Below are 104,571 nucleotides of genomic sequence, written 5' to 3'. Positions count from 1 at the left end.
AGTCTCACAAATGACTAGCTCAGTTCACTCAGAATGTTTGCAATAATCTCTTGTTTGATTGCTCACACTACAGAACAGCCCAAAATGCTGCTGCCAACCGTCCTGTTCCCTCCTGTTTCTTCAGTGGCACTCACCCAGTAGGACTGCCCAAGTTCTCACATGCCTTGTGAGGGGTTAAAGAATCCCACTGCTGCTTTCCTTGGGTTCCTGTGGTCTGAATCATCTCACTGAGCTGCCCAGTTCTTCATGCACCTTTGTGATAATCGGAAGGGCTGGGGCACAGCTGCAATTGCATGCTAATCCCTTCACTTACTATAGATAATGAATAGGTAAGAAGGAAAAGACAGACACGGAAAAGATTCAAAACATACTAATTACAACTAAGGAGGTCAGCATGTTACTGTTTGTAGCTCCCATTACCACATGTGCTAAGAGCTCTATCTATTAAAACATTTAGGAAAAATCAAGTTAACTCCTGCTGGTACTAACACCATAGTACAGATTTTTGCAGTGCTTCTCTCTGTTCTAGTTAGTTTTCTCCCTCAAAGAAGGATTCCATGAAGGATTCCTCTTTTCTGTAAAGAGGGACACTCCCAACCTGCAAAACCAAAAAGCACTTTTAAGTGCCCACATCTGCAGCTGCTACCTAGATTCTTGTAATGCTTGAGTACAGCCCAGAGTCAGAGCATAAAAAACATACCCCATTAAAAGCTGAACCAGAATGAAGCAATGCCAGCAGAAAAAGCCACACAAAACCTCCCAGATGGCCTGTCAGGACAGATGACAAGGATCTTTTGCAGGTGTTCTGCTGGGAGGTGGAACAAACACCCTGGCAGGTAGAGCAGAGAATGCCTCAGTGACAAACTGAGAGTAAACGAGGTGTCCCACTGTTAAACCAGCAAACAAGAGAACATCAAGAGAAGCAAAGGGGTATAGTTAAAGGCAGGGATGGGAAGAGAAAGGCAGACTTCTTGAAATTTGGTGTCATCAAAGATTGGATGGCAGGAGTAGGAACTTAATTTGCAGCTCTTGAAGGTGCCTGAAACCTCAGCTGCAAGATGGGCAGTTGGGAGAAGTACCAAACACATGTGTCACACCAAATGGGGTTGTCATAATGATAACCAGGGAAGCCTGGGAGGGAAGCAGAGCTGGGACAGAGGAGAGGCAATGCCGAGAGGGACCAGATGACTCAGCAACAGAGATCACAAAGAGGGGAGCCGTTGATGAGCACCAACAAGTAAACAGCCATTTCAGCACACCAGAGGTTTGAACCCAGGCTGCAAATTGTATGGAGATGTGAGGACCTGGAAAAGCAGCCAGGTAAGGACACAGCACCCCAAAGGGGGCTGAGGTCATCGGAGGTGAGCATGGGAGACTAGAGATAGCAAAAGATAGAGGAAGACAAGGCATAAAGGAATGACTGAAGGAAGAAAGACAGATCATGATGGCAAGAAGTAAGAGAATTTTAGAAGTTCATATTTGATTTTGAATTAAAAATTAATTTCATATTTTTGTTATGATACATTTTTCATAGCTCAAAACAAATGTGTTTGCCAATACATGTTACTTCAGCACAGACAAGCTGCTGCATTTGATTTAAATTTTAAGTAATTAATGGCAATTGATACTGACTGAAGCATTATATCTTTTTATTTTAGATTAGTATTTTGCTGTAGTGAAACAGGTTTACATAATATTTGTCTCATTAAAATTCTTCCTAAAGCAAATAATTATTTTGGTCTTTGTCTCAAGATAAGCCATTTCAACAAATTACCTTGTCCTATTTCTAGTATTTCCATATATGCTATGTTGCTTTTATACAGGCAGGGACTGACAAAGTCATGCAATTATCCATGAATTACCCATGGATATCAGTGTGAAGCACTTAGCTTGCCTTCTGACCATAAAATCTGTCTCTCAGTTTTTGATGTCTTAATTCTCACAGCATCCCATCTTATATAATAACAAGAAATACTAAGAAAACTGCTAAAATTAATAGGATGTTGATACTGAGCTGGATCATCTAAATACCATGAATGGTCAGTGGAAAGTGCAGCCATGGATCAGACAGTTATACCTCCACTGGAAGAGCTGATCCTGACTCACAATATGGCTTGAAACAGTAATTTCCAAAAGATTTTTCAAAAACTAAATATTGCTAGTGTAATAAAACTTCTAAATTCTGAAGTATAGAGAATGTGTAATTTTCACATCAAATCTCAGATTATCTTTTATGTTTAACTTGGCATGTTATTTCTAGCAAAATTCTTTGCTGAAATTATAGGAAAATACAGTTTTCATGTTCTTTGAGATTGTCCGCATTTATCATGTATTTTTCTGTTGTACTAGATTTGGAATAAATTAAATATCTGTAGCTCATTTGTCTTTACTTCACATACAATTTCCAGTACTATAGCAAATTTTGAAAGAATCTCTACTGCTGTCCCAGATCCATGCATTTAGAAAACTTGTCAATAAACCCAGTGTTCTCTGACCTTCAATTTACTGCCTATACATACATATGCATGAAAAAAAAAAAGTTCACCAGCAGAGAAATCCAACATAAATAGTTGTCTATTTATGTCTAAGTCTAATTATTATTTTGTTTGCTTGGTTGATGTAGGATCACCATGTGGTAGAGAGGAGCCACAGCCTGAGACAAGTCTTTACTTTCCAAAGTCTACTATGCTCATTTGAAGACAGCTCTTGATTCTTCTCCAGAGAAGAAAACAAAACAAAACACAAAACAAAACAACAACAACAAAAAAAAATGCAGGTAACTTCTGAAACTCAGGAAAGCATTCATTTTTTGTGCTGTCGTTTCTGCTCAATGGCTGAATTCAAAGCCTGAAGGATCAGATGTTGGTTGTTCTGAATGTTGTAGCTGGTCAGTTCTATCAGCTTGTCAAACTCCTCCCCTGTGTAGGTAAAGCTGTTTAAGCAGTAGGGGGAAAAAATGGTGGAAACATCCACATTGCCCTGTGCCATCTCAGCAGGGCTGCGCTCCACACCTGGCAAATAAAGAAAATCATCAGTGCGGTATAAATATGGTTCCACCTCTTTCCAGGTGGGGGCATGTTACTCCTCCTCCCTTGGCATTTGTGTTTCTCCCCAATGGGAGGCACAGCAGGGGAGGGAGGAGACCATGTCTCGCATCCCACAGCCAAAGGGCTGCCAGGTGGTGGGAGAACCATCCCATGGCTTACCAGGCTCTTTGTATTTTCTGAAGGAGTCATTCACCAGTGGGAAAAACACCACAATCGGTGCCTCTGGAGTCTCTGTGTCTTCAAAGATGTAGCACTCCTTTAGATTTTTCTTCTCTTCTTCACTCATGTGGATTTTGGGAAATGGGATCCCCTGCTTCTGAAAGTATTTGGAGGCTTCTTCCAAAGGCTGAATTCAGACAGAAAAGAAGAAAGGGTCAGAAATTCTGCCACACTCCACCACTTTTCCTAAAGCATCCATCAAAAGACCTCCACAAAGGTTTGGGAGCAGAGTTTGGTGTCAATATTTTTTCTGTCCTTGCCTCTTACATGAGGTATTATGTGCTATTAACAGAACAATTCAAGACTCAGCCTCCACCTTGTACTCCTGATTGGTGTTCTACCTTCTCCTTCTCCTCATTAGCCTTTATCTCTACAAGATAGGTAAAATGTCCATGACTAGGGGAAGGGTGACCTAGCAGCTTAGGATACAGAAGGATGGCTCTTTTGGAGAAAATCCTGAAACAAGTAGAATGGACAAGATCCTGAAATAGTACTGTTTTAAATGCAAAATTACAAAATTTTTGTGACTCTGCATAAAGAATTTAAAAACCTTTGTCTTCTTAGATGCCTTAGGATGGTTCTTAAAAGTGATGTAAGCAAACAGTGATCTGGAAGCAAATACCATCTTAACTAAAACGTTAACTTTGCAGGTGTGTTAGCAATTTTTGAAAGTAGGATTTTGCTTCCTGAGTCTGGTAGGCATATATGAAAATTTTAGTCCTCAAGAATTTCTGTTTTATCCATATCTAGTAACAGGAATTATAGACCAGATTATTAGATGGTATTTGAAAGAGCAAATATTGTCAAAGGACAATTCTTTTCCACAATTTCAAACAACAACAAAAAAATCCAGTTACTGTTCTAAAGACAACTGGACAAAATATTTCTAATTATACTACATGTGGTTAAACTTATATGAATATCACAACACAACCATAACGAGTTCATCAGTGGTGGTAGCTAGTACCAGATAAACACTCCATGTGAGTATAGTCTAGATAGCCAAATGGAGATCACAGGACCACACAGGTCTAGGAGACAGCATTTAGCTATTAGAGAGTTATTCAAATAAAATATTTATAAATCTGATATGCTTCTGTTCTCAGGGGATTTACCAGCATCACTTGTAAGATCTAAGCATCTTCACAGGGAGCTATAAACCAAGGATCCTTTTCTCCCAGAATCAGTTTATTCTACATAAATTATTCTACATTTTTAGGGATTAAGGAGGGCTAAAATGCAACAGTTGTTTATCAAAGAAAATAGAGCATTTTTCACACCGAGGTCTGTGATCCAGAAGAATAGTTTAAGTGCAGGACAACATCCACTTTCCTCTCTGGCCTCATGAGTGGTGGATAGCTAATGTCGATGTATCCCGCCGTGTCTGCCAGGCACATGAACTCTGCTGTTTCTGACAGCTGGTTGGGGAAATGCTCTAGTATGGTATCTAAAAGGAAATATTTATTATGATGAGTGATTCACTGAAGAAACAGAACATCTGTTGTTTGACTAATAAGGAAAAATTGGGTAACGCCTCTTGGCTCTCCATTACATTTACTTTTTCCAAAAAACCCTGACACACTACAGATGTTCAGCCTTCACACATAAAAGACAGACCTGATGAAGGTAAAAAGAGTTCTTTCACTTCTCATGATGTTATTCTCCCACACCAGATGATCAGTAATTTTCTTTCTCTAGAGTCAAGGAAATTTCTGGACCTGATTTGACTATATGAAATTTAAATAGTTATCTTGAAATCTTCATTTCCAAATGTTCATCATTTGCCTTCACTTATGAAAACACCAACCATCTGAGGTAAAAAATTGTATTCAAGGATGCTTACCTTGCCATCTACAGAAGTTTTTGCTCTGAAGGTATTCATTGTGCAGCTGGAACCCCTTCAGGAAGTTATAGAACTTTGAAACCATCACCCGCTCTGTCAGGATCTGCCGAATTATGCCCATGATGCCACATTCAGGGGTGACCAAGTAAGTCTCCAACTCATGTCTCCTGTCAGAGGGAAAGGGCTCTTCTGAAAGATAGAGGAGATGAACAAATTGTTGCTTTGATACAGTCCTTTTCAATACTTAACAGAAGGGATTTCATATTAGCTAAGGAAAAGAAGATCCTAATAAGACATTGCAACATACAAATAAATCAATGTCAAAATAAGAATGAGAAGAAAATCAGTTTCCGGTAAAGCCTATTCCATGAGAAACAGAGTGGCAACAAACTTGCCAAAACTGGAAAAATGATCCATTTTTTGATAGAACTCAAAGATCAATTCCCTGTGTAAAGGTTAGGGTAGGTTCAGAATCTGGACCTGTTCCTTTCAAAATTAATAAAAATCGGCTTTACCAAAAAAACCCTAAACAACCACAAAAAAACCAAACAACAACAAGAAGAAAGTGCTGTCAGGAGACATCCATAAAAGAACAGAGTAAAAGGGTTGTGCTAAACAGTACCTCATGAGGCTAGGAAGAGAGCCAATGATTTTCTATCACTTTCTATCATGCATTTATTGATTTATTGAGCTTTGCGACATTTCCATTGAGAAAGTGATAGAAACCCATAAATCAAACTCCCTAACTGCCCTTGAACAAAGGAAGGACAACCAAGGCCTCTTAGAAAAACACAGGCTTACAACAAGAACAAAGAAAATTGAAATGGAGTTGCATGTAATTGAAGTCTTCAACAACAATGTACAGAAAGCACCAGCTGCTGAGGCAGACAGAGAACACAGCAGTGAGGTGTTTGTTATAACATGGAGGTTCACCAAAGTGCCCCTGGCAAAGACAATCTGTTTAAAACCTTCGGTAGTTTTCATATTTGCATAAATTCAGTCTAAGAGAGATTGATGGAAATGATATTGCTATGAATAAATTCAGAGAGGAAGCCTAGTTAGATGCAGCTGACAACATGAAGCCTCTGGATTTATGAGGCAACAGGTAAAGCAAACATAACTAACCAATATCAACAGCGCTGTGTTGGGTACACCTCAGTGAGCGCCTTTGTGTCGGATCTGATGAATGCCAGGCATCCAAGAGGTTGTATGAAAAGACATTGCTCCATAGGCCTGTGCAGTGGTAGAGAACAGAGAAACTTCTTCAGAAACATTCTAATGGAAAATATCCCTTTAAAAAAATAAAAAAATAAAAAAATGAATTAAAAAAAAAATAAAATAAAAACAATCTCTAGCTTTGCAAGGGGTATTGGAAAGCCCCAAGGTTTCCAAATTATCACCAAAAACTATATGAAGATTTTTCAGCAAGTATCATTCTTGTCCTCAAGGAAGAGCCTAAATAGTTTAGAACATTGTGTGAGGTCTTCAGCCGCTGTAATTCATTGCCACATACAAACTACTGTTTTCCATCCTATAAGCAACTGTCGTAAGTGAGTAAAACCATGCCATTCCCTATAAAATAAGGGTCTGGTCTACAAAATATGTCATATGCAAGTAGATACTCAGTTAAAGGTTTGGAAGCTGCTCCTGGACAGTCAAGAGTCAAATGGTTAGAGCACAGTATGGAATAGTCTGCAGAAAAGTCCTCTAAATAAAAGACATCTTTGCTGTCCCTCTAAAATTTCTCTCTGTGCAGGGTTTCTTGAGGGAGACTTTCTCCTTCTGTTATTCTCATTCCCATAATGCTTCTCCCATTTTTGCCATCCCACGTAAAAGAACATCTAAAAATTACTCCACAGTGCAGAAATATCCAAAATTCTCTTGGATTTTGAAAAGTATCTCTTCCTCCACAGCTCTGTCACAGGCCCCAAGAAGAACTCTACCAGAGAAGGTAGTGCTGTTCTTTGCCTTGAAAATTTCTACCAGTGAAAGCTTTGCAAAAGCCATACACTGTACAGGAGGCAATAACTTGAGTTGCACAATATAATAATTATTCATCCCATAAATTACTAACAGAAATACAATTCCCTTTAAAACATGGCTTGTTTCTGGAGTGGGACAGAAATCCAAGAGCCTTTTGTTTTACAGGAAGTCCTTCTAAGAATAGACTCATTTAAGAAATATTAGAAATGCATAATCAAGAAATCAGATTGGGGCTCTCTGGATCTGCACTCAGCTGTCAAGCAGAGTTCATTTGCACATTACTGGCCAGTTTCTGTCAAGACAATCTCATCTCCCAGCAGCTTGAGAAGCTTCTCTGCTCTGAGAAGACAACTCCTCTGGTTTCACCTGTCTCGGTGTCTTCTCACTCTGTAACCCTTCCAGTTCCCTCAGCCCTAGGAGTTACACACTGTCCCTGCATTTTAATGACTTTCAAACATTGTTTTCTCCTCAAAACTTGTTTATAATTACATAGCAAAATTGCCCTAACCTCTTGTGCTGAATTTTCTTTGTACCTATATTGGCTGAAGTAAGGGGTGGTGTCTGTGAAGAGGGATGGTATCTTTTACTTAGCCAACAGAGTTGAAGAGAATAAACAAGCTCTGACGCACCCCAGCCTTTTTTCGGGAAACATGAGGGTCTTTTATCCCCATAAGCTCATCCAGTCTTTCCAGCTCTAGCCACTGCTCTTACAAAAAGCCTTTCCTCTCCCTGCAAATGATGCCTTGCTTTTATCTTTAAACTAATTATCCAGCTGTAACTAATCGCACATTTTAATAGTAACCCAAGAGGCCACCGCATGTGCTATCACTAGATGGCAACATTGCTTTAACTCTTCACCTTATCCTTTATAAGGATACATCCGTGGCTGTGGGATCACCAGGTTCAGGTGCTAAGGCTGAGAATAGAATTCAGCCCAGCTGAATGTGTTGGGTGTGCTTGCTATCTGTCCACCTCAGGTATGAACACACTACCCCGCTCCTATTGAGGAATGCAACGGAGGCACAACATGCTCAGAAGAAGGCTCTGTAGGTCCACCTAGCTCTGTGACCTACCTCCTACCTCTAACAGTCAGCACAGAGGGCTTAATGGAAGAGCAAAAGAAAAAGGGAGGAATGAAGGGATCTCTTCTCCAGCATACTCTCCAGCATCTCAAGCTCCTGGATTTAGGATTTCTATCTAGTATGGGTGGCTGCATCTGATCTACTGGGTTTCAGAGCCACCAGTGGGATTTACTTGGAATTGATTTTTCCTGCCCTTTTCAGATCTATTCATACTCTTGGATCCTGTGTTTTCTTTTGAGTCTTTTTCCCTCAGACAACTTTTTTCTTAACTCATAACATCACTAAAAATGCTTAGCATAGCTAATAAAGCTATTTAAGTGAGATTTAGTGCTTTTGCGACTGAGCACAATATTTTCTTTCTTATGCCCAACTATTGTCTCATGTTTTGAACAATACAATTCTGGACTCCTCTTGCATAATACAGATATTCACAACTTCTCTGAATACCAACTAAGGAATACCAGATGGTGTTGCTGGTTGTATGGATTTTTCACTTTATAAGTTAACAATTTTTTACCTCTATCCTTTTGTCTTGTGCCCATTTACATGTAAAATATCTGTTTAAGAGCAGACAGACTTGTCTGCAGACATCTTTACTCCAGAGAACCAGTGTACAAAGGGGTGTAGTAGAGACTTCCAGTATTAAGCAAAATTAAAACAAGAATTGCATAGAACCTGCAAAGCTGTTTCTCATATATTACTGGGTGCTACCCAATTTACTGAATTATGAATGATAAATTTCAATTATTTCTCATTGTAGCAAAATTACAAAGTATTTAGAATACTATTAAACTTGCAAAAGTAGCAGTTCACAAAACTGCTCTAAATTGCTGTATTTTATAATAAACTCAGTAACAACATTGCTTTAGCATCTACAATCATGCCATTCATAGACAAATTTGATTTTAAGATTTTGGTTTTAAATACAGGTTTTTTGTGTGGAACTCTGCTACTGATTGGTTCAAAATGAATCTAACCTGTTCAAGCAGCTCTGAAACTTCAGACATAAGAATCACTATTTAAGACAAAAGCAACAGTGAATAGTGTGGTTTGAAATTTCCTCTCAGTACTTTTAGCCCATCTCCATTGCCTAAGGAATTCAGTCAGAGGTGAGAACAACATAGTGTACAATTAGTTTCAGTCCTGCACGATGCAGGGCACTGGTTCTAATATGCAAGGTTTGCATTATATTAAAAATAAAGAACATATTTATTCAATTCAAATTTTTGGAATAAAGCACATCACCTTTCATGAAGCAGATTCGGGACTCGGGAAGCTTCTTCATCAGCCGACCCATGAAGAACTCACTGCCAAAATCCTCTGCACGAATGAAGGCACCGTATTTTAAGAACCCAACCTCATAAGGGGTGAACTCCACCCATTCTGCAGAGACATAAAACAAACTTTTAGATCTTAATCTTATCCCTACTTCCCTGCTGGAAGGGCTATGAAAAGGCAAAAAGGCAGCTGCAGGATAAACCGTATCTGCAGGGTGACTGCAGACTGACCTTCCTCAGGATAACTGGTGTCAGCCACTCACTCAGTAATGTTTTACAGTGTTGTTCATTCAGAACTTTCCAATGACCCTCTCCAGAGAGAATGTAAGTGAAATTTATACCAAGAGGGGTCAGCCTGAGTTACCTCACATGTAGAGCTAAGGCTTGTGAGTACCTTGGCTGTCCTTAAACACCTCCCCAAGATTTCTCCTGCCTCATAGACAATAAGTTCCTCCCATAGCCTAGGCATAAAGTCTGGAAATGGAAAAGGAAGTTAAGGAGGAAAATAAACTGTTTATTAATGCAATGAAGAAGAGGTGGAAGAGGTTGAAATATTGCTAAATCAGATAATTTAAACACCAAATGAGCACATTTTTGCCATCACCTTTGAACTCTGAAAGGCTGTAATCTTCTTTCATGTTGAGGATCATATAGATAGGTAGGGGATTTTGACCCTGACTCAATGCCTCTTGCTCGTCTGAGAGCTTGTGGTTATTTTTCTGTGAATTGAAAGACAAAGAGGAAAATCAAGGGACCTTCTTGGCATAGTATGTGGCCTTCCAAGAGTAGAGCAAAATACATAGCTGTTTCCCTCTTAATTTTGCTATTCTCTCAACTCATTGTGTGTTCAAACTTTTTTTTAAGCAAGGAGTGATCTAAACATTCACACATCCACATAGGCTTATTTAATTACAGATAGAGTTGTAGGATGCTTTTTAAAAAATAGTCTTCTGTTCTTTCTTGTAAATACATCCACTTTACTTGGAAATTTGTTCTTACAGGGATGAGCAGAGGAAAATAAACCAAGGGCGCAACTCTTTAGTTAGGTACTCAGATACTCGCATTTGTAAAAGGAGACATTGGTTTTCTGCTCTACAGAAGCCTCTTGGGCTGCTAGTTACGTATTAAGAGATACGTGGGGATGAAACTCTCAACAAGTTTGCAGAAAACACTAAGCTGGGTGGGAGTTGTTAATCTGCTGGAGGGCAGGAAGGCTCTGCAGGAGGATCTGGACAGGCTGGATCAGTGGGCCAAAGCCAGTTGAAGGAGCTGGCATTGTGTAGCCTGGAGAGAAGGAGACTTGGGGGAGAGCTTATCACTCTCTGCAACTTCCTGAAAGGAAGTAATAGACAACTGGGGATTGGTCTCTTCTTCCAAGTAATAGGACAAAAGGAAATGTAATTAAGTTGTGCCCAAAGAGGTTTAAATTGAATATTGGGAAAAATTTCTTCACTGATAGGCCAGTCAGCATTGAAACAGGTTCCCTAGGGAAGCAATGGAATCATCGTCTGTGAAAGTGCTTGAAACTTGTGTAGGTGTGGCACCTGGGTACATGGGTTTGTGGTGAACATGATAGTGATAGGTTAATGGTTGGACATCATTAACCTTTCAATCTTAACAATTCTAGTTGTTAAGCCTTTCCAATCTTAACAATTCTAAAACCCCTTTGTTAATCAGCAGAAATCATATGCTGGATAATACTGGCATACTCTTAGGCATCTGTCCCTGCAGCTTCATTTCCCATACAATAGTGTTCAGTAGCTGTTAGAGAAAACATAGGGAAAATGCTACCCCATCGTCTAATGCTTTTTCCAGCAGAAGCCCCCAAAAATCAACACTAGAGATCTGGTATCCCTCTTGCTTCCGCAGTTTTAGCTCCTTTGCATAGTATTTCAAGTTCTCCAGGGAAAAGCAGCTTAGTTTGCACTTGGTCATATGTCTGCGGACTTCACCAATCGGTTCTGACAGATCCTTGTGTGACCAGTCAGCACTCTGGTACAAATGGGACAAAGTCCTGGGGAAAAGAAAGGAAGTACATTGTCATATGCAGAGAAACTTTCACTTTTTAGACTTAGATTTAAGGTCCACATCAAATGAGCTAGCTGAGTTTCTTTAAAAGCATCTTTTGTGCTTAGTTTATTAATGAAAAGATTTTTTGATTTAGAGGAGTTTCCCAAATCACTAATGAAACTTAAGGGCTTGAAAAAAGCCACTCGTTGCTACTACAGTTTATGCACAAGGCTGTGATTTGTACCCTGGTGACTCAGCAGGAAAGATCCTAGAGCTGAAACAAAGAGTCAAGGAAAATTGTAAGCAGCACCTAGACCATTCACTGGCTTGGGAAATGTGCTTCTAATGCAGAATAGAAAAAGCTCAAGACTGAAGCAGTACCCCTTTCTTTACAAAAATGAAGAGAATAAATTGTAGAGGTGATGAGTGATGTCTTTATTCAGGCTCTCCTTACCATGTTGAACCAGATGACCCAGTGATGTATGAAATGGCATCCAAGAGACCCAGCTTTTGAAGACCCAACAGATTGCCTAACAGAGATGTCAGTGCCCGGGTGCCACCTCCTGTTGTCATCACTGCTACAACTGGTACCTGTTTAATCATCAACACAGCAGTGGTAAGCAGTGTTTGCCAGGGCAAGTGATCAGAGCAGAGTGAAATGTAGCATGTCAGTCCCACAAGAAAATCCAACATTTCACCATTTCCCCAAGCAGGAAAGAAAACAAATTAAAACTGCATATTATGCACAGATTTAAAAAAAAAAAAAAAAAATAAAATTAAAAAATAATAATAAAAAAAAAAAAAAAAAAAAAAATAACACCACCAAAAACTAACTGGTTTTGATCAAAATCATTTTTGATTTTAAATTTTTACATGCTGACTTATCAAACTTATTGTTTCAAGGCATTTCAAGATTAGACTGCATTTTTCTTAGCAAAACATCTTCTTTTGAGAGGTCTATTTTGATAATGAGCAGAACTCGTCCTCTCTGTCAGCCAAGCATAATAGCTAGATTACATTTCCCACAAAGTACCTAGAGTATGTAATTTAAGTGATGAAGCCTAATTGTATGGAAATCTAAATTGTGTTACAGGAAGACAAATTTCTCTAAGAAACCCACTGAGAGAAGATGAGCCCAATTGACATTTTCCACACACATTTCCAGGCAACTGCATCAAAGAAATACTCAACAGTTTCCTGATTCAAATGAAACATTTCAAGTCAAAGCAAGGAATTCTGATTTGGATTCACCTGGCTATAAGGAAATATTTTCTTGCTGTAAAATCTGAAAATAATAGTTAGAAGTACTTCTCCCAAAAATTCTTATACTTAAGAAACTGCTGGGGTTTTTTTGCCAATGAGAAACAATGTAGTAATTTAATCAGTCTGTGAGCAGGGGCATAATTTATAATGTCTAAACCCGTGCTGTCATATATTAACTGATATGCCTTAGGTCCACCTGTCCTGGACAAAGGAGAAAACAGGTGAAAAAAAATTAACCATCTGTCAAGTTGGTTCTTCGTTTCTCAAGTTGCTGATCACAGACCATGCTCCTGCCCTAAAGCACCAATCATCCCCATGCTAGCATGGACATCAACAAATATGAACCCTAGCTCAGACAAGCAGATTAGAGAAAAAAATGTGGAACGTCTCTTCTATTTGAGAAACAACAGCTGAGATGATGAGCACCAAGAAGAGGGTCTATAATGAGGCATCTTCTCATCAGCCAGTATTAGGCATCACTTTACCTGTTAGATTTTCTCCCTCCAAAAATCTGATATAATACCTTATAAGGTATTATATCTTCAGTGACTGAATGATTAGCTATAACGATCAGACTATCCAGGTCTATAATGCACAGATAAAAAAGAAATAGAAAAATATTTTCTGATTTATGGCATTATGTTTTCTGGAGAAATGTGTATCAAGAGGGTTTGATACTATCCTGGCTCTCATATTGCTTCATCTAAAGTAGAAAATGTTGAAAAGCATTCCCCAATGCTTTACGTGGTGCAGTGAATGTATCAGGGCTAGTAAAGGAACAATATGCAAAAGGCTATGAGCATAACACATTCTTGTTACACAGAATGTTACAGTCCCTGTGGTCCTCCGCATACCTCATGATCTTGTAGGTCTTGTTCTAAATGTAGTGCCTTTTTCAGAGCAGAAGCCACAAACTTCTTCCTTTTCTGTAGGAAATTTTTCTCCTTCGTACATAGATCAAACTCCAAGCGAGCATCTAAGTTTCTGGACCTCAAACAAAGTCCAGGGTTAAACAGAGTGTGCACAATCACTTAAAATTAATATCTGGATACTTGCTTAGAAGTTGTAACTCTATTATGAGGCTTAGAAAAGCTGCTGCTTTGGCCCCACAAAAGCACATCACAATGATATAGGTAAGGTAGAGAAAAGGCTGATGAACTGCAAAACGTAGCAAAATCTTACAGAAAGACATATTATTTATTACTACACTGATTTTCAGGAAGTGTCTTACATTAATACTGCAATCCATATATGGATACTATAAACAGTGGAATATTTAGGATTTCTTGCCTCAGGACTGACAGATTTTATAAATACAAATACTCTGTATTTTTTACAAATAAGGAAAGGAAAGGAAACACATCTTTTTCTAAATATATAGCTCTACCAAATTCAGATGTTGCAACCAGAATGTTCAGATGTTGCAACCAGAAAACATTATTCTGCCCATCTAAACTGAATTTCTGTATAGCAGCATAACAGGAAAATTCACCTAGCACAGTTAACCACCCTCTGGACATGGGTAATGAACATAGGTGAATAGGTAAATATAATATTTGACTAAACACTTTCTCCCTTATTTACAGAAATAGGTAAGAAGGCAAAAAAGCATATTATTTTCACAATCAAAAAACCCAAAGACAGAATTTCTTACCAGTCATTTGACTTCACGTGTAAATTGATTGTCTCATCCTAGAAAAAAAAAAAAAAAAACAAACACAATATAAACACTTTTTTACACTCGTTTTTTATCATTTGACATTCTTTCTTTACCATCAGCTCTGAAGCCGTTCTCTTTTTCTAAAAGCCACATTGAGCCACAAAGCTGTAAAAATCTTAAAACTTCTCCAAGTCCATGTTATTTTCCTTACATTGTTTTATACTAAAGATAAAGAGAGCAGTATAGAGCAAAAACCAACACCAGCTCTGCCAGTGTATTCCATCCTGCCTCATCATTTGTGTTTGCTCTGATCCAGGTTGGTCCCTGAGGTGGTCACAGAAATCCCTTTGTCATGTGTTTGGCTGTGATTTTTTTGTTCTGTTTGGTTCATATGAAAATGTACAGGTCCATAATGTTAGGAATTTTTAGGAAGTTAAGGGCACTAACAATTACATATCTAAACCCCTACTTCACAGTGATCTGATTAACTCATGCCCATTGATCTTTGATCTATAGCTTCTTTTATTCTAAGAAATTGCCATCAATTACCTTTGCTACTGCCACTTTCTCACTGAATGGAAGTGAATCCAGAGGAATAGTGAGGGATGCATGGCAGTCTTTTTTGTCTTCATCTGAAGTACACTGAAAAATAAATTATAACGTAGACAAATATTTCATGCTTACACCATACAAAAGCACTGTCTCCAACTTAATGTTTTCAAATGGATCCCTATCCAGCAGTTTTCAAGTTGGCATCTAATATTTGCATGTCTTACGGGTTACAAAGCTGTTTCAGAGCTCAAGTTCATTAAAGATAGCTCTTTATTAAAAATACAAACTCTTTCCATTTACCTCAGTCAAGTGTAGAAAACCATGAGTTACTGCACTTACTCAAGCTAATGATCACATACCGAGCAGAAATGAGGCTTCTCTGCTAGTGCCATGCACAACTCTGACAGGTTGTACTTGATGTAATGAAAGTTCAGGGGCTTCAGAGGTTGCCAGAAAGGGCCCAGTGACAGGGTCTGGCTCTTCTCATATGATCCCTTCACCGAAAACAAGAAGTCCTTTTCTAAAAAAAAAAAATCCAAACACGAAAAATATACAGAGAAGTTAATGACTATGACCCCAGAAATGGAACATTAAATGGTCTTTCAGAAGTTTATATATAAACCCTTCAACAATGCTAAAAAGCTTCCAAACATATTTATCCAGCAAGGGAACATTACAAGAAATAAGAGAAGAACAGCAAACAAGCAAATCAAAAACAAACCACAAAACACTAAAAAGCTTGTAAGGCTGAAAAAGGTGTTTGAAAAACTCAGACATACAGGCAAATACAGCACTTATAAGATTCATTCCTTTAATTTCAAAGTCCAGTTTTTATAGTTAGTTAGCACAGACACACTATAACTGTAGGATCTGTGAACCTGCATATACATTCCAAACCATCCAGTTCCTGTGCTCTAATTGTAAGAACAAATTAGCAGATAAGAAAATACCAGATGAGAAAATTACCAGATAAGAAAATAACAAAGCAAAACAACAAAAACCCCAACACACACAGACAAAAATCCAAAGAAACAAACCCAAAACAAACTGAAATAAAAACAATTTAAAAACCAAACAAACAAAACCCCAAGGCAAGCAACTAACCAAGAAAAGTCAGTTAACCATAAAATAAGGTAGTTTTGTTTCTAGTTTGAAGTCTAACCTGAAGGTTCTTTCTTTGTCCGTCTGTTGTCCACTAGGACTTCCAAGCAGGAAATTTCACGAGACTGTAGCAGAGATGAACAATGAGAGATTAAAGTATATAAAACATGCCATATCTGAGTCACTTCGCTGCTATGTGTCTTTGGTCACCTAAGTCCCTGGGGTCTGAAAAACAGTCCACCCTATGTTTGTTAGGCTCATAAGAGAAAGACTTTGGCACTCTAAAAATGTGACAGATTTCAACTGAAAGAAAAAATAGTTGTGGTGGTTTTGGACAAGACTGGAAAGAAAAGGGAAATAACTGGGGGGGACAATGAGAGTGTGCTGAGACCTCATGAGTGTAAACTGTTGGGTTGGCCAAATCACAGGGATGGCCTTGCTGCTATGCTTTGGTGAAGCTGGACAGTCAAGTGCTACCTCCTTTAAGTAATGGCAGCTGAGAAAGCAACTTTCATTTCATCCTATGGAAGTGGGGAAAACAGGATGGCCATTTGGCATTCCCAAAGGAATGACACAGTGGCAGTAAGTCAGCGGCAGTAAGTCAGTGAAAGACCACTTCAGGCTTTGTGAATAGGCTTGATATCAACCTGTTGTGGTGAACAGTCCTCTGGATACACCAAACAACTGTGCACATTCTTTCCCAACATATGCTCCCATAGGGAGCAGCACAACAGGGTGGCTACTTGTGTCTGACCCCCATCTCCCTCGCCTTCCACCTTGCCTGCATTGAGGTGTTGGGGCACCTGCCAGATTCACAGTTTCCATCACTATCATGAAAGCAAAGATATAGGAGCAATAGTTTAAAATTACCACTAATACACCATTGGTCACAAGCTTCTCAGGAGGGACTGGACTGAAAGAAGAAAAAAAAAATGCAATCAGAAGTAGCATCACCTAAAAACATTCTTAAATGAACACCAAAAAATAATACTTTCCTTGAAGTTTGTCTTGTCCAGCATAGACATGTCACTGATTTTTAAATTTAGAAGATATATGAAATATGTTTGGATTTTTTTTAAATGATAATGGTAAACAAAAGTTGTAATAAGTATGATGACTGTAGTTATTATTCTGCCTCTTCCAGCAAGTAACAGGATAAATTAATAATCAGGGTGATTCTTGGTAGATAAGGAAGACAGAGTTTTAGCCAATATTCAACTAACTTCATTGACACCAACCATTGCTGTCATGCTGGGCATTTCAAAATATATTATACTAAATTCTAGCATGTGTTTGACTGCTTGCAAAGGGGCATGTCTATGGTTCCGTGTGGGTGTTACTCACATGCTCTCCGATGTAAACTCAACCTCTAGCATCTCCTGCGTCTGTAAAAAATTAATTTATTATAAGCATCTGAATTAATTTTACTCTCTTATTAGCTATGATTATCAGTTATTATTCTGGCTCCTGAAAGAGTCCTTCAATCAAATCAGATTTCCTTCTTGCTCCAAGGTATACTGTGAGGAGGGAAAGCATTTGAGTTAGAGTGATTCTGAAATCCCTCCTTTGTTAACCATCAGTTCTCAGGCCAAACTGCCCTGTTCTGTTTGATGGTGAGGCAGAGTAGAATGGCAAGCAGACCTGTAGCAGTAACTGTTGGCTTAAAATAGTCTAAAGGCTTGGGTTTTTACTGTGTAATGTTATCTGAAGAGGAATACTGCTGTGTAGAAGAAAGCATTCTCAATTCTTCTGATCAAAAGGACTCCTACAGCGTGGACAACACATTGACCAGTAGCCAGACAAGTTAAGGCAGACTGCCTGCCAACAACACTGTGAAGCTGAATATCCATATGTACCCTATTTAAAAAGTCAGTGAAATAGCAAGTCTACAGAGTATCTAAATTGAATACCCACATTCCATGTTGAAGTCATCATGTAAGTGTTCAGGCACACTAAAACAATGAAATAGTTTGAGCAATTTGCCATCAACTGGTTTTAGCACCTCAGTATGAATCTTTGGATTGTTTTCCGGTGTATCCAAAAGAATTACAGGGCAAGGAAACAGTTTTTAAGTGAATACTGCAACATCTGTCCCAGAGTATGCCCAAACTCACAAGTGCTTGTGCCAGGAAAAGAAATTCTAAGAACCTTTGTGCAAGGTGATGAAATTTTGTATTTCCCACAAAATCTATTTGAGCAACGGAGTCAAGAAAGAGGGGAAAAAAGGCAACTCTGGTGTCGGAAAAACACCTAAGAGGTTTGATGAGCTAGCAAAAGCCTTCAGGATTGTGTCCTTTTCTACTTTGCTGATTAAGATTTGGAAGATTCTTCACAAGGTATATGAAGTGCATACCAAGAGGAAAAGATTGCTTGAAAAGAACTTATTTAGGAGGTAATATCAAAAAATATATTTTATTCCTGTGACCAAGGCAGTTTTATCACTTACCTTTCGATTTAGGTGAAATGTCAAGTGAACAGTTTCTCCAAGCTGGACTTTAGCAACATCAAAGAGAACAGTGAATAGGAGGTCATCTTTAGTGACAGCGTTTTCATCATAGACTTTCATCTCAAGAATATTCTGTGAACAGAGGTACAGAATTAGGATCCTGTTTTGAGACCTTACAGAGACACAAGATGATGTGCTCAGCATGTTAAGGAAAACAGAGAAAGAATGGGGAGAAATGAGAGAGCATGCACAACCTTTGCATGCACACAGAGATGAAGAAAGATATTTTGAACCTAACACAGTTGGGTTTGTTGCTGAGTAATTTGTTTTGTAATTTGTTGCAGTTTGTCCTGCAGAGTAATTTAAATGACAAAAGCTAGTAGAATCACTGAATATTGAAAAACATATTTGGCTTTGAATTTGATTTGAGGTCATCGCTTTTTCCTGAATTGTAGGAAACCAACTAGTGGTCAGGATTTTTTTGCCATTGGTAGCATAAAAATCCTTGGATATAAGCAGCAATTAAAATACATTAAGGATGTACCATATAATTACTTCATGGTTGCATAATTTTATCCTGTAAATTATTAAACAGATCACATGCAGATAATTACCATGCAGTCTACAGAAAGCAATACGCTTTTGTTAAATTGCACAAATCCCACTGTATAAATCTCCTCCTCTCCCTCTTCTTTAACCCGTCTGTTTGAATGGACAGGAGAGGGTAACAACCCTTCCGGTGCCTGATTGGTAGCTGGACATGGGCTGGATCAGAGATGCCTTGCTGAGCAAGTGAACCTTCACTGCTGTTTTCTCAGTGAGGCAATAATTCGGGCCTCCCTCAATATATTCAGCAGCTCATTTTCATGCAAATTACAGGGAATGCTTATCTCAGATTCTTAGTTATGCATCAGATTTAACTGAAACTTGCTAAGAGGCTTGATGTTTATTAAAGACATGCAGGTAGGCTCATGGTCTCACACACAAACACAGGGATAAAACACAGTGAGCACATGAACGTTGCTGTCTTAGAAGTTCACAATGTATCTCAGAAAGGTCCATACCTAAATGTGACAAGTGATTGACTAGACAAATACACTGAAAGGAAGCCACTCCAGAATCCAAGCATTCAATTTTGACATCTATCATTCTGTAAGAAACCAGCAAGGGAGAGATGGCAAATGACCTTGAGTTTGCAATTTATTGTCAGAAGACAGAAATGCTGCTGACCTTTAAGGCCACCTATGTAAAAGTATCACAATGTGGTCAGCCCTGTCCATGACATTTGCTAATCAAAACACTGTCAAGAGGCAGAGACAAGCAGCCACAGCACCTTGGTTTACAGGCCAGCCATAAATAGCCTGTAAAGTATTCTAGAAGGTGATGGAGGTCATATGCTTAAAAGCTATAGTTTGCAGTTAGTAGAAGGCAGGCTTGCACTGAAGAGCAGACCTGTTTCCCTAGCTGTGATACTACAATAGAATATCCTTATCTGGCTTAAATGACTGATTTATTTTCTGAGTGACCAACTGATTTGCAGTCCTAGATACTCCCAGCTAGCCAGGAGACGCATGCACAGGGTGCTGGCTGGCCAAGGGAGATCTCTGGCTGCACCCCTGGGATGCTGTGTGGGAAGCAGCCAGGGTTGTCCAGGCAGCATCACTGGGAGCCAGGTAATGAGCAGACAGCCCTTGGCAGGTCTGTGTGACACCAGCTCTGGGAAGAGTCACCCTCCTGGAGCTGTAGGAGTTGTGCCCACGGGACAAGCCTGGGAAGCCCCTTCTAACCGTTTGTCAGACATTCATCCAAACAGATGCCTATCAGTAAACACTGCTGTTCCTGGTAAGAACCAGCACAAACATGCCCAAACAGGTCTTTTCTTCCACAATGACAGTGTATTATATGGTTTTACAGAGCTCTGGCTACCATAATTTGGGAAGATGCATACCTCAGCAAACAGCAAACACAAGGCAGAAAAGGAGAAAATAACCAGACCAGCAAACTCTGGTTCTGCTCAGAGGGTAATGAGCATAGGAATTGCAGTATGTACAGAGAAACCTAAAAGAGACTTAACTGCTAAGCTTTGGTTGTCCCAAATCTGCAGGATACATTTTTGCAGCCTACACTCAAGCCACATCCACCACCACCACAGTGCTGTTGCCACACACTGAAAATTACCCCAGCTAATGCCATGTCTTGTCTCCTGCTGCAAATGTACTGAAAGTAAACATAATGTCTTCCCAAACACTACTCCCGAAGAACTAGTTCAAGCAGCTTCTGTGGCCAAGATATTTTTTTAGCTGTTCTGTGTGGTATTGCAGTTTTGAAAAACCTTTCAGGAAGAGCAGGTGCTTGTGTGCAGGAGTTGCAGATCAGTGGGTGTTTGTTCCCATGCTGCAATGTTTGTCCGTTGCCTTTCACCTCTGTGATAAGCCTGCAGGGCTTCATGAAACTGTGCCTCACCGGCATTTTGAAAGAAGACAGAATTTTTTTTAGGTTTGCAGGGAAAGCACTGGCTGTAGGCCACAGATGGGTAGACATGTGAAAGCTGAAAGCTATACCAAGCAGGACCAGTACCACTTAACTGAAGAAAGCCTGAGAAGAAAGCTTGAGAACATGTGTCATGGGCAACTTCTGCAGTGAAAGGCAAGAGGGATTGTTCACTGGAGACCCTGTGGTGCAGGAACACATTGAGCTATTCCAAATGCTCTTCTGGAGGAGTTTATCAGTTCTTGAGAGAGCCAGGGAACTGCCCTGCTGATTTGCCACTTTAGAGAGTCTTGATCTGGCACTAGCACTAGGAAATGAACAGTACAAGCTGTAAAGCAGAGATTGATGGCCCCTGTAAGTAAGCTTGGTTATGAAATATCTTGGTTACTTTTTATATATCAGAAAATTAACTATAATTTTGCTGCTACATTCTACTCCGAATCTCCTTACCCCTACCGTTGCAGTGTTTCACATATATTTTTTCTATTTTTATTTTGTCCTACATATTGATCACACAATGACATCTCTGCCCCAAAAGAATAACAAATGCACTCTGCATCTTACCTTTACTTGGCTCTGGATCCTGAAGCAAAATGTTTCATTCCACACTGGATCTTTGCAGTTCTTAATGGTCTTGGTCCGGACAGTCTCCGGAGAGGCAGTGGGCAAGTACAGGCTTATGTAGCAATCGGTTTGGCTAACTGCATTTGAAAAGACATGTTGTAACCAACAGATTACTACAAATATCTTAAAGTTTAGCCTTATAGCACTAAATGTATACAGCAAATTGCAAATATGAGGTGTTTTGATAAATTTTCCAACAGCTCTTTATTCAAAACCATTCACTACTATTTGTTACCTCCCACAAGTGGGGGCTCAGGTCATGAATGGATTTTCAAAGAAACTACTGCAATAAAGACAATTGGTAAGAATAGAGTACAAAGAGCTAGTTTTTGGTAGCTCTTTGTTGGTAGAGCCATTATTAGTACATCTACTGTTGGTTGCAAATCAAGAGATTTCTGTGATGGAGAAGAAAAAAGTTTATGCATTTAAAGATAACCTTTTTTAAGAGTAAAATACTATTTTAACCACCTTCCCCATCTGGTCTGCTGCCCCCACATATCTGTAATCCATCCATATAATGAGCTGACTGTGTCACCCAACATGTAATCACATCCCCTCACCATGAAAAATGTTATGCAAAAGTAGCAGTACACTTTTATCTCACTATGATTTAAACTCTGAGCCCTGATAGAGAAGAAAACTCTAATTCCTGAGAAAGCTGATAATGTCACAGAAGATTGCATAGTGAGCTACAATTAAGTAATCTTAATACACAGCAGTTGTTTTGGGTTTGTTTTGTCTCCAGATCTGTCTGGGTTGGCACAGCTATCAGAGAATCATCAAATAGCCTGTGTTGGAAGGGATTTTAAAGATCATCTAGTTCTAACACCCCTGCTGTGGGCAGGGGCACCTCCCACTAGACCAGGTTGCTCTGTGTGCTGGGCACTGCCACATGATGTGGATGAATTGTCTCCTGTGGGTTGCCAGAGCTTTCAGGTGAGAGGTGAACTGGGTACTTGTATATCTGTGCAACTATAACTTTCCCTTTGTGTGACAGTCTGATATATATGGAGTATTTGGTGGTGGTTAGGAATCTCTCTGATACTGCTATGGAGATCTTTCATTTTTAGCAGGGAGCAAGGCAGGGCGCTTGCTCCTAAGAGTGTAAGAGTTGATGGCTTGTGAACCTATGGTAACAAACAGAGACCCTGACAATATAGTGAAGAATGGTGGGGCTCAGTCTCTCTCCACTGTCATCTACCCTTTCCAGCCCTCCCATTTTGAGCAAATCTGCTGTCTTTGCTAAGGAACTGACATTTCTTTTTTCTGCTGGGCATCTACAGCTGTCTCCAATGTCTCCAGCTCTAAAAACTTGTTGTGTATTCATAATATAGCCCAGATCTGGGTATAACAACAGGCAGTTTGGTACTGTGGGATACATGCTGAGGGGCAGCATGACCAACTGGGCAACCTGCTGGAAAAGGTCTCATGATAGGTTAGTTCCAGTCCCAGCTCTGTCACAGACTGCTAAGTCACTGTGAGCAATTGGTTTCATTTAAATTTATCTTGCTTTTCCATCTGCATTTCCCTACCAATAACACAGTGATAACTACCCTTTACACTTTTGTAACCAGCTTGGATTACAAAAGGAAGAGAGTTTGATTGGTAATTATATAATTCTTTCTCTGCGAGTCTCTTGGTTCTCCTTCCACTTTTTTTTTAACTTAAGGGGTAAACCATGCTGCAATGAATAGGTGTTGCTTAAAGCAGTTTGTGCAATCAGGGATATGATTTATCTTTCAAGTCTTCTGATACTGTCTGAACATGAAACATCTTCCAGTTTTTCAGCATGCACTTGATTGTTTCCCACTTACTGCTCATATTACATAAAAAATTATTTTAACATTGCAATAATGTTTAAAAATATACTAATATTACATAGAAGAATTAGAGACATCTGCATTTGCAATTTTAAAATGCAGAATATATGCAACATACCTGTTGATAACAATTTTTTGGTAATGAAACTATTTCTTTAGCTGGCTCTCACGCACTATTTTCAAAACAACTTGCATTGATTTTTAACATTTGAAAAAGATCATACTAACTTTGCATAGTTACTTCCTCAGATAGTGCCAGAGGAGCAGGCTGTTTCTTCAGGCTGTATCTGCAGGTTATGCTCTAATGAAGTATGTGTGTTTTAGAGAATTTGTTAATTTATGGTCTGGGATATCTCTTTGTTGTACATACAAGCTATGACTCCTGGTTTAGAAGAAAAGCATTCATTATTTTCAGAGTATCAAAGAAGTGCTAAACTTGTGGCTTGCATTCTTGTATCTAGATAGAGCTGTTCAGTTCTTCATTCTCACTGAACACAACAGACGGATACCAACCTGAGAGGTTAGTCTAATCTTTACCAAGGTGTCTCTGCTTTTGCTCTTATTAAAGGTGAGTCCCACAATCTGATGATCCACATTTAACACTAACTAGGTTAGCACCCAGTGAGGTCTCAGTCTCAACATAGCCTAAGACCAGAATGTAGATAGAGACAAAGATATTTGACTCTGGAAACAAGCAATTAAAGGCAGGACACTGCATGAAGAATAACAAATCATATCCCAGAACTGAAATATTGCAGGATGCGTCTGACAACTAACATACACAACACAAATTTAATTACATTTTGGACCAGATCCCAAATACACAGTATTAAACCTAAGTGCAGGTGATGAGATATAGCACTGAGATCCTTTTGCATATACTTTTAGCCCTGGAGAGGAGCATGTGGATGCTCACTCAGTGTCTTCCATGTTGCATTCTCTTCCACTCTTTTCCTCTCTCCACCATAAAATGCTTTAACTCTTACCAGCTATTAAACATACCCAATTTGAAGAGGATTGACTTAGGCAGCCTGGCATATGAGAGAGAGCTGAAAGACTTGAGTTTGCTAATTAAACAACAACAAAAAGATTGTCAAATAATCAGTTCTGTTATGTCCAAATTATTGATACAAAGAGGATAATGTTGTGTCTCTGTGTGAACAGAGGCAAAAATTAGAAGACTGCTCCAGGTCTTTTATAAGTTTTTTAGGTAACTCATTTCAGACTGTACTAGTACCCAGACATATATGACACAGTGACAGACATGCTAAATTTCATACTGCTTCAAGAGATGACAACAAGCCCAGGTGAACCTATAATGTGTCATATGGAAATGCTGCCACAAATAACGTCCGTGTTTATGCTGGAAGGCGCAAAACAAGACATTCATATCACAGCAATTATAATCCATGGAAAACAACTTAGCCATTTCCCTGCCAGGGTTGAGTCTCAGGGAAAGGAGTGATAGGACAGCTTAACATGGTATACCAGCCCAAGAGATCAATTGCCAGATAGCTGGGTGCTGTCTCCAAAACAACTCCAAACCCCCTCTTTTAACACATATGAAATAAGACTGTAAGTTCCTTGGAAGAGTTGCCATCTTTTCATTCTAAACAAGTACAATGTCTGAGGAACAAGGCCTAAATCCATACATAGAATATCCAGGTACCATCACAATACAACCATCAAAATGAAACAACACAAAAAGCAACACAATGTAATGAAGAGAAACCTATGCACAGCTCAACTACCAATCAGGCATTTCCATAAGTATACCCTTTTAGATTTTTAAAAAGTATTGCTCCTATTTCAGTGTTCCCACCCTCAGATAATCAGGCTGTAAGACCCAAAATGCTGTATATTTTTGGAAAAGATGTATTATCAAGTAGTCAGATTTTCTTTGTTTCACCTTAGACCATCTTGGGGTGATAATGTGGTGCAACTGCAGCTCTATCATTTCCTAAGATTTTTAAGAAGGTTCTTTCATTTCCTTATAAAAATAAACTAGCTAAAACTAATTCTTGGTCAGACATCAACACTGTTGATGTAGACACAGAGGGTAGTTAGAGCACCTAAAGAAACCATTATTGGAAGAAAGCATCATAGAAACAGATTTGGAAACAGGCTGCAAGCATTACACACAAATGCCTTGGATTTCAAAGAAAACACAAGTGGGAACAATATCAGTACCAGAAAGAGCTGAACCACCAAATCAACACTCAAAAATTTTCTTTCTTCAGGAAGTGTCCACAAAAATGTTGTGCACCCAGTAAGGGAATAGAAACAAAATTGCTTTAAAAGTTTAGCTAAAACTTTTTGTTTCCTTAAGCGTCATTATTTTGACTCAGAAACGCCTCTGACAGGACATTCTTGGTCAAGATTGGTCTTAAATAAGTAAGAAAAGACAAGCACCTTTGTCAGGAAAATATTCAGAACTGTTGTCAATTTAACAGCATAATACAATGCAAACAATAGCACCAAAATTTGGGAGTGAATCTTACTTTTAACCTTTGCTGGCTACTACTGCAGCACTACTTTATTGTCTCCTGCTGAGGGTACAGTCATAGAAAGTGCCCAAGAGAAGAGCCACAGTCCCATGGGGACATTCTCATGTATCTTCTCAGCAGTGCAAACTATCACAGCCATGTCAAATCTGACCTCTCTAGTTTGCATTGGCCTCCTATAACAGGAAATCACATCTGGGTTCTCAGTCCTCATCTACAAGGTAATGAGTGTCCTCCATTCCACAAAAAAAGGTTGCCCAAAGCTCTAGAGACCATTGCTGATAAAGGACTCAAGCTCTGAGAATCTTGCCTGTGGGCAAGGCTTTCCCTGGCACTACTCCAGCTGTTCAAAACATCCCCAGTGACCAAGACATACTGCAGACCTCATCCCATTGTGCTTTTGTTGTACCAATCACCTCAGCAGTGCTCATCTATATCCACTGGCAAGGACACTAAGAGAGACAGATGCATAAAACAAAACATGTCTCTGCCCAGAGGGCAGAGAAAGAATGAATCACTAATGACAGATATGAGTCACACTATGTAATTTATAACTGGATGAACTGCAGATACTGCTGTGGTGGATAAAATCTATTGGGATTTGATGAACAAAAATGTATTTAAATATATTTTTCATAACAAAATATCAAACCGGAGAAGTTGTACCTCTCCCTGTGTCCTGGTTCCAGCCAGAACAGGGTTAATTTTTGCAGTAACCAAGAGGGAGCATGGCCAGGACCCAGAGGTTATTGCCAGGAGAGGGGGAAGGGAGTCTCTTCATTAATATTTTTACTGTAACTGCTTCCTTTCTTATCTCATCACTATTTTCCACTAAATTGTTCTTATCTCAACCCATGATCTTTACATTTTTTTACTCCAATTCTCCTCTCCAGCCCACCCAGTGGGAGAAGCAAGTTGCACTTTGTTGGGACTGTCTTAGTGGGAGCAATAAATTGGGAAGTACTATTCCTAAACCATGACAGCCCATGAAACAAATACTTTAAAAAATCTTGAAGCAATTCCTGTAATGAGTAAACTTTTTTATCAATCTTCCATTCTTTATGAATTATCAATAATTGAACAACTGAATTACCAATATCTGTTATTTAATAATTCTTTGAATGTTCAAATAGTGACTAATAGTACCGTCAACACAGTTCTATTGATATTCAATTTGTGGTTAATGTTTAATATCAAGCTAGGTATATTTCAGTCCTAAACTCAACACATAATTGTGCAACAGTAAGCAGGGTATAGAGTAAAATATGGTCCTTATCAAGGATGATCAAAAATTCCAAGGTACAATAGTTTCAAAGAAGATGTGGGAGACTATAAGCGTGGGAAAAGCCAATGCTCAGCTCATTTTCTTAAATGGTGAGAAGGCATTACTCAGCTCAGCCCAAGGAACTGTGTAAACAGAAATCCTATTCAGAAATCAAAGAACACGTTTCTTCATAATTATCTCTTTCCTGAGTGCAAAGTAGAAAGGTACTCCCTGAGCAGCGTCTGCCACTGTCTTTTAACTGTGCAAGCCAAATGGCAGAGGAAGAATGAAGGATCTTGAATCAGCACATGGACCTATGTCCTCTGTGGACACCATGTGGTTCTACATTGCTGCCATCATCACCTACTCACTCCATCCTCTCCTCTCCACCCAAACTTCTCCCTTTGCATTTCCATTGCCTCCACCCTTTTCAAACCTGTTTTAAAACAGGTTTTGACATTTTAAATATTATAAAATATTTTGAAAGCTGTTTCAATCACTTGTTGACTAGAAGCCCCCACTAAACAAGAGGGTAATGAAGTCTACTAGGAACACATAGTACCATCACAACAGTCCTTAAAATTCATACCTGTTCAAGGAAGGACAAGAGCTGCAATGCCACCTGCACTGGTACAGTATTAGAGCACTGTAGCTGATCTCATCTTTCCCTAGACCTGCCATTTAGCCAAGATCCTATACTTTCACCAATCTCTCAGCCAGTAATCAGTTCAACTTCCTAATGCATTTGTGAGGCTCCTGGTGTCTTTGCTGAAGCCCCAGTTTTGGAAAGGAGGAACTATGGTTTTGAGAAGCTCTTCTTTAAGGTTACACCAAGAATCTAAAAAAAGCCATGGAGGAGCACCATACATGATACCTTTGACCACCAGAACATCTTTCTGTTCTTGCACACAAAAGCACACAGAAGCCAACATGGCTGCAAGAAGATGCATGTACACCTACATACAACACACTGATACCTAGCAGAAGTGATGCAATTATTTACACATCTGTAAGAAGATGTGCAGAGCAAGTAAGGATCTCCCTGATTATAAAAGCATTGTTCTTTTTAGTGGCAGCTTATGCTGCTATCAAGGCACAGAGGAGGCTTTTTGTCTTCACACTCTTTACCATTAATTCAATACAGTAAAATTGTATATAATAAAATATACACTACACTCCATGGCCATCAAAGACTTGAAAAGGGGGGGGAGGAAAGGAATTAATCTTCTAGATTAGAGAATACAAAACAGGTAACCTGAGGGAAATTAGGTGTATGTGTGTGTTTGGTAACAATGAACTGAGGAAGAGCATGAGCAGACTTGGTTCACATGAGCAGATGAAGCCAAAAAGAAGACTGAATAGAAAGGAACACAGGTTGTTAAGAAATGTAGCTATGAAACTGATTCACATAATATTCACTGAGATTATCCAATCATTTGTTACTCCTATTATTAACTGTGGTTGTGACTTTATAATAAACATCAGTTAAGACCAGGCCTCCATTTCAACAGGTACCTCAGAAGTTATGCAATTAGTTCTTGATCTAATCAATTTAGAATTACAGTAAAAAAGCCCTGCTCCAGGATATGACATCACAGGGAGGATCTTCTCATGATTACTGGCTGCTCTTATACCTGTTTCAGTTTCTTAACCAGTTAGGAAATCCCTGTTTACAGGATTTGTTGCAACTTGGCGGCTATTCACGTAACTTATCTGTCCTTGTACAGATTCTTCTTACCAAGCATTTGTCTTGGGCTCTTTTAGGCTTTCGCTCCATTAATGCAAAAGCAGCCTGTCTGAGGAGGCAATGACACCAGGAACCCAAATGATGTGCCTGAAAAGACACTAACGCTTTTTAGAAGGACCACGTCCCAGGATGACTCTTAAACCATTGCAAACATCAATGACCATGGGAAGCAATTTCACCCTACAGTGAATGTGCCATTAGCACTGGCCAGTCCAGGCAGCTGCCTGTTGGCGCTGCCCATGTTGCCTGATTGCCCTCTTTGCACAAAGACTGCTGCTGCCCTCTCACACCACTGCTACAGTCAGAGGTAAAGTAAAAGGAAACATACACAGCATGTTGTGAGCATATCTTCAATCAGTACTTTCCATACACACTAGTTTCCTTTGGAAAACATGCCATTGAAAGGGGTTTTGTTATTTTTCTGGTGTTACACAGGGTTTAGGTAATATAAGGAAAAACATTAGTACTCCTACTTTCCAGCTTTTAAAATCAATAGGCAGTGTAGGATTGTGAGCTTGCTATGAAATTACATAGTAACATGCTCAGATTTAATGACGCCCAGATTTAGTACTATAGCTAAAGAGAAGCCTAAAGAGAACCCTAAAGCTTTAACTAATGAGAATTCTGATTGAGATTATTTTTTCTTATTAAAAGAAAACAGACAGAAAAAAGTAGCTGTAGACTATCCCAGGAAAAACTTTTTGTAGCTTTGGACTTTTCTAAATACCAATTAGGATGTGTCACCAATTCTAAAGACATTTTTTGCCTTCTGAATGGAGTATTTTGTTAAATACATGTATGTAGAAAATGTTGATTTTATATTTTGCTTGTAGCCCATGAAGCAAGCAAGTTTCTCTTCCATAGATGTCAATTTGCAGTGTAGAAGATATTTTATCTTCTGAAAGATCAGAAAACCCAGCCACTGAGAAAAGTGCCATGCAAAACCAGATTTGCCAGCTGTGCCAGCCCATGGCCTGCTGTGACTGCAGTGGCAGCCTCTGGGATCAGTGGGTGCAGGGTGTGCTCCAATGGGACTGTGCACAACAAGGCAGGTATGGGCAGCCATGCTGAAAACAAGATCTGCCCTGGGGAATCTACACAACACCCATCCAGCTCTTGTTATAAGCAGCACATGGGGTGAAACACAGTGGTACTTGGCTGGCAGACAAGTCTCTTGAGAAAGTAACTGTCATGGTTAAATGTTAGAAACACAGAGCCTGGCATAAAGTTGGCTTCTATGAAATAATTGAGACGTGAACATAAAAACTATGTCCTCTTCCAGTGATTATGTCTGGTGGACAAACTTGGAAACAAGAACACGGAGAGTCCAGGCACCTCAGCTGGTGACTTTTGCTCCTGATGCTGTCAGTGACTCCCCATTTGGCTGGTGCCACAAGTAAATCCTGCTGGACCATTGGAAAGAAATCACATCCTCCAGGCAGATTTTAGAGAAACTGAATGTACATTACTGAATGTATTTATGAAGGCTTGTGACACAAAGCTGTCTCAGTTTTAAAGCCAGAGATAGAGGCAGTCATATAATGACTAGCATTCTGCAATTTTTGAGATAAATACAAGGGGGTGGTTGTCTTGGTGTGAGAGCTGACATATCTAATATACAAAAAAGGTCTTTTCACACCAGCCTGAAAAGGACCAGCTTTTCTCATGCAGGCATTTCTGCTGCCCATGTAAAGCAAATACAAAAAAGAAATGCCTGTAACTATTTAGTTAGCAATATAACCATAAAGACCTCCCCAAAGAATAACATCCCAAAACTGGGAATGGTTTTCCTATGACAATGAAAAAGAGTGTCTGGGCTCCTGTTCAGGGCAAAGTGAGATGACAAGTATCAAAATAAGATCCATTAATGGCCTCCAGAAGCCAATCATTTGGGGCATGATAATCAAATGCAAACACTACTGTTGACACAGAAGCCAGATCTCTCAGCCACAGACCTCAAGAACCACAGAGCTCTTGGGAGAGTGGGGCAAGGAAAAGCATGGTTGAGTGTTTGTCGTACCCCAAAGTATTTATTATAAGCCAGTTTTGAGGACATTCTCTCAATCCAAATGAGACTTTGGACTGGTTTGGTATCACTATTCTTTTAAATTTTCACTAGGGAAATTTAGCCAAACTCAAACATGTCTAGAAGTTGCAACAGCTATGTCTTCATGATATGTACTACTTAGATTATTGTTACCTGATAACCTTCATAATTAGGGAGCAATTCTTTCTGGTTCATGAGTAAGCCGTATTCCTAACAGACTTAAACATATATTAGTAGCCTAATTCTTGTTGTTACACTTACACCATGTTCAAACCCAACCTTTTGTCTGATACAAAGGGAAAAGATAATAGCATGATTATAAGTGATTGCCACAGCTAACCCATAATAAAAAAATAAATCCTATGTTATACGACACGTGCAGGTCCTATATTATATGTCCATGTGCAAGACATGGACACTGTGGATAGCAGTCACTGCACAACAAGGGGCCATTAGGTGTGCAATGCCACAGCTGAAGGAAAGCAAAGTGTACTCGTGCTTGACAGGTCATCTTCCAAAGCCAGATTCTGACTCTAACAGAGCACCCATGGCTCTTTGCAGCTGGAATTATTTCTGTGCCATCTTTCAACTCTCTGTCCTCATGTCTGTCTCTCTTAACTTTACAGAAATAGTTATTAAAACAAACAAATGTGAGCCACATAAAGAATTGTAATACATTCTGACACCAGTTTTCTCATTCAATATAATGGTTTTTAACACAGCCTCATTTCCTGTGCTGTATTATCACATCAGGTGGCATGGCTCCAACTAAAAAAATTATTTGTTCTGAGAGAGCATATATGCATGGGGGAGATTAAACCTCACTGACTCTCTTCTGTGACACTGGTAACTTGGTCCTGATTCCTAGAGGGAAATAAAATGTGGTGCTCTCTTGCACACAATAAAGAAAGGCAATGGGGAATGGATGAAGCAGCTCCTCTAAGACTATCACCTAGCACTGCTTCTTCTGCCTCTTTCTAGCAAAGACCTTCTTCCACATCTGGCTTTGGAAGCAAATCTCTGGTATTACCTGACTCCAAACCTGAAGTCAGGTAATCAATCAGCTGTTCAAAATAAAGATACAGGATAGAGACTAATAAAAGATAAACAGCTAAGATAAATAGCTACAGATTTCTGGAAGTTCTATTGTCCTTGAGAATGTAGAGATCATAATTTCTAACCATTATAAAATGCTGAGAAAGAGAGAAACATTTTAAGGCCAGAGGCACACACTTGGTTATCAGCTCTGCAGGTGATTGTCTTGATGCTATTGCCTGTCAGGGCAATTTAGAAATTCCCTTGGGCTGGTAACATGCCAGAAAACAGTTCAGCTGAGATAGAAATGACAGAGAGGGAATTGAAACATCCTTTCACCCTTCTCTGAAGATATGCTGTTTTCAAGAGAAAGCAATATCCCTGTGTTAGACACAATGGCAGAAAAGCAAGAATTTAATAGGAATCTCTATGGAGGCAAATATACTTGCTACGGTCACTTGGTCTTATTTGATATACAAAGGTTCATATTCTCTTCCTTTCCATTTTGTTCCTGACTTTTTCTTTCTTTCTGAGTCAGTTATTTGAGCTATTGAGCTTTCTTTCTCCTATTTGAGTAACTGCTGAGATTTTTCTCTCTTCACTTCCACTTTCACCCATTCCAAGTCCTCAGAAACATTTCAATGGCAGTTGTTTATCCTGAAAAGTCTATTTCAAATACATTTCAGTAAAATTTTAACAGAAAAAGAAGTTGTTTGACAGTAAGATGTATAATGGTCCTGTTTTTTTTTTTTTTCTTTAAAGCAGAAATTCAAAAAGTGCAACTGAGAATTAACACCTGAATTTGTTCATCAAAACTGGCTCTGAACTTTGTTAGCAGTTAAGGTACTTTACAGTACACCACACTAGACATTTGCTATTTCCACTAATAATAGTAATATGCCATAAAGCAAAAGGTACTTTTTATATCAAACTGTGTTCAAAGCATAGTCCAAATTCAAATATGGATCAATATTTGAAACCATGATGTCACTTCAGACACAGATACTAGTTACAGTGCCAGTAGCAAGCACATGTTCTCTGCTTTCAAAACTGAACTACTAAAAAGTGCAAAGAAAGACTGCAATACTCACGCAGATCTGCCTTTCTCAGGTTTTTCATTCTTATGATTGTCACAAAAAATGAACAGCAGGGGCATTCATCACTCTGCAGAAAAATGACAAAGTTTATTACCTGCATTAATGTTAAATTGTTTATGCTTCATAAAACATACACTCCCACAAATTCCTTTTGCACTTTTTTAAGCCATGGAGCAAAATTGGAAGATGAACTGCTTGCATTACTTTGGAAGTTAAAATAATGTCCACATCGAGTTTAAAAAATGGAAAAAATCTGAGAGAATATTCCACTGTGTGTATCTGTCATTAATGGAAGAAATAATATTTTTTGGCACTGTTTGGTGAGTGAGGCACCATCAACACAATGCAGCACAACATGAAAAAAAGCAGATGCAAGAAAACAGCTTTGGAAGAGACACTAACAAAACTTCCCCACTCAAACTAGATGCTAGATATTTGCAGAAGGATCATTAGCTGAAATGTCAAGTGCAGGAAAGGCAAATAACAGACCTGACTCAAAACAATTATTAATTCTTGCAGGTTTTAGTACCTGAAACTTTAGCTATTGCTTCACTGAAAGCATTATCTAGTACCTCTCCCATTCTCTGCTAGTAAAATGACTCCACCAAATTGCTTAAGGTAGTTATATCGCTCCTCTTCTTTTTCTAGTTAGGAATTGATCCAGGTGAGAAGTTACAAATTCTCCTATCACTCTTGAATTATGATAAGTTGACCTTGGTCTGTTTGTATGTCTAACTCCAAAAGAGAAAGGCATGTTTTAATGTCATCTGTCTGGGTTTAGGTTCTGAGTGGAAAAAAGTCTCCTGTCATGCCCCTATCTCTAAGAAGCCTCTACTTTTGCTCTTGATGCTGTTTCAGTGGTTAAGGGCAAGGGAAAGAGCAGAGAGGACAGTCTCTTTCCTTGCTTCTCTTGTGTACTTTCTACACAAAGACCATTGCCAGCTTCTGTTCAAAAGGATGGATTTGTAGATCCTTAATGTTTCTTTGACGAGATTGGTTAGACATTCACATGTGTTATTTCTTAAGCCATGGGGATGCCCCATTTGAGATCTGCAAGCATCAATGCACATTTATGTTAACATATATCCATGTATATGGAGAGAAACTCTATAATCTTCATTATACAACCAGAGAAGCAGGGTACAGAATAATCAAATAATTTGTTCATAGGAAACTGAAGGTTAATTTCAGAACTGAGAAGGAGACACAATATGTTCATGCGCGAGAACCCAAGAGACAGTTTTAGGGCTTTCCCTCCCACTTATGTTCCATGAAACAAACAAACAAACAAAAAGCAAAACAATTTTAAAAAAACAACAAAACAACCAGAACCAAAAAGACCCCCACAACTTCTGAGACAGATCAAGATTTTTTTGTGCCTCAGTCATGCACAAATATAAAACTAAGACCATGACTATTGATCACTGGTTTAAGGCAGTGACATTTCTGTGTGCATCACTACTAGGTGGCCACTGGCACAGCTACCTGAGCACCATATTTATATGTTTATAGTCACAACTGGCAGATGCTGCACTGTGAAAGTGCACAGCTTATGTAATGCTCGAGTCAAACCACAGATTCATCCCAAATTCACAGAAAGCTCCTATGAGACACTTCAGAATAGCAAGTAGTACCAGCAGAGGTATAAGTCATCCTTACACAAATAAGTAAACACATACATGGAATTAGAAATAAAAGCTCGCAAGTCCTCTTCTCCCACCCCAGGCCATCTACAGCTCCTAGAGCTTTCACACCCTTACCTCACAAGCACTCCAGTATGAGCCCATCCTGCTTCCAGCTGCATACAAGTCAGAGATGGATTATCACTTCACTGTTAGAGGCAATGGCTGTGATTCACAAACTACCTATGCAAAATTTAACGACGCACCTGCTGAGGAGCAGGTGTTTATCTAAGCCCCACCTTATTGCATGAAAGGAAAAGTATGAAGAGAAAAGGGCAGGGAGTTTGCTGGGTTCATTTAATAGCTAAACAGCAGAGGCATGTGTTTGGGGAAGACTGTACACACCAAGGTGCCAAGAGTTATCAGCAATTCAAGGTAAGGGGGTGATAACACTTATTCAGGGCTGTCTGTGGTCTAGAAACCTCAGCAATGAACAAGCCAGAGAAAATAATAGTAGCTACATGTAGGTAGAAAGCACCCCAATCAGCAAAAAAAGTATTGTAAATGAAATAATTTTAGAAGGCTTTTTTTTCAACCAAATGTATTGATTTTCCTTTTCTTTTCTTGGAGATAGAGGGACTGAAGTTGATTACTGGTAGATGTTTCCCCAATTTAATTAGTATATTTGTTAGTGGGGTATAATTTTTCCTGCTTTCAGATGCCTTCTATAAACACAAAACCAAGACAAAAACCCCTCAAGTTCTGCAAGTTAAGGGAGACATTGATTCATCTTAAATGTTAGCATGTGATATTTTAAAAACAATGCAGTGTTATCCAATTATGAGGTAAAAATGACACTAATGTCTTCAAATTTCTGGCAGAAAATTGTGCAGCAGCAGGTTAATAGCCATTGTTTGGGTCCAGCTACTAACATAGGCAGACATCTGATATGAAACCACCTCTTCAGAACTGCAGGATGTGATATTATACACTCAGAGCAGCCACAGCCAGTCTTCCCCTCCCACCCTCACACATCAATAAAGAGATTAACTTCTGGCCTTACAACTTTTCTCTGAATGAAAATTACTTAAGTAAGCCTCCATTTTAGGATTAGGAATCTACCCTCAACAACATTTCAATTAAAGAGATGCAAAAGCTCTAAAAGAAGTGTGGCCAACAGGCTGAAGGAGGGGATTCTGCCCTTCTACTCCCACCTGCAGTGCCATGTCCCGTTTTGGAGCCCTCAGCATTGGAAAGATATGGACCTGTCCGAGTGAGTCCAGAGGAGAGACACAAAGATGATGAGAGGGAAGGAGCACCTGTTAATATCCAGACTATGGAAAAATATGTTTTACCCTTAGGTAAAACCCCTCACTCCCCCTCAAAAAAAAAAAAAAAAATAAAATCCACAAACACACAAAACAACACAAAAAGCAAAAAAGCACACACACACCTCCCACCAAATGCCACGCCCCAAAAAACCCAAACCCTCAACAAAAAAAACCCAAGCAACACTAAGAAGCTGTGGTGGTTTGATCTTGGTTGGAAAGCAGGTGCCCACCAAAGTCACTTTATCATGCACACCCACACTTTTCAGCTGGACAAGGGAGGGAAAACTTAATGAAAGGCAAGTGGATTGAGATAGGGGCAGGGAGAGATTACTCATCAATTATCATCATGGCAAAACAGACCCAACTTGGGGAAAGCAGCGTAATTTATTACAAATCAAATCAGAGTAGGAAAATGAGAAATAAAACTTAAGTCATGGGACACCTTTTCCCCATCCCTCCCTTCTTCTTGGGTTTAATTTTACTCCTGATTTTCAGTACCTCCTCCACCCCAGCATCTTTGCTTTCTCCAGCAGGGGGTCTCTCCCACAGAAAACAGTCCTCCATGAGCTTGTCCAACCTGAGTCCTTCCCGGAGGCAGCAGTTTGTCACAAACTGCTCCAGTGTGAATCCTTTCCATTGGGGTACAGTCCTGCAGAAACACACCCCTCCAGCATGGGTCCCTGCCAGCAAACCTGCTCCAGTGTGGACTGCTTTTTCCATGGGCCCACAGGTCTTGCCAGGACCTGCTCTTTCACAAGCTTCCCACAGTGGCACATCCTCCTTCAGGCATCCATTTGCTCCATGTGGAGCTCTTCAGGGATTGCAGGTGAATATCTGCTCCACCACGTGCCAACAAGGGTTGAGGGGACAGCCTGTCTCACCATGGTCATTTAAGAGCCAGTTAAATAGTGATTTAACAATTGTTTAGCACAGGCATCAGGGGAATCTCCACTCCACAGTCTAGAACACCTCTTCCTTCACTGGCCTTCACATCTGCAGGCCTGTTTCTCACATGTTCTCACTCCTCTCTCCCACTGCAATTGATGTTGCACAGGGGTTTTTTTCCCTGTTTTTAAAGACATTTTCCTGGAGGCAGTACAACAGCGGCTAATGGCCTTGGCCAGAGGTGGGCAAGCCCTGGAGCCAGCTGGCATTGACTCCGTTGGAGAAGGGGGAAGTTTCTGGCAGCTTCTCACATAGGCCACCCTTGTAGGACACTGCTACCAAAACCTGGCCATACAGACCTAACATGGGGGTTTTCAGCTGAGGTAGGGAATGACTGGACCTCCCTGTGGTGGTGTAACACCAGCCAGGAATTAAACTCCAAATAAGCCACCCCCTCTCACCCCTCCCATCTGGCAAGGGAGGGACAAAAGGAGAGATTTATGGGTTGAGATAACAATTTATTAAAAGCAAAAAACCAATGTGATAAGAAACACACAGTAACAGTAGAAATATTAATAACAAAAGTATATAAAAAGAGGTGTTTTACCCACAAAAATGTGTTCACTAACTCAACTTAGTATGAGGAAAGAAAACGATGGGCCAATCTCTAGGGCTCTGTCACCTTTCCTACCCAAGAGTTTTCTCTGCAGGGATTCCCTCCACAGTAAACACTGCAGGGCACAGAGCTGGAGAGAGCCCATCCCAGACATCAGCTGTCAAGTGCCACTGCTAGAAGAGAATCTAGTAGTAGTACCAGAACTGGCACTTGGGACAAAACCTCTCATGTGAACATATGAAACCCTTTGCCAGTGGCTGAGAAGCTACCATTTCTGGTTTGCTTCAGATCATCTGAGATTTTAGGGTGCATCACAAATTCTGAGATGGGACATAAAAAAGGTGAAGCAGGCTGCACTAGACATTTGCAAAGAACTGTTTCCATTGTCTCAAGAATATGCGTTTTCCAACCAGTCTGAGGTTGGTAAAACCAGGAAGCAGCAGGTGCTCACCATTACTATTCAAAAGCTCACAGGCAAAATCAAACAGAGTATCTAATGCTGACAAAAATGTTCCCAACCAGGAACAACACTTGAAAATTGAAACTGCACCAGAGCTCCTCGGAGCCTGCAGAATTTACAAAGTTAATGGAATGCCCGGAATTTTGCAGTCATGGGAGGACTTTGACAAATATAAAGATACCCTCCCTGGCAGGCATTAAGGAGTCAGTCATGAGACCCATTTTGACAGTTCAGGTACCTTAGTTTGAGCTCGTAAGTGGCTGCTCAGATAAAACAGTGAGCAGGATTTTAGAATATAAGGCAGAAATCGTCCATGTAACTTCTTGGAAAATTCGTGGAAAGAAGATACTCTTCTATAGCTCTTGTCTACTTGTTTTAGGCCAGGCTCTGAGGGACTTCTGTAAGGCTCATCTTGGCTGACCCTTGACAAACTCATAGATATCAGCATCTGCCTTTCTTTCACAATGCTTCTGTGGGACTTTTACCTAAAACCAGCAAAACCAAACTTCTTAAATAACTCCAGATCTAGAAAAGAATACCTCCCTTTCTCCAATTACTCATCTCTAAGGAAGAATTCACACCAGAAACAGAAGCTCTAAATCTCTCTCTGCTATACCTTTCTTGGCCTTAAGCGTGTTTAGTATGGGATACACTGTGATGCAATGAACAGAAAATTGGTATCCTAATGTATGTCTTCAGTGTTCAATTACCATCCCCCCTTCACATGCTCTCTGTTTTTGTAATAGTTCAATACACTACACTGAACAAGGTCCAGATGATGCTAAAGCAAAATTGCATTTCAGGGAGATAAAAGCAGAACATATAGGTGATCTGGGACAGGACACAGTTGCTTGTGAAAGGAAATAGCAGTAGTCCTTCAAAACAATTTTTAAAGTTAGATTTAATTGATAAGAACAGATGTCATCAAAGACCTAAATGGCCATTGATCCATATCTCTGTTTTCCAACACAAATTTGAAAAATTAAAAATCCTTCATAAAATATTTATTTCATAACAATTCATTACCAAAAAGGAGCATCTGGGGAAAAAAAAACTCTTTAAAGGTAGAAGGCCATTTAATTCAGCTTATTAAAACAAAGTATAATGTTTTAAATTGATACTGCATGGTCACCACCTTCTGTGTCTGAAGAGGGCTTTATGCTTTTGCTACCAATAGTCCCAGTGAAATGCCAAAATATTTTGCATATGAAAAAGTTTTAGTAACTAGCCACCAAGAGCATAAGATATTGCAAACAAGGAGAACTAATGCTATTTCCCTATCACACACAGCCAAGTCTTCATCTTTTGAACATCACAGTGAGATGGTATTAACAACAGTAACTGCTGAGCTTAATGCCACAATTATGGATAAGATTGAGAAGGTTACTTAGAAAGACATAGCTCCTGTAAAGAATGATGAAGTATTTGTCACATATATGCTGTCTTGGTAAATGCTTAGCAAGGGACAGGAAAATGCTGTTCAAGCAGAGTGCTGCGCCTGTGATACTGGCTGGCTCAGGGCTTGTTTCTTCCGTGCAACAGCCATGCGCAAGGCCTGGAGAATCATGTTCTCGTTGTTCATTATGTTGTAATTAGTCAGCTTCAGAAGCTTGTTGAAATCTTCTGCTTTCAATGAGACCTCCCTGGTTGAGTATGGAGAGGAGAAACTGGAGATGTCAACCTTGCCCTGTTCCATTTCAGCAGCAGTACGTGACATGCCTGTTAAGGGAAAAAAAGGAATGTGTTTGTATAGTCCCATGGAAATAAACTACTTTGGTCAACAATAACTTGGAGAGATCATAGATGCAACTATTATGAAGATGAGTGCAGTTTTATGATCTCTGAGAAATCTGCTTCTGACCAAAGCCTGTTGGAATAAAACAAGTGTCATTAAATGTCATTTCCATTGCAATCAGCACCATCTACTGGCCAGCTCATGGCACATCATTTTGTGTGGTCACTGCTCAAGGCTTACCAGGCAGGTACTTGGGTACAACACAACCTAAAAGGAATGGACATATACAGGACAGGAGGAAGCAGAATATTAGTTGGCTTGGAAGTCATGATAAAAGCAAAGTTTTCATCTCAAATATTAATCCAGAAGAACATTTTATGTACTATTGCTTTGATATTCCAGCATATTCAACCAGCATATTAAATGGCCTAAATAGAAGGCACAGTGGCCCTCCACAGAACCATTCTATACTGTGATTCTCACCTAGATCTGAGTGTCATAAAACCACACATAATTTGAAAAATATACTTTGTTCTATACACTAAACTGAACTCTTGGAAATTACAAGAGATTAGTTTCCATTCCTCTAATTGAGGAACATATTTTTTCTATCCCTCTAATTGCACCAAGACACAAATAAAATCATGAACAAGACTTCACTAGATTTTTGCAAACAGTTTGAATTATCCTATTTTGCAATCTATGCACTAGTATGAACAAGCAAACAAATGAACGGGGGTTTTATTGGGTTGAGGAAAAAGCACCCAGGGAGTGGAAATGTTACTCGAGTCAATGAAGTTACCTGGGTACTGTTAACTTACCAGGTGCTACATATCTTTGAAAAGTGTCATTCACTAATGGAAAATAAAGCAGCAGAGGAGCTCCTGGGGTGTCTGCACCATCAAACATGTAGCACTCTTTCAGGTTCTTCTCATCATCCTTCAGTCCAATGCAGGGAAATGGAATTTCCTGCTCTGCAAAGTATCTGCAAGCCTGCTCCAGGGGCTGGTGAGAAGAGGAACAGAAAAGAGAGCGAAGATCAGACTGCTGCCAAAGCCCATCAGTTCATGTGAAGTTGCATGAAACAGCTGAGAGCCAGCCAGAAATAATGTGGACACCTGCAGCCCCAAGGACTGCTTCTCAGCTGCCTGAGAAGCCATTTGGAAACAGTCTTCCCAGAAAATATCTAATATCAAGATGGCAAAGAGAGTTTAAACATGTACTAAGGCATGCCTCTAAAATAAGAATATGATGTAGATACAGAACAGATAAATTCAAATCATGCTATAGACCATTAAATAAAGAACTAAGTCAGAAAAAATGTGGTTCTAAACAAAACTAAATTTGCAGTCTAAGACAGTAGGAGTCCCATTATCTGTTTATAGAGCAGGATAACTTGTGAGTTGACCTCAGTAAACTTTAGCAGGGTTTTAAGACCAACCTACTCATACCTATAACTTTCAATTTTAGAAATAACATGAGATTTTCAAATAATATATTTTAGACCTCAAAATATGGCACTAAAAACATTCATCAGAAAACCCATTTGTGATGACCAGCTTTGTTAAATTATCTAACAAAAAAGTAACACCTCATTTTGAATTAAGTATTTCCAAAATATTTCAGAATACAAGAAAGAAATATAGCTGAAGTATCATTTCTACTGCAGTACAAGAAAAGTATTTTTCATGCGCAATTGCACCATTGAAGTGTCTTCCCCTTGAAAAACTGACAGAACTTTAACCACTGAACTTGGTGGTTTTTGGGGTGTCCCTCAGGGACAGGTTTACAGTTAAAAGTCTGTTCTATATTTTGAAGTCTAAAACTGTCTATTTATGGGGTAAATAGTGCTTTAAAAATGTATGTGACAATTTTACCCAAATTAGACTTCTGCAAGAGCAGTAAATGCATTTGATACCTTGCTTCAAGTCCACTATTTAGGGAGAAAAAATGTATTTATTAAAAGAGATAAAGATGAAGAAACCCATTATTCACTAGGCTGTTCTTGCTAGAAAATCAGCATTAAAAAAAGAAGAAAAAACTCCATATATTTATAAGCAAAATGCAGATTAAATACAGCACTTGAATCACAAAAGTTTCCCAATTATATTTGTGCTATTAAATATTATATATAAGACTATGATAGACATTGCAGCTAGACTTCCTTAACTTCACTTTGCCTGTCTGTATTTCACTGATTGTTGTGGTTTGAAAACAAAACGAGTGAGAGGCTCCAAGGATGAAGAACTTAGGGATATTTCAAAAGTAGTTTGAGAAAAATACACATATTTTCCTCTCTAGAAATGTCCATTCTTCTTCTAAGGTTCGAAAACAGCATGTAACTAAATTCCACTAAGTTCCATGTTTTACAGACACCTGTTTGAAAGTAGTGGAAAGCGAAGCAAAAGCTGTTGTGAAAGAAAATCAGTTTTGAAACTTCTCACCAATGTCTGTGATCCACCCGTGTAATTTAAGTGTATGATGACATCCACTTTCCTCTCTGGTCTCATAAGGGGTGGGTAACTGGTTTCAAAGAAGAAAGCTGCATCCACCAGCTCCAGGTGTTCCGAGTTGCCCCTCAGATCATTGGGAGAGTTGTCTAGCAAAGTGTCTAAAGAGTGGAAGATTAAGAGCTATTAGCAAATTGCAGAAAGACATCTGTCAAGTTAGAAGACAAAAAGAAGGTGAGCTCCCCTCCCATCCAGGATTTTCCCTTTGCTTTAGGGTAGATAGTGTGCAGCAATCCTAAAGCTCCTTCAGCCTCTCCATTCACATTTTGTTGTGTTTCTAAACCCATTAACTGCACCAAAACTTACACAGATGTTGCCTTATAAGAGCCCCACCCTAGCAATTTTTATTCCTGTGAGGACTTTGAGAACCCAACAAGTAAATAATTGAACATTTGTGTTACTGACAGTGAAAGGTGTGAGTTCCTTCATTCTCCCGCCTCTTAGTGACCACAAAACCCACTCAGTTCTCTTCAGGACATGCAAATGTCCCTTGCTAATTCCCATCCCCTGTGCCTGCCCCAGTGAGACATGTAAGAAGGAGCCATCCACACCTTTCCATTTTGTGAAATGCTCATGCTGGATGTACTCGTTGTGCATCTGGAAGCCCCTTAGGAAGTTGTGGTACTTGGACACAGCAGGGCGATCCGTCAGGATGTCCCGGAGTGTCGTGGAGAGGCCGCTCGTAGGAGTGAAAACACATGTAGCCATCTCATACGGCTTCTCAGGCAGGTCTGGATGTTCCTCTGGAGATACACAGCATAAATGGCATGAAATCGAATTATAACCATAATTAAGAAGAGGCAAGACACAAAGAGGAGAAAGGGTCAATAGGTCTTCTGTAATCACGTGTTCACACCTCAGCATTATTTTCCCTATGATCTGCTGTGAATTCCAGTTAATTTCATGACAAAAGTATAAACTTACTTGTGTTTTCTAAACTCTGATTAGTTACACATGACTAAAACAATGTTTTTCTCATAAAACAGTATGATTCTGGTACACACTGAGGTAATTCACTTTTACAAACAACAAACAGAAAAATAATTTTATTATTACATTTTAAGGGATTACTGCTTTCATATCCCATGTAGGTTAAATGTTAAATTTAAAGCTTATTTTGAAAAGCATAGAAAAAAATTAGCATTTTACTTTCAAACTAAATATTTTTACTTTTAAAAAGCTTGTTCTATTTGGTTCAGTTGCGGACACTTGAATTCAACAGAGCTTGCAAATTATTTATATAAACTCAAACAAACATAAGACTTTGGTTGTTTGGGTTTTTTTAATGAAAACATAGTCCACAGAAATGTGAACCAAGTCTGATCACTGGCTTTGCTTGAATTTTTTCATGAAGATGCTCATGAGTATTTCCAAGGAATGGTCTTTCAGTGTAGAGCTGCTTCTCTCAGCTGGTGTAAGAGGTTCATCACATTGATCTTGTCTGACATTTACTAAGTCTTTTAGTTTAGTCAGATTTTGAGGGAGGCGTGTTCTGTGCAGTGCAGGGAGATATTGAAACAGAAACAAGCATTTCTGGCTAGCAAACCCATGACATAGGACTTTGACAGAATTTTTTTTTCCCAGTCTTTTAAAGACAACATTTTAGGGATCATCTTATGTGTCTATCCCTATCTCCTTTACATCAAGGCCTGTCTGATGATGCCTTTCCTTCCTGTCAAAGTCTCATTATTTAAGCAAAGCACTGGCTATTCAGTAAAATCAAATAACTTCTTTTTTCTGGTATGTCCCATACCCAGAGGCTGAGAAGAACAGGATGACAGAAAAGCTCAAAAAAATGGGAAATGTGAGTCAGTTAACCTATCAAAGGGGTCTGGAGGAAGGTGTCTTGGTTTACCTATTTCAGTCACTTTGTCTTGGGTCCACCTGTGCCAGAAGTCTTCTGAATTGTCAGCTGCATGCCAGGCATCCAAGAGATTTTTGGAGAAGATACTACTCCACATTCCTAGAAAGTGTGACAGGTATAATAAGCAATGCAGACTTAAACACAAGTTCTTTCAAAACTGCCTTCTGCTCCTTCCCCAGCTCTTCTCTAACTTTTTCTTATTTCTATCCAAATTTTGCATAAGTTCTGACATCTGTTTCAGTGGTAGACTCCAAAGGCAAACCTATTTCAGAAAAAATTTCCAAGTCTTTTCCCTCTCATCATGTTTTACCTGGAACTTTTTATTTTTAATTTTATATTCAGTTTTCACATTTCTATTTTTTTCCTTTTTCCTTTGATAAAGAAATATTTTCAGCCAGCTTTTTCTCCGATTCTCCTCTTTCTCACCTCACTGTTTTCTTTTCAAGTTTTTACTTGGCTTCCAGAGAGTATCATAGATTTCCAACTTTGAAAAGTTTTTGCAAGCTACAGGAAATGATGATACCTCAAAAGCACTCACAAAGGTACATGACAACTTCTTTGCCATTTTAGTTTATTTTTATCTTAGATCAAATGATAAAAGCACTTTTGCTGGCAAGGGCAGTTGAATGATTCTCAGGAAACATAAATCATAGAATGTCCTGAGTTGGAAGGGACCTACAAGGATGATCAAGCCCAACTCCTGGCCCTGCCCAGGACAACCCCAAGGTTCATAGCCTGTGCCTGAGAACATTGTCCAAACCCTTTTTGAGCTCAGGCAGTCTTGGTGCTATGACCACTTATTTCCCTGGGGAGCCTGTCAGCTGACTGACCCAGTACCTCTGCTCCCTCATGGTAACAAGAGGTTTCTGGGGACGAATTCCTGAATCATTAATGCTTCTATTAAAATATTGTCATTCCCCCAGGTTGGTGAGTTACCTTGCATGAAACAGATTCGTGACTCAGGGAGTTTCTTCATCAAGCGACCCATGAAGAACTCACTGCCAAAGTCCTCCGCACGAATGAAGGCGCCATATTTCAGGAAGCCCACCTCATACGGCGTGAACTCCACCCACTCTGCCAACACAAGCACCAAGGTTAGCTCCTTTCTAACTATAGAAAATAGTCCAGTTGCCAGGCTTGGAATAACCCTCTCAGACATTGGCTCTCACAAAAAAAATGGCTTAGCACATGTCCTGAACAAACCCTGCCAACAGCCACTGCTGAAACAGCTATCACACTGCCCCCAGGTTTGTGAAAGAACTATGTCAGGGCCAGGGAAATTTTAAATTCTTCTTTTTATCTAATGAGTACAAAGTTTTCTCATGGAAGGTGGACTAGAACTCACATTGATTTCTATCACCTTTAGCCAGCTATGAAAAACAGAGTAATAGAATGGTTTGGATTGGAAGGGACTTTAAAGATCATATAGTTCCAACTCCCCTCACAGACCAGAACATATATTAAGCAAATTTAAAGCTCTAGTAAATCACTTTCTTGAAGATTTCATATAATTTCTGAGACTTTGTCACAGAATTATATTGTGTTATTAGTCTGAAGTTAATACCTGAAAATACATAATCACATGCCAAGAGATCTTACAAACTACTGAACTCTTGATGTGTATCATGTGTCTGCCTAGTTACTCTTTACATTTCTGAACAGTGGTTCTGTGAGCTTGGAGTGAGAAATTAAAACAATTCATCATTATTTACTGTATCCCCACAGTGTATCTCCCTCTGTAAAAACATAGCTCTTTTTCACAATTGAAATATTACCTCTGAAATCTTTGGTGGCAACTTTGTCCTTGACATTAAGGGCAAGGTAGATGGGCAGTGGGTTCTGACCCTGGTTCACTGCCTGACGTTGATCAGAAAGTCTGTGGTGGCTTTTCTGGATTTGAAAAAAACCCCGAAGTGTTAGCTTATAATCAGTTCTTTAAAAACATCAGCTTATAAAGATTAAGACACTATTTTCTGGAATTTGCCCTTAAATTTACTTCCATGCACTTGAATAACAGAGGACAAGAAAGTAGAACAATTTTCATTAAGATAACTGGCCATGGTTATGTGCTTTCAGTATACAATGACAGCAGTGATTCGCTTCACATTCTGTTCTAGCTTTGTATGGTTAAATATAAGATAGAATACACAGCATATCTGAGTAATTCAACTGTTATCATATACTTCATCTGTTAATGATAAGAGTTATTCAAGGCAGCATGTTAAAGACCCTTCTCAGTAAGATTTCTTCTTTTTAAATACTATACTGAAAGCTAATATCCACAAAGGAAAAGTCCTTGAGCTGTCCAATACTAACAACTTTTACAGGAAATGGAGGTTTTGAGTATACTTCAGCCAAATTAAATTCTAGCAAATTTTGCTATGTAGCACTGAGGCTGGAAACACTGTGTGAAATATGATATGAAATGAAATTTAATTTTATATGTTTCATCTAGACAAAAAAGTAAACCATGTTTACAGAATTTTGAAATAAAATTGCTTCTTTTCCAGCTATCACCAGTCTGGAGAAAGTTTGGAAAGTTTTTGCTTGTGTCATTACAATAAATTAGAAATTGAAGATCCTGAGAGATCAAATTCAAAGTAGCTGAAAGCCACCCACTGTAGTTAATATATCTCTGGACCTATATACTTTTTTATTACTAAGTCACAAACTGCTGGACATGGTACATCTGCAGTACATTCAAGTTAAGAGAGTAGCTTGTGCAAATATTGCAGCAGTGGAGAGATAAAAGCATAGGGCTATAAAAACACCTAAGAACCTTAAAAATTTCTTGCACAGCTGCAGTGTTAATCAGCATTCTGCATATTTTAGAGTTAGTCTGAGCGTTTCTGCTACATTTAATCACACTTCAGGCTCCAGTGTAGACATACACTGTGTCTCCTAGTTATTAATGTAAATAAGTGTTCTGCCTATGCACCAAATATAGTGTTAGTGACCAAGTGTCTCTTCCTAGGGCTCTAGTTTCCTGCAATGGTTGTAAATATTAAGTCAACAATTTTATGAGAAGAAAAATGTATAGACATTACCCCATCATTTAACATGGCTTCAATCATGAGCCCCCACAGATCAATAAAAGATGTTTTATGTCCTGCTTGGGTCCTTTGGCTCAGCTCTCTGTAATAATTCCTCAGACTTTTCAAGCAAAAAGCTCCCATCTTGCACTTGGCTGCTTGCTTCCGTGCTTCAACAATTACTTCCCCAAGATCCTTACGTGACCAGTCAGCATCTTCATACAGCTTTGTCATTGTCCTGCAGACAGGAAACATGATGGAATGCAGGGAGAAATGAAAAAGATGCTTTTGAAACTCAGAGAATAAACTTCGTAGATTTCTGGGCGCATATCATTTTATCTTTTAGTTACTCTCCTCTTTGAGCTTACTTTGAGCAGAAATGCAAGTCTAAAGGCAATCAGTCAAAAATCACTTAATCTGAGATGCAACACAAGTAGCTATACCAGCTGTCAATGCTGTTTCTGTCAAACAGTAAATAACAATAAAGACTCATTTCTTCATAGGATTTAGGATGTTTACACTTCCAATAAAGTCTCCTCTTTTGGTTAGGGATAGGTCATGATGCACAATATTTCACAGGTGACCTTGGCACTCATAGCTCAAAGATGGAAGCAATAACTCAGTTGATTACTTTTACCCTTTCTGAAACCAAGACAAAACAAAGCAAGATCCAAACAATAGTATCAAAATGACTCCTCACCATGTTGTGCCAGACGAACCACTGATATATGAAACACAATCCAGAACACGCAACTTTTGGAGACCCAAAATGCTGCCATACATGGCAGTGAGTGCTCTTATGCCACACCCTGCTGTGGTCACAGCCACTACAGGCACCTGTTGGACACAAAAAAGAGCAGAAAGCATAGATGAAAGAGTGGCATTAAGGCACAAATAATGTCAAAAGATTACAGAAATGCAAAAGCAGCATCCAGACACTAGTGAAATAAAACACAGAAATTGAGAGATAAAGCAACATTTCTCTATACTGTACATCCCTGTGGAATATACTAGGTCTTGACACTTCACAGAGGATTTTTAAGAAACATAGGCCAAACTATTGGTCTGAAATGCCTTCAAATAATTCACTTGTATGCAGAGAGATTTTGCTCATCTAAACAGAGAGTTGAACTCTCCAGCTGAGATCAAACTGGTGGCAAAGTGCCCTGGAGGATGAGCTGATGTTAACGATCAAATGAAGTAGAAAAGTCATCCCTCATCTCCAGGCTTTAGGGAAAGGGAAGAGAAAAATCCCCCAAAAGTGCCCTTAACTGGTTACCTCATGCTCTTGCAGATCTTCCTCCAGATGAAGAACTTCCTTTAGCGCAGCAGCAACTATCTTCTTTCGGTTTTGCAGGAAATTCTGTTCATCTGTGCAGAGGTCAAACCCCAGGCGGGCATCAAGGTTCCTTGGTCTGAAACACAGACCCTGAGTCCTGAGACCAGGGCACAGGTATTGTTATACTATTAGTCACCATGGACAAATCTAGCTGTGCTTGTATGTGTTTACAGACCAGTTTGTGGACAGTATAATCTAATAAATGAGAAACAACACCTCTGCTAATTGCTGTAGCTGAAAATGAGAATGTAAATAGGAAGGCAGAGCAAATCATGACACACTGTCCATTATGGTATCTACTACAGGCTTCTGATTTTATATGCTCATATAATTAATTTTTCAAGTTTCAGTAGTGCTGCCATCCATCCTGTAACTGGATAACCACTGTCAACAGTGGTTAATCTCTGCAGCTGTGAGATTAGAGAAACAGCTACCATGTCTTGAAGTTACTTTGTTTGTATAATTCAGAAATGTGAACTTTTGCAGAGCTGTTCTCTCCATCTGTGGGCATAATAGTGCACACAAATCAAGACTTATTGCTGAGATGCACTAGTAGCTTGGAAATTTGGAGGACAGGGAACCCATGATGTAATCTGCCATCAATTAAAAAGAAGAATCTCACAAATAAAAGCCTACAACCCAATAATGAACTCACACATCTGCTCCCATCTGAGCCTGCATCAATCCCTGCTGATTTCAAAAGAGCTTTGTGTAGGAACAAATACCTCCCAGTTACAGAATCAGGTCTTGCTGGAGACTCACTTACCATTCATTTGCCTTTGTGTACAAGTCAATTGTCCTGTCCTGAAAATTGCAATACAAACAGTGTAAGCATGCTCAGGTCATTACTCCTTCCTCCCCCACTCCATCTAGGGCCTGAGTTTCACTATCTTTGAATTCAGCAACGTGGCTGGAGAATCTGGCCAGCAATAATCTGGACTGTGAGAGACTTTCACAAGTTCCAGCACAGTCTGGGTTGAATAAAAGTTTGCCATTCACCCAAGCTAGGTGGGCTTAGGGCCCCTCAGCTTCTCATAGTTTAACATTCATTATTTGGGAAGGTTGTTGAAAGTTGGGCATGTGAACTATACACATATGGATGACCTCTATTTTATCTTCTACCTCAGGCATTCCCTTTGCAAATGTAAGTCCTAATTGTCATATCCATTACTGTTAGCGTGTGTACTATGTCGATGAATGTACATATTAGACATGTCCTGAGGAAGTTATTTTAAACTCAGAACAGGGTTTCACAGGGCATGCCTGGATCCAAAAGAAAAAGAAACTATTGCATAGTTGCAGAGCAACTGTCATTCACACCTTACACCGTAGCATGCTTTGTGTCTGACAGGAGCTGAATCACTGAGCTCCAAGACTAATCATCCACCAAACTGGATGCATGATGGGCTGTTTTCTGTTAAGAAAGACTTGTTCTCACCTCTCCTATTGCTATTTTCTCTTGTATAGGAAGCGAGTTCAGAGGTAGAGTCACAGATTCATTCATATTGCTTTCATTTTGACTTGATATAGACTGGGAAAAAAGGGTAAGACAAAAAATAAACAAGTTAGCTATTCTACAAAAAAAAACAAAAAAAGGACAAGAAAAGGTAAAAGCAGTCTCCCCTGTCTCACACACACACACTAATCAATTCCCAGCACACACACTCAGGTCTTAGAGGTCCCCAGTGAAAGAGCTACGTGTTAGTGGTGCTCACGTACCCTGCTGAGACGTCTGCGCCGCGGCAGAGCCACAGTGAGCGCCGACTGGTTGTACTTGATGTAGTGGAACCTGGCCGGGGACGTTGGGCACAGGCAGGAGCTCAGCGTGTGTGTCTGGGTTCCTTCATATGACCCGTCCACAGTTAACGCAAACTTTCTCTCTGAAGCAAAGGTGTTCAAACTTAAGCTCTTCAAAAAATGAGGACAGTTTGTTTGCACAGTAATGTAATATATGTTATCCTGAAGTAAGGACATCACTTTGATACACAGATTATAGGAAGAATAAATAGACTGATTTATCTGAAGGTTTCAGTTTTAGGGATGGTGTACAGAACATGCCATATAGTGACTGTTGCCATAGCACCACTGCACATAGAGATACATATGATAGCAGAGACTGCGGCTCTATTCATTAGGTAATGATTCACAGACAATAAGCACTTGGGGAGACACTCTCTTCTGAAAGTCTGAAATGTACAAAATACTTTGTTATTACACCAGGATAATGTTTGAGTATAACATACTGTCTTATTGCTGAGATACTTTGAAAATTTTGGACATTTGGAAGAAACACATTTTTTCCTATCAGACCACAGTTCTCTTCGGTATCAGTTAAATCTCAGTCCCTCTATCATCTTTCTCTTTCCTTCAACCTATTATATTTCTTTTGAAATATTTCTAACACTTACAAAATAGTGTCTGGTGGGTTTTTTTCCTTTCATGCAAAGAGCATCAGATATGTTGAAGTAATTTTAAATGGTCTTTATGTAGAAAGATATCAACCCACAAGGTTCAAGGTGACATATATTCTGTAAAGCTATACACTCCAAAGCATATAATATATAGTCAGCCTTCAAAATAATTGCTTAAGCATTTTCAGTCACATCCAGCAAACTTTTTCTCTGAACTCAACTGGATCACCTAGGTGCTTAGGCAATGTGCTGGATTGGGGTCATCATGCGATGTCAGAACATGTCCCAACTTTAAAAATTGCATGGGAGGCACACAGTTCCACAAGTATGGGCTTGACGTGGCAGTGATACACTGTTTCAGGTGTGCAATAAATGTCTTTGTTAATATATTGTGTCTTGAGTTTCACCCAGGGACATATCTTATAATCTTATACCTAAAGAAATTCTATGAAGTTAGATAGTAAAAGAGATCCAATCTCATTCTGCCTATTATTTTGTCCCAGAATCCAGAAATAACAGGATTTAGCTTCAGTTTAGGACCCAAAAAACCTCAATCTCTTGCACAACTGCTTTGGAAAATTCTAAGTATCTGGCAAGATGTCACTGCAGAGAAAAATATTTTGGGGGGAAATTAGACCACACGTTGATCTCACCACATTCAGGAAAAATCTGTATATTTTTGATCAACTACAACCACCTCCACAGGCCACTTGTATCAGTGAGATTTTGTCTTGCATCCTAAATATTTTAAAACCAGCATGCTCAAGTGTAAAACACTGATGCTTCTGCCACTAAGTGGCAACCTGATTTGCCCATAAGTCACTGAAAGGCTCACCCATAGTGTCCTTCCTCAGCCTCCCGTCGTTCACCTGCACATCCAAACAGGAAACCTCACGGGACTGTAAGAGATAACAGAGGTAAGAGACAAAGGCATTCACTGTCAGCAGAGCTCAACCTCATCCAGCCCACTGGACACATGCCCACAGGGTCCTGGGGCACACACCTCAGGGAAGAGGTGGTGCCAGCCTGTAACCCCACGACCAGGTCTAGGGGGATGGGATTGGACTTCCCCACAGGAAACAACAGAAAGCATAGAGATGAGGGAAGAGAAGGGATCTGCTTGCTCTGCCTGCAGGAGCAGCCCTGCAAGGGCCTGGGGGAGGATCAACCACAGGAGAAGGCTCTCCAAACAGGGTGCCCAGCCCTCCCTGGGCAGAGAGAGGGATGTCATACCCCTGAGCCCAACTCAGTTTAGGCAGAGGTGAGCGCTGGCAGCAGCTCACAGCCTTCACCATTTTAACCTCTCCCAGCACGAGTAACTAGCTGGGACCACATGGGAAATCCAATGCAAACACCAGCTTTAGGCTGTGTCTGTTGGTCAATGCCTCCATGCCACCACAATGGCCTGGTACCTTTAATGCCAGCTTTCCAACAAGCATTCCTATACAGCAGGGAAAAGGATTATGAAATAAAAATTACCACTAGAACTCCATTAGTAATAATGTTCTCAGGAGGATCTGGACTGAAAGACAAAATGGGAAACAATCAATTCAAAACCAGCATGTTCTTATTTTTCTCTCTTTCTGACTCTTCTTTAAGTATTATTTCATTATCTTTATCTTTAAAAGAGCATCTTTGGACAGGCAGCATGTATAAACAGAAGCAGAAATTCCACATGCATATTCAATCCAGTTTGCCTCTCACAGGTTAGAGTCTGAACTTGACAACATTTGTGGAAATCCACCAAACAGAAGAGTTCCACACTGTATCAGACAGGATCATTTTCTGACACACTGATGACAATTTACACAGGGATGGCATAATCACACTATTGCCCAAAATTGTTTAGCTCAAACTTGTGGAATGAGAGCTAAAAAGCTGCTGAATTCATCCAACATGCCATTTTGAAAAGGGGAAAACATTACCATTTGCCTTAAAAATCAGCAGCATTAGGACTGATCTACATGTTTATTCTCTCTATTAACTGTACAGTCAGCAAAGAAACAGAGAAAAACCAGTTTCTTAGTACAGTGCAGACATCTGGAATCCCACAGTAAGGAACAAGAGGGGAAACTTAAAACTTCCTCCTACATAGAATGTGCCTTTCAGCTTAGTGAGCAGCTGCCATCAGAGATATCTCTATGCTCCCACCAACATCTGTGCTTGCTTCTCTGTGTGTCTGGATGCCCAGTGTAGACGCATGCATACCATGCACCATCATGCATTCCTTCTACATTAAACACTCTACCCAAAGTTACCTTCTGTTTTATTCAGATGTCAGTAGTGTTAGGGGCCTGCAAGTGTGAACTGATTTGTGGCAGTAACCTTGTGTTTCTATTTTACACCTCCAGCTATTTCATCTTACGCACCTGCTCTCCATTGTGAATTCAACCTCCAACTCCTCTTTCCCCTGCAAAAGAAAATTAAGGCAGTCACCAAAGCTTTGTCCCTTGTGAAGGGAGATACCCTACAGGAATCTATGCCCTTCAGGGGTCTCTATAAACCAGTGTCCACCTTTTGTTGCTGCGCATGCCACAGACCTAATTTCCTTCATATTGTATCTGTTATACTTCTAGTATCATATACGTCTATATGATATAGTATCATATACATCTTATCCATTAATTTAGCAGACTCCTAGTGAAGGCCTTGCAGGACAAGTGGAATGCATACTACAGGGCCTCTTGGTGGCTGGTCACCCCTGCTCCCTCTTGGAGTGCTCTCCAGACAATCATATTCTCACTTGACACACCTTCTCTGCTTTGTCCCTGAATTTTATCCATACCTCTGGATTCAGCTGGAAACTTAGCTGAATGTTTTCTCCAAGCTGGATTTTGGAGACATCAAAGAAAACAGTGAGGAGATGGTCATCTTCAGTTACTTTGTCCTCATCACAAACTTTAAGCTCCAAAATGTTCTGGGAAAAAAATAAATAAATACGAAAGGTTAACAAATATAGCATGCTACAGGTATTTCATTTTAGTTGAAGAACCTTGGGAAAGAATGAAAAAATAGAAATATTGCAGTTGCTCTGTGTACTCTATTGACTATGCAGGCAGATACAGTCTTATCAAACCATCAGAATATAAGTACAGTAAGAGTGTGAATACTTCACAAGGAATCTCAGAAAGACCTGCAGAGCTGAAGGACTATGTTGTATGCTTGATATCGGGTAGAATAGCTGTTGGAGGTGTCTGCATTCTTACCTTAACCTGGCTCTGGATAGTGAAGTGGAAAGTCTCATTCCACGTCGGGTTCTTGCTGTTCTGGACAGTTTTGGTGCGGAAATGCTGCACTGAAGCTGTTGGCAGGCTCAGGCTCACATAGCAATCAGACTGACTTACTGTTGAAGACAGGGAAAGCAGGAAACAGTGGAACAATGAAACAATCTAGTCCCCTGTATGGTGGGCATTTTTAAGCTCTGTACACAAGCAATACACCGAATTCAGGCCTGGATCTAGCCAAGACACCATCAAGCTGCTGCTAGACAACCATCTTGCTTTACTATTGTGAAAGCTTGTCATTGTGCACTTCTTGAGAACTACTTTTTTTTTTTAAGTCTGGGGGAAAAAAATAAGCATTCAAAATAGGCAGTTGTGTTGATGAAGAGCCATCCATACACATAGAGGCACATGCACAGAGTGGCCTCACAGGGCTGGCCACTGTGGACAGCTGTGACAGGAGTTGCACATGGACAGAGCCCAGCTCCTACACACTGGGCTTCCACAGGTAAGCATGAACATGCCTTTATATGTCTAGAGTAGCTCTGGCTGTAAGTTCTGTCTTGTCTACCTTCTGAGCATCTTTTCTTTTCTCTAGGACCTCTGGCTGCCAATGCAGACAAGGCAAGAGCTTGTTGCATTCAAGGTTCCCATGAATCCAAATTCGTATCACAGAAGGAACATCTTCTACCAAGCTACCTGATTTCAGTCTGCTTTCTTCCCTTATGAAACTTTAAAAAGGAAACACCCAACAACAGAGTTTTTCAAGAAAATATAAAGAAAAAAATTGAAGAAAATAAGATTAATCACTTGTGGAGATTAAATTACTGAATTTAATCTTCTGTGAAGAAGATTATAAGAAAAGATTGAAACTTTGAACAGTTTGATGGATAAAATTTGCTTTGAGAAGCAGCTGTACTGTGGCAGAATTTTCAGCAATAAAGCTGTATAGAAAAAGGTATTGCTTAATATCACTATTTTCAACTGCATCTCTGTGCTGCAGCCAGAGTGGCAAAGGTATTTGCAACACTTCATGTACAGGTGGAAGCTTGTCTGTGCTTCCCAGCACAGAGTGAGCTGACATCGCTTCTTTGCAAAAAATTGCACCGCTCTGCTGTTTCCATTTGAGGTGTGTTCAGGTAATAAAGTTCACCTATTAATTCCCATGTTTTCAGATGCAGTGAGGGCAAATTTAGTGTTTTTATTTTCCTTTCTCAGCTGAAGTGGCCAGTTGTAAAGTGTGGCTTCCCACCTGAACTCCACTGTAGGAGCTTTTAGTAGGAAATGGTGGTTAGCAGCAGTCTGCAGGGCTTGCATCATCAACAAGCACTTTCATTCTGAGGTCAGAATAATCTACTGGCAAATACATTTGTCATCATTATTAGGAAATAAAAAAGTAAGTATGAATCATTAGATTAACAATCTAATAGAGTCTTGTGGACCCACACTCAAAAGTCAGAGATGATCACCCTACAGAACACGATCTCTTTGTTAGGGATGACAACCTACACAGGTGCCAAAGACAGCATGGGGAGCATTGCCATAAATGCCAATCCCATTAGTAGAATTGTATTTCCTCTTTTTGTATTGCCATGTACTCAAGCATTCCTGCCATTGCATAGCAGACACACCTTCATCTGAACAGCATCTGAATAGGCCTAAATCTTGTCACACAATTTTACTGGCAGACTTGACTTTGGGAGACACAAAATAATTGACTTGGCCCATTGTTGATTCTCCATGTGTAAATCAAGAATTAAGAAAGTCAGCCTCCCCCAACTTCTCTGAAGCTTAAGTCATCTTTTTTAAGTAACTCTGAATGAAAAAAGAGTAACTTTGACTGATAAAGTAGTCATCATATATATCAAGATATATTATTTCAAAAAAGCATCAAAACGCATACAAATCAGATGAGCTTCTAACAATTCTAATAGCTCCCAAAGTTCTATATGCACACAAGAAACGTCCCTTTAAAAACCTTTTCTGCCTCTTGGGAAGCTCAGACTGATATTAGCACAGATTGCTGTTGGCCCTTGTCACCACTAGGAGAAGGATCAGAAGGATCCAAGTGGGTAAATCTATGGGTGAACCAAAGTTTATTTCATTGATATTACCCAATTAGTAATACATGCTCTGACTTCATCTGTTGCAAAGAACACAGCATTATTTTTAAGCTCCATCAATTATTTTTTTTGTCTGTATGTGGTCACTGTCTGCTACTGCACTGTATCATCCACCTTAAAGAAATAACTACCTGTCAGACAGCAGAGCCCCGACTTCTCATTAAGATCTCTGACTTTCTCTGGGAGAATTCTAACAGCCACTAAACAAGCATGCTTCCCTCTTCCCATCTGCAAAATATGTTTGGTGATGCCCTTTGTGCTTCAGAAGTGTCCTCTGAAACCTAATTATCTCTTGTTTGTAAATTATTTTCCAGGTGTTAAGAGGGAGGTATTTACAACACCCAGGAACCTTTTTTACACATCTCTGACACCTCAGGCTGGTGTTCTGTCTGACCACCTCCAGGCAGAAGTGGGTGTGTGAGAAGTGGCATTCCACTTCTATCCTGTGCCCTGCCTGGTGGGTCTCACTGCAATATCCCTCTGCCTCTGCACGTGCACGGCTCCCACTGCCAGCCACGTGTGAGCAAACCCCCATCACCCTGGTACGTAAGCCTAACCAATGCCTAACTACAGCAACTAGACTCCCACAGGAAACACACAGCATAGCATCACATCAGTGACCCCTCCACCATGACACATTGACAGCTGTCAAACATGCTTGGGATAGCAGCCATAGTATTCCTGTGGGGCAATATCCGGCCAAAAGCAGGTGTGGCAGGCAGGTATTTATGAAAGCACGGTCTCCTCGTCCAATTATTACACTAAGTGTCTAATTATCTTCCAGGATAATAGCAGGCAGAACTGGATCTTAATTGTGCTTTACCATTACAACAACATGACCCATGCTAAAAAACACCATTAGCCACAGCCCCATGCTGCATCCCAAACAGCAGGACGCCCACTCATCTGGCTCAAGCTGAAATCTCTTCTGTCTGATAGAGAGCTCAAATTCAAGCAAGGGCTCAACCAAACATTTTAATTCCATCTCCCTTTTTGATGTTAATGTCTGCAAGCTTCAGCCTGCCTGTAATCTGGGCAGAAGCCTCAAGCATCCTTCTCCTCATGGAGTGCATTTAGCTTCTCACTGTTTCTGGGAGGTAGATTTTTTCATGACACTTATGGTATAGCTTTTTCTTATTGTGCTGAAAGGACCTGAACCAAGAATGTGGTCTCAAACACTGTTTGCCCAGAGCATCTCCTTGACCTGGTCTCCTTGCACTCCAGGCAAGTCACAAAATATAAACTATCAACAGCAGTTGAGAGGAGCATTTTTCTTCTTTTTCCTCCACTTCATAGCTGAGTAGGTATCTCACTGAGGACAAGGGAACAAGTCAGCATCACTGTCTTCTAGAGGGCAAAATATTAGATAATTGATGTCATTGAAAATTTTAATATTATTTTTTAAATAAGAATGTGGGCTACTTCTGTGGCCTTCCAGAAGGTGATTTACAGGCAGACTATCAGAATTCATTCTGTCCTAGGAGATCAGTTCCTGCCCCCTGGGAGCATTCAGTATACACCTTCTAATAGTAAACTTCAAGAAAAAGCTTTCACACTTTCTCCCACCTGGCCCTTCACTCTGGGTGGAGCACCCTACAAGTATCCCTAAAACTATATTTATATAATCTCATTTACATCCCTCCTTAGAACACTCTTTTCTTGAGATGTTGCTAAACAACCTTCCTTGTTTGCCTTTATCAGTCCACATCCTCTGATTTTATAAACATATTTCAAGCAGCACCTAGAACAATAGGCTGCTGGTGTATAGTTGCAACTGCTTATATGGTGAAGTAAGTAATAAATAACAATGAAACAATAACAGTGCAAGAACAGAACACCAGAGGAAGTCTACATGTTCCCGCAATAAGTATAGTGGTAGAACACAGTTCCTCAAACAACAATGTATTTCACTGACTATATTTTTTTCCTGAATCTCAAGAGACTTTCACATGAATTGATCTCATATGTGCCAGAATTGCTACTGCAACTCTGTAAAAAAAAAAAAAAAAAAGTTTTGTTGAAAATATAAAACATACTTAATCATTTTATAAAATATAGTACCCAAATTTGTCTTATATAAAAAACTTGAAGTCTCCAAAATTAAAAAAAACATAGTTAAAAAAAAAAAGTCCATAAAAGTTTAAAAAATATCATTTTCTTACTAAGAAAATTAAGAATATTTTTAACTCTATACTGGTCTGGGCCCATTTAACAAAGGGCCCACATTCAATGTCCACTTACAAGTCTTGGGCATTTTTAGAAAGCAGAGAATGATGGCTTAAAAGTGCTGAACTTAGTATCCCCATCCAGTAGCCCACTTTCACATTGTTAACATTCTGTTTCCTTGCTTTTCCATTTGTTAATTCCTCTTAAAGACTTAATTTCTCTGCAGCATCTTAGGTTTTAGTCCCTCTGCCCACTTTCTTGCGGAAAAACCTTCAGTCTTATCAAGAATGGACATCATGCATGACATTTATAAATGAGTGTCTAAGGAGAGTATAAGAGGGAAAGCATCATTTAATGCTCTCTCAGCCCTCAACAATTTAAGATATAGAGACTTCCTGAACTTACTTTAACTGGATTTTTTTATTTTTCTTCTATGAACTTGTCCAGACTCTGCCTACAAATGCATAAACTTTGGTATTCGTGATCTCCTGCCATGGGGAATTCCCAAGCTGAACCACATGCTGTAAAAAGCCATGTCCTTCTGTTTGCTCCAGAGCTATGGTGGTTGCCCAAGGTGTGCACTTGATCTTGAAATTTGAAAAATCTCACCAGACAAAGCTGTGTTTTTAAGGGTGGGTTGGATTGATGCACATCCAAGTCTTACTCCATTATGGAATCAGGATGCTTGTGGAGGACACACCCAAATCTGAGAACTGGCAGGCAATCACAGGTCCAGGGATATCAAGAAGCCCAATGAGCCTGATGAGCATGTGGGAGTGCTCAGTGAGAAAGGGAATGTGAAGAACACAAACAAGGCACTAAATTCACATGTGTTATCAATGACATCAGATATGCACTAATAGACAAGTGGAAATTAGTGTTATAAATTACACACTGAGAGATCAGTGGGAAGGGTGCATTAAAAAGATGTGGGGTTTAAAAAACAGAATTAAACTCTTTCAATTGTTTCAGTTAAAAATACTCTCTAATGTCCTGAACTCCTATTAAAGGTCTTTTACTACCTATTCCATAAGAGATATTAGTGAAGTTTTGAGATTCTCTTGTTATGGATTAATTTTCCCATCTCTGTTACCTGGAAAATGGAGCAGAAACACCAGTAATAAAGTTAACCTGCCTCACCAGGTTGGGAGACCTTTTAAACAATAGATGAATATTAAATAAGCTGAAAACTACAGAGACCTAGTGCAAGATTAGGCACAGTTGGCAAGAGATAGAAGAAGCCAATTTAAAATGTCAGAAATTGGTAAGGTGAACGAAAAATAGCTGACACTTGACAACTTGTTCTATCTATAAAATTTGCAAGAAAGAGAAAGTAATAAAAACAAGGCTGAGAAAAGGAAGAATGAGAAAAAAATTCAGTGTTAGGAAAATGGTCCTATACAGAAGTCTACTTTGCTGGTGATGGAGGACATGTGCCTCTGAGTTTGTAAGCCTGTGTCAAGCTAATCTCTAGGAAACTGTAAAGATGACTGTATCTGCTCAACAATACTCCTCTGGTTTTACACAAACCAGCAAAATTTTATTTGCATTTTTTTTTTATCTCAAGACTCCCATTTTGCTGCTTTTCAGTGGAAGTCCAATAAAGTTATGAACACTCAATTTACACTAGCTTTTATACTGTCAGAAAAGTTAAACAGAGGTTAAATTAATTCATTTAGAAATTCATTCAGAAATCTAGGTTTATTTTATATGCTAAAGAGCCTGTCATTGAAATCTGTGACTTCTGTAAGTCTAGCTGCATGGAAAAATATGTCCTCAAACAGTTAAAAAAATCCCACCTGTCTGATAAATACAGCTGACAAACTTTACACTCAGTAAAATTAAATGTTACTGGAAAAAAGCAACTGTCAGTCAAAACTAGATTGAACATTTAAACACAAGCAAGGCAGTGCTCCCTGACTTGTATGATTTTCTTTTCCTACATGATGAATGTCCACAACAAGTAAAGCAATCACCTTTTGCAAGTGTTTATCCTGGGTTTTTTGTGCAAAAATTTTTCCCCTCCAAAATCACCTCTGTCATACAAACTGCTCCTTTAGAAAGCTCTATGGGCTGGTGGGACATGGCTTGGGCCAGGAAGCAGAAAGAGCTGAGCATTTCACTACCTGTCCTGTGCCCTAGAAACTTTCTAGTATTGAATAGGACAGCATCAAAACATAATAAACTCCATTCAGAAAAAAGATAGTTACAGGTGAAAATGAAAAGCATTGATCTAGATGAGAAAAAGGTCCAGAGGAAGTTTGCTAATCTCATTGTCATGCAGATGTTTTAATAAAATATCATTATCTAGCAAGATATCTAAGGGTTGCAATTTTTCCACACTTCTTTTTTTCAGTTCAGTGTGCATGTTTGTACATTCAAATAGGCTTTAGCTGTAGGAAGATATTTCTCTCCAGACTGCAAACGAGCTTCAAATATGCTTTCCATGCTGTAGAAGTAGTCCAGTGAGAAGGTTCATATGGATTCTTCTTCTCCATACATTCATCAACAACAAAGCATCTTACTGCTTTTACTAAAAATCAGAGTGAGAAATTCTTCTTCATAAACCTTTGGTCTCTAGACAAACTGTTGCAGAACTTGAAGCAAATAATGTCGGAAAGGCACAAAAATATCTTGTCCTGGATCTTTTTAAGTAAACAATTTTAGCTTGGTCCTGCTCATATAGAAACTTTCTGCATTCAGACCTTTCTATGTGTATAAATTAACATATGCAAGACAATCAGCCATCTTCTCAGATAGGAGGAGGTGGTTGTCATTCAAGCCATTTTTTGTAATGTTTTGTAGTTCAGATATTTATGGACTATTAATAAATATTTGCATAACTATTATTCCTGGGCAGTTTGTAAAAGTATTTAAGAATAGAAAAAGCTAATTGTGAGCCATGCCTATTGCCGAATGAAATTTGATAATCCATAAGAGGTGCCAAGTGTGCAGTCCTGAGCTCACATCGAATATTCTTTGATAGGCCCAGTGTTACACAGGACATTACAGTAAGAGGGAACCATGATAAGAAAATCCTTATTGCAGTCTTTCCTGTGAATAAAAGAACATTTATTTGCAGATTCAGATGTGAAATATTATATGCAATCTGCGCATATATGTTCTGCATTACAACTGGTGGCTGTCTTCAGTGTTATATTGACAAAGATATAAGGAAAAACAATGTCTTTTGTGTTACCTCATCTTCAGCATACCAGGAGCACACGTCTTCTATCTCTCTCCTTTTAAATATAGTCTGCAGTGCATTGTGACAAGTGCGTAGTGACACTTGATATATCCAGAGTAGTTTTACAAGCATGAGGATGCTAGGGGTCTAGCAAAGATACTCACACAAATCTGCTTTCCTGGCATTTTTCATCTGTATGATTTTTACGGTGAGCAAGTTGCATGGAGACGGTTCTGTCTGTTGAACAGCACACAAAATACATGGGATGAGAATGCAAAAAGGAAGAAGAGAAGCATAGTCAGATATAGAATTGAATTAAATGTTTCAGTTCCAACCAACAAAAACATTTCTAAACTGAGGTTCCTCCTTGTGCATTGACTTCTTCCCAGATGGTTTGTAGCCAGGTGTGACTGCAGACCAGACCTCTGACATCCTCCATTTTCCACTCTGAGGACATCTGTGGTAACCTTCAGGTATCTGACTCTTCCAACCCAATCTCATAGAAAGGTGTGACAGAGAACCTTGCTGTGTTATTAATACAGCTGACACACATCTTAGTCTGAGAAAATTCACAGGATGTCATATATATCCATTATATTTCACAACAAACAGCAAACAATCTGGCAGGGCAGGAATTAGTAACGCTATCATGGTGTAATGATGCTGCTCATCAGTTGATTTGTAGCTACATAATTACATTTTTATGTCTGATATAGAGCAGCGCTGGCTTTTGAAAAATGAGGACCTGGAAAGGGCCTTTCAGAGACCTAATCCAAACTTCTCAGGAAGACTGAGTGAAAGGCACAACACTGTAATTACTTCTCAGTGGATAATTCAGCTCACTCAGTCTTCCTTTAAGCAAAACTCTCAGAAATGTATCAAAAGAAATATTTGAAACTTTCCAGTACTTAAAGAGGGCTTATAAACAAGAGGGAGAGTGACTTTTTACACAGCTAGTTATAGGATGAGAGGGAATGGTTTTAAACTGCAAAAGAAGAGGTTTAGATCAGATATTAGAAAGTTTTTACTCAGAGGGTGCTGAGGCACTAGAACACATTGCCCAGAGGAGTTGTGGATGCCCCATCCTAGAAGTGTTCAAAGCCAGGTTGGATGGGGCCTTGAGCAATCTGGGATAGTGGGTGATATCCCTATCCCTGGGGATGGGGTTGGAGCTAGATGATTTTTAAGGTTCCTTCCAACCCAAGCTTTTTTATGATTTTGGGAAATTACCTAAACCTAAAAGTGGTTACCAAAAGACATTTAACAAATCCGTGAGCAAACTGATTTGATTTTGTCATCCTCTCATCTTAAGCAAGGATCAGACAAATGTGATATTTAATATGTAGGAGCTGAAATTGAGGTACTTTTTTCTCTAGATAATCATCCTTTTTAAAGGAATAAAAAGAGGAAAAAATGCACACTAAATGCTCTAAATTACAAAAAAACCCAAACCAACCAACCAAAAAAACCCCGACGAAACAACTACAACAAAACCCCACCAATGACAGAAAAACCAACCCCAAAAAACCTCCAACAAAACCACACCAAAAGCCAAAAGGAAAGAGCAAAACTGAGTAGTGGTGCAACAAACACATGTAAGAGACAGTTCATGCACACTACCTACAGAGCAGGGAGTATCACTGCAATAAATACATAGGTCAGTACATAACAATACATTACCATTCATTCCCCCAGGCCCCAAAACTGCCTCAGGTTTTGAGAGCTATATGTAACATCTCACATAACATTAGTTTCCTTACTTTTCCTATGCATTCATTGACATTAGTGATAATTCTTTATTTTTCCTCAGTGTGTTGTTTTGCCTAGCCCCATTGGGTGGAAGCAAAAAGGTATTTTTGTTAATTAGCTGGAAATTTTCAAAATAGTAAATTACTACATCAATAAAGTTTTTGCTTTCCCAAAGGCCAAAATACAAAGTAATCACAAAACCCAGTCAGAAAGAAACCCTGCTTTACAAACAGCCTTGGTGCTCAGGATAATTCTCAGAGCTGAAGATACAAGAGGTGAAACATCCCCTCCTACAGCAGGTCCTCTGCCCCCAAGGACAGCCTGCTGAGCTCATTGCAGAGACTCCTCTTTCCTTTTCTTACCTGGCTCTTGCTGTAGAACAGCCCCATCGTGGTATTCTCCCCGTCTGAGCCAGGTGTGAAACGTGGTAGTGGATGTGTCTGGAGGAGTCTCAGGCAGGCAGCTCCTTGCGCTTTAAGCGGCCAGGAGCCGGCAGGCAGGTGTGTGAGTGCCTGACTCAGCGCAGCCTCACCCCGCCACCACCACTTGGGCAATCCCCAGCTCCTCCTCCTCTTCCTCTTCCTCCTCCTCCTCTCTGTCCAGGAGCTGAGCACGAGCTGCACACCTGCACCAGAGCACCTCTGGCACTGCAGGAGGATGGTCGGTCCACTTATAACTAGAGGGAAATGAAGACTGAAAAGTGATCTTCCCTTCAAGATTATAGGCACTGTACAAGTGTTTTACACTTTTAAGCATCCTCATCACTTTTTGAGGAGGTGACAATGCTCTTGCCCACAGGTGAGCTGTCAAACTGCAGTCTCTTGTGGGGAGGTGACTGGCAGCATCCAGGGACCACCTGGCTGCCCAGCACTTCTTTGGCCAAGGGCATCCAAACAGACCAATGTGCATACATACAAAAGCTTTTTTTTATAGCTCTCATTTGTTTTTGGGAGTCCATGTCCTTTGCTTAAAGACACATTTGAAAGAAATTTTGCCATCCCCATCTCACCTCCCATTTTGCTCTATTCAGGCAGTATATTGTCTTTCAGCCAAACAGATACTGCACTGACAAATGTTGCATGAAACAATTCCCAAGTCCCCTGTTGAATCTGTGAGAGCTTCCCCTGTAAAGAAAATGCTTTAAAAAGTCACTTTCTCAAAAATTTTCTTACTTTGTCCATCTAAATTAAAATGCTTCAGTGAGCAACCTCTGAGAGGATATATTTGGGTGGATGAAATTAATGTTGAAATCAATATTAATTACCCCTCACATTCTCGCATACTCTTCATGTCTTCACATTTTAAGACTTCACTGCACACTACACTACACATGAGGCAGTCTCTGCCTCATTGAGGGAGTACACAAAATTAGTACACAAGAAGTAAAAAAAAAGAAAGGAGTTTGGGTTTTGGTTTTGTCTTTAAAATCATCCTTGCTATTATAAAAATTAACAGATTAACTTCAAAATAATCTCATTTCACTTTACAATGAATTGAGAACCCATTGAATTAGGTAACTTCAATGACAATGAAGTGCTCACAATGAAGTGCTCACAAATGAAAAACATTGCCCACTCCTCCTCCTTCTCCACCCAAATTGCTCTTAGATGCCCCATACACTGGTTATTTTTTAGAAAAAAATCAAGCAATCCTTTTCTACTATCCATTACCTAGAACTTCATTCCATACAAAAAAAAATTGTCACTTCTGATGATAGTCAAAGACTATCCTCATCTCAACACTAGCTCTGCCTGGTGACAATCTGAATTTCCTCACAACAGTGAGAGTCTTTTATTAACAAAAGGAAGAAAATCCAAAACATTTTCTGAGCTCATGTGACTAATCTCTTCATGAATCAGAGCTCCACAGTACAAGGCTGATGTTGTGAAGGACTGAGCTTGTGATCTGCCTATTGGAAGGCTGTGAGAGGAGTCTTTGGCAACTACTGTCCCCCAGAAGACCTCTAGGATTTTTGATAACGAGTATGTCAGAACAGTAACCAGTATGTCAGAACAATCTCTGCAAAGACCCATAAGCATAGAACAGGTGTGAAAGGTATGCCTGGAAAGGATCCCAAAGGGTCTCTTGCATTGCCCTATTCTGTGCAAACAGCTCGCAGCTACTTCTCATCTTATGAAACAGTGGGAGAAATCACAAGGTCATCCTTCAGGAACAGTAAAGGCAGGTAAAGAGAGTGACACAGGATAGTCAGCAGAAACTCCAAGAGAAAAGTAAAGGAGTGTTGGGCAACACATCTACTACTTAGGCTGAATATCAGTGGTTCTGGGAACAGCAGCTCAGAGAGCACATGTTTAATCTCCTGATAAAAAGATTATCTAATTCAGTGGTCATTTTTTATTGATGGTGAAAACTGTATAAATTTTAACAACACTAATACTAACTTCAGAAACTTACTTTCAAAGACTTGTGAAGACAGTTAAATAAAAATGTCATATTGGACAGACAATCAAGTCAGAGACAATAAACTGCAATAATAAGCAAGACCAGCAAAATGGATTAGTTATTTACCAAAGAAATTCCAGTTCAAGGGATTGATGTTCTGCCACACAGAAAACACACCACATAAATACTATTTTGATACAAATTTTAATGTGCCACGTAATTCAGTATTATCTTCCACAACATTATAATAATTTAGATTGAATATATATAACAATTAGTAAAGTAACTTGGTAACAAAACTAAAAAAAAAAATGCTGCTTTGAAGTTTGTTTTGGATTAAACCACTGGTAAATTCCAATCTGTCTGAAGAGCCATGTAAATAGGGTGGAGTCCAGAATGTCCTTAGGATGATGTGATTTCCACTGCAAGTGTCACTGAGAAGAATCAAACATCTTGACCTCACCAAACCATAGACAACCCAAGAAATACCACACGAAAGACCAAAGATAGTGTGTGGTGGCTAAAAATTCCGCTGCTTCCTCCGTGCCACAGCCAAGCGCAAGGCCTGAATAATCAACTTCTCATTGTTCAGGACATTGTAATCAGTCAGTTTCACCAGTTTGTCAAAATTTTCTTCACTGAAACACACTTCTCTTGTAGTAAATGGGGAGAGGATGCTGGAGACATCAACTTTGCCTTCAGCCATCTCTTCAGGACTCCTTTCCACACCTAAGGAGACAAACCAGGGAGATGCACCAATAAGGTTTTATTGTAGTATGTGGCTCCTATCAGTATTTACATAATTATAGGTAGACAAGAGAGACAGGGAAGGAAATATATAATTTGCCAGAGGCAAGTAAAAGTACTGTGCTAGTAGCACTGTATTCTTCAGCATCTGGATCAAGCCTCTGACCAAATATGATTTTACATCATTTGACATTTACATCACTCTAACAGGTTGAAGTTGGAACAACGTTAGCAGCAGCAATGCTAGACCACTACTAGGACAACATAGTCTTTTTTAACCAAACTAGAAAAGCACAAGCAAAAAAAAACCAAACCAGATACTCTTGTACCATATAAAATAATAGCCATCTCACTGAAAGTTCAGGAGAAATTATTGCACTCAGACAAAGGAAATCATTCAATTAAAATCAAAGATCTCTGTCTACTTGGGCCTCAGGCTGGGAGATTACTTTTAAATGTGTGAACAAATAGGCTTCACATCAAAACCAGCAAAAGGTTTTTCCCCATCTTTGTTTGCAAGCAGCAGTGCATGACAACTCCATGTCTGTAGAGTAAAACAACTTGGGTAAAGAACCTACCCCTCATGATGTATATATACTGTAATTTTTGCCTTAATACTATCCCTGGTAGTTCCAATGAAATAAGTGTCTATATTCATCTCAAGTGCTTTAAGAAAGATCCTGGAGTTCACATAATTCAGACATACTGACACAGACCAGTTATTTTTGTCAGTGATGAGACTCATGCTGGCATTGGAAAGGTCAGAGATGACAGTGAGACATTAGATACGAAATGGAAATAATTTACATGGAAAACTTTTTATTTCAATTGCTATCACAGATGACTCACCAGGAGCTTTGTATTTCTTGAAGGTGTCATTTACTAGGGGAAAAAAAAGCACTGTTGGAGCTCGTGGACTGTCAGCCTCTTCAAACACATAGCACTCTTTCAAGTTTTCCCTGTCTTCCTCACTTATCTCAATTTTGGGAAATGGAATTTCTTGCTCTGAGAAGTACTTTGCAATCTGATCCAGAGGCTGGATGAATGAAAAAAGATATATAAAATTATTACAAACAATCCAAACTGATCCAGAGATCTGTATATTTTAAACTCCAGCAGCTAAGAGGAATATTCTAAGTTTTGAATCTTCCTCTGGCAAGACACTAAATTTCAGATGGAAACAATCATAAACACACTAGACATTGCAGTTTATCATATTTTCCACATTGCTTTAGGCAAAACAAGAAAACAGTCACTTTCTCTGAACTTGAAAATTAATCCAAAACCACAAGTCCAAGTTTATAATTCTATTGAAAGAATTCTCCCATTCAGAAGGGGAAGGCAAAGAAACTGCAAGAATGGAGAAGGAACACATCTGCATCATTGTCTTGACTTCTTCATTATTTACCACTTTCCCAATCTTTCCATCCTCTCCATAATTTGTGTTGCTTGATAATGACTCCCTATTAACAAATAAACTTATCAACACGTCTTATGACCTCATAAAAAAACTTTGCCGTCTATATTTACTATAAACCTATGTTTATTTTTATTATAATCATTATATAACACTAATTATATTATTTTTAATTATTAATCAATCTGGCATTAGCCACTTAGTTTCTCTGAGACTGGTGAGATATAAAGGCCACAGGTTTTCTCATTTAGTCTGTTAAAATATTGTCAGGACTTTCCATTGCCTTTATAATTTGTTCATTACAAGTATAACCAAAATCAGTAGCAGAGTTTCAGAACATTTGACCAGTTAATAATATAATCCAGAATGTAGTCCATCAGTTCTTCAAAACTCTTGGATCCACTGCAGAGAAGACTTTGATGTTTTTAAAATGCCTATATCTATCATTGTCTTCTAAAATTCTTCTTAGTTACTGAGAAATAAATTGCCTAACAATCTAAATAATAAATTAGATAATAGTAATCTAATTCTCATTCCAGTACTGAAACATTAGGTGGTTGACTTGATGAATGCTAGAGACTGAAAGATCACAAAGGAAGAAGATCTCAGATACCATGGCTTTTCTTACCAGTGTTTGGGACCCTCCACTGTAGTTCAAATGGAGGATGACATCAACCTCCCTCTTTGATCTCAAAAGTGGTGGGTAGCTGGTATTAATGAAAAAGCCAGTATCAACCAGGGAGAGCTCACTGTCTGCTGTTTCCATCAGTTTATTTGGGAGGGAGTCTATCACTGTGTCTGAAACATAATTATTTCCTCATTACAACAAAACATAAGATTTGATTTCTCCTCTGAAGGAAGGCAAAGAATAAAGAATAGAGAATTCTGCCCTCACTCTTGCTGTACTTATTTTACAGGAGTAAGTGACATGCCACTGTTTTCTCCTCCCCCTTCCCGGGCACTGCAGGCTGCTTTAGCCCTAGAGGGGAGAGCTCTCCTGATGCCTTAGGCTGAGCTCACTTTATCCACAGGAACACAATCCCCAGACAACCAGATACAATTTCACCCTTTAACACCTCCCACCAAAACTGAAATGCTATTCAATTCCAGATATTATGTTTTCCGTTTGTAAAGGGAAAAGTGGCATTTCAGAAGTCAGTCTCATCTCTTCCTCTTTGTTAGAAATCCTAAGTGAATTCCACAACCTAAACCTTCCTAGAATATTACTGAAAACCATGCTGGTTTACTGTGCCTTTCCAGGTAGAAAATCCTTCACTCTCCAGGTACTTGTTATGCAGCTGGAAGCCTCTGATAAAATTGGGATACTGTGCAATGGTTGGACGTCCTGTTAAGACATCTCGCAGAGTAGAGGAGAGGACACTCGAGGGAGTGAATAGACACGTGTCTACTTCATAGGGATTCTCAGACAGAAAGGGTTCTTCTGCTGCAAGATGGAAAGAAGAACTTTAAAGTTTAGGATAATTTTCTTAAATAATCCATATTTTTAAAAACGAGTGACTAATAACAACAGGTATCGCCATCCCCCACTCCAAAAGTAAAGCAAACATAACTATAAGTCTTTAAGGTCTATGCCACCAATTAAAATTCAGCATTAGACAGTGAATTAAATTACCAAGCTACCTGCAGGCAGCAGGCTGCCAGGCAGTAAGCACTCCCTTCGACTCTAAGCTTCCTCAAATGATGCCCACCTCTACTCCAGCATGTGGTGGAGAGAGCAGTCCTAAAATATACAGAAGATCTGTCAATAGGATACTTTCAGAATGCATGTCAGTGTCACGCAGTGGCAACACCAACTAAGTTAGGAGACCAGACACTACAGGTTCCCTGTGCAATTAACAGCAAGAGCAAGCTTTCTCCATGGGCAGTTCAGTGGAGAAAATAGTCCTCTGCAAGAGCCATTTTCTCTATCCATGTTATTAGTGGCTGAGGAGGACCATACTCTAATTTAACAATCTGAAGATCTGGTTTTGATACAACATGACTTTAACATGCCTGATGGAGACTGGTTTTGTGTCTGTATGAAAGGTATACAGCTTTTACAAAGCTTTTCACAGCTTTTTTTAACAAAGAAGTGAAACTTAGTTTTAAATCAGGCGTAAAAAAATTCTTAGTTGACATTTCTGCTTTTCTTTCCTCATCTTTTACTCTCTGACTTTGACAGCATTTCTTTATGCATTAGACATCTTCACAGAACATAAGCAATATATACCAGTGGTGCAAAAAAATTTTAAATCTCACCAATATCTTTCACTCTGTCTCTGGTCCATCTGCACCAGAAATCTTCTGAATCAGCAGCCAAATTCCAGACATACATCACATCTATGGAAAATATACTACTCCACATGCCTGTAACATGAAAGAGGAATAGAAGCTGATTGATGGAGTGGCCTCAGAAGAATCTTAATTGATACATACCTTCAGCTCTTTCTATTGGATACTTCCTTTCTGTCTGTATGGATACCTTTGGGGGCATACTTTGTAAATATGTCCTTGCTAACGTAAACTCACACCTGCTCAACCTGTCTGCCAGTGCCCTTCCAGTGCTGTCCACCACAGACCATGTGCTCACCCATACCAGCTGTCTCTCCAGTAGACCACCTTTCCCCAAGGCAATAGTCACCTTGCATGTAGCAGATCCGAGTCTCTGGGAGCTTCTTTATCATCTTTCCCATAAAGAATTGACTTCCAAAGTGTTCTGCACGAATAGATGCTCCATATTTGAGCAGGCCAACTTCATAAGGAGTGAACTCCAGCCACTCTATGGCAACAGCAGCCAGACCATGAAAAAGCAATAACATGTTAGATAATAGTAAACAGAAGAGTTCCAGGAAGCAAACAATGAGAAAGACACTGGCTAGTTCATAGCATGCCATTCACCAGCCATGGCTTTATCTATATGGCTGGCAGTACTGTTGCCATGAGGTCCTTCCACAATGTGGCAGGGCAGTCCCAGGCTGTGATACAGCAACCTCCAGCAAAAAAGCCCTGGTCTGAATGAACCCACAGGCATTCCCTTAATAGAGTTAATCTTACTCCAAAGTGTGTGTTGCTTATGCATAACTTACTTCCTTTAGGGCTCTAGTGACAGAGAGCCTAGCATTCACTTGGTGTCATGTTAAACAAATATTGTGAAAATTAATAGTAGAGGAAATAGTGTCTTTCCTGACCTTTGACCCAAAAATTCAAAGTTTTTTCTTTAATTGTTCAAAATAAGACCATATAGAACCATTATATGAATTTGTTTTATTAGAAGTTTTTGTGACAGGATAAACTGCAACTGACATCTTCTGTGGTATAACTATGTTTCCACTTTTAGCAAAATAAAGAACTCAAATTCTCAACATGTTTGGGGTTTTTTTAAATTTTTGTGGGTTTTTTTTTTTGTTGTTGTTTCTTTTAGGCACTATTATCTGAAAATGTAATGACTCATTGGGGGGTTATTTGCAATTAGAATGAAAAGACTATTGTATTAATAAAGCTGATTATATCCATATCATCTTAGTTTAGACCACCCAAATTATAAATTTGTTAAGAAATCTAAATCATAACCATTACCTCTGAATGCCTGGGCACTATAGTTGGACTTGAGGTTGATGGCCACATAGATGGGCAGTGGGTTCTGGCCATTATCCACCGCCTGCCGTTGGTCCGAGAGCCTGTGCTCATCTTTCTGGTTTTGATGAAAAAGCATTAATGGAATAAGGTGAAAAACAACTTGCATTTCAAATAATATAATGTGAATTATCAGCTGTATCCAGCCTTATCCAAGTTGTCCTTTCAATTCCCAGGTAACTGGATTGTTCCAAAATATCTGCCATGGGATATTCCAAACTTGGCAAGTAGCCCATAAGAAGCAGCTACACCCTATTTGGGTTCTCAGATTCTGAGATATGCAGAGAAGCTGACTGTAGATTCAGCAAGAAAAAAAACAAAACAACAGTTCCAGGAAAAATCATGCAGCTAAGTGAAAGGTAAAGTTCTTTCCTTGGCTGGGTCTCAGCAAAGAATTGATCATATTTTAAGGTATTCTGCAAATATATGCATATTCAAAAATATATTCTATTGCACATGACAATTTAAAACTTCCTCGTATAAACTTAAACCAGGAGGAAACTGCTTAATATACACTATTTTTAAATCAACAAGATTTCTTAAAACTTGGTATCATATGTAGAAAATGGTCTTTCTCACTGTGTGAATCATCTCCATATGCAGTCTATACCTAGGTCACACTATAAATGCATATCTTCATTTATACTAAAGCAGCAAATTATTTCAAACTTTTCAGTGCCTCTTCTAGTCAGAATATTTTATGTCCAAAATGATTCATTTACAATTCAAAATGTTTTCTCTCAGGGTACTTCTTTCTGTAAGGAGAAAGAACACCTTAAACTGGTATGACATGGTTCCTTCAGTTCAAGGTCAACTTGTCTTTAAATCTAGAGCAGTGTTTTAATAATGGATCTGAATATATAATATTTAATCAACTGCTAAACTAATTATTTGCATTAGTAGTACTGAATGGCATCCCAGAATTTATTTTCTTCTCCACTGTAGCTACAGAAGCTCAGCAGTTATGAGGAAGGGAGGAGTAATACCTTATCATGTAGCATGGATTCAATTACAAGACCCCAAAGGTCTATGAAAGAAGTGTTATGTCCTTCTTTAGTCCTCTCCATCAGGTCATTATAATAGTACTTCAGACAATCCAAAGAAAAACAGCAGATCTTGGATTTGGTTACTTGCTTGCGAGCTTCCTTGATTGCATCCTCCAGATATTTTTGTGACCAATTAGCATCTTCATATAAGTTTGCCATGGTCCTGAAGAAGTGTTAGTAGAAAGCAATGGAAGAGGAGTAAGGCTGTGGTTTGCTATCAGAAACAGTTTGCCTGTTTCTTAATTCTTACAGGGTTCACAACTTAAAAGTAAACACGCTTAAAACACTCTCATTTCAGGAGCAAACAAAACCTCCAAGCTTTTCTGGTTTGCATGTGGTAAAATGGGCTCAAAAATTATCTTGAAATTCAAGGGAGAAAAGAAACCAAGACCCAAGGCTATTAAATTCAAAGGTTCCACAAGTATTCATCAAATCCCTTTCTTGGAAGGTGGGTAGTATTCTAGGGAGCAGCCACTACTATTCTGCTCTGGTCCTGCATTTGTTCCCATATATCTGCTAATTGCTTGTGCCAACAAGAAAACTGGGTGGTTTTGGGCATGTCCTTGTATGACCATTCTTACTTGTCTCCTAGAAATCATAACACAGACAGGTATGTTCAGAGAAGTTAAAAGAAAAACCTACCATTGAAATCTGGACTTACATAAAGTGACACTCAACTCAGTGAAAAAAAATTCTCCACTTCCAAACAGGTGTAGAGGAGTGGGGACACCTAGAACCTACTTGATTAAATACTTCAGTTATTTTAAGTATGACATCATCTGCTCTATGCCCACTGGGAGAAGAGAGTACTTCACAACAAGCCACCATATCTGCAGTCTCTCCAAGTTCAGTAACTTGATACCTTTTTTTGTACTTTCTGTGACAATACTAATTCCTCTAGCCCCAAATACATCTTTTACCAGAAGAAGATGCACTGTAAATCCAAAATGGAAGTGAGAATAACCAGCAAATGGCAGGCATAAATTCTTCTTCCCATCTCTCTTCAATTTCCAGTCTAAACACAAATTCATTACATTTAGTCTAAGGTATAATTGATAAAACATGAAAAGGGAATACAGCATTTAAATGAAGGTATCAGGCATAGACTGAGTCAGTGTGGTGACAAAAGCAGTTGATGAGTGTGGTGATTGATCTCTTACTCAGTATGTTTTGTTTCTTTGCTCCAGGTGGACAGAGAGTAGATTGTGGGGAGAATAGAAATGCTTTTGCTTTGCTAAGTGCCATATAAGCTAATGGTGCTGTACAGAGTGAACAGTGCTGAGCAGAGAACACATAAACCTTGTTTGGATCATTCTCACCATGTGGTACCCGATAAACCCCCGATGTAGGAAATGCAGTCCAGCAGGTTGAGTTTCTGGAGGCCCAGCAGGCTGCCATACATCGCTGTGAGCGACCTTGTTCCTCCCCCGGTTGTCGTAATGGCCACCACTGGCACCTGTTGGACACAGCAAGGCAGAAGGAGCAAAAGCCATGCATGTATTAGACACAAACAGCCCTCACTGAGGAAAGCAGATAACAGGCTGCAGGCATTGATACAAGCAGGGATGCTACTTGGCATGAGAAGGATGTGATTGCTGCAGAAGGCTTGTCTGGCACCACCTGACAGCTGCAAGGAGGAAGGCTTATGTCTTACCCGCTCAGACAGGGTGGGAAGCTGTTTACTTAACATGCAACTGGAAATCAATGTCATCACCCTGGAATTTTTCTCAAAGTGTATTATTAGAAGCCGTCATAGAAAATACAGGATTTACCACCGGAGCAGATTAGGAATCTGTGATTCTGCCTCTAACAATGACCAGGGTCACAGAGGAACGCACAGAACGCTGTAATCAGCCAGACCACACAATAGCCAAAGCCTTCCTGGCCCCAGCCCATTAATTACTTTGTGTCCTGAAGAACACTAATTGATAGGGTTTCCCACTTCATGATCCAAGTGTAATTAAAGAGACAGACTATTCTTCTCCTTATCTTTTCCTGATCTACTACACCCTTTGCTTCCGTTAGCATCCAGAGTGTGGATGCGTACACACCCCACGGAAAACGTCTACTTTTTTCAAGTAGTAGCTTCTAATTTCATAAAGGAATCTGTGTTCTAAAGTCAATGAATAGAGCATGACGAAAATAATTCTCCTGCTCTATGAAAAAAATAAAAGCACAAAAAACCCAGAAAATAGATGTTCTTCCTACCCTAAACTCTTTAAGATCTTAAATCTAGGAAATTTTATAAAACAATAATGAGGAAAATCTCATAATCATAACTAAAGTCAGAATAAACTCCAAAAATTATATTCCTATATTTACATTTTCTAACCTACTTTATTGTAAGTTAAAACTCTAATGATTTTTTTCAGTTCAAAAGTAAATAAGTTAATAAGGTAGAGGGGATATTGTCCCGTATTTCTGAAGTTAAAGACATGAATAGGAGAGCCAAAGTAATCAGACCTTTTTAGAAAACAGTTTTCTATGTGTGAGGAAATTCTCAAATAGCTGTGTAAAAATGGTTAAAAATGTTCTTTCCAGCTTTGTTGAAAACTTTGTTTCCTGTATTGTTCTCTGCTCTGAAATCCAAACTATATTTCTGAATCATACTTCCACAGCACTCCTTTTTAACTGTCAGCTGAAGAGTATTCTTGCTGTTGGTATGCTTCTACTTTTCTGATTGTCAGCAACCCAGTTAGGCATCAGCAGTTGCAGAACTTATGACTCAATTACACAGGCAGGAATAGGGTCTAGATAGAGCTAAACTTACAATCAACTATTTCATCTACAACTCAGTGATGAAGTCACTGAGTAAGATCCACTCTTCTTTGCCAGATTGATGGTTTATTCTCTCTCTCTCATTTTTCCCAATAATACACCTACTTTGCTGCAGAAACCACTCCAAGAATTTTTATTCAGATGTCTTTGTGAAAATTTTTGTTTCTTCCTCTCAAAACTCTTTACATGTGTGTCATGGTCACCACCTTGTCTCTGTGTTAAGGCCTTCAGTTTAGCAAACAGCATCCCCCACCTGTTCTGTGTCTGCCCACTACAAATTTTCCTCCTGGGACCCATGAGCAATACCCAGAATAAACAGGAATGGACTGTTTGAGGAGTTTCTAAGAAATTTTTGGGTTTATAAAGACACTATCCTGCCTTCCCCCACTCTGCTACATTAACAGGCCACTGCTTCTCTTGCTCTTGCCTTGCCCTTGGTGACCAGGCCTGGCCCACACCAGCAGGACTAAGCTGGGATTTCATTTATTTGAATTTGTGAGCCAGGCCCTGATCCCCCAAGAGCCGTTGCTACCAGGGACTGTATTGGCTTGCCTCATGCTCTTTCAGATCCTCCTCCAAATTAAGAATCTTTTTCAGAGCAGCAGCAACATATTTCTTCCTTTTCCTCAGGAAGTCCTGCTCTTCCATGCACAGGCTAAACCCCAAGCGCACATCCAGGTCTCCTGAGCTGGAACAGACAATGGGACAAATAAATGCACACAGAATTTATAGCTGATTTCAAGATCTGCAGGGCAGGCAATAAAAAAGTAAATCATCTGTAAAACAAGTTATTTCCAAGTCAGCATATAGATAAGGGAAAGAAGAAAAACAAGCATTTCTACTGCCAGCAAGAAACAGCAGTGAGGGTGAAGAGGAGTTTCCCAGGTCCTTTAGATCTCTTGTGAACATGGACAAAAAGACAAGACATACAAGTCAGGGAAAGATCACCAAAGGGAGTAATTTCGGAAGTATTTTTTTCTCTGTTGAGTCCTGTTTATCACTATGACAGGCTGGAAAATTCAAGTGATGACATCACTTGTTCTCAGTTTTTGACAATCCACTACCAGCCTTTAAAGTGAGGGTTCTGATGAGTTATGTGATGAAGCTTGAACTGCAGAGAAAGCAGCACCCCCTGTTCAACCTTTGTCTTGGGAAATCCAGCCTTTCACCTGTGTCTTCAACATATTCATAGATAAGCTACATTCTGCAAATGTACAATAATATCCATTGCTTTCTTTTTTCACATGTGCAGAAATATAGAATTTTGTCCCTTGAGAAACATGAAGCAGACGCAAAAGAAAATTCAGAAAAAAGTGCAAACTCAATCAAATGGCAGCTAATCTTATGTGCCTTCAGCAACATAAATACCATTATTACTGAGAAGAACACTAAATTTTGAGCAAATCTTCTGGGTCACATCACCCTCTGGTGGCTGCACACTCTGTCCTGAAAATAATTTTTGCTGATATTTCACAAATACTAATGTTTCAAGGATTAATGTACTAACCTCTGTTCTCCAGCAAATTTGATCTATCACATAGTGTAATTTTAAAAACAGAATAAGGTCAAAATATTTACCTTACAAAAACATCAACTATTTCAGCAGTAGATTAACGTTTTTCTTGCTTTGTTTCTGTTAAATTTACAGGTCAATATACTTTGTTATGGGCTGAGGTTGTACAGGTAGCTCTCCATTTACACAAAGTTATCTCATGCTGTGAAAATCCACCTTGCTTTAACACTCAACAGTGAACCATAGGAAATTTTCAGCTGTACTATAAAATGTCATTGTCTTCAATTTTACCTATCACTGGTGCAATTCTGTCCCTGCAAGTTGGTTGGCAGTGGTGCAGCTGGTGGGTCTCAGCTCCCATTCTGCCTGGTGAAGCAGAACAGGCAGAAGCCAAACTACTCTATGTTTGCTTTGGTGATTTTGCAAAGTTAAAGTCTGATAGAGTTTATTTAAGTCACTGTGCAGATCTGACTATTGGTTTAAATGGTAAATAAAATAATATATGAACAGTACAGCTTTTTTCATGTGTGAGAACAATAGGCATAAAGCAGACTAATTTACTCTGAATGAAGGCTCACAGACTCATATGGAACTGCACAATCCTGTAACTGCTGCAGACTTGCACTTACCTCAGGCACCACGTAAGCACAACAGAGAGCACTCACGCAGTATGTGTTCACCTCTACACCTATCACAGAAAAAGCCTGCATAACTAGTTTACAGTAGTCCTGGATGACAGGACAAAAAGGGCCTATCTTACCATTTTCTCGCTGTCAAGCACAAGTGAAATGAATTATCCTGGAAAATGAGAAAGGTAAAGCTAATTACTACCAAATTTTAAAACATTTCTTTCCTTCAAGCATGAGCAATGCTCAGACTAAGATAGGTGATTCTCAAATAATAAATCATATGGCTAAGGGCATTATTTTTATACAATTAATCAAAGCCTCACTCCCTGCCATGCAATCAAATTTTCTCTTTTCTAATAAGTCTGTGTGTTTGGGCAGGTAGCATGCCACAAGCTTGCCTGTTTACACCACTTTCCAGTCTGCACACTTAGAAAGGGCAACAAGAATGAGACAAGTTACTTATTAAAATAATTTTATTTTAAAAATACACACAATAGCACCTCCAATATCAATATTTAGACAAACTAAAATCTGAATTAGGCTCATAATGTGGATGCATCTTTTTTTCAGTTCTTTAGCCAGATTTACCCCAATATCAAAAAAAAACCCACGTGGTTTTGAAAGGATGTGCATTTGATAGTCATTTTTCGTTCCTTAAAACCACTTAATTCTAGTTGTGGGATGCAGGTTTGCAATGACTTCTGTATTGTTAAAATCATTAATGCATTCTTCCTTAAAAGTGAATATGGCAACCTTAACTTTTCTAACATTTCTAATGAATATCTGTGCAATTTTATATAGTGATATTGTTTACTTGTTAACTTCATTTAGAGCCATTTAATTAATATTAACCACATTTTAAAATACATATTTCAAAAGGTTCACATCACTCACCTCTTCTAGTATTATTTCTTTCTGCAAAGGGAGTGAATTCAGGGGGAAAGACAGGACCCCAGATTTCTCTGTTTCATTTCCATCAGTCAGCTGAAAATTTGTAGAAAGCAATTGAATATGAACACATGAAAGGTTTATCACCTCTAAAACTTCTCCACTAAGAAGGCTAGTTCAGTTTACTGGTTCTATTAATTTCTTGTTCTAATTTCATTTGGGTTAATTAATAACAACAGACAGAAAGAGAACTTACCTCTTCTGGTAACATGATATCCAGTCTTGTCTGGTCATTTACGATGCAGTGAAATACGATTATATGAAGGCTGGGGCCAGAGTCCAGAAAAATCTTCTGGCTTCCTTCATGTGATCCTTTCACTGTAAATGTAAGCTCTGGGTCTAAGCAGAGAGGAAAGGAACAGGAGAATTTTAACTATTATAATCAAACACACACAACTAATAAAACATTAGTTAGCCCCTATTCTCCACATTTTTTGTTGAATTTTTCTCACACCACAATGGCTAGGTAGACTTTGGGTGTCCAAAACAGACTGAAAACTGATCTAAAATATCTTGGTGAATCTATACAGATAATCAATAATCAACAGAATTCACAGATTTTTAAAATACTATAGCTTGCTATTTGTTAGATGCTTTCCATGAATAAATTAATCCAAGATTTGGATTTAAAGGAGTGTCAACTTAAAGGCATTTTGGATTATTCATGTAGCGTAAAAGTCATTTATTTGATGTCAGTCTGTTCTGGTTCATAGTTCACATTTTATAATATTAAGACTAACAGTCCAATAATTCTATAAACCCAAAACTCAATCAGACTACTTGGCATGTGCCCTCATGTCACCAAAACTGAAACAACCTGAAGGCTGTGTTTCTTGTACAGAAAAACCTTTATGTTTACAGAGAGATCGTATGCTGTTCTCCTGCAAGATCAGGGCCAAGAGACACATAATTTTAGGTCACTAACCTTTCCCCCCCATGTTACGTCTCAGTCTGAAACTTCCTATAATGCAACTCAGTCATTGCTACCATTTTCTTCGCAGAAGTAAATTTTCCATTCATGAATTAACACAGAACAGTCATGAGTTTTTGAGATTTGCCCCAGGAGCAGCATTACTGCTACTGCATTACAAGCTACTGCTCATTTAAATTAAGTTAAAAACTAGTAAGAATTTGTTGTTTGTTAGAGCTGTATTCATTAGAGCTATATTTTATAGACAAAGTACTGTTTCAGTGATTCTGTGGTAGCAGAAGGCTTTCCTGCAATTTGTGAAGACCCCTTTGATAGAACTTTGCATTTAAACTCAGGTTTATTATTTTTATTAAGGAACCAAAAAATAGTCTCCTTCAGAACCCTAAATATGCACAAACTTTGTACCTATTAAAGCCCAAATCAAACATATGGCATCAGATTTCTACATATTAGTTATAAGACAATTTTAAAAGATTCCACTTAGAAAAACTAGTTTTGAAAAAACAATAAACAAAGAGAACTAATCTAATTTTTCCAAGTTTCTCATTCTAGTATATGTGGCTCTATTTTTGCATTAGTTTAAGATTTGCCTTATAACTAAATACTTGACAAACTTGAATTTTGACAGATACAATCTTTCTGCAAGGTGGGGCATGGCAAAACTAAGTATTATGTGACACAGAGAGATCAATGTGCACAACTGATTATTAATTTTTTTCAACATCTGTTTTAATGACGGAACAACAACACAAGAACAATAGGCTAATGAAGCAATAACCTCACTTGTGGATTGCTGCTTCAGCTTCCCTGTATCCACTTTAACCTCCAAACAGGAAACCTGACGTGCCTGCAGCAAGAGAGGATGAATGATGATTGAGAGAAGCGTAAATGTCATTGCAAGTGATTCATACTGTTCCCAACCAACCCCTCTGGCTGATCAATGAGCAAGGCAATTATTATCTATTACTAAATCTTCAGATAACACGAGGGCAATAGTGGCATGCTATTTCTTTCCAAAACTGAAATAAAGAGGAACAACTCATGAACTGCTTGAACTTGAGAGACAGTTAAGCAAAGATCAGCCTGATTCAAAACAATGAATGTATTAAAATATAGGACTATTTTTATGAGCATTGTAATACTTCTTCTATTAAGTCCTGATAGTTCTGAGGCTATAGTTTACAGAAGAAAGTCAGTGGCAGTACTGGGTTTGGGACACAGCTCAAAATTTCCCTTGTTAGAAACATGAACTCTCGTTATTCAGACACAAGAAAGATCATAATAAATATATATTTTACCACTAGTACTCCATTTGTAATAATGCCATCAGGATAGTCCAAACTGAAAAAAAAAAAAAAAAAAGGAAGGTAAATGTCATGGGTGGGAAAACTCAGACAAATATTTAAGTCTACAGTTAACACATTAGTTGTTACATGACCTTTGACATTTCTGACTAACATTCTCACTCAAAAATACTTTAAAACTTAGGATTAGATTATGAGAAGAGTTGCAATTTTTTCCACCCACTCATGATAGAATATGAATCTGGATTTCTACTTCTGTGGTCTTATACATTTGCTTTAGTAAACCATGCAATGAATACTGGTATGGGACATACTGATTTTGAGAACAGCTGCAGCTGTTAAATCCATCTTGATTCTTTTGAGCATCACACAGTTTTACCCAGATTTTTGTACTTCAAAAACTAATACAACTGCCTAGCTTTCCACAACACATAAAAAATTACCCTAATGGCAGGAGAAATTGTACTTACCTATATTAAGTGATCTACAAATCACACATGAGATTGTAATAGATCACTGTATGTATAGATATGTTTCCACATCTAGGGACAGGGCTGAATTCATATACTGCAGCCAACAATTTCTATACTCTAAAATATTTTTCCATCAAAAAACCAGACAGTGTCTCATTAAGGATATCTTATAATTTACCATTTCATTAAATTACAGATGTAAATTCATATAATGTCTCAAGAACTCAGATTACTCCAAAGGGAATACACACATATGTAACTTTACAAGGATTGAGCACTGACTCCCCAACCTGCTGCAGAGAGTATGTTTATTCAGACTTTGCAAGCCAGAGATTACACATGTAATTTATCTCAGCTGAAACCAAACAACACAATTCCTCTAAAATTAAATTAATTACTTTGTTTTTATCTACCTAAAATGAAAATATACCACAACAGTTAGATTTCAGTATTAACACACATGATAGCATTCACTCAAAATTGCAAAGCTCAGACAGTTTGAATCTCCAAGTCAATGGTTTCCTTTAAGAGAAAAATAAGAACTGGCTAAATGCACTGCAGAACATCCAGGAAAAACTTTCCATTATAAGAAAGTATCAAGAGCAAAACTCAAGCAAACATCTCTGGTCAAAAAACCCCAGTTATAAACTTATACATTTTGTATTTTTTTTAAATGTATTTCTAAAGAGTTCAAAGAACATTGGTCAGGAATTGGTAAAAATATACCCAGTGTTTCCATCTCCATACAGGTAAATGGGTGTAAGCACCACTCCAGTTTTGTTTCAGATGCAAATTTTGGTACTTAATTATTATTTTGTAGTCAAATAGTTGTAACATTACATGACATACAGTGTCACCACCTTCAAATACTTCATTAAACAATTAAGGAAAGCAAGAAACAGCATAGTAGATATTAGAAGACCTCAGCCTGCATAGCCTGGTGAAATGAAAGTGCAAAGACAGATAAAGATATCTCTTCATGGAGATCTCTCTTCAGTAAAATGTGGTATTATTTGAGTTGCTGGTACCAGCAAAGTATAAAGTTAGGCTGAAAGTTAGAAGGTGCAAGGCATGACCTTTAAACAGGGTGGGAGAACCTGCATAGTTGTACAGAACAGAGCAGAGCCTGGAAGGCTCCTGGGAAAAACCAGGACACATCAGTCATGAAGGACCAAGGGCTGAGATATCTCTATTGGGTTGTCACCTCTGCTGCCACCCCTGTAAGGGAACTAAGCTGCTCTCAGTCTTCACTTACTCCCCAGACTGCTCTCTTAACTTTTATATCCCAAATTTCAAGGCTTCTGCTAGTCACAGCATAAGACAGATGCTTTAATTTTTTTAACTTTTTAACCTGGTGGTCCATATCTTTGTTTTAAGAAGAGCAAGGGTACTCATCTTTTTCTGAATCTTAGGAAATCAGCTGTGACTAGAAACACAGCTGAGCTGAGTGCAGAAGAGCTCAGGTTGGCAAGTAACTTTGAATATTTTGCCTACCTTCAGAGCACTGAATAACTTCCACTAGTTGGGATTAGCTAGTAATTTCTCTGACAACCAACCTGGTGTTAGATCTCATCCTGTTCTCTTCTCCATCACAGTTTGTGATTTGTGGGCTTTTTTTATTGCAGACCTCAGTTTCACTAGGAGACTTGGGAGCATATTATGGCCTGTAGCAGGGAAAGACAAAAACAGAGATTCTGGGAATCCTCCCTCACTAAAAGCCTGTTGAAGGAATGCCTAAGGCTGCAGTGGACTCTATGAACCCAGGGATTATTTCCCAGCCATATATCAAACTTCTGCCTTCTCCCGTTTGGATTATGCCTAATTTATAATAAAATGAGCAATTTTGAATAGGAACTTAAAGTCACACAGATTCTTATAGTTCTCATTTAGAACAAGATACTGTGCTCCATTTCACCAGAGAATCTGGATTTTTTTGATACCTATCTAAAAAATTTTAATTCTTTCATGTCATATCCAGCTTTCTCTTCCTTTAGTAGCTTCCATAATAATGCAGGCTACTCTTCTGAACTTTCTGACAACCCAAGAGAAGCATGGGGGATGGTACTACTGAAAGCTGCATTCACCTCAAAGGTTCTTTCTTAACTTAAAACTTTTGCCTTCAGTGCTCCTCCACATAAATACATAATACAAGACAAACAGTACATTTGTCCTCCAGTTGATGGAGACTCAGCCTGGGGGTTTCTCAGCAGTGACCAAGCCAAATGGCTGGCATGATCTGCTGGTTCCCCCTTCACATGATGAGGATTTCTAAAAATAACACAGTAGAACTACAGAAAGAAAAAAAGACTTTTATTTTCTAAAAATACTGCTTTTTTCCATGTTTCAATAATTAATATTTAACTTTTATACAGCTTTTTGTACACCTATTTACATTTATTTGTGTTAATTGGGGCTTTGTTTTAAACATAGGCTTTCACATTTGGGAAAAAAAGGAGAGGGAGAAGAGATGAAAGGTTGTGTGAGAGTGGTCCTTCATTCTTTTAAGAGTTGTTAGAGATGCACTTCCTCAGCTTCAGACATCTGAAAGAAAAAAAGAGGCCAAAAAGAAGATCAGCAAGTACAGCAAATACCCTGGGCCTCTTAGGCATTTCCTTGAAAATTCAAATCACCTTGCAGTTCACCAGAAGCCTCTCTGTGGCCCCTCAGTGTTCGGTGTGGGCTTCAGTAGAAGTCGGAGGGCAGGGGGATGTTGAGCGAGCGCAGCCACCTGCTCCAGCGGGACCCTGTCCCTGTGGCCACACGGATGGGCTCATTCTGATGCTGGACCCTGCAGTGGAGACACAGGAGAAAGCCCAGGTTACCACTGATAGTCACCAGAAAACAACACACAAAGCACTAAAGCACATGGACCAGCAACCTGTGTACAACGGCCTTACCTTTTCTGTCACTGCTGCCCAAGTGCAGCAGCTCTCACGCCAGCTGGGCTCGTGTTATGGGCCCAGAAAACATTGGGCAGGCATTTGCAATCCCTTGGCTTGGTTGCTGGCGAAAAGGCACTTGGAGGAAGGAGCATGCCTTCCTCTCTGTGTTGTTAGGATCAAACATCAGGCCCCCAGTGCCTGCCACTCTGCAGCAGAGAGGGGAGCATTTGCTGGTACTGCAGCAGTGGTGTAAGGGTGGGGCAAAACTAGGGAGGGTATTCATCTTGCTGTTGTGGAAAGCTACTACCAAAATGAAGCTTTTCTTCCATTTTAAATAAAATATAACAGGAATGGATGTAGGAACAAATTTCATACAGCCCTCCAATGTAACGTGAAGTAATTTTTATAATGTTCTTTTTAGTGAAAGTAACACAAAACACAACCTTTGCAGTGGCAAAGCCACTATTATAAGTGCAACCCAGGCAACATTCTGGGCCTGGGATTACACTTCATGTGTGGTATTATTCATCTGAAATGCTGGAAAGAAAGAACAAGCTAATGTAATAAATCTTACAATTAGTAAAATCTAGAATGAAGATGAGGAAGAAATTAAAAGCTGTAGATAAAGAGTGTCAGGAAAAATTGCTGGTGGGAATTATTATTAATTTCAGAAATAAACTGCCATTTTACCCCCCAAAAGTATGTTCTCATTGTTCCCATCACAATACAGGATTTCTAGAAACTATCCCACATCCTTAGTTGTGCTCCTTGTTATCAGAGAGCTCTCTCCTTCTGAAAATTATCTCTAATCTCTGTCAACACTTCTCCCATCCAGCACTGACAAAAACTCTTGGCAAAACCTGCTGAGCTTGTTCAACACAGAAGATGTTGGTGTGGGTCCATATCTTTCTGGTGACCCACCTCAACTACTTCACTTCAGTTGTTCAGACCTTCGAAAGGCTCTCTAGTTTATCTGTGCAATCCATTGTCTGATTTTAGTGGACAAATCCTTTCATTAATTACTCCTGACATCACACATTCCAAAGTGAGGGAAAAAAACACCATCTCAATATCCTACCAAGACCACAATATTTAATCAAACCAGATGTGCTTAGATCTTTATTCCAGACTCAGCTGATGGGCAGAACAGCACTGACCACACACAAATACAAGAAATGTGAATGAGGGATAGTAGGAGAAAAGTCTATCTGCCTTCCACCAGGAAGCCCATTTTCTCAATCCTACTTGTGAGCTCACAGGGACATTCCCTCACATATAATGCAGCACCTTCTTGCCTTTGCATGTGGAGTTCTTCAGGCCACAACTATTACATTGGTCACTCAGGAACCATACTATGAATGAAAAATAGTAGATCAGATGCCTTCTTGCTGGAGAAACTGAGCTACAACTGTCATGCTTTTTAAAACCTCTCCCTTGAGACTGCAAAGGATCCTTTTTATCAGTACAGTTCCATCATCTTCCAACCAGAATTCCTACTCAGGCATCACTTGCAGAAATTGTCCCATTTATGACTTTACTGAATACAACTCCAGGAAAAGACAATTGGCTGGAAAGTCAGATAGAAGAGTTTGGCACAGAACTTATGGCACACATGCTCCAAGACAAGCTCCAGTCTCCATTCCCATACACAAATCCACATGTGCAGAACATCCAAGCCAGGCAACCTACTTGGACCTCCCCTATTAAAGACAGGATTATCAAGAGAATGATTCTCTGTACCAACTCCATAAGTCATCCTGTAACTTGAAAAAGAAGGAGAACCCTAGACAGGATATTTGCAATGCCTACAGGAGCTTCCCCCTTGCCATTACTGATGTTGTGACACTCCTGAGATGTGACAGGCACTGTTTGTCTGGATGCTGCTGGGCCTTTTGCCAGTTCTGGTGCACAGTAAACAACAAACAATCCAGCCTGATGAGTCTCCATGAGTTGTAAAAAGAGATTTTGAGCTCTTTCAGCTCTGATAGCTTTTTTTTTTGTATGAACACTGAGATCTTACTTCCCCTGCTGTCAGGAATTCAAAGTGTCCACCCACATATTATCTTGCTAGGGCTCCTAAAGAGCTCCAAATGCCTTGAGAAGGTTCCAGCAGTACCATCTAAGAGCTATTGCTGCTCCTCCAGTTTTCCTGGTTCCTCAGTCCTCAGACTCCCACACTGGTCTGTCTTTGGACCTTACTTTGTATTTGGTTCCTCTTTGGCAGAATGTTTGGTTACTTTCTCCACCACAGCTCCCCATGTGTAGCCAGATGAATTGAACAGATTAACTTATGGAAGGGCATTTTATCATCTTGTGGATTTGAAAAACCAGATTCCTCAAGAAGGGGGTAATTAAGGCATTTAGACTTGCCACTCCTCCTAAGGGTCAAAACTTCCTGAATATTGTCATTGTACTCATACTTCCTTGTGTATCTCATTGACTCAGTGAGAAAAAAGAGAACATGAAGAAGTTGCTGCCCAAGAAGCAGAATTCAAACTGGGGAAAAAAAATCACATTTCATGTATTTGAAAGCTAAAAGTATGTATTCTAAAACTCCATTTTACTAAAATTGAATGAAAATATCTAGCTACTGCTTTTAGAGACTGCAGGTTTAAGAAGCATCATGACATATGAATCAGCTTTCCAAACTATTTTAATACTGAATATAACACTTTATTAAGAATTTAGGACTCAACTCACGTGTTCTGCAATGTGAACTCCACCTCCAGCTCCTCACGTGCCTGAAGAGAGGAGATAAAAAAATAGAGAAAGACTGATTACTTATTTTTCTTCACAGTTTTCATCATACCAACTATATATAATTTTATATATGCATTTAGAATAAAACTTTGGATAATTCTCAGAATGTAAGAAAATCATAGTTTTGACTGAATATATTGAAATTTTAGATATTGAAAAAGCAGTTGCTAAAATGATTTTTTTTTAATCTAAATGCTTTATAATCATATCTGTATGCTTAAGAACTGCTATTCTGCTAAAACAGCCATTTGTTCAGATTGTTTCAGATTTAATTCCCAAGTCAAAAACAATTAGCCTCTTTAATATCATTACAGTTAAAAGGAGCTGAAAATTCAGAATTTACACCAAGAGCCAACAAACATGTCAGAAATATTCAGAATGAAGACTGGATAACCAGTTTTAGCTCGTTCCATCCTATATTTTTAGCACAGATATTTGTTCTAAACAAAAGCTAGCAAAAAGCACTCACTGAAGTCTTTCTTAGAATAGCAGCAAAATACAGTTTAAATAGATGTTTCCTATAATGAAACACTATAAAAGGATCTACTGAGATGGAAGGAGAGAATTTACTTTTGTTCTCACCAATTCCACTGCTCACCTGTGGGTTCAGCTGAAACTTCACACGGACAGTACGTCCTACGGTGAGTTTGTCTATGTCAAAGAGAACTGTGCAGAGTTCATCATCCCTGGTGACCGTGTCTTCATCACAGACCTTCAGCTCCAGCACATTCTGCACAAAGAGGTTAAGAATATGATGGAGTTACTACTATATCTAAGAGCTCCATAAGGCAGGAAAATCTCAAGACTAGGTTTTCTTTCCTTGCCCTTCCAGTTTTATGAGAAGGAGGAAAAAGGAGAAAGGGAAAGAGGAAAAGGAAAAAGACTTAGGTTTATTAGGTGTCACATTACTGTTAAGTCTTTATACAAAAAAAGAAGCAAGCTTGTTTCTTTTCCCCAGGCAGACAAGGCAAACAGGTCATGCAGAACATTCATGAATTTGTGACAAATAACTGCATTAAATGTTTCTACATTTATTGTATGGCCTTTGGTTCTAAGTGTATAAAACAGTCACAGGTACATAAAGGTGGTTTAAAGGATTTTCACAATATTTAGAACTGAGTGATTTTACTATTATATTTATGTGATCTTTTTCGTGGGTTTTGCTTGTATATGTCAAGATTGGGGATAGGATAGTAAGGCTGTATTTTGAAGGGCATTTAATTCCTTCTTGTTGCAGTATAATGTTTAAGTAACAAGTGGAATAGAACAACACTAAGGAGGATGTAAGCAACAGGAGTTTTTTCCTGAGGAATCTTTAACATCTTCTATGTTTGGAACTAGATATATAGTTAGTTTACTGTAGTTCAGTGTAATCTAATGACTATCTGCAGATATCAGATGGTGAAATAATTGATGTTAGTTACCTTGACACGGCGGTCAATCTTGTAGCAGAAAGCTTCATTCCAAACGGGGTTTTTGCTATTCCTGATGGTCCTGGTCCGAACCTTCTCTGATGAGGCAGTAGGCAGCCACAGTGTCACATAGCAGTCTGAAAGGGTGACTTTACAGGGAGAAGATGAGCACAGTTAAAATTTATCCAGAGAAAGAATTACTGCACAGTGCCCATGTAAACCCAACAAGACAAAGATAGCACAGCTGGGGTTTTCTTCCTAAAATATACAGAATTATGAGTAAATAATACAATGAAGCTCTAAGAGGAAAACAGACATCCTCACACATTTGCAATGTCCATTTCCACTTTTTCACTCAGTCAGACATACTCTTTTTTTAAAAAAAAATGTTATCTTATATTCAAAATTGCACAGTCCTTCACACACAGTACATGTTGTATTTAGCTTTATCTTCATGATTATCCAAATGGCTGAGATAGGCAACACACCTCACAACCTTCAATCTGGGCTATATAAAGACTTGTTTTCTATAATTTCTTCCCCAGATTTGGTACCTTAGCTTAGTGGAAGCCTTTATTAAAGTGCTGGCTTCCCTGAAGAACAGATTTTTTTTGATGGAAAGTGTTCTCCCATCAAAGCTGAAATATTTGATTTATCACAAATCAGAATGTGCCTATTCCTTATTCATTCATATATTTGACAAAGTTTTTAGAGATTGTGTGCTTCTCAGCAGTTCTTTCAGAAAACAAAATCTGTTTCATCACCATAATTAAATTACTGTGTGTTCAATTCCTTCCTACTACTCTACCGGCAGACTGGAGAGATGTTGCTGCCACTCATGTTTGGGGAAAGAAGCCATGAGTGTCAATGAAGACATCAGCTCCTCCTACATTCTGAGTCCTCAAGTCTGGAAGGAGAACTCCAGGGAGTGAGACTTAACAGAAGCATGATACAGGCATGGATAGCCTTTCTCTCATACCTGTAATGCAACCTCCCTATTTCACATTAGCAATGCTTAACCAGTCACCTGGTTCTTACAGCAGCCTTGTGAGTCAGAAGAGGCCAAATAACTCAGCTCATAGTCAATCCCTGCATCATGCTCGAAACGTGTAACAGTGTTATTACATCCTATTAAGAACAATTACTTCATGTATTTCCTCTTTATCTTTCCATAACAATCACAGATTTAGGTTTTCCTACAAGCCAAGCTGTGCCTTTATTGTGAAGTTAACAGTGCTATCACAATCAGCAAAATCTGGATTATGACTGTGGGAAGGAAAGCACTTCCAGAGACCTAAATCACACCTGATCAGAAGACTGTGGCTGATCAGATGATCAGCAGGAGCACAAATGTAAGCAGATGAAAATGCAAATGGTTAATGATGACTAAATGCTACAGTTTCCATTTTCAAAGAGGATGAGACACTCTGATTACTTCACAGTAGCAATATAAGGATTACGCAAATAAGTACATTGAGAAAACTTGAATTTCTTGGAACTGTTCAAAACTATCCCCCACCCCAGGCAGGGCTTTGATCAACCTGATCTAGTGGAGGTGTCCCCACTCATGGCGGGGTGGGGGGATGTTTTAAGGCCCCTTCCAACCCAAAAAGTTCCATGATTCTATGCTTTGCCCAAGATCCCATAATGCAGTCAATGTCAGGGTCCAAAACAAAGTCTAGATTTTCAGGCCTCTACTCAAATCTATTTAAATTATCTTATCCTGAAACATCAGTAGGGAGGAATACTTTTAAAGCATTTTTATTTTTCACTAGTAAAGTAAATAGGAATATGAGAGTCAACAAACAAGAAGAAATGTTCACTTCAATAAATAAAGCACAAACACTTCAATTATGAGAAAATACATGGAAAAGAAATAAATAGTCATAGGGAAGATTTAACCAGTGTTGGGGAAGATGAATACAAACCAGTAAAATTGGAGAGCTAAAGTGGAGGAAATAAATGCTAACTCGGAATTGTAACAAGCACCATAGTTTTACCATTAGAAACCAGTAGAAAAGGGACATTTTCCCATAGTTGAAAATACTGAGGTTTCAAGGAAAACTAGCTGAAATGTTTGCCTTATTGATGCCTCAGAAAAAGTAAACACTGCCTGAAATAGCCTTCGCACTGCAAAGAAATGGACAGGTTTTTTACAATAATATTAGTTTCTTCAGATGATAAATTTTCTATTAAGAAAATACCTCAAATCTCTCTGTCAGATATTTAAACAAGTGATTGAGATGTCCAAGTTTTGAATTTGGGGCATCTCATAAGGGCATCAAGACATAATATTCCTCTTCTCTTGAGACTGGAACACCAAGTAAGAAAGCCATATGGTGTGGCAGACATACCAACAGGTTTAGCCAAAAAAGAACCTCATGATTCACTGTGAAAAGGAGTGACTGTGAGCAAGTTGCCCTGAGAAGGACAGGCACAAGGAAATGAAAGACAAGTAGGCAGTACAGACGTACAGGAATACAGAAATGCACACTGAATTGTGCTTCTTGGGTTTGTAGATGAAATTGCAGTGGTGGCCTTGTCAGATCACATATTTTGTTGGCATTTTCGAATTTGGATTTTGATAAATAAAAAGTTGTGCATACAACTATAAGCTTGCGGAATGTGTGCTTTTGGTCATAAAAACAGAACTTAAAAAAAACCCCTAACTTCACACCTTATAAGGTGTTCGCACTTTGTCTAATGAACCAAAGGAAAAAGAAAAATAAGCAGTAATACACGTAATGTAATACAGTAGTATTATATTGTGGAAGACGCTTAAGTAACCCAGAATACCACATGTAATGCAGCAGAGATTTCTTCCCTGATAGTTAGTGATCAGTAATTCATAAACACTGTTGTTAAGCACAACTTCCATGTGATCTAACCACATCCCTCCAAATGAAACCACCAAATCCAACCTCTGATAAGTTTTCCCTCTACTCCTGACCCAATACACAAGTTAAAATCGCAAAATATAGATCACATTAACTAAAATTTTCTTACAAACAATGATCTGCTGTATGAAATTCTGAGCATACCAAAAGAAAATTGATTTTGAGCCATGTTCAGCAAGATTGTGGGAAACAGTGTGGAATTTTTCTGTTTGCTTTATATTTTTTAGATTTATTCATGTGGTCTTTAGACTTGAATTTTCTTATACTCTTTGACTTTATTTCACCTTTTTCTTTTGAAGTCTCTATACTAGATATCCTTTTTTCACTTCCCCTCACTATCCTTCACTGAAACTCCTGTCAAGTGCTCAGACTATTGCTCTGTTAAATTTTTTCTGACTTTTAAATGGCTCCATTCTGTAGGTTAAACAAATTCCAAGACACAATGGATTTTATCATCGCTTCCTGCATATGTAAAAATTCTGCAGAAGTAATAGAATGTTTTTGCTTGTAAATCTGTTCTTTTCATAGGCTTTCCTGCTACTGTTGATTTGACATTTGCATTTCCAGTTCTCTCCTTTCTTCCATCCAGAAATTCTGCAGGAAATACTCAGGTTTCTGACTTAAAAATACAAGGATTTTCATCGTTTACAGAGCAGACCTCAGATTGGCAGCTAAGTCAGAAGGGTAGGAATTATTATCTCCTACAGTAAGATATGAAAAAAAGACATAAAATGCATCACCTTGCTTGAGTCAGACCCTTTAAATTTAAAAGGAGAAAGTGAAGCTTCAATATTAAAATAAAAATAATTCTTGCAAACTTACAGCAATTCATGCTTTTATTCCTACATAATTTGAGAACAATAACATTGTTCAAATATTCTGTTTAAAAAGTTGTAAGAACCATCCAACAATAGTAGAAGTACTCACGTAAGTCTGCCTTCCGGGCATTCCTTACTCGCAGTATTTTTACAGTGAGCAAGTTGAAAGGAGATACTGGTGCCTGCACAGAAGTTCAGAAAAGGAAAAAAGGAAAAAACAGATTACATTATTATTCTAGTCTGTAGTCACAGACTACTGTAACCCTGAAGTTCTATGGATGTAGCTAGAACAAGGTTTTCAAGGTTGAGCCAATACAATTCATCAAATCAAGTGGAGCAGTCCAAAATCTGTACAAATTTTTGGCACAGAACTCCTTTCAGGCCTGAAATATAAGCAATATATTTCAAAATCACTTAACTATGGGTGCCAAGAGTTTGATTTGATAAAGATCACATCTTCGTATCATTGCTCCCTCATTATCACAATAAATACCCCTAGAGCACATGTGTGGGTGCCCTCACCTCTTAACACACCACCACCTGCAGTGGAACACATTGTCTCTGGGACACCAAATACTGTCACAGGAGCTGTGAAAGTAGAGCTGTCAGCCATGCACCAGCACAAGCTCCCACACCAGCACAAACTTCTGCACATAGCCAAAAATAGAAAAGCAGCTGACAGCAATGAGATACTTCTCTTGAAGACTCTGGTGGACCTCTGATCTTCAGCTCTGATCCCCAGCAGAAAGCTACAAAGTCATCTCTTGATGATGGGAATTAACTCACAACTCCACTAGATATCAAAAACCTTGAACTCAGAGATATTAAGTCCATAATAACTCATAACCTCCATGGCTCATACTAATGAATCTTCATATTCCTCAGGCTATAATTTAACCCTTTCCCCATTTCACCTTTGAGATAACTGCTTAACTTCTTACTCTCTCTCTCACATACTAATATCTCCTCTTTTTATATCATCTTCTATTTTAAAACCAATATATATACAGATACCATTTCTCTCAACACTTGCTTAAATTGATATTTAACTTTCCACTGACTGATTCTGTTCTAAAACAGGTTTTATTGTGCCCAAAAATTTATCTAATCATTCTATCTCCACCAGTTGGTAAGAACAATACAGACTGGGAAACAAGATGCTGGAAAGCAGTGCCACAGGAAAGGTACATGGGGATCCTGGTCTGTGGCAAGTTGAACATGAGCCAGCAGTGCCCTGTCAGCCAGGAAAGCAAATCCTGCCCAGGGGTGCATCAGGGACAGCATTGCCAGCCGGGCAAGGGAGAGGACTGTCCTGTTCTGCTCTGCACGGGGACAGCCTCACCTCGAGTGCTGGGGGCCGTTTTGGTTTTATGCAGATATTGTGGCATATTAAGCCACAATATAAGAAAGATGTGAAACCATTAGAGAGTGTCCAAAGGAGGGCAAAAAAGACAGTGAAGGATCTTGAGGAGAAGCCATATGAGGAGTGGCCAAGGTCACTTGGTTTATTCAGCCTGGAAGGGACTGAGGAGGGGAGACTTCATTGCAATCTGCAACTTCCTCACAAGAGGGAAAAGGAGGGGGAGGCACTGATCTCTCTGGTCACCAGTGACAGAACCCAAAGGAATGGAATGAAGTTGAATTGGGGGGGGGGGTTAGGCTGCATATCAGGACGAGGTTCTTCCTCCAGAGGGTGACTGGGCACTGGACCACACTCCCAGGGAAGTGGTCACAGCAGCAAGCCTGACAGAGTTCAAGAAGCACTTAGACAATGCTCTCAGGCACATGGTGTGATTCTTGGGGATGGTCCTGTGCAGGAGCTGGACTCAATGGTCTTTGTGGGTCTCTTCATACCCAGTGTTCTGTGGTTCTACCTCTACCCATACGACCTCTCTCTCTTATTTTCATAGATATACTATAACCTCACAAAGTTAATACAGTGTCTTCAGAAAAATACATGGGATTTACTGTTTAATGCAGGTATTAATGTATTAATAATAAAGCAGGAAAAGCAAAAATTATACACTGATGTGAACTAATAAAATGTACCTTACTATTATTTCCTTCATACAGGATATACATTTTGCCAAATCATATATCTTTTCAGCAGTATCACAGGACTTATCCTGAAGTGCTTCACAATGCCTTGCCACAGTGACAAGTCACTCGACCACAACATGACATTGGACAATAAGCCAATGATGGAGGTCCCTGTCCTCCCCAATGGAAACCTCAGCACCTCTAAAAAGTCAGCAGAGAACACGAACCACCTCCAAGAAATAACCTGAGTAATCCCTAGAGTATTGTCTTGCACCTCCCATTGAGTTGACAAGGGGCCTAAAGGTGCAGAGCTGAGGGGCAGTGAGACAGCAGCAGGAAGGTCAGAGCAGGTATGGGCACATTTGTTCTACATTATCTGACTTGTCCAGTCTCTCACACAGGGCAGTTTTATGGAGCACAGCTTGCAAGCCCTGGAACTGTCAGGTGTGGGACATTTCAGTTTTTGCAAAGACTGTATCACAATTCTATCTGCTCCATTGTTCCAAACACATCCACAAAGGATAATTTGGATAGACCCACCTTGAAAGAAGAAAGTTCTTTGGGGAAAAAAACAAACAAACAAGGATTACAGTCTCCAATCAAAAGCAATCAAAAATATATCAGGCCCAGACTATATAGCTACAATACTTTTCTATACAAATTAAATAGAAATGGGTAAAAGAGAGAAGCCCTCCTAAACACAGGGACCAGCAGCCAAGGCTTGTCTATCACTGACAAATCTACTGACATGTTTTTTTACATTTGTTTGGTACCTGCTTTCCCCATGCAAAAAATTGTAAGTGGTTTTGACCTCAGAAGTGTTGTTTCAGAAGATGTGGATTATCTCTCTTATCCAGGAAGAAAGAGGTTTGCATCCCTTGATTTCAGAAGAATGGACTTGGGCAGAAGTTTTCCGTTTCATGGAAATGCTATTAACTGGGCTTAACACCACTTTAAAGATGTTGTTTAAACCTTGGCTCAGCTCTTGGAAAACAAACATCAAGACCTTTACTTTGTGAATCTCAAGTGGATAGTGATATCTTCCTGCAGCCAAGAGCCACACGGAGATAGGAACTATGAAAGTTGTTCCCAGCTGCCCATGTTACCTGGATGTACCATCTATGCAATTCCCTGCTCAGCTCTTACAATTCCATTCTGGTGCATTTTACTCTCCAAACTTACAGAATCAATCCTCAGTGCTTCACTCTGGGTTATGGAGTCCATTTCCATACTAGAGTCTTGGAAGTCCAACCTTACAGCTCCAACTTTTAGGTGTCTGAATGTTTTACCAAGTCTAGCTGTCAGTGACTTACTCAAAGTCACACAGAAAAACTTGTCCTAAACTGGATAATCTCCTAGCAATTGGCAAGGACTTCCACATCCTTGCCTTTAATGTGATGATGTCCATATCACAGGCTGGGTAAGTTCTGAGGCCAGAAGCCTCCCAGGCCAGTTATTACACACACTTCAACTTTCAGCTTCTATATTTATTTCATCTGAGACATGAATCTTACCTCATAAACCGGAAACACAAGCCAGGCATTTTAATGATCACTTTTGAAGTGACTTAAATATATGAGGTTGCAAATGCAAGACTTGGTCATACTGTCCTACGTCAGATAAAAATTCAATTAAGTCCTGTGGCACACTTGTGCAATCCTCACATATCTAGTCCAAGGGAAGTCAATAGGGGATTCACATACACGAGTGCTCATCCATATGAATAAATTATATAACTGGTTTCTAAAATTGCTCTATTTCAGTGAAGTTCCAAGACAAAGTTCCTAAAAGACTTTCACAGATTTTTTTTTTTCTTGAGGAGACAAGAGGCAAATTCATATAATATTCCCAAGTTACAACAAGAGAAAAGGCAGTTATCAAAGTGTATAGGTATTTGGGGGAGAGCACTCTTTCCTTGACTTTCTCATCAAAAAGAAATAGAAATCTCATCACTACTTTAAAACCTGAAAAACAACAAAGAAATCACTAAACCTGCCAGAAAGAGTAGCAGGGCTTTAAAACACAGATCACTGCCTTGCTCCTGACCTGGGTCAGGTATGTGACACCTTTAAACTACAAAGAATTTTGGAGTCTCAAAGGCATGCAGGATTTCATTACAGTACTATGTCCACGACCTCAGGCAAAGTCAAATGCATAAGAGACACTTTTCCTTGTACTGCTATTTTGTATTTACTTCACTCATTTTAAAATACCCCATAGCTGGGTCTTAACAAGTCAATGGAAGTCCCCAAGTTTGCTTTAGAATAAAAATGAATGGAGCAACACTGACTCAATGGCTGCTTCTTTCCAAGAGCTATGCAAAACTTCTGTGGCTTCAGACTGAAATTTTCATTTGGGTTTTTTTCTTTACCTCCTCCTGTTTGCAGCTCCACAGCTGGATATGTTTTAGAATGAATCCAAATCTTTTAAGAGCAACCAGGTCAAGTATTCCCACAGTTCAACGTGGTTTTTTTCCTCAAGACCACACCAGTCTTTATCAGTAATTTATATGATCTAAAAAGTGTTACTCCACTGTCAGCATGAGGGCACTACCAAATTTTTCTTACCAGCTATTTTACATATTCCTTTTAATTTATATAGCCACTCAAATTGAAATCCCACACATCCTATCAGCTGCCCTGAAACTCACTCTGACAATGAAAACTCATTTCCTTAACTGAGTAACAAGAAGCAACTCAGGTATATTAGGTTTATGTACTTATCATAAATACCAATTTTCATGGGGGGGGAAGTTCAAGTCCTTCCTGAATTTTACCTCTGTGAACCTTGGAGATTCAGGGCAGAAAAAAGTGGCTCTGGGTCCTGCTCTAAATCTAAAGCCATGCAATTGTACAGGTCTCACACCTAGGGACATACTAACAATGTAAAAAGCATGATGGATAAAAAAAAAAGAGATTGATCCTCTAAACACAAGCTAGAACTCAAAATAAGAATTTTTATGATTCTAGCATACCTCTTAGGGCTGCAAGAGTACACGGAGATCTAAACATTATTTTAGAGGTTAGTTTTTGAAGAAATTCTACAAAGTCTGTACCACAGCATTTCACTTTGAACAGAGAAAATAAGTGACTCTCAGACACAAACAGGCATCGGACACTATCAATAACAGAAAACCTTTACAAGGCAAACAAAATTTACCACCATTTAAAGGATTCTCTGTATCACTCTGATTTCCTCATGTGGGAATGCAAAGCTGGGAAACCTCCGCATCGCTGAATGAGGGGCAAAAGCCCATCTTGCAGAAAGATCCCCAGACAGTTGCAACTGATACTGGCAGCCCTAAACCCACTGCAAATGTCAGAAAACAGCCTCATCCTACTGCCAATGCCGTTGTTCCCATTCACTGCCTCAGAGGAGCTTATCTGATACATCATCCTTTATGCTAATACCTCTTAACATAAATGTCCTCTAATTGCCCAGCCTTTTTTAATTTGCCTGTGCAAAGAATTCCCCTCAATTCAGCCTTCACAAAATACCTTTTGCTCTTTTTTCACCGTCAGAGAAGTTTTACTCCCATTCCTACTGGGCTGGTAAGATCAAGATTGTCAGGAGACTGAACACGCCACATTTATTCCACCATTTAACCTGCAAATGCTGTCCTGCACAGAAAATTGCAAGCTCTAGGACAGATCATTACACTGCAATGGAAGGCTACAAGGAATACCAGAGCACTAGGAAAACCCAAGTAAAAGTTCTTCTTATAAAGGAATAAACTATAAGAAAATGGAAATATATCATCCAAAGAAATCAAAACACAAAAGAAAGGAGTAATTTAAAATTTGATGTAGATGAAGTACAAACCAGCCCAGATAAAATGCAACACCAACATCATAAGCATCAGACACCAACAGTGGCCAGACTATCCAGAGCTTAAGAAAAGCCATGGCAATATTCCATCTACAGAGCAGAAGTTGCAGCTCAGCTTTTCAAAACCCAGTAAACTTCACAACACAGTTTTCCCCCGAGCCATTCAATTCCTAAAATTTTTTCTGGTGATCTATAGTCAGCACTGGACAGCATTTAATGAAGGGCCAGCTAATTGCTACCTACCGTTCTCACCGCTGGTGCTGAGGTGCTCGTAAAAGTCTAGGAAAAACAACACAAGGCAAAGTTAAGAAAACTAAACTACATGTTAAGGGCTTACTTTAGGCTGACATGTCAAACATCTCACGTTCAAGGACACATTTAGAGCTATGCTCTTTAACAACAGCATTAGGTGCTTTACCAACCACCATCACAACTCTCTGCCAGCTTATTTCCTTTCTTGTCTGTAGGGAAGCACAATAAGCAGCGTTGTTACCCCTAAAATGTAGCTGGAAAACGCAGGTGTGCCGTGAGGTTCTGCAAAAGCCTAGACTAGGAAAGCCATCCTTGCAACAAGATCTGAGGAACAGCAAACTCGATTTCCCTGGATTGCCCATACAACACAAACCACTCGTTCTCCTCTATGATCAGCTTCACCGGAATAACAGAGGATTTTACCCACTCTACACTTGCTATCACCTTCTTTTGCTTACCTCACTTGTACTTAAATTTGATCCCATTGCAGCCCCAGTTGCATGTAAGTCCAGTGTGAAAAGTTACCGAGTCGTATGGCTGGCAGGAACTCCTCATGCAGGTTTAGGGGTGGAGAAATAAGGATTTTATGACGAGGCTCTACTGCCCCACCCCCTGATTATTCCCAGTCATTAGGCAGCCACCTCCCTGCTTCCTGCAGCACCTCAACTGAGTCAGCAGAATGAAGAGTGGTTCCTTTTCTACCCGCTCTGATGTTTGGGGACGATGCTGAAGTCCCTTTCTGCCCAGTCATTGCTCTCTTGAAATACTACTGGTAATGAAAAGTTTTGCATTTATGCAACAGCTCTAAGCCCCAAGCAAAGTGCTGCTAATTAATTAAATCACAGCTTTTGAAGTATCTCTACACTGCCACCACCATGCTGCAGAGTAGTAGAGAGAGATGTCAGCAACTTCTTTCCAACCCATACACTCAAATACCTGTACAATCTTCCCATAGCAGCACAGTTCAGGCAGGTAAGTCCTGCAGTTCAGCAAGGTGACTCAATTGTAATGCCACAACTGAATGACTGCAGCACCCATGCTCCCCTGAAGCTACTTTGGGCATCTCTGTGCTACATTTAGCAACTTCAACACACGCTGAGTATTCTTTGCCTGGATATTTATTGTATATATAGAAAAAAAGTAAATCCGTGTTTAGAAATCTTGCAGTTTGATATTAAATCAAGAGGGAAGGGAGAAGCTATTAGCAGCAGGTGAAACTTGGGAGAGGAAGGGTGAGACAGGAGAGAGGGTTGTGCTCTCCTGCACGGGCCCGGGGAGCACAGCAGTTCACACATCCTCAGAACTTACTTCAAAGGGATCTCTGTGTGCTGGCTCTCACAGCGAGCCCAGCAGACACACTGTGAGAAACTCCAGGGCTCAAAACCCTCCCTGACTGCTCTTCCCCCACTGTACAGTGACTCACTGCCTTGTAAAGCATATTAGAGTAGCCCTAAATTAGCATACATGTGCAGGCTGGTAGATTTTGGAGCATACAAGAGCAGAGTCTGGCTCTGCCAGACTCCTTCTGGCTTCTCTGACTGATGATAGGAGACAGCAAGTACCCAGTCTTGCAACATTAAATTGTTTATTTTAAAATCAATCTTACTTGTATTGGTGTTTAATTCACTTGATGCAGGCAAAGAAATCAACCCTGTAACCTGCAGTAGGTGCCAGCTAAGTGCACTCCCCTGTGCCAGGGAGGCTGGCATCAAAATAATTCTGCACAGAGGAAGAGAGGAGGTGTTGTCCAAGGAACATCACTAGAGTAAAATCCTCTTTTTATATACAAGTTGCTTCCTTCTATGTTGATGGCTGTGTGATAAACACGTGTGATGCCTCTTCAGAAGATCTTATGCAAAATATGCAGTGGTAGTCTCTGGTGGTTTCCATCTGAAGTATTTAATGACTAGCTGCTTGCTCCATAGGCACACTTTACACTGTTCACTCAGAATCAAAGGAAAATGGCCCACAAACATGAATCTACAGCATGTGAAATGCTCCTTAGAGGAATGACCAAAAGATACTTCCAATGAGCATGGACATCTCTACCAAAGACAAAATATCTCCTGTAACTTCTGGCTTTATTCCTTTATATCTGTATTAAATCCTTAGGAAAAAAATCAGGTGGAGCAGTCACAGCTGAGAATCACTTGCTTGCATTCTCACAAAACTAATTCTTTCCAGCTTCTGAAAGAATGTTTCCTGGAAATATTCCGGTATTAAAATTTAGAGTAGGAATCTGTTTTCATTACAAAAAATCTGCAAAACACCCTCTATCAAAGGAAAGAGGGTGAGCTATCCAAGTCACCTTCCCCAAGTTGTCCCAGCAGATACACATTTATACCATCCCACCTGTTTCACAACCAATACAAGACTCCCTGACATTACTTTATTTACTCATGCTGTTTTTAAGATCCGTATATGAGACAGCACTTCACAATTTATAAAATTATCCCAGAGTCAGGGCATCTTACCCACTGAATGTTTTCCTGATGTTCAGACTGTTTTCCTCATCTCAAAATAATGTCATCATTGCCATACCCAAAACATGTTCCTAAATAAGTCTCCCTCTCCTGTTCCTGATCACCATCAAATTTTAGTTGGCATTGTCTCCCTTAACCACTACTTGTCCACATCACACAAGCAGGCTTTGGAATACACTGTATTTTAAAGACCTGGCATCTCTGTGGCAGCCAAAAATAATGATCTCAGCAGTTTCTCATTCATGCAGTGAGTACATGACAGAACTAAGCACTGAATGCTCACAACACCTGTGACTCTTGTCAGCACTGAGAAAAATTGATGGTTTATTCACTGTTGTCTACTACATCACCTGCTTGAAATAAAAAATAGTGAATTCTCAATTTGTCCCATTGGAGTTTTAGAAGTAGAAATGTGTCCCTAGGATTACAATTTCCAAAAGATTACAACTTCCAAGGTCATGCATCACGTTGGTGTTCTGGCATTTTTCCTTAATCCACAACTTAAGGACAATTTCAGAGACAACCATAAAGCATGCATTAAGCAAATTCATGTCTGAAGTTACCCAAAGTCTAAAGAGCCATATATTGCCTCTTTTAAGTAATCACATTTCCACAATTATAATTTTAAATTGCCAGAGATCATCATATACATACTACTTACACTCTTATTTGGATTTTTGAAGATTAGAGAGACTGCGTAACTGATGACAGAACCCTCAAAAGTCTCTTTAAAGCTCTGAGCAGTAACGAGGAAAGTGAAAAGGAATATACAATTTTCCTCTGCTTTTCATGCACTTTCAAGTGCACATTTATATGCACATGACTTTGCATCTATGTATTAATTAAGGCAAGGTAGAGAAAAGATATCATTCTGATCTAAACCAGCCTTCTGCAAACGCTAGTTTCCCCAGCATGACATTCAGATAATTGTATATCTAACTGCAACAAGTTACAGGGAGGGATAACAGCTGCTTTCACAATTACCTTATGTACCACTTGGTCACCTTCTGATAGTCCAGGGCTACAGAAATGTATGACTAATGGGGGACTTCATCTTATTGCAAGAGAATATTCTTGTACCACCCTTGGGCTGACAATGGGAGTGGTAATCATTTACACAGCCTGAACATAACAAGAGGGGTAAATATTCACAGCACATGCTAGAGGTGTTAAAAATTATAGCCAGATGTCACATTAGAAAATAATTACTCAGTATTAACAAATAAAGCCATTTAACAAATGTTGTGTCAAATCTGTAGCTCAGGATTTTCCCTGGGTATTGCCTTTTACTTTGTTTTCCTTCATTTTATATGTTTCCACAAGCTACAAAATCTACAAAGATGCCATCCTGCCAGCCAAACTCTTGAGCAAGCAGCTCAAGTCAAACTCTAGCTACACAAAGGACTTGAAGTCAATAATCTCCACAGACAAGGTGTACACACAGATGACAAGTGTCACTTTCCTATCCCAAGGTGTTGGATTTCAGACTCTGAAAATTTTAACTTTGGCTCGGTAATGTTTGGCCTGACACTAATTTTAAGGAACTCTTTGGTATAAAAAAAAAACAAACAAAAACACCCAAACCCAAAACCAAACAAAAATACCCCTCCATATATATATATATATATATATAACATTCACATTTTTATGATTAATATGTTGGCATTTTATTTTCACGTTTCTATGTTCCACACCTTCAAAATGCATATTCCTCAAAACTCTACAAAATTCTTTCAGGCATTGGAGAGAGAGACCACACTAGGTGGAGGGGTGGAGGATTACATTTTTGCTTAAGACACTATTCTGATTATGACATATATGAAGGAGGGCTTCTGCTTTCAAAAGACTGTTGAGAAACTGCATTAAAACAACTCGACATGCCCTTGATATGTTTCGGAGAGATAAAATCTCGCTCCTCCTACTCACTCACATGAAGTAATAGGGCTGCTTTACCTTTCAGAAGTCATCACTAAAGTGTTGGCCCATCTGTTAAGATATGCAACCCTGCCTTCATATTTGTTGCAACAGAATTTCAAATGCAATCCTCATCTCAAAAAGCAGTAGCTCAAATCCTTTATCTCTGCCCCTCCCCGTGTCTGTAGATCTGAGCATCCAACAGCACCTCTCTTTACCTTTGCAGGAGCACTCAGAAGCTGCCTGACCTTTCCAGGTTTATTCAACACTTCAGGCACTCTTCAAGCAGCTATTTCACTGCCCTAGCCCCAACAGACACAGGTGTGAGGAATACCAGCACCAGGCTGTGTCAGCTAATTACCCAATAATTAGGCAAGACACATAGCCCAGGACCTTTACAGGGAAATCTAGAGCCAATTTCAGTCTGAACCAATTCTCAGAATATCAGGAAGTCACCTCATATTACCAGCTAATTAAGGGGGTAACTTCATCTGCAGTCAGCCTGAGAGATGTTTGAGCCTTAATAGAGCCTGCAAAGATTCACAACTAATTGTTTCCAGGATCATGACATTGCATTCAGCAGAGCTTGTGTGACAGGTCACAAACAAGTGTTTTCAAAAAAAAAAAAAATACTGCTGCTGACCTACCTGGATTTTAAAATCTTAAATAAAACAATTGCATCAGTGCTGAATCACTTTGAAAATTTGAAAAAAACAGCTGATATGTCAGGGAGTCTGAGCCTCAGCTCCGTCCTTAAAAAATACCACCAGTAATAACGAATGTGTCTTGTTTGTTATTTTTGATTAATAGCTGGCAAGCCACTCAAATGTGGCTGTTCTTTTATTCTGCCTTTCACCATCACATCACAGGCAAGATTCTGAAGTATCACTGTAATGTGAACATCACTAATGGTCTTTAATAGAGGAAGCCTTTCCTTCCCCAAACAAGAAACAAAATGAGTCCATTTTGGAGAAAACTCACAAGCCATCAAGGCAAGACCATTAAGCTTGGCTCTCCCAGGCAAAATATTAGTCTCATGCAGTGTTAGATGCTTGGAGCCAGATCCTCACACAAACACCAGCATCCTCTGACTTAAGTCAAAATACTGAGCTGCTAAGCTAGACCACTTAGGCAACCTAAGATTTTTCAGTGGCTTGCTAAATAGGCCTAGACTTCTGAAAATGGACTCCCTTTCCTCAGCCCATTCTAAACTATCCTAATTTTCCAGATCAGCTGCCAAAAGCACACATCATCACCACACCTTGGGTGAATAAAACTGAAGGCCCAGCACTAAGTGTTGCAACCACCAAAAACCAGTGGGTGGAATGAACTAGGCACACACTGAACTGCTTATATTCATTCTTCCTGGAGCTCTAATAATGAAACTTGAAATTCTTTAAAATACTTAAGAGATACTTTGCAAAAGAAAAGAATCACATTTTTAAACCTCCATTTCATTATTGTTTAAAAATAAACTCATGAGCATAACTGAGCTATCAGAGTGATATCTTCCTTTTCTGCTTTACTCACAGAAAACTATTGCAGAAAACTGGTGACACTAACATCAAATTATCCTAGCCAATGACAAGGAATAAAGGTGAAAAACTGGCTTTCTATGTAAGAGGGCTAGTGAAACAAAGATGTATCAGTAACTGAGGAAAAGGAAAGCTGGTGGAGTTGACTACTTTAGATCCATGAAAAGGAGATGCGAAGGTTACTGCCAACAGTTTCCTCTTATGAAGGGAGACTTACTGGTTTGATTCATATTGCAGCAAAGCTTGACAGACACTGCTGGTGTTATCTCCTGTGAAATGAATTGATGCACAGAAAAGGACTGTCTTAGAGGTAACAACATATAATGTTATCTCCTGAGTTATGGTTCCAGTCATCTGCACTCTCGAAAGCACAGCTTCCTTCCATTTTTCATCTTCCACAGTTGAAGTGACAGCATCTTTCTTTCATCTTTCATCAAAGGTTATTAACAAAGCTCATTGTTCACTCAATATTTGATTCCTTGGTAACAAAAGCAAGAGTAACTTTTTCCCAGAACAACTCAATAGCTGAGCTGAGTCTATAGTACTTAATAAAACCCCCATACTTC

General features: G+C 39.2%; 2 protein-coding genes across 2 annotated transcripts; both read right to left on the bottom strand.

The window, feature by feature from the left end:
- Positions 1-2,802: 2,802 nt before the first annotated feature.
- On the bottom strand, positions 2,803-34,898 carry LOC310911085 (cytosolic phospholipase A2 epsilon-like; the record flags this gene model as incomplete). Its single annotated transcript, XM_083864285.1, has 20 exons — positions 2,803-3,011; positions 3,207-3,393; positions 4,547-4,713; positions 5,110-5,298; positions 6,235-6,342; positions 9,420-9,557; positions 10,056-10,170; positions 11,243-11,465; positions 11,916-12,052; positions 13,579-13,714; positions 14,379-14,416; positions 14,934-15,026; positions 15,296-15,456; positions 16,099-16,162; positions 16,908-16,950; positions 17,382-17,422; positions 18,484-18,615; positions 21,538-21,674; positions 33,106-33,178; positions 34,872-34,898. 20 exons carry the CDS (start codon positions 34,896-34,898, stop codon positions 2,803-2,805), a joined length of 2,418 nt encoding a protein of 805 aa, XP_083720411.1.
- Positions 34,899-39,505: 4,607 nt separating this feature from the next.
- On the bottom strand, positions 39,506-98,558 carry LOC310910152 (uncharacterized protein; the record flags this gene model as incomplete). The annotated part of the gene is made up of 42 exons (XM_083862609.1): positions 39,506-39,744; positions 40,582-40,765; positions 42,205-42,371; positions 42,822-43,013; positions 44,126-44,233; positions 45,071-45,208; positions 45,910-46,024; positions 47,182-47,404; positions 47,867-48,003; positions 48,446-48,602; positions 49,272-49,309; positions 49,944-50,036; positions 50,225-50,385; positions 51,752-51,815; positions 52,396-52,438; positions 53,286-53,326; positions 53,702-53,833; positions 54,123-54,259; positions 61,778-61,850; positions 63,725-63,802; positions 63,909-64,038; positions 66,287-66,494; positions 67,362-67,548; positions 68,558-68,727; positions 69,182-69,373; positions 70,189-70,296; positions 70,571-70,708; positions 71,506-71,620; positions 72,549-72,771; positions 73,928-74,064; positions 75,939-76,074; positions 77,660-77,697; positions 78,423-78,512; positions 78,673-78,815; positions 80,191-80,254; positions 80,706-80,748; positions 86,767-86,807; positions 87,425-87,556; positions 88,251-88,387; positions 92,063-92,135; positions 98,065-98,100; positions 98,532-98,558. The coding sequence occupies 42 exons, from the start codon at positions 98,556-98,558 to the stop codon at positions 39,506-39,508; spliced, it is 5,088 nt and encodes a 1,695-aa protein (XP_083718735.1).
- Positions 98,559-104,571: the final 6,013 nt, after the last annotated feature.

The sequence above is a fragment of the Zosterops lateralis genome (genome assembly GCF_965231275.1).
Source record: "Zosterops lateralis genome assembly, chromosome: 6".
Classification (NCBI taxonomy): domain Eukaryota; kingdom Metazoa; phylum Chordata; class Aves; order Passeriformes; family Zosteropidae; genus Zosterops; species Zosterops lateralis.
The sequence above is the reverse complement of the archived record's forward strand: the minus strand, read 5'-3'. Positions and strand labels throughout refer to the sequence as shown.